General features: G+C 44.0%; 1 protein-coding gene across 2 annotated transcripts; it reads right to left on the bottom strand.

Annotated features, from left to right (window-relative positions):
* Positions 1 to 13948: 13948 nt before the first annotated feature.
* CABLES1 (Cdk5 and Abl enzyme substrate 1) lies at positions 13949 to 81767 on the bottom strand. 2 transcript variants are annotated; one of them, XM_059482185.1, is made up of 10 exons: positions 81234 to 81767; positions 49201 to 49272; positions 46887 to 46979; positions 40031 to 40108; positions 30061 to 30160; positions 28365 to 28521; positions 27480 to 27583; positions 17586 to 17692; positions 16473 to 16680; positions 13949 to 14926 (listed from the first exon to the last, which is right to left on the bottom strand). In XM_059482185.1, the coding sequence occupies exons 1-10, from the start codon at positions 81749 to 81751 to the stop codon at positions 14786 to 14788; spliced, it is 1578 nt and encodes a 525-aa protein (XP_059338168.1). In that variant the 5' UTR covers positions 81752 to 81767; the 3' UTR covers positions 13949 to 14785. The 2 variants fall into 2 exon arrangements, with proteins under 2 accessions (XP_059338168.1, XP_059338176.1); XM_059482193.1 differs by lacking the exon at positions 40031 to 40108.
* Positions 81768 to 107806: the final 26039 nt, after the last annotated feature.

Raw genomic sequence — 107806 nt, 5'->3', positions numbered from 1 at the left:
AGCACAGGTTTATACTGATTGCTATATAAGCAAATCAAAGAACCACAGTTAGCAGGGGAGTTGGGCTCCTCTGTCAAACACGACCCCTGCAGAGCAGCATGAAGCTCATCAGTCTTGCTGAAAACTCAGATTAGGGTGGAAATAGAGCTTGGTGGCCTTCAAAATCCATCTTTGCATATTTGGACTTGTCTTAAGGTGTTGAAGGCATGGCTTGGTGTCCTTCTTGCTCAGGCAGGGGGGCCAGCAGGGCCAGGTTCCAGTGTGGCATCTGCCTTTGGGAGAGTCCTGTGAGCCAAGGGCTGATTCAGGGCTGCTTAGAGGGAGCTGTCAAAGGGTCAGCCTGTGGTGGGGCAAGCAGTGGTGGGGAGAGAGCCCTTGGGGGACTTCTGGCTGTTGGAACAAGTGGTGCCTTTCTCAACACATGTGTGCTGGATTGGGGATGACAGCCAGGAATTGGTGACCTGCAGCAGTTGCAAAGCCCCAAGATGGCATCTCAGCTGCCAGAGCAGAGCAGGTCATACAAACCTAAAGGTTGGCTCTGGGAGGGCACCAAGAAGACCCTGGCTCTCCACCATTGCCCTTGGGAAGGTCTATGTTCCCACCAGTGGCACCCAAGGCAGCAGAGACACAGAGCTGGTTGGGCTCCCTGGTCCTCACAGCCCTGGGTGAGCAGGCAGTGGCAGCAGAGGAGAAGTGTGGGCAGGGCAGGCACTACTGGCTGCTTGCAGAGGCTGGGCACTGGAGGGGATGGGGTAGAGCAAACCTGGTGATTTCCTGAGAAAGCAGTACCCTGGTCTTTCATTCAGCTCCCCACAGAAGGAGGGATGCTGTATAATAAAGAACGCACTTCAGGGTTGTTAAAGTGATCTTCAAAGCAGGAAACCTCAGAAGCTCAAGCTTAAAATGGCTCTTGCAGGACTCATGAAAGTTATGTTAAGTAATTTGAAGCAGGAACATGCAAGGTTCGACCATTTCTATCTAATTGACCTTTTTTGAGTCAGTCAAAAATGTAAAGTGCCAAACACACAGCTTTGAGGAAGGAGGAGCTCTTTTAGGTTGCAGAGAAGCAATGACACCAATTAATGCCTGAATGCAAAGTGCTGGGTCTGTAGCTCAGCTGATACAAAACACTCCACATTGATCAGTGTCCAGCATTTAAGGAATTCACTGTTCTTGGGTTGTCAACACGTGAGACTACAGAGAAAAAATGGAGTGTGCTGGTCTTTCTAAAAGGCAGCTAGAGGCTGTCCCATCATGCCCTTTTCACATCTACTGGTTTTGATCAAATCACTGACAGAGATGGTCCTGAATCCTGTCATACCTTTTTGGTCCTACCTTGCTTACACCTATTTTCCAAATGTCTTTTTTAAATGTCTTTTTTTTTCTTACAAAGTAATTGGGACAAGGCTTTCATTATCCACTGCAGTGGCATGACTCATGCATGTGGCTGGCCTTCATCACAGAGAGCATCTGCTTAAAGCCAAGTGCCATCAAAAGAAGACTTGAAGAGTAAAGCTGCTGGATATGGACTACAAGTGGATTACAAAAATGCAGGCCACAGGGATTCTGTTTTGAAACAATCTTCTGGATCTGGTGGTTGTAGCATAGCTTCCAGCAGAAAATGTTATTAAATTAATTAAATGAACCTGGTACTTAACACTGAAGTGAATCTTTTATTGCTTATTGCTATATTGTGTTGGCAGAGAATTTATGCCAGCCTTTCAATAGAAGCTGAAAACTTGAAGAGCAATAATCTTAGCAAAAAGCAATAGGAAAACTTTTAAAATTCTTTTTAAAGAAGCTCTGTACCTGTTAATATATTTGGTAAGGGATAGAATTCTGATTTACCATTACTCTTTGTAACACCTGTATCTGAGTTGGTGGATGAGTATATATATATATATATATATATATACACACATATGTTCCTTTCCCACCCTCAAACAAGATCTAAAGAATTCAAGAAATGTGATGTCAACATAGCATATGCTTTGAAAACGATGCTTTATTAAGTATTGTAGAAAAGTTAGTTGCTGGGAGCTCTACTGAGTGCTGAGGAAAGGTTTTCTCAATCTCCTGTAAGCTAAAGGAGATGATGGGTTGAAGAAAACTCCATGGCCAATTTGCCTTGCCCAGAGCTGAATGAACAGCTTTCAAACTGCTCATCTGCTGCTGTGAACCCGGCAACAGGCTCAGTGTGAAACTTTAATCCTGTTCCAGAGGATAGACACATTTGGTTTGAAAAGAAGGCGTGGGTGAGGGGAAGGAGATTGGGGACAGGACTAAAACAAATTGAGGCTGGTATACTTTTGTACAAGGAGATAAAATGGGATGAGATTTGCTTCTGAAAATGTGTTTCTTATTCATAGGTTTGGGGGGTGGGGCTGGGGCTTTTCTTTGTGGGCTTGTTGTTTTGCTTTTTTAAAATTAGGGTGTATTATAAATACATGTCTGTTTAGTCCCAAAAAGGAATTAGAGGAGCCTATGAAGGTTGTGTAACTATTTCCATATTATTTGCCTGGTTTGGGAAGCTTAACCCTTTTTTTAACTAAAGTGTCCTTGTGTAAGCCTTGATTTCTTCTGGGAAATAGACTGGTTCTTGTAATAATGCTGGGAAAAAAGTTGTGCTCTCTTCTTGATCACCAAGATGGGGAATCTTCAGTATCTGTGATGGGAAGGAGTCACACTACTCTCCTACCTTTTAATTATTGCCTTGGCTTCCACAGTATGTGGGAGTAGCCAGCCAGCATGTTAAGTTCTTGATTTGGTGGTATGCAAAACCCCTTTGAAAGCCACACTGGGAGCATGATTAGTAAATTTTGTCATTTGCTTTGTCATTAAGATTTACAAACATATAGCCCAGGACTTGTTCAGCTGTGAACTTGCTGCCCCTATAGAGAAGGCTGTAATAGAAGAATATCGTGACATGGGTGTGTCTCTCCCTGTGCCCCTGCCAGGCAATGGGTGAGATCCCAGAACTGCACTCACAGATGTGGCTGTGGGAAACCCTGTGACTGCTTGAACTTTTCTGCTTCCTGTTTGCCATCAGCAGTCCTGTACCTTTGATGACTCCTGACAAACATGGCTTTCAGAGGGAGGAAAACTTGCACATTCATAGGTGAGGCTGGTGAAGAAGTGGTTGCTCTACCCTAAGATTCATGTTGGTTCAAGTACTTGAGGGCCAGTACAGCTTGGGAATCAAAGGCCCATTTTCCTGTAGGAGTGTGATCCCTGTTTTCACTCAAACTTCAGATTTCTGTACCACTGCCCATGGGGAAGGCTGGTGCACCTACAAGTTTGTTTATGCTGCAGTTGCAGGCAACCAGTGCCTCGTGATACTGTGTAAGAACAGCACCTGCCTGGAGCAAGCTGGCTGAATAAAACAACCAGCACAGCCCTTTTGAAACTGATAAGGAGAAGGGTTGATGTTGTTTGCAGGAAATGGTTATTCAGATTGAAACTGGGTCATTAGGCAATGAAGATGGAAAGTGGAGAGCTGGGAACGTTGTTTGCCATGCATAACACGAAGTAGTATCACTGACACCAGCACAGAAGAAGTATCACTGACACCAGTTAGACTAACAAGGGGGTTGGAGTTTCTGCTAAAAGGACTGGGTTTCAGGCATGAAGCTGTTGTTAAGCAGAAAGGTTTTGGAGATTTGCACGTGTCCACTGTAAGGACTGTGTGGCTGTAATTAGCAATCACATGGCAAAAGCAGAAAGCATTGACTGGGGTGGGAAACACCTTGAGGCAAATCTTTCTCAGACCTTCCTTTGAAAGCTGTGGAGACCAAGCTAGTCTGGCTAATCATCCCCTCTAGCCCTGGCTAGAGACAGAAACCAAAAGGGATTTTTGCTGTCTCTCTGTCACAAACCTTCTGGGACGCCAAGGGATGAGCTTGGCCTCAAACATGGAAAACATCTCTTAAGGAGTCACTTCTCCCTTACTAATCACCTAGAAACTGGTCTGTTCTTTGCCCTCTCAGGGAAGAGGTCTGTGTGCCAATTGCCATCTCAAGTTAGCAAATTAAGTTCTTTCAGGTTTGGGCAGGCAGGAGAAATTTTAATTGAGACCCTTCATGCCCATAAGTCTGCAACCCTGTGGGCAATCCAATGCCTGGAAAAAGATTATCAGCATGTTGCAAAGGATGCTCAGCATGCTCAGCCCTTACAGTGAGTTTCTCATTTAAGCTGAATGACAAAAATGACAGCCCCATTTCAGTGGCAGTGGAGATCAAGCTGGAGGTACTGCTATTATGTGACTCTGCAGGCATTGCCCTGGATCTCACCTGCCAGCATTTGAATGACGCGGTGTGCTTGTGCAGGAAGCTTCAGTTAGTAGTTAGTAGAGAACATCCCCATAGCTGCAGTGTAAGAGACACAATAAATTTTAGCAGGCAGAAGCAAACAGCCTCCAAGTTCTTCTCTTCTCCATTCTGCTGTTGGCTGACTCCCTGCCAAAGCCTGAGATCTGCAAATCACTCCCATAATGGCCACTCAGAAAACATAGTTGAACTTTCTTTCAAACATTATGTTCCTTTTGGGTGAAGTTAATTGTTTTCCCTCATTTGGTGTCTCCAATTATGGTCAAAGAATTATGATGTAGGATAGACACAGAAGCTAAAAATTTCAGCAAGGCAGCTTTTATTTCTTTATTATAGTTGTCTGTTCATATTGTCTTCAGCATGGGTGCTCCTTGGTCTTATTATTGATGATGAATAAGAACAGACTGTGCAGAGATTAACACAGATGGCTGTAGCCTCAAGACTTGATGAGCTGTTACCAAAGAAAATAAATCTCTACTTTGAAGGAGAGCCTTACACAACAGAATTTCATGTGGTTCAGCTGTATTCAAAGGGGAATATTAAAATTGCTGAGCAAAGAATTGAATGGCTCCTGTTGTGAATAGACGTCTGTATGGGTAAGTTGCTTACCGCAGTCTCTCAGATGGAAAAAACTCATCTATAGTGTTTTCTTTTGGGTTAAAACAAACAAACAAACCCATAAAACAAACCCTCTGTGATTCAGAAATGTTTGGAGAGAAGCAGTGTAGCTCACCAGAGCAAATGCTGAATTGCAAAGGCAGTGCCACTGAAAATTTTGCCAGAGGAACCCTTAACCTCCTGCTACAAAATAAGTGTAAAAGCTATAGAATAACTTCCCCTTCCCCTTCAAAGTCCCTCTTATGTTTTTTACTCTTCTTGTTTCTGAAAACGTGGCACAAAGGCACTATTCTGGTTCAAACGCCTCTTTGAAACCATAGAAAGTCAGTTTTGAAGGAGTAGATGCAGTGGAAAACAGCTGAGGTGGCTGTGTAACCTCTTGCTGCCAGCATCTGGGGCTCCAACAGATTGTGGGAAATCAGGGAGGGGTTTTTAGGCTGAAGGTAACTTGGGTCTAGTGCTGTGTTCTGCACCATAAGATAATAAGCCAAATCTTTTAAACTCATGCAAATCAAATCTTCTGTGTCAATCATGTTCCTCTCTCCCCTTTGTATGGGCTTCAGGCTAGATACAGCTCCTGTAAACAGATGGCTGTGCTGATGGGAATGTCTTAGGCTGTGGCTTCAGCTAGCAGGAGGAAAAGAATGGAATATTATGTTGCACCACCTCCCAGTCCTTGCAATCATTTCATCCAAAACTAAAGACTGGAAAGATTTTCTAAGTGTTTGTGTTTCTTAGGGAAAGGAAAGAATGGAACATGCTCTTAACCATGTTGGTCTCTCTGAGAGATTTCATGAACTCACTTCATGACAAATTCTTTCATGGGCTGGAGATTTGGCTAGCTTGCCTTAATAGGAAGGTACCAAGTAGCCCAAAATATTTTTGACCACTCCACAAGTATGTTCCTGCTATAGAATTCTATCATCATTTTCCATGTGACATTTTAAAAACAAACAATAAAGCAAGACCATGGCATGAGATTTCTGCTAGAGCATTCTTTAAGGTTTTGTTTTCTTGGGGGGGTTGGGGGTGTGGGGAATGGTTGTAAAATGCATAAAGTTTCCATTTCATCATAGTGGTTTCATCTTCTCCTGTATTCTATGGTAGATTTATATAAGTAGCCATAATTACAGCGATACTTTTACTTTATTGCTACACTGTTAACTGCAAAAAAATAAAAAACCCCATCATATGAAGACAGTATTATTATTCTATCAATCAGTGGGTTTTAAAGCTGCAATTCTTCTTGGTTTTACAGCTTTTAATGTATTTACTTTCCCCTTAGGAATCCCATTGCTAGGCTCTAAGCTTGGTTGGATTTGAAAAGTCTCTTCACTGTCTTCTGCTCCATGGACAGCAGCCACCCAGGTGTAGATTGTTTTCCATGTGCCTTGAGAGGCTTCCCCAATATCTGATCAGGTTTTCAGTAAAGGTGACTTCTCTAAGCTCTTTATTCTAATGAAACTGCAGAATGACTTCTTAAAGATCCCTACCAATTTCTCAAATCAGATGGGTGTAATCAGATATGTCTCACATCTTTAAGAGGTGAATAACTTGGATGGTTAGCATATGTAACATCACAGTGATATTGGTTCTATCCTATGTGTTCAGTTTGCAAAATGTTTGAACTTCCTGCTGGTGAGGAATATTTTAATTCCATAGCCTTGTGGCCTTGCAGACGTTCATGCTCCCCTCCTTGTGACCCAAGGATCTGCTTTGGGTCACAGACTGCCATTTCTTTAATATCTGCCTGCGATTATTGTGCTGCCACCATCAATTAAATTCTCCAGATATTTTTCTTCCTGGTCTCCTGCAGCTTTAATCTGAAACTTTCCATTTTCCTGTCCATGGACACCATCACAGCCTGAACAGGGTCCAATTTTCCATTAATGGACACAGCAGGCTTTTAAAATAAATCAGACGAAGGGTGGAGTCTGCAGCTCCAGATGCACCATGTGAAAGAGTCAGCCAGACCCAACTCCCAGCACTGCATCAGCTTCTTTCTGGTTATCTTTGTGCTTACTGAAATAATAAAAGATGAACAAAAAAAAAAAAAAAGGAGGGGGGGGGGAAGGAAAATAAGATGCCTAGACAGCAGCAGTAAAGAGAAAAGCACATAACATGAAATAAAAGAGGAAATGGGGTCTAGTTCTTTATGCATCTGCACAATACATAATTTAAACTGTGATCTGAAGTGTTCCTTAGAAACACTTCATTCACTACATCTGAATGCAATGCCTCCTGTAATCCACTGGCTGGTGGAGGTCTGACTTGGCATGGTATTTCTCAGATTTGAGGAAATGAAAGATTATGCAGTAGACCAAAAAAAAGGAAAAGTCATTTTTTCTTTTTTTTTTTTCTATTCAGCTTGTTGTCTTAATTTACCTTCATTCTGTACAGATACACAGGCTGCCCTGGCAGGCAGATGGCAGCTTGCAGAGTCTTGTATTCAGAAAATATGAATGAACCTTTTGGGCTGTCAGGGAGATGAGCATTTTGCAGTTCTGATGCTGGTTTTGTTTGTTGTCTTCCTGGCCCATGGAAATAGGCCAGATGTTGGTACCACAGTCTCTGCTGCTCATGGGAGGATGTTGCTCTGGAGGAAGGCATTAAATATTGAGCTTTCAAAAACATGCTGTGCTTTTGGAGGATCTGCGTGTAAATGATGTAAATGCCTTGGGGTTGCTTATTAAGCTGGAGTTGGTCTAGCTTTGACTAGAAAAAATGTTCAAAACTAGAAGAGACTGACAGAGTTGCAACTTACTGATGTTTGGAGATGTGTGGGACTTAGTCCACCTCAAAAGTCTAAGCCTGAGCTTTGCTGTTTTGCTGAAATGCTTGTGTTCCATGGGGAGTCCCAGTGCAGTCATGCCTGGCTGCATTGTGGGAGGCCAGAGCTCAGACTGAGCCCTCTTCAAAAGCCCCCTTCAGACCTTGGGGGCAGAAGGAAGGTTGCTAATGGTTGCACCTCAATAATGCTGTTGATTCAGCAACCTCTTAGCCCTCTCACAGCTGCTGGGAGAAGAGAGGCTCACTCCTTGAGATGAAGGTGAAGATGAAGATGATGCTGACTATACTGACAATGATGATGACTGGATAGTCCCTGCTTCAGTTCTCCCTTCTTCTCCCTTTTCCTCTAGGGATGTTACCATGGACATTTGTGGCGATGATCTCTTTCTTCCCTTCTTGTCAATGCTGTGGGTTCCTTTGCAAGGAAAGCTGAATGGGCGTGGGTGGGTGCACAGCCAGATCTCCCAGCATGTAACTAAGCAGCAACCAATGTACCCAGGTGGGATCCAGGCCCACCACGCACTCCTGCCCTGCACTGAGGACAGAACTACATCTTTCCCAATTGAAAAGGACTGCGTGAGGCAGTTTAATTGACAGGTGTTAATTGCTTCACAGGCTGTGAAGCTCTGAGCTGTGAGCACTCACAGGGGCAAGGCAACATGAAGAAGGTGTCTGGGGCTCAGGTTTCTGGTTGCAGATGTGCTGGCAAGTGGCAAGGGACTGGGGGAACAGTGTGGTCTAGACCATTAATCCAACTCAAATGGTTGCAAGTCAATCTTTTTTGACTGAGTGGGATGACAGCAGTTCAGAAATAAAAGCATCTTATGTGTCTTTTTAAAACTTCACAGCTACTGTTTCTTCAGTAGTTTTTTCTCATTTTTAGCAAAACTCCCACCCCAATATTCAGGCTTCTTTGGTTGTCAACAAAAAATATCACTAGAAGCCACAGTCTCCTGTTGTTTTCTGCATATTTGTAATTTTGCAAACCATTCCTCCTTCCCTCACGCAGCCTGTCAGACTCTTCAGCTCTGCAATTCTCCTGAATCTATTCCTGGCGTGTTCTCTTCCCTCCCCATCCAGAGTGGCTGTTCAGTTAACAGCATGCTCAGTTGTGAAGGGCTGAGGGAGGCTGTCACGAGTGTGCTGTTCCCCAGCCAGTGACTGCCACGAGCATTCCTTGCAAGAAGGGAGCAAACCAGCATGAAAGTCTTGTGCTTACTGTTTGGTGAGCTTGCTCTTTTCTTAGCACTCTATAAATATGTTGAGATTTGCCATCTTACCTCCATTTTATTTTAATTTGGATGCATGTGATGATTGGAGAAGTGTGAGATGAGGAGAAAGAGCTGAGACCTGTGCACTCCTGGAGATTTCCTGATACACAAACAGATGGGAAAAAATCTGGGGATCAGAACAGGGTTGGTTCTTTTAGTCTTCTGGTGTGGGAGTTAACAAGCTGGTGTCGTGCCTGTAATTTTTGTGCTGTGAAACACTGCCATTGTCCTCTGTAAAAACCCAGCATAGTTCACTATAAATGGTACACTAACAGGGGAAGAACAGGTGGTTTAAGTTAGTCTAGATGTCTCCAAACCCCTCCTTGCTGGAAGGCTTCGGCCTAAAGAAAAGTTTAATTAAAGTACCATGTAAGATCTAAGAGAAAATCCCAATATTCCTCTCCTAAATCAACGAACAGAATCCATTCCTGGCAAACCAGTCTTTGTTTTTGAACATGGGTGATCTAACACTGGTTTGTAAATAAACCCTTCTGCCTCTTCATCCTTTTGCTCTCCCAGTGAACTCTCAAGGGTAAAAATCCTTCAACTGTTGGTAAAAGGAAGCAATGGAGGAAGAGAAACTTGCCCTTTGGGTGAAAGAAGGGATAGAAGGGTACAAAGGCTTGCTCATGGATGCTGCTGCGTTGAAAATGAGGGAAGTTTAGGTCTTGTGTCAGTGTTTCTGAAAACCTGACTTTCACAGCTTCTTCCCCGGTAGTTGTGCCCATTGATGTTAACCAAGACAACACTTCATTACACTTGGAGGCCCCTGGGAGAGGATTGGTTTTCTTGCCTCTACTTTCTCCTTTTAGTGTCTTGCTTAACTACATTCCAGAATTTTGTTAAGCATTGCTGTTAAGGAGCACCACACACCAGAGTTCACTTAGGGGAGAGATTTCAGTTTCAAGTTAGATGAACAACTAACATGAATTCAAAAAGGTACAAATTGGTCACCAGTGAAATCTGACTGCAAACTGGAAGACTTCTTCAGGTTTGAGGAATTAAGCCCTGGAGCATCTGTCTAAACAGTGTAACAGCAGCAAGGGTCCTAGCTGGCTCAAGATGATGTTTAGCAAGGTTATGGAAAGGAGTGTACAACAGGATAAATGAATGTGTAGGAAGGGCAATTTCTGATAGCAGCCAATATTTAGGTCTTGTTAAGGACAGGATGTGTTTGCTGCTCAAGTCAGCAGCAACTTCTTGGTTCACCCCTGCCTTGCTTTGAAGGTGTGCAGGCCATTTTCCAGGATCACGGTTCCAGCTCTTTCCCAGGACTGTACTTTAAGCACTGCCTCTTCTCTCTCTCTGGAGGTCCTGGGATTTGCTGCTGGGTCTCGGCAGGGTGTATGTTTGTTGGTTTTTTTCAGGGACCGAAGAGCTCTCCTCTGAGCTCATCTGGACCATCAGGTTCCAGGCTGAGGTGTGGATCTCTGCCCGTTACTGCTTCTCATTAAGTTGATGCGAAGTTTAGGATTGATGTATCAGTTTAGGATTTTGCAAAGGCCTTTTTGCTTTGCACACAACATTCTGTGAAAGGATGCACCTGATGCTTTTTTTCCCCCTCTTTTTTTTCTCCCTCTTCAGTAGAGTTTACAATGGTAGATGAACAAATTAAGTTCAAATCTGCTTCCCACACTCTCCTCCCTTCCCAAAGGTGCAACCTGGGACAGATTTCAGTCTCAGCTAGTGATGTTGGCATTGTTACTCTGATTGCTCAGTCTCTCGCCTCGCTCAACTACTTTTACCTTGTTTGTGTATTTTTACATGTTTATTGTGGGGCCTGGTGCCAAAATCCTTTAGCATCGTGGGAAGGTGCAATCATCTCTTAGCAAATCTCTCCTCACTGCTTCCACACAAGTCTCATGCTCTGGATTTTAGGAGGCTGGAGCAATTAGCTGAAGTTGTGTCATTTAGATATGTTACAAACTATTCCAAATAAGCCACTGCAAGTTAATAAGTAGTTTAGGAAAATGACTGCCAAGTATTTTTCTGTCTGTTTGCATGTTCTGGAGTCTGTGTAAACCATGGTAATGTTAATATTGTCACAAATATGATTGAAAGCTGTGGGTCTCTGGAGCGATGGGTAAAGATAGGGAGGCAAACCTTTCCCATAATTTCATTAACATGGAATGAAACTACAAGTAAATGGGTGTGTTTGATGAGACCACCTAGACAGGCATTGGATTTAGGGGGTGTCATAGGTGCAAAAAACATTGCTTGAATGCAAACACGTGGTGGGCAATTGGGTGTGTAACACATGAATGTCCAAACCACAACTTTCAGCCTCCAAAGAGGAAGCAGCTGCTTGTGAACCCCAACTGGCACGTGGGCTGGTTGTAAGTTTTACCACCACCTGGACGAACCCAAAGTAGCATCTTCCAAACTGTCCTGTGAACAAGGGGTTGTGAGATATGAACCGAGCTTGCCTGGAGAGCCTGCCTGTGCCTCATGCTCTGGCATACTGACAGCTGGGACTCAGAGACCCTGCTTCTGGCAGATCCAGGTGTGCCAAAAAAGAAGTGCTGATAATCCCAACAACCCCAAAACAGTGGTATGGGAAAAAAGTTATGATCTTGAACGGAGGGAAAATGTTTGAAGTGAGGCCTCTGCAGGGAGCTGAACACCAGGAGATGGCCAGGGTCCTTTGGCAAGCCCACGACTGGCTTATTAATAAGCAGCTGTGTGTCCCGAGGGAGACAAAACCAAACCCTTTTCACATACAGATGAGAGTCAGAATAATTTTACATATTGTCATTGGTGAAAAACAGACTGTTTTTCAATTTTTTTAAAACTTTTATTTTTTTTTTTTAGAAAAGGAATAACTCTGCATGGTAGAGTGTATGGTATATAATTTCAAAACAGAAGAAGTTATATGGAATGGATTATTTTCCCAAACTATTTAAAGTTGAACCTAAAATCATTTGTAAATCAACACTCATTGCCATGTAAGACAAAGGAAAACAATCAACATGTTTTCTGTTTGGTACAGATTTTCTCTACCTCTTCAGCCTGAATTTTCCCAGGGCTGGGCAGAAAAGGGGGGCAAATCCTGCCCATTGTCCTAATCATAATTGTACTGACCAAGCTTTGTGCTCTGAGATCTAGCAACATATGGCTTATTATACGTTCCTAAGTGAACAGTGCAACATCATCTCCACCTTAAGTGTTTATTCCACATTCAGACTGTAACTGAACATCACTCAGAAACCCTTTTCCGCCCCAAAACAACAGTGATAACAATGAGAAGCAGAAAGTCTCCAGCAATCAGATTTCATCCAGAAATCTGTGTAAACTGTAGATCAGGGCTGGGTAGCAGCACAGAAGGCAAAAGATGTGACAGCTTGATTCAATAGCATCTCTAAAGACTACTGTAAGACTGTCATTCTTCAGTCTGCAGGTTGCAATCACAATTTGCTTTTCCCCTGCAATGCTATAAAGCAATATAAGAAAAAATCAGACTCAAAAGCAAAAGGTAGAAGCCTTCATGGAAAGGTAAAGCTTCTGCTTAGCTTTGAGTGGTTGCTATTAGAAACAGATGTCCACAATCAGAAACAAATCTTGAATGTATATACACAATTTGGGTGGAAAGGGACATGGCCAAGGGTGAAAGCCCTCCTAGCTGACCCACAGACTGTTTTAGATTGTAGGTCCATACTACACCCACTGCCTTTTTGGTCTGAATAAACCAGCAAGGCAGCCACAGGCTCCAGGTGCCCTCCAGGCTCTTTGCTCCACTGCTCCTGGGCTGTGTGGGGGCCAGGGGAAGGAGGAGAAGGAGGAAGAGGAGGAGGAGGAGGGAGTAACATTGTCCTGCCTCCCTCACTTTGCAGCTGGCTGAGTGACGTGTGGGTTGCAGCGACATGGGACGTTATACTGGGAAGGTTTAAGTGCACACTTTTCTCTTTACCCCCTCCTCCCCAGTCCAGTTGGAATGTATCTATATCAGTAATCAGGTAAGTATTACTAATAACTGTAAGCTAGCATGGTCACCCTCCCCTTTAGAATAGGGGGAGAGCAATAGCATCAAACAAATTCCCATTTGTGCTGATGTGTAACCTTTCTAGATCCTGTAGAGCAATTATATGCAGGCTTTTTTCATACTAGAATTTAAAGGAGTCAAAGCTGGTAAAGAAACTGGATGTTTCCTGGCTTAACTGAAGGAAATAATAAAACTGATTAAAGTAAGAGTGAAAGAAAGTAAGCATTAGTGTGTTCGCATCCTCTGATATGTCCCACTTCTCTATGTTCTGCTCACAAGCCCTTCTCATACTCTGAGCAAGCATTCCCAAACTTTGAGAGGTAAGGCTTCAGCTGAAATCTCACAGCTGAGACTATTATTTGTTTTATAATTACCACAAATGTAATAACTTGACTTTAGCAGATCCATGTGGGGCATGTTGAGGACAAGGCTTGTTAAGTGAACCAGCACAGGAGAAGATTGGACAGGGGTGGAATCCCACATGATAACAGCAACTCAACAATATCCATCAGCATGGCATTAGCTTAGTGTGGATATAACATCAGGAGCTTGGATAAAGCCTTCAAGCTTTCTGGGTGTCCAGTCAGAACCAGGGAGGCTGCAAGAAGTTTTACCATAAAACTCCAGCACTGCAGTGTCTAAAGGAACTGAATCTCAATGGGCACAGATTTTAGGTTTTGCACAGTCAGTCCTAATTAAAAATCCAAAAGTATAGTGGCTGATGCCCCTGCTGTTGGAGCCTTAAGACACCCGTTAACTGCTGAGCCCTACACTTTTTTTTTAATAAAACACTGTTTTAAGATAAAGCACAATAAATGTGCTTATTACGCACTCTAACATAGAGCACAGAAATACAACACTACAGAGTGCAAGTCTAACCATCTCCACAGTGGGAAAAGTGCGAAGGTTAAAAATATGCATGTGGCTTAACACAAGATATTTTTAAAAAACATGACACGGAAATCTTATACTAATGCTTTCATCTTTACCACAAACATGACTGAAAACTTAAGGTCAATTGCTGATCCTTCTCCAGCAGTAGTAGTAGTGTAATCCTTTCAAAGGTACAATGTTGGAAAGATCAGAGAATAAAAAATCCCAAGTGTCCAAAAATGATCCCATTTACCACTTTTCCAGTAGTTACATTTTTCAAGGAGTAAACGTGTAAGGTCACCTTGATCTTCACCATCAGTAACTGATACACTTGGAAACAGCTAAGCCAACCACCTGGACTGAGATCAGTTCGGTGTCGCACACACACACACACACACGGATACACACACAAATACCCCACAGGAAAAAGTGCACTTTCAATTGCTGATACAAAAATAGATTGGCACATTCTTTTTGACACAGTGAAGATATCTTCTTTAAAAGCTTTTTCACTTCAAGAAGTTCTCTTGGAATTTGCAGCAGGTCTGTAGAAAAAGCGCTACGAGAATGCACTCAGTGGGCTTCCAGGGTTTGTGTGATGGAGAGGGGTGGTCATGGAGGCTGCCCTTCTAATTTTTGCCTACTTTTATAGCTGTAGTCCCTACAGGTAGGGTCAGTCGCCACCCAGTTTCAGCACGTGAACCATTCACCAACAGCTCAGTCTTCACCTGCTTGGAGAAAGTAACGATACATAAATTCGTCAAAGCCAAGAGTCAACGCAGTATTTCCTGCAGCCAGAAAAACTGTTTGGGGGTGGGGGGAGAGAGTGTGAAGTGTTATGAGTCTGATTTTGCATTTCCAGTAGTAACTGCGGCTTGGGAGAGCCAAGCGGGAACAGTCGGGAGCCCCTTCCCCGGCGGCAGCCGGCGCTAGGAGTTCTGCACCAGGCGTCTGTAGTGCGGCATCACCTCGTGCTCGGGCAGGTGCAGAGCAAACTCCAGGGCCACCAGCACCGGGAACTCGAAGGCAATCAGCTCTCGCCTGTTCAGCCGGAACTTCTCTTCCAGTTTCTGCAACCACAGCCAGGGGGAAAAAATATAAGTGAGCAAAAATGGAACGAGGGTTTGCCCTTCTAGAGCTTTCCCAAAAATGGCATTATTCAAAACACGCACGCTGCTGTCATTAAACTTCTGTCCTGATGGACTTGTACGGCTCTGGGGTCAGAAAACCAGAGCTGTGTGAATTGGATGTTCCGAATCCTTACTGTGAAGGTGAACTCACAGAGCTCAGCCAGCCATGCTATTTCTGACACCTTCGTCACTTCACCCATTCCACTGTGAGCAGATCCATCTTCTAATGATCACAGTGATTACCACAGCAGCAACAGAAAATTCCTAGCTTCATGCAAACAGCAAAATCACTTGTGTAATGGAAGACATGCATCTTGGAATTGTCCACAAACTTCCTGCACTGCTTGAAATCACTAGTTTTCCTTTCAGCATTAGACTGTGCTACAACGCCCTGTTGGGGAAATTATTTTGCCACAATTTGATCTTAATACCTCAGAGGCAGAAGGTGTCGTAAGAACAGTGAGTAATAGAAGCTGCTATCCTCAAGGGGGATGAGATGGGTTTTATAGTTGTTTTTGTGCTGTAGTGTACTAAACCTCCCATATGCTCTGCTGTTTTCACTGGATTTGGATGCTACAAGTAGGCAACCAGCTGCTCAGGGATATTTCCCCCTCATCCTCTTCTTAGGATCTCCCTGGCTTGCTACTTCTCTGCCCACTGGGCCTACTGCAAAGTTCAATGTCTTATGGACCAACATTTCAAGATAGCAAAAGAGGCCAGATCTTACAATTCCCACTTGGCTGATTTTTTCTGTGATTATTCAGAGGGCTTTCTAATAAACTGACTGTCAACCCAGCTCTGTGGGAGGAGGGCATGAGTCCAGTCCTGCCATGATCCCATGTCTCTTCCATTGAGTGAGCTGGTTGTATGTAGCCACATACAAAGACACCAGCCTAACTTTGTGTAGCATTAAATCAGATTGGTACCTCAGTGCTTGCAGAGGATTATGGCATAACACCCTCATGTTACCTCTGTCACGTGGAGTGGGTAGAAGACAAAACACCTTACTCTAAAAAAAAACATCTCAAATGAGGTGTTCTGATGGGAACATCTCCTTAGGTTTTCTTTCCCGAAAGCTGAACTTGATAAATAAAAACGTCTATTTGACTCTATCTGAAATTAGTATCTGCATTTCATTCCCAAAGGATAATCCTTACTGACACTCTTGAAAACATAACTAAAAGCAAAATTAATTTCCTGAGGGTTCACCTGTTGCCTTGTATTGACAAAATGATGCGCAGACACATCTCAAACCTCACAGTATCTGACACCAGGGCCTTCTATCCCACCAAACAAGCTTCCCACGCCTCTGCAGGGGCGTTGATCACTACTACTTCCACAAAAATGTGTAACAAAAAAAAAAGATATTTAGCTGGCTGTACATCTGGGAGCCTAAAAGAGAGCATGTCCACTGACAAACAGGCTTGCACAGACCACACACTGGCACTTCATGCAGATGGAACACTGGAAATGTATGGATACGTACATCTATAAGATGCTTGACTTCATGTTTTCTGAGGTCACTGCCAATTTTGGCTGCTAAAAGAACACAAGCTCCAGCACAAAGCTTTCTATTCTGCTTGTTCAGCTTCCCCTTGAGAGCGAGCTTCTCAAAGTAGACAAAGGCCATGGCCACTGTGGGCTCTTCAAAACCACATTCTTCTTGAGCGAGCTTGCGCATTTCTCTCTTCAAGCTGAGTAAAGAGACCAGACAAGTATGCTGTGAGATGAGTTCTAAAGCATTTCTCATTTCACCCTAAGAGCCATGCTTTCAGAGATTCCTGCTTAGTCAAATGGAAGGGAAAACATAATTTACTGGGCAGATATTTTTATGCTGTTTTGAGGGTACATTTCATGGCACATTTTTACATCACCAGTGACCCTCACTGCCCCCAACAGACAGTTGTGTCAAACTATAAAAGCAACCAAAAAAGCTGTGACAGTTTTAGCAACAACATTTTATCAGAGGTCCTTCACTGCATACCATTTGTTTTGTAACAATGTTTTGATTACTGGTGCTCTGTATGCAGCTTTTGCTGCTCGTTATGGCTGGCCAAATCCAAGCTGACAGTTCTATCCATGTACTGCAGCACTGTCTGGTTACAGAGCAGTGTGGCTCAGTGTCCTTCTGGCCACTAGGGTCAAATGAAATTATCATTACTTCAGTGGAGCAATATGCTACACCAGAAACAGAGATGGAATATTACAACTTTGCTGTGAAGCCAAATACTCTTTTTGCTTCCGGCCAAGGCACAAAAGCAGCACTTCTCTTTCCTCAGTCTCTTTTTAAGCCAATTCCCATGAGCTTAGAGACTCTGTTGGGTTATTTTTCTGGCTATTTTAATGTAGTGCATGCCCAGCTCTCATCCTCATCCCATTAGATGCTGTGTTTGACACCTGACCAGCACATGTTTGCACATTCCTCTATCCTGTTTACTCATCCCAGTAATCCAAGCAGTCATCTGACTAACTCTGCACCTCTGCTGGTCACTGCTCCTGGGAGATCAATCAGTGCTGTGCTTCCCATGTACAGCAGGAATTGCACTGACATGTGAGACAGCTGCATCACGCTGCAGCCTTACTGAGCTTTGCAACCTACCTTCTTATCTTACTGAGGGTTAGCTTGATGTGAGGGAACTTCTCCTTAAAGGTCTCATTCATGTCCTTCTTGAGATCTGATGGCTTCACGTAGTCTATGACCGTGGTCTGTAACACAGGGCAAGAGAGAATTACTCTTTCAGTTTGTAACAAAGAAGGTCACTCAATTCCCAGAAGCAAGGAATACCACAAGTTCCAGCCAGTCCCAACACTTTCAGCAGACAGGAAAATTAAGTCTGAACTAAGGCAACTATTTATTTGTGACTGACAAAACAAGTGACCTGTTCAGCACAAGCCTTGAACAATACACACCTCATTAGCATGCTCTAAGTATTGCTAAGAGTGATTTGAAGATAAATGTGGCTGGATGAAACCTACCTGAGAAGTCTTGTAAAATAAAAAAATATTCATCACAATAACTGATATGATGACCAGATTTTGGTGCATATCTCTGTGTGGTTCTGAGACCCACTGTGAGTTTCTCTCAGATTGATTCTTTAAAGAAACCACAGGTACAAACTCTTGCCGGCTGTAGCATACATTGATAATAAAGTAAGTAACCAGCTTGTATGGCATGTCACTCAGGAGAGTGGAAGGCAGGAATGCTATGCTAAGTTAGGCAGTAAATGGACAAAAGAGTCAGGACAACATTCAAAATGTACAGTCTATTTCTTTTGAGCTTCCTATTCCTTTTTGTTACAACCTAATGAATCTCCCCAAGTTGCAGAGGGTTCTCCTGGCCAACACAGCCCTTGCATCTATTTGTCCAGCACTTCTCTTGTTCCCTTAGTCTTTGCTCAGGTAGCACTTTGCCCAAACCCTCTGTCACCATTCACCTGGCCAAAATCTAACACCTCACCAACAAACCGACCTTTATTTTGGGAATGTGTCAATTCTCTTCCAAGCTTTAGCAGTTCTGCCCACTGGACAGAAGTGGAGAGGAGCCCCAGCTTGGGCACCAGGGGGACAGTCTGGTCCCCAGGCATACAGCCCCCTACCAGCTTCAAGCATGTAAGAAAGCAGCAGTGGATAGTGCAGTGCATTCTCCTGCTCATAAAATAATATTTCAAATCTGATATCTGGTTTGATTAATTTGTATTATGGCAAAGGGCTGTTAACACCACACAAGAAGTGGAAAGAGGTATATGAAACCCTTGCTGCATGTTATGCCTTTATAGAAGGTGGAGCTCTGCTGAAATGTATCCTCATGGGAATTGAAATCAGCCAAAAAGACTGACTGAATATGCTTTCAGGCTTTTTTTCTGTCATAAAAATAACATATGGAAGGGCTTGGGGAATACAAAGTGCAATGGCTCTAGAGAGAAAGCAGACAATTCTCTTTATCCAATCATATTGTTCTCTGCTTCCAAAATAAGCATGAAGGAGAGTAAAACACACCTAACTTTTCCTGCACTTTACTTATGAGATATGGTACTGAATTATTAGCAAATTAAAAAAGAGCAGAGCATGTGTTTCTCCTGAATAATGCCCAGCAGTATTTGATGCAAACAAAATAGAGAGGAAAACCCAGGTTTTTGCCACGGGGTGTTGTTATGGTCATGCAGAGGTTTTAAAACATGGGCCATTCTGCCACATCAACACTCCTCAGCCACACCTGCTTCCCTGCACGTGTAGGGATGAGCCTGACTGCAGGTGCAGGCAGACAGTGCAGCGCCCCTGAGGCTAAAAATTCATCAGCTGCCTTGATGCTGAAGCAGGCAATGTGCTGCCACACCTAAATAAAAGGAAGAGAAGAAAAGACAGAAGGGAGAAGCCTTGCCCTGCCCGGGTGGGAAAGCCTCAATGGAATGAGTGGACCTGCCTGGTTTTAACCCTGCAGAGGCTGGAGGGATGTACACATGCACTGTGCAGCCGGGGCTCTGCACTGCAGACAGCTTCTCACATGCTCCATCTCCCCTGGCAGGGATCAGACCTCTAAAGCAGAAGAATTAAGATCTTAACAACTAACCCTTTTCTTTTCTTTCCCTGGAGTGTTTCAGCTGGCCTGCCTGCTCCTTGGTATTGTTGCCAAAGGATCATCAGCAAGCTGGGTGCTGCTGATGCACAGATATGCTGGGAGTTTTATGTGATAAGAGGCTTCCTCTCAGTACTGCTACAAGAGGACACTGAAACAAGCCACATCTAATTTAGACCCCTGCTGTCTGCTGCTCAGGGTATAGAAACATGGGTCCATGCTGCTCCTTCTTACAGAGCCAAGAGACACGAACCAGATACATCCTATGCAATGTAAAGATGACTTTAGTTACTACCAGTATTTTTTGGTTGTCTTGGGCAATCCTATAAATAGTGAGCTCAGTGTTACCTTACAAAGCTACCTGACACCTTATTTCGTGCTTCACTACAAACCTAACTGCCCATTGTTTGTTCTTCATTTGCACAGAGCTCATAGTTTTATCCTAATTAACTTGCCTTTATCTCTCTCCAGGTTATCTTCTGCTTTTGCTTACATGCACAACAGAAAACCCTTCCCAACAGAAAGGGCACAGCAGCGGAGGGAGGGCCTGTCCATCTTCCAGGCTCTTGCTGTGCCACACAGCAGGTTTCAGCTGCTTGCACCCCTAACAAGTCAGGGTGGCTCTGGGGGTCACTGTGCAGAGGGGCAGTGAGCCCTGGGCTCTGCCACTCAGCAGCAGCAGCAGCCCCCTGGGATGCACCCTTCCCCATGGCTGCTCTGCAGGCACCAACTTGTTTTACCTGGGACTCCTCCAGCCTGTGGGAGGTTAGCCAGAATTCAGCTAAATTCTCTTCAGAAGGAGAAAAGCTCTTTTTAAAAATTTCATTTAAAGCAAAGCGCTCAGGCGCTTGAGACTAAGCAGACAGCTTAAAGCTAAGAACAGTACAGAGGTACAGTTATTTTTAAACCCAGAGATTTGTCAATTTTGTCCTGTTGATAAGGATCTCCCCCTCTCCAACCCTGAATACTGCTGCTTCCTGCGAGACAACAGTCTCTACGACACAAATCACAATAATGAAATCCAGATGAAAGCTGGTGTGTGCTGGTTTTGATTCATGTAACAGGATAACAGCAGCATGTTTGAACACACTGGCTCGAAGGCAGCTGTCTCATCTTGTCAGTGCCATGCTGGAGAGCTCAGCTAACTGCCCTTATTCTCAAGAAAAGCATTTGTGCAAGTTTTTTTTTTGTGCCTTGTTTTTTTTTCCTTCATAGCTGCTGCAGAAGCTGGACTTCGAGCAACAGGATGCTGCTTGTCCAGCTGGTACCTACAGAAATGCATCCTGTGCATGCAGGACCCTGCCCAGCAGAGAGGCAGGCAGAAAATAACCCTAAAAATATCTGTTGAGAGGTAGTTTAAAAGCAATGTTGGATTAACATCTGTTGAGTGATCAAATCAGTTACCCTTTCAAATGGTTTCTGACCAGGCACTTGAGCACCCCCGTTGCTGGGGCACAGCACTCACGAGGTTACACAGAACTCTTGGTCCCCAGCCCTGATCCTGCCCAGGGCACCTTACGCACCCTGCAAACAGCTTGCACTGAGCAGCAGCCCCCACTGCTGCCCCTGCCCACGAGTAAGGGAGTGGAGCTGAGCTCTGGGGTGGTCCAGCAACCCACAAGAAGCAGCTGGGATCTGACAGGGGAGGGCTTGGACACAACGCCATGCTCCTCTGCCGGCTCCCTGCTCAGCATTTACGCTTCTCCTCTGTTTCAGGCCACGCCACTGCTCTTGAGCTTCCTGTGTGTCCCACACAAAGCTGCCATGTGAAGAAAAACACATGACTGTCTGTCCAGGACAATTCTGGTATTGCCTGTGTCAGGGCTCTGATCAATATTGATGCTCCAAAACTTTACAAAAGGTTTGCAAATATTTCCCTAAAAGGAGCACAGCTTTTCTCCATCCAAACACGCTTTCTTATACATAATATTATTCCCTACCAGGCAGGCACTCTGTACTCCCAGAGCTGTCAGACGCATGAACAAGGCACTGGGAACTACCAAACTGCCTCTCTCATAGTCTAATCTCCAATGTTTTTAACTTCTGTCATCCAGAACTGTCTGTCTTGTTTCTCACAGCTTATTTGCAGGGAACACATTTCAGTTCAGCATTCAGCAATACTCCTTTGTGGGCTCTGTTACATTCTCTGTGTACAAATCTGCGTATGTATATTTTACTTTGGTGATGGAAGCTGCATAAAACAAATGAAAACCTTGATATATGGTAGCTGACAGATGCCTGGACAGAGTGATAAATGCTTCAGCCCAAGGCTCTACTCTGCACACTTTTTGCTTGGCTGGCAGTTTTGAACTTGGAGCTCAGCTCGTGTGTTATTCACAAGTGTTTTCAGGCAGCTGCTTTCTCATAGGAAAGCTGTATATATAGTTTCATAAATATGGGAGGAGAGAGAATGCCTGAAATGGTTGGTAAGACTGGCAGGATGAAATATTGTAGAAAATAAATCCTACTTTGGCATGCAACCAGTAAAAGATGATCTAGCCTTGGATGCCTCTATCTCTTAGCTTAAGAAGGATAAAATCAGAATAAAATAGGTGAATAAAATGAAAGATGAATGATAGGTTCTCTTAGCTGCTGTTACTGTGTATCCCTGATAAATCTGCTTCACAGAGGGCAGACAGAAGACTGACACCTGAAACAGACTTTTGGTAGGTCGCTGATAAGGTCTCAGCCACACAAGAAGTGAAAAGAAGTCAATAACTCTGCATTCTCTGACTACTTTAATGCATCCCATAGGAGACCAGCTATGTACCTATCAACTGCCAGTAACCTAATTCATACACTTATGGCTTATGATGCATATATATGAGAAATCCTGACAGACAAGAGACTTTAAGCTGTGATGGAAAATGGTGGTTCCGAATTATAAATAAAATTCTAAAAAGAGAAGTTAGACTAAAATAAGATGTTTCTGTTGTTACAAAGTTACTAACATTCAAGGACCTTAAACGGAAAGATTTTAAATTTCACCAGGCAAACAGTCTCAAAAACTGCCTCTTTGAAATTAAGTACATGGAAGGACATCGGTTTATTTCATACTGTTAACACTCAGGAATTATTCTCAAAATAGTTATTTATTGGAATCTCAGCCAAATATAGCATCAAATGCACAGATCACAGGATTTATACATGATTATCTACCACTACTATCCTCTGCTCCCTGAGACTTTGGGGTGCAAGGTCAGTAGCTGATAAAAAGCAGCCTGGAGATACTTAATACACAGCTACAGAAGAGGCTCAAAGAATAGGGTGACAGCACTGAAGGACACTCACTGGCTGAAAGTGGAGTCTGCCTGACCTTGGTGCTCCTTGTGAAAGGCAGAACGAGAGAACGACAGACCAAATGCATTATATCATCATGCAGGGCTTTTGTTGGACCAAAGGGCCAGGGCAGCAAGCAGTTCTAATTTTAAAATCCCACTGGAGGACTGCTATTGAATAACGCAGCCCGGCTGTGCTCACCACTAGCGCGGTACCTGGCAAGCGAGGCTGGCAGGCAGGCACTGCAACAGCTCTGCAGAGTTTTGTGACCTGCTTCTTGTATTAGTGGTGTGGAGATGTCAATTTATTTTTATATAATTAAACCAACACACTGACACTGCAGCTCAGTACCCAAACCTAATTCCACGTGTATCCTCTGAGCACAGATGGATGGATATTTCAGGGATGAGAATACAGAATGGGTCACTCAAAGTCAACGTGCTGCTGATCTGGGCTTTTCTTCTTCTGCTGCAAGTTTTGGCAGCATATAGTGACCAGCTAACATGCTCCTGTGCTTCTGTGTTACCAACAAAAGCAGTACTGCAGGATCAGCCTCCAGCCTGTTGAGAATGAGTTTTCTAGTCCAGCACAGAAGGAGTTTCTGCTGGAAAGAATGCAGAGAGACCAGGGGGGCACTGACGAATCTGTACATAGGCTAGTCAGCATGAGATTCGAGGAAAGAAATTAATGCTTAGTCTGGTAGATAAAGTTCCTGTTCTAGAGAGATTTAAGAATCTGCACAAATTCCTGTTTTAGCAGTATCAGCCAGGAAGACATCTGTTAACCATGACATGATGTTTCCCTTTCCCCCACCCCCCAGCATGAATTTTTTCTACCTCTTACTGTTTATCCTGCAGCAGACAGTGCAGACTCTCCGACAAAGACAACACAAAATGAAATAATTTCTCCAGAGCAGACTGGACTTTAAATACAGCCAATACAATTAATAGAAGCCATAGTTGGTATTGGGCAAGTATCGAAGAATACTTTTCAGAATTGTCCCCTGACAGGCAATTTGTGGGTATTACTTCTAGAAATGCAACAGGGAAGTGCATGCTCTCTTAAGCCTGAGACTTCATTACGGAAAAACTAAACCAAACCAAACCAAAAAAGAACAAACAAACAAAAAAAGCAGCAAGAATCCCCCCCAAACAACAACAACAACAAAAAACCCACTGAAAACCAAAAAATCAAAAAAACCTCAAACCAGACTAAACCAAAAGCACTTCTGCTTCCCCAGAGCTATCTTCAAGGAGGAAGCTCAGCTTCTCCTTGAGAACAGCTGAGGACTTGCAGCTAACACTTCTCTCCAAGAGTCAGGGCTAATTCAGCTCAGTAAAATTAAAAGACTATAAAGTCAATGTCAGTGATGATAAACCTAGGCTCCATAAAAACTGAGCACACCAAGTGCTAGCTGCACATATTTCTGAGTAAAGTCTAAACCGGACCACACATTTTGTCTGTCCTATGCCTCGGGATAAAGCCTGCAGTGTTTACTGATGCAGCATTCACACAGACCTCAGCAGAGCTTTCCCAGCAAGCACAGAAATCCTGGCCTAAGAAGCACAAGCCAGGCTCATGGGAGTAACAGCAGCGCATGCAGCCGGCAGTGACGCAGCCCAGCATCCCCTCCTCTTCCACACCTTCCCCCCATTAATTGCTCTGACATCCATAAGGAGGGGTGAGGGGAATATCGACAAGCTTGCAGCTGTCAAGCATTAATGCTAAATCCCGGCCAAGTAACGAAACTTTAATTACAAGCTGCAGCTCTCCACGCACAACAGAATGCTGGGCGCTGACAGCAGAGCCGCTCTCAGCTGCTCCGGCGCTTGTGAAAGGCAGCAATTCCAGCCCCATTCTGCCCAGCACTGAGGCAGCAATTCCAGCCCCATTACACCCAGCACTGAGGCAGCAACTCCAGCCCCATTCTGCCCAGCACTGAGGCAGCAATTCCAGCCCCATTCTGCCCAGCACTGAGGCAGCAATTCCAGCCCCATTCCACCCAGCACAGAGGCAGCAATTCCAGCCCCATTCTACACAGCACCGAGGCAGCAATTCCAGCCCCATTCCACACAGCACCGAGGCAGCAATTCCAGCCCCATTCCACCCAGCACTGAGGCAGCAATTCCAGCCACATTCAGTCCAGCACTGAGAGGCAGCAATTCCAGCCCCATTCCACCCAGCACCGCAGCAATTCCAGCCCCATTCTGCCCAGCCCCGGTGGCTGCTCCGGCCTTTGTGCTCCTCTGGCAGAGGTCTGGCACTGCTGCAGTGGCTGTGATGGTCAGGAAAAGAGCACAGGTCTCTCGCTGGCCCCAGACTGCAATTTGCTTTAATTGCAGTGTGCACAGATTTTTATATTTGGGGGGGAAGAAAATGACTTGAAATTATAAGGGTATTATGTTCCTGCTCAGACTGATGTGAACTGCAGGGAGGGGGGGGGGGGGGAATGTCAGGAGAGTCAGGAAAGTCTAAAACAGATGTGAGTGAAGTCTCCTACATATCCAAATTGGCTTTATATTCAGCTCTATTGCCCAAACTGAAAATTCCTACTTAACCTGCAAGCTCCCCGAACACTGCAGCACTACAATTTCTCCCTTCTCTTGGCTGAAGGAAGCACCAGCACCTTGTAAAATCTTTCAGCTGAGCACTGAAGAACAACCATCCCCCCCTTAGTTTCTTGCAGAGCCATGCAGCTCCTGCATGGGACCACAGCTATGCTGCTTGGCTGTGGGCAGGCAGGGCAGGCAAAACCCCAGCCAAGAGAGCCCTCGGCACCTGCCTGTGACCTACCTCAACAAAAGAAACAGAGCACTTAATGTCCTTTAACCCTTTCTTAGATTAGTGCCTGCCTTCAGAAAGGGAGGTGGAATTCCACAGACCCTCAGACAGTGCTGAAGAAGTGATGTCTGGAAAGGTACATTCAGGAAAAAAGCCCTCAAATGTCAAATAAGACATTATTTCAGATACAGCAGTAATTAACCCTAGATAAAATTTAAAAGCAGGGAAACCCCTGTCAATGCAAATATATTCTAGATAAACAATGACATTGATTTTAACAACTGTCCTTGAAGTAATTTTTCACCTTTAGGGCATCTAGTCATACCCCTTGTCAAATCCCCAGGCAGCTTCTTTTTACAACAGAAGTACAAACACAAGACTTTGAAATGCTGTGGTCAACCAGCATACAGAGAAGAACGGCACTGAATACCCACTCCTGGATGGAGAACGCCCTTGCAGGATGCCAGCCTGGCTGCTTCCTTTTTACTCATTTAACCATGTCCACGAGAACATCAAGTTAAAAGGGGCTCAAAGATCTCAGGTGATTCCAGGGGACCTGTACTGCCTGGCAGACACTCACAGCCTGAGGAAGGTCAGAAACACAGCCACGACTGCTAGAGATGTGTTCCCTTTGGATGTTGGCTAACAATGGCTTTCTCTTGAGGGAAGACAGTTCCCTGTCCATGACAGTAACCATATCAAAACCTGACAAATATTTTCCCACACAGATGTAGCTGCTATAAAAGGTTGTGACTTTGTGGGTTGGCAGCCAAAAAATAACTCACCAGCCCTTAAAGGAAAACTGGTAGCAAGTAAGCAGAGGACACTCTGGATATACCATTTGAAAATCTAGAATAAACACAGCCTTAGAACTCAGTTAAGCCTCTGTGTGCAACCAGATAAACATCCACATGAAGCACTTAGAGCTTATTTTGAAGAAGGAGCACCCACAAGCCAAATTACCCGTGGGCCAGGGGGCAGATGAGAACATACAAAGGCTGTATCTTTACATACATTAGCAGTTTCTTAAATAACGTCTTCTGTTCTAAATTAAACAAGAACATGGACAGCACTTTAGACCTCAGTGTTTCAAATTCTATCATATCTGTATATAGATAAGAGAAGTAGGTCACCACTTTGGGGAAAAAAAAATATATTTTCCCTACTGCCTACTGCTACCCTGGATGTACAGTCCAGAACAGATCCATGCTCACATGTGTATGACTGTACTGCATCTTGCAACAGTCCTGCTAAAATAATCTACAGACTTGGAGCAATCAAAACAAAGACTACACAAGTATCTCACCACAGAAAACATTTAGTCAGAGCACAGAGCACTGAACAATTATGTCTCTGTATTGTTAAGAGTTTGGATATAGTGGGAAATATACAGACTCTGCTCGTAATTGCTGCAATTAAAGGAAGGACTATCCCATGGTGAAATAAATACCTGGGAAACCAAGCTGTTCAGAGCAGTGAATGATTAGCATCAAAACACAGCATAGCTTCATGACTTCAGAAAAACCCCAATGGGCATCCTCCTATTTTGTAATAGGTGCCAGTCTGAGGAAGTATAAATTTTCCTCTGAATGCCAGAGAATGAGTGCATTGTTTGAACAAGTCTTTCATCTAAAGCATTTATGAAATACAGCGGTAATAAAAGTGTTTGCTTTTGTAATACCTCCAAGAGTTTGTTTTAACATGCCTTGAGAAGTAACTGTCATTTAGAACAAAGCATTCTGAACAGCTCTTATTAGTAGATTAAAAATAATAACAGTCTTCTTAAAATACGGCCAAATGAAACCTCAACCTTCAGAATTTTGTTATGGGAATTCCTCTGTCCTACAGAGAATCACTTACCATATATGAAGGAAATATTAAAACCCGCTTATGTTTGCCACATGGCCACTGGGGATCATCTAAAAGATTTGGGTCGTATTCAACAAAGTCTCCCAGGTCACTACCTATAAAACAACAGTTTAGATATAGAATTTTGAAAGGAATTCATCACATCACATCTCTGGACTTAACAGAAGTGGCAAAGGAGTTAACAGATAATGCACAATATTATCTCCATGCAAGGTTTTTTAAAGAGATGAAAAATTATTCTAAGTCTTGACAGCTCCAAATATTTCTATATTAAGGTGATTTGCCAAGACATAGAAGACCTATAGCTTATAAATTACCTGGTAAATGTGATTTAGGGCTTAGAGAACTGCAGAATTATTTAAAGCTCCACAGTGACTTTTATTCCCGGCAACAAGTTTTCATCTGCTCAAACAGATGTTTTGATTTGTTTCATTTATCATGCCAAAATATTTTAAGCATATAGTGCTTTGGCTTATGTTTTGTGTCCGGTTTTGTAAACACAGCCCTTTCCAGCCTAACAAAGGTCACCAGTGGAATTTACACCTTCAGCTTGTGACTACTGTGTTGCCACTGTAAATTTTCCATAGCAAAGGAAGGTAAGGACAAGCCTGATGCAGGAGGAGCAAACAATGCTGATGACAGGAGGAGGCATGCTGGGTGCCATCGGGGCTGTCAATACCACCAACGTGCTTGTTTATTTAGCCTCCACCCTCCACAAGCAAGCCTTCTAAGCAAATATGGAATAAACTGTGCTTCACCCACAACAGGAGACTGTATTTACTTCATTTAAGCTAATGGGGGGACTAAAACACACGTCAGTCCTTTGCAATAACTGCCTACCATCAGGGTATTAAAAAGAGCTACTTGAGACGTTACCTGCATCAATGCTCCCCTGGGTGCTGTTAGCTCTTCCCAAAGAAAGGCTACGATGGCTTGCATTGCGAAACTGGGAGAAAGATGAGGTGGAGTCTATTGTGTTCCTCCGAGTTCCCAGGGCATTGGTGGGAAATAGGAACTGTGTATAAGAAACCGTCTAAAAAAAAAAAAAAAAGTCAGAATGGACAGACAGTTAATTTCAGCCCAGGCTGGATGCAGTGGGATGCTTTTGGTGCATTCCAACTGGAAGAAAGAGAAGCCAAATTAATGGAGGATTTTCTGGATTTAGTAGTTTGGCACAGATGAATATAAACCAGTCACCTACATTTGCTTCAGTGCAGTCAGTTTATTCATGCAAAAAATGCTTTTGCAAAGGCATTAGCTCTTCAGCAAAACACACACATACACACACACACACACACACACACACACACACACACACACACACTCTAATACACTGGATTTACAAAATCCTACTCAAGGGTCAGATTTAAAAATATATCAGTTTGGTCAGGTTTTTTCCAGTGAGCCTCGTCTGTAGCACATTTCAGCAGCTTCTTTACTGAACTAGCATCATCTATATGGGTCCCTCAGCACACAGCTGCCAGAGGCAAATCACTTAAACACTGCTAAACTAAAGCACTTTGTCCGCTATTTTTCTTTCCCAGGACTTTGTCTGGCAGAGTCTTATTGATGTAATAAGTGAGCTCCAGTTCACAGCAATCATTGTGGGAGATCATTTACTACCCCCTCAACATGGACTAAGTGTGAATGAGTAACTTGTGACAAAATTATTTTTAGAGTGCACTGATTCTCTGCTTGTACCCTGGCCAAGAAAAAGCTATGCCTTGCTTCTTGTTTGCTCATTTTCCAACAATAACATTGCATTGAAGAAAAAAAAAAGAGTTTGAGACTCTAGACTGGTTTATGAGGAGGTCAGAACAGGTATCAAATAAAACATGTTGCATGTGAGCTTTCATTATTTATAAGCAGACAGATTGTCCTCAGGAATTTACGGCCTGTGGTCTGGCCTGACACCTGGTTAGGTGAGCACAACATGTGTAGCAGCATTGACCCAGGGCCTTTAAATCCATAGATGACAGCAGACTGAGTAAAACTGAACTGTAGAAAGTAAATCAGGATTTCAGGAAGAAATGTTTTCTTCTACAATTAAAACTGCCTCTCCTCTATATATTTATTTAAAATCAATCAGTTCCCTAAAGATTCATATTTGCTTATTCTATTCAAGTGAACAAGCTTCTGGATTTTGAAAGACTCATCAGCTTTGTGCCACTGTCTTCCTGCTCTCTGGAAAAATATTGAGCAAGATGTTATTAAATAAAATTGAAAGCAAATAGAATTACAGCTACAACTCTCACCAGAAATTATTCTCAAGCTCCTGACAATATACACTGCAGTGATACCTCCTGCTAGAGCAAGGGGAAGGCTGTGTAATTCAGTAATGCTTTACACACTCAGATATTGCCAGAGGCAAATTTCTTCAAGGATACAGAGTTGTCTGTGTTGACAGCTTGGGCAGTCCTCATAGATTTCTGCTAAGCTTATTTACAGTTGCACACACTGTGCTTTAACTACTGTGTTATGCTGCATGTTGTATTTGTGCTTGTTATTAGTTAAGCCATTTTTCCCCCTTATAACATCAAATCTAAGGGAGTAGGAACTGAAGCATCCCCACCTTCCCATCTGCTCCGAGCTCCACACCTTCAAGACCAATTATTTCTTTCAGACACACTCCAGTAGAATGGCACTGGCGTCCACCATCCAGCTTCATGTCCCTGGGAAGCAGAAAGAAGAGCAGAAATAAGCTCTTAGTACACACACCTTGTTCACCTCCCACTGCCAAATGCTGAAACAAGGTGCAGCATTAATCCAGACATGCCAATGCAAAGCACAGACCAGACAACTTTTCCTATGGGAAGCACTTTTGTTGTCTGGTCAGAAAACCCCCACTTTGCTCATGGCTGCAGCTCAAAGCCCAGCCTGTGGCACAGAGCAAGATTCCCCATTGCTGGGTACTTCTGACAGGACCTGGCACTGGGAAGGAACTGGAAGTCATACACACTTCAGGTGAGATACAACAATCCAGCCTGAACACTTGACTGCCATGTACCCAGCAGGCAGATGTTCCCACAGCACATCCCCATGTTCCCCTACATGAAACAGCGGTAATTTCCTCTGGAAGATTCCAGGAAGGATTCCTGCTCCTTTGAGAACACAAAAGAGTGGCCAAAGCCCAGTGACCCTTCTGCTGGAGGCTGACAGGAGAAAGCCAGTTTTCCATCACCCTGGCATGGAAACTTGGGGATCTACTTTAGAAGGACTGACCCACCTGGCATCTTCCATTTGGATATATGAGATGAGCAGGCTGTATCCCATGCTTTAGCATCATGACCAAAATGTGAGCAGAGGTAGAAAAGACTAGAAGCAAATCTGTGCTTCACAAATGAGAGCTATATGAAACTCCACAATATATATTTTGCAATATTTTCCTGGCTGGTTGCTGCTGGAGTCCAAGTGTGTGCTCAAAACTCCGTGTGGGAGAGATGCTGACATGGAGGCCAGGAGAAGCCCTGCAGGCTGTTCACTCAGTCGCAGGCTGGGCTATCTCCTGCTGTGACATGCAATACACCCTGTTTCCAACCTATCAAACATTTTATTTCTCTGAAACACGGCCATCCTGAGCCCCCAGTAAGTCATGTACCTCAATGCTGGAAAAATCCAACACATCTGTCTTCTGGAAAACATAGTTCACTGATAAAGGAAAAGGCTGTATCAAGTTTCTAATCCCAACAAAGTCCTCTTAGTTTCTTGATTGGAGTTCACTTAGCACAGTGTCATATTATCATTCTTGTTTCCTGATATCATGTTACTGAGGGGTTGGACTAATAATGATGTAAAAATAGCTTTCTGTCACAAGCATGGTATCAGCCTCTCTGCTCCTGCGCAGAAAGAGCTTAAGGGAACTATTTCTCACAGAGATAAATGCCAAATTGTAACTATTTCAACAGTTATCTATGAAACAAACACACAACCTGAGGAAGCCTCTGAACCCCAAAATGAAAACAAATATCTGAACTATCTGAAATCAGAATAGTGTAGTTTCTTTCCATTCAAGACCCTACAGATACAGAGCAAGAAATAATGCTGTTACAACTCTGAAAACATGTCATGGAGAAATTTTTCCATGTAATTAACAGACATAGATAGATAACTCTGTCATTCATCAAATGTAAACCTATCACCCTTTGAAGAGTTAGCACAGCAGCTTTAAAAAAAAAAAACAGCTCTGAGGACTGGAAAGAAATCAGTGCCTTTGAAGCAGGGAGCAGGGTCAGCTGGCAAGTGCGAGCATACGCAGGAATGATTCCTGGACATTAGCTGAAGTTTGATGGACACTGTTGCCTCCATTCCCCATCTTTCTGATGTTTCTAAAGAGTATTCTCCTTTCAGGACCCTGTGAACAGCACTGCAGTAATTCTCCCTGTTTTGCAAAAGCTACTTGGGGTGTTCCCCTTCTCCACATATGCTCTATATTTCTAGAAAGTATATGACTGTTTGTGTTGTAAAATGGAGTAATAAAGTGTTACTGTTTGGAGAGAAATCTATCCATAAAACAGAGAATTAAACTCCCTCTCTTGAGGAAAATCAGTACTAAACAATGTGCAGTTTCTTATGAGCATATAAATGGAAAGGCTCATCCTGGCTTATACACATCCTCCTCTCTCTTGTAAAAGAGCTTGGTTAACACCTCATAAGGAATTCCTAAGCAACTTTACTGTATCCTTTTTGAGTTCCCTATCAGTATGATCAACAGCAAGCAAATAAAATTTTTTGCATGACAAGCCTTTATTTTTTTTCCTCACTCCTATTAAAGACAAAGAGCTCCAGAAGGTCTTGGCAAAGCTATTGCTGAGAGAGCAAGCCCAAAGGCTGCCTGTCCACTGCTGGGGGACCCCAGCACAGCTGCTTCCTCCACACAGCCCCAGCATCCCAAGAACAACTAGGAAAGATCTGGGGGATGCTTTCCCTTAGAGCTCTCCAAATGGGTGAGTCGTGCCTGGGAAGGGTCAGGACACTTGTTTGGGTACAGCCACTGCACTGGTGTGGCCATCCACTGCCACCAGGTTTTGTAGGACATGTCCTTACATGGCATCAGGGTCAAGGGGTCCCATGAAGCAGGAGCATATGGAGGACAGGTACTTCATAGTAAAAAAACAATCAAGCTTTCACTGTTGTTTAAGTTATTTAAATTACCGATGGGACTGAGGAACTGCACAAACCACTGTCCAGTAGTAAATGATGCTTAGAAAATGCAGAAAAGGAACAGCAGTCCTTGCCAAAGAGGCATTTCAGTAAGGAAAACTTCCTTCCTCCTCTTCCTCAGTTTTGATTTTCCTGCTTTATTTCCAAAAGTGCTTTTTAGGAAACTTCAAGGAATTCAAGCAGACGCCCAAATCCAAAAATAAACCATGGGAACTAATTTTACTACCTTTACTTTATTTGAGCAGGGAAAGCTTGAGAAAACGAGAAGATCAGGGATAAGATTTCCTTAGGAGGCAAAAAAACTATATCTCAGTTTCTGACAAAGTCTGGGGAGTTACCCTGATTTACATCAATGTCAAGCTCTAGATATTCTATTCATGGATACCATTTGTGGAAGACTAAGCAGTGTTAGAAACTACCCTCAAAACCAAACATATTGTCTCAGTTATCCATAAGTGCAGAATGTTGAGGAATACATGAGATACAAGTAGCTGGCTCACAAGCTGCAGACTGAGATGCAGATTGAAGCACAGAGCTCCAAGCAGGAGCCTGAGAAGAGAGGCCGTGGACTGCCAGCCTTTGGGATAACACAGGGCAGGATGGTGGGTGACACCAGCCAGGTGAATGGACACTGGGAAACACAGGAGAGCTGGGAATTGCAGCCTTTTGGGTAATAAAGGAGAGGAAAACCAGTGAGCCAGCAAGGTGGATGGGCACAGAGAGGGGGGCAGGAGCCAAAGACTTGAGAGGAAGAGGAGACTTCTGGAGACTGTGAGGGTATAAATGCCCAGGGGTTCCTTGGTTGGGAACCCACCTCAGAGGCCCCAGCTCTGGCTGTTCCCGTGCTACTGCACCATAAATAAATGGCTTTATGGAACAAGACAGCTGGGACTTTGCCATGGGAAACCTGGGGTCAGACTTGTGAGGAAACCTGGTCTGAATGGGGTATGTGAGGAGTCAAACAGGGACCCACTGGGTCACTGGAGCCACCCACCAAGAAGCAGCTTCAATCCCAGCAGTGAAAGTCTCTGGCATTGGAATGTGACCAGCAGTCTCTTGAGCAGTCAGACTGGGTAGTTTCCTTAGCAAGAAAAAAAAAAATCAAAGTTTTTCCATCTAACAGAGTTCACAGATTTTCTAGGAACCATACCAGGTGACATGGGATCCCAGATTTGTTGTCAGATGGTGAAAAGTTTTACTGAGCAAATAGATAAGGATCAAAAAAACCAATCCCATGTCTTCTACTAGCCAGGCCAGGATTAAGAGAGTATAAATTGGAAGCTGTTACCTTCGGAAGTATAGCACTTCTCTAATGAACCAAATGTTATGCTTTGACATGATCTACAAAGTCCCATGCAACACTCCTGCTGGGCACTTGCTCTTTAAATGACAGTAACAGTTGAGCACTCTAACCTGTGAATAATTTAGGAGTCCATGAAATATTAAACAGACTTACAGATACATGAAAAAGCCTTCTGCTTATTGCAAAAAGGAATCATAATTGTTGTTTAGAGATGTCAGCCCTCTGTGCCTGCATTTTATGCTTAGCTATCCCCCCCACACTGCTAAGATTTATTCTAAAAGCAAAAGAGGTTCATGAGACATCAAGAAAAGATGCCATTCTCATCTGTCAGTGTAAATAATTTTTACTTATCATCTCTGTTTATAGAGACAAGGACACTGAGAGCTCTGGAAAAGATGCAGCAGATCTGCTGCCAGTCAGACTAGCAGCAGATCTCCCACTGCCTGAGACTGCCTGCTATAATTGATCAAGAGCTTTCAGATCCTAATGCCATTAGTGTTGCCAGAACAACTCCAGCTGCAATTTACAGGGAGAAGGAGCAAAAAACTCCTGGAAAGATGGCTCTAATAGGTCAGCCTCCTTTTTCTCTCTCCAAAGGCATTTAGCTGTCAGCATGCCAGCTCTTTCCCTGATGTTTTGCGCAATACAGAGTAGAAGTTCAAAATTTAAACTTACTAGCTTTTGGAGATTCATTTGTCAATTTCAATCTAAGGGAACAGGACAACTCACTCAAGAATGAGCAATAGTGGCTCTATAAAATTCATACATGAGATCATGAGTTTTGAAATCTCCTATTGTGAGGAAAAAACCTTCAGATTTACGTGTCTTTCTGTAAAGCTAATATTCGCTTGGTTCCATTTTTTGTTCAATTTGTGAGAAGCAGGGAAAATGGGCAATGGTAAAGAAATGCAAGGATATTTCAGCTTCCCTGTCACAGGCTAAAAACAGATAGTTGTTCTTCCCCAGGCCTACAGAATGATACATGCTCAGGAAAAGCACTCAAGATTGATGACTTAATCAAAACTGCCTTGCATACAAAATCTGTTGGGGAAGAGCAGCAAGGAACTCTGAAGGATGTAACAGAGTATCCTGCTTTGCTGTCTGCTTATTGCAACTATCCATATGGCAATTTAGATGCTCTCATTTCTCCTGTAAATATTGCCCTGTTTTCCACACTCACTAACCTGCCAAATTACTGATGGCAGCAAGACAACCACACGAGTCCTTCTTTTCGCCTCATTTTGCATATGGCTTTCTTACCCAGTTTAAACACTAAATATGAACAAATATTGCAGAGTTTAGATAAAGAAGGCTGTTGGGAATGCCAGGTCTGTGGACTAATTGATCATTTTGGTTAGATACTAATTGGGGGGATGGTATTGAAAACCTCTTGCTCCTGGCATCATTGGACATATTGTCCTGGCCAGCATTTAGTTAAATCTGAAGTTAAATTCAGCAGTGACTTATCTTTAGAAACTGGATGAAGCTGGTTAGTAGCATTTCTGAGAAGGACACAAATTCTTTTTATCTAGTGACTTGCTGCTTTACTTCAGAAGAATGGTCTGTTTCCTGGGCATCAATCCATTTGATTACTCATGCTGCATTATTTCCTTTAGCTGGAGGCAAGTTTTGTCAGAGGAGTACCTGCATTTTTGTCAAGACAGCAATATTCAGCAGCTACGCCTGCTGCAGGTAAATTTCTATCCACTTAATGAATTCAATGCCAGGAAGAAGAAAAGATTAGGTGAACTGGCCATCTTTATAAGGATGTGCACTATCTGATGCTTTGAGTTTTCTGTCCCACAGCTCATCACCTCCAGCCCTGCTGTCAGTCAGTCACTGCAAGCCCAGGTCTGAGTGCTCATGTAAGAATAAGCAGACTGCAGTGCTGCACTTGTGTCCTACTGCCAGCTCTCCTCCTCCCCCAGGTCCTCCAGATTCATCTTCTGGACAGGACTTCACAGGAACTTGGAAGCTCTTAAAAGATTCTTACAACATCACAAAAGATATCATCAGAATAGGTACAATTTCAATCTGTGGATGCTTTTGCCATTGATAAAAACAAGCCTTAAAAGTGCCTTTTCCAAAACACATTTTTAAATCATGAAGCATAATGGTGTGTGTGCCAAAGATAAAAAACAAACCACACTGTGTCAGAACTGTAAACCCAACTAACTGCAATACCTTTTATTTTTGGGGTGAAAATCAACATGGTACCTTCTTCCTCCTTTTTAACACCTCTAACAGTGACAGACATTGTCACTGTTCTTTATGGAAATTGCTTAGGCTATACTAATGTGGACTGGATTGTTCTCACTTGGCTGCAAACATAAGCAGACTATTTTTGCAGGGCAACACATCCTGCTGGCCAGAGGAGCAATGTTGACAACATCTGTGAGCACTGCCAGAGTTGTACCATGTCCTTGGAAGCTGATGGAGAAGTGGTGCCTAGAGAAGCTTCAGGAACAGGCAAGCAATGGAGAATTGTCTCCCTTCTCCCCTGCCCAGGATATCTGCTTTTTCCAGGACAGGCAGAATTGAACCTGGCTCTTCTCCATCCTGGCTGGGGCCACAAGGTGGGTCCACAAAGTGCCCTTGCACACACCAAGCTGGGGAGTGGGGTGGGCAGAAACCATCAGGAATGTTCCCAGAGTCTGGCTGTAAGAGCTCCTCTTTAGGGACTCAAGTGTCCGGAGCATGACCTCCCTAATGGCTAAAAGGATAATATCTGCTGTGTCTGATCCCCGTCTCCTGTCTCAAAGGGCTGAAATCCAATTCACCTCAAACCATCTGGAACCCATCTCCAAACAAATAATTCCCTTAAGTCTTATTTAATCCATCTGCAAATGGCTTCACTCTTTGGTTTGCCGTGACACAAATCCCCTTTGAGGGCCCAGAGCAGGTGAGCATGAGGGTGCACACGCTGTGCTGAGGGGGTGTGTGGTAGGACAGATCCCTGCTGCTGACCTGAGGCATCTTCCCCTGTCCTGGAAGTGGAACAGTATGGAGGCTCAAGTCTGTTTGCTGTGAGCTTCCACCGTGACAACCAACCTCTGACAGAGGAGGTGTGTGCCACAGCAGCTCAGGGGATGCAGAAGGTGCACCTCTGATAAAAATGGGAGGTCAACACCTCCAATTTTCTGCCCATCTAAAGAACTAGATGGGGATTAATGCTTATCTGTGGCAAGGAAGATATGAAATGGATACTGAGGCAGTTTCAACATGGTTCACAAAGTAGATCTTGCATCTTTTGGAATATTATATTTAAAGAAGAAAGAGGACTGCTTTATCCATTAAGGCTTCCAATGCATTGAAAAATGAGAGGCAACTGCACAACCCAAACCTGCAGTACTAGCACTTGCCTCTAACCTCTGCATCACAAAATGACTCTGTATGCCATAAAACCAAACATTCAGGAAACCTTTCTCTGTGTCTGTCCAATTAAGAACAGAGGCAATAACACTGTCACAAGTGTTTTCACATCACTACATACTCCCCTTAGCTACCACTAAGCCCCACCTATGGTCTGGTGACTTTGGGCTGTAACATCAAGAGGTACTGAAGGGCAAGAAATGCCAGCAGCCAAGATGCTAGCACCTCCTTCAGCTCCTGACTTGCAGTGAAGCTTTCCTTACATTGCCTTCACCTGGCAATATCTGCTCTCACACTTGCTCTGCTGGTCTAGACAGATGAAGAAGAGTAAGCATTTAGGAAACTTATTCCCGGGGCACCTCAAACTTCATCCCTTCATGTACAACTATGTCTCTCTCCCCAGACCTCCATTTGTATTGGTACAGCCACTTAAAATCGTGGTTTAGAGGCTTTTGGGGAGGGTTCTTGCTGTTGTCATTTGACCTCTGCATGGAGGGCAGGCAATTAAGGACCACAGTCTGGAATACACTTCTCATACCTCACTGGTGAGGGGTGGTGCTGCCCCATCCACACAGGACAGGTACATAGAGTTGGGACTTCAGAAAGTGCCTTTTACCATGTTTTTATAATGCATCTGCTCCTACAGACTGTATCTACCAGCATTGGTGGAGTACAGCTCTTCTGCACTGCCTCGAGTACAACATGGGCTGGCAGCCTCCACAAATAGCCGTGCCTGGAGATTTCCTCACTGGCCACAGTGCCTGTGAGTTGGAGCAGAGGTGGAGAAGCAGCAGCAGCTCCACTATGTGCCCCTCTCACACAGAACAGCTCCTCCTGCCTGCTCATCCATCCTGCTCTCCCACTCCTGCTGGGGCTCTCTTCAGTTCAAATTTCAGATGTGTCCACAGCTCCCTGCAAGGACCTGTTTCTTTTCATTAACTGCTCAGTGGTAGTTGCAGAGCACAAACCAGCTGGGACATCTTACCTGGGGACAGACATCAGCAATCCAGGGATTCAGAGAAAGCAAAGCTAAAGGATGCTGTCATTACAGTACTTCACAAGAGTGTCCAGTGTCTCCCCCCTCCTACTTCACATCCAAACATCCAAAATGTGCAAGCAAGCAAGCAAGCACTGTGCAGCCTGAACAGAGTGGCTACAGTTTATGTTATACTGCCTCATCTGTTCTTTGCACCAGCTGTTCCTGGAAGGAGGTGCCACTGAATTGTTTCTCTCTTCCTCTGATGCTCTGGAAGAAAGACAGAGGGCATTTTTTTAAATCTTGGCTTTTTCAGCCAAGGGAACAGGGTTGGATTGTTGTGTACTGGCACTTTCTACCTTCTCATCCCATGCCCTTCTTGCTGTGCAAGCACAGTACAAGACATGACATGCTGAAATAATATTTAGTTTTTCAGCTGGGCTCGTTACTGCTGTAATTTAGAAGGTATAACCAGTCATCAAAGTTTCAAAATGTGTTCAATTTTCAATAAAGAGGCAATTTCCACAGGATGATGACCATAAAAGAATGACAGTGTACTCAAGAACAAAGAACAAATCTGCCAGTCTGTCAAGAATTTGCCTGATGTGTCATCACAGTTTAATTAAGGGAAAAAATTTACTGTAAGAGTGAGCAGACAGAGTCAACCTCCTGACAAAGGTGCTTCCTTTGTGCATTAAAAATAATCTCCCTTTGTTTTAGATTACTGGTGCACAAGGAGATTGTGACAAATCGCTCTCCAGAACTAAATAGATGGCTGGAAAGTATGAGCCAAATTTGTCTTTTATGCAGTGGAAAGATTTGACTGCAGATGATTTGTGGATCTTCCAAACCCCCCTCAGTGTATCATCTGACTCTTTCCCACATATTTTGTGCTCTGAGTCAACCACAAGGACTTCTCAGGTCTCTGGCAAGTGAGCATGGTGGCCGTGCTCTTCCCCTGTGCCAGGGTCACAGAGCTGCTGCCCACCAGCACTGCCCATCCCAGCCTTGCTCTGCACCCAGCTGGCCATCACAGCCTGCCAGGCCACATCTCCCAGCCAAATCCAGTTCCTGCCACTTCTGTGGTTTCAGTGGAAGAGCTAAAAGCCTTCTCAGTCTCTGGAGAACTTGTTCATTCCAAAGGAACTTTCCTATCAGAGTTACAGAGTCTCAGCATGTCAGGGGATGCGAGGCAGCTGCACAGACAGCTATGAACCTGTACAAAATTATCACAAAAATAATGCTTTCACTGACTAAATGATCTGACCAGTGACTAAAAGTATTAAATACAAAAGTATTCTGTTTAAATCCAAGTATATATTCATAGTTCTACAAATCTAGATTTAGTAGCACTATGTTTGCCTAGGAGAAAGAGACAGCTAAGATATCTTATACAATTAAAGTCATGCTGACTAGAGTATTTGTTTTGTCAAAGATGAGTGAAACCAGAAGAAACAATAAAAAAGTGCATTTTTTTCAAGAACATTGATATCATGGGAATAGTTTTCTCCAGCTTAATAATCAAAGATACCACAACACATATAAATAAAGTGGGGACTGAGAGCTGTAGTTTTAACCTGGTAATAGTCCACAAAGCAAATACACCTAAGAGCATTTATCTCTTCTCAGAGCAGACATGTAAAAGCATTAGGCTCCATCATGCTGTGTTCTGTTATCAGGTCTACATGCAGGCCCAGAAAGACTATGCAGTACACGTATGGATATACATACCCGACTTGGGTACAGTCTCGATATGGCAGCACTGAAAATATGCTACAGAAGGATCTTCTGCTGCTGATAAGGACTATTCTAAAATATAAAAGAAAATAAAAGAAATCAAAGACTAAAATTTAAAAATCCCACCACAATAAGCAAAGCAATAGATGTTACCATTGAGGAATTTGCAATCACATAACTTCCATAATGGACGATTTCTCTGTCTTCTTTTACATCTCGCAGATATTGTGCTACGGAGTCTTTACAGAAGTGCTGAAGCCTGTGCCACAGCAAATGAGCAGTGAATGAGTAGTAGAGCCCCATTCCCTCTACAGGCTTTCTAGGAGGACTATCTTGAATATGTGACTTGGAATGCAGGACAGATGCTTTCCTAGTGAAAGGAGTCTACCCACAGAGGCAAGGGACCATTCTGTCAACTCACTACAATGCCTGAAACCCAACAGACAAACCCAGCAGCAACCAGGTGATACACACCAACAAATACCACTGATAGACACTCTGGCTGCTGGTTGTGACCTTTCTCTGCTAAACCAAAGGACTCCCTTGATTGTCAGCTTCTTGTTCCTGAAATAGGCCTTATCCATCAATCAGGATAGGTTTGCTATAATGTTTCCAGATCCTTTCATTGTTTCCAAGCTTCCTCTTTTGAGTCTTCTCCAGTTTTGCCCCATCACCTTTCTTGGTCTCCAGGCGTTATCCCTGACCTCAGAAGTTGCACATCTTCCAGCCTTACCTTTAAGATCAGCATCTAGCCATGACACTCTGCCAGCCTCTGTGCTCAATAATCACATTAGCCCTCTTGGTTATGATGTTGCATTGATACTCAGGCATAACTGACCCCACAGCTCCCATCTGTCAATGTCAGGGCTGAATCCCTCCTCCTCTAAGCATGGCTTGCCTTTGCTCCTCATAGGCAGTTAGCCAAGATTTGGCTACATGAAATCATACATCATCTGCCTGCAGAGAGCTTATCTCAGAATCCAGGACAGTTAAAGAAAGTGCCTTGTATTTCTAACCAGTCTCTAAATCTCTGCAACATCTGCAAAGTCACTGTGTGATACTGTCCTGGTTTCAGCTCAGATAGAGTTCATCTCCTTTAAATCAAATAGCTTGGAGCAACCTGTCTGTGACACAGCCACACTGCTGCTTTCAGCCATCAGGCTCTGACATATTAAACAACATCAAAACCACCTTGAAGTCAAGACCCACTTCCCATAAAACAGAGTGGGATGCCAGCAGCTACATTATTAAAGTTCTGGGAGATGCAGACTTGCAAGAAGCCAAGAGAAGCTTGGTCAAGAAGTAAGATATAAAATGCCAGTAAGTAACGGCTTACAAATAGACCCTTTTTCCTTATTACCATCAGGACACCGAGAATTGTACCATTGTACAACTGACCATTCCTCCCTCTAAAGCTGGCTAACAGGCTGCACCATGTCAAATTCCTCTAAGACAGTGACAGCAATTTCTGATGTTTTCTGACCCGATTAGTGTTAGAGTTTTCTGATATTTTACCTTTCTAAAAATCTCCACTTGTGGTGAAAATGCTAGGACCTACCACTACATTGGCTGTCAGGGCTATTGCACTTCCTTGCTTCGCTCTCCAACATTGATTTTTCTGACATTGTGTCCCACAGATCTGTATGTGAGGATTTAACCTGAATTTCTGTGATTTCTGTGATTCTGTGAATTTTTCATCCTTTGTCCTGCACTGGTCAAAGCTGGACAACAAACCCTTTTGCTCCTTCTTGTCTGAAAACCAGCACATGCACCTATGAATCTCATACCAGTCACCCTGTTATTAGAACACTGTTTCCTTAAGGGACCAGCTTAGTCATCATTCTTGGAAAAGGTTTAGCTCCCCAAGAGAGCTGTAATAATCCTGCTGCTGTAATCCTTGGAAAAATGCAGAATGATCGATTTTCCTTCTCCTGGATTACTCCGTTATGGCAATCCTATTTTCTTCCTTAAAATCCCGTTTGAAAGCAAAGAGGGATTTACCCTTTAATGAAGAAGGGTTTCCAATAATAAACACACATACAGCTTTAGGAAGCTCTCCTGCAGCAGATGAAGTACAATTTCATTGTTGTCTGAATGCTGTAACACTCTTTACCTAAGGGAAATCTCAGATCCTTCAAGATGGTCTCATGGTGCGGCACTGAGTTACAGAGCAGGGAGGAATGATTTTTCCCATTTGAGAACAGCAATCCACAAGCAAAAAAACCCTGGCATATGATTAATTTTGTTCTTGCCACTGCTTACTGCTGAATGGTTGCTACTCACAACAGCTTGCTTGTTCACTGGAAGCCTTGTTTGCTGATGTATGAAACTTGGCACAGGTTTCGAGGCTGACATCAGAAAGCATCTTTGAATTCGGAAAACCACAGTACCCACTAAGCACATTATCCCCCTCCCTCTGGCTGCTTCTGGAAATACAGATCCTCCACCAACGCCCTACACCTCCCTAAAAATACCACTCAACTCTCAATACTTAAAAGAAAAACAAACTGGTGCTTCCATGTCCACAAGCAAAGACAACAGTAGGAAGTTACCACAGAACTGTGTGTATCAGAAAGAATCAGACAAGAAAGGAAATAAAAAGCACCAGCCCAGCCTGTATTTTTTTTCAGATTTCTTTCCCTTGGGACCCAAGTATTGCCTCTCTTTCCATAAATCAGCAGATCCTCCTTACACAAAGATCTCCCAGGCAGAGCACGAGAGGAGCCCACAGCCTCCACTGCTAGGATGCCACAAAACCTCATCTGCAAAGCTGCCAAGGGACAGTGATGCAAAACAGCTTTAGAAGCTGGACTGGAAAGGAAGTGGCCAGATACTCATCATGGAAGGATAAAACAGCATTTTATGTATAGGTCTGATGACATGCATGGAAGCAAAAAAATTTCTGAAGGCCTGCAATGGTTTGCTGGGGCAGAAAGTCCAGAAACTTGCCACAAAGTATGCTTTGGAGAAGTCATGGTGGAAGTCCATTGCTGCTCAAGAAAATAAAATTATTGCTTATGGGAGAAAAGTATTTTCCTGGATTTCAACTCTTCAACAAAGGGCAACTATAATCCTGCACACCTCTGAAGGAGTTATCTCAGAAGCTGTGTGAGAGTGTTTACATGCCTTGATTCCAATTGTGCCACCTAGACATGTTTAAAACCACTTCACAAAAAGATTTTCATTCTTTAATTCTCACATTTCACTGAAAAGTTGTACTAATTATTATAGTTCAGAGCAACCATTATTTTGCAAGAGAATTCTGACAATGTGCAAAAGGCTATAAAAACTAATCTTCCAATTTCTCTATGAAGTGTATACTGCAAAAAACCTTAATGAGCACAAAGCTCTCAACAGAATCAGTAATTTAATAGACTTGAAGAATAATGTCTGCTTCTCCCAGCATCTGTCTAGGTTTGATTGTGTTCCACCAAAAGGCTGCCATCAGGCAATACAATATACATCATATATACCATCCACATGTGGAATATTGCAGACTCTTTTCTTGTTACTGATTGATGATTTTTGACTGCCAGGGCTCTGTTGCCCTGCACACAAAGGTGAACACAAAAACACGGATGCTGCCAGGGTGGCAGCCTTCATTTTGCAGTGTCAGAAGTTCAAGGGCAATTAGAAGGTGGCTGAGAGTTATTATGAACCATGAGGGTGCTGCCAATCATCAACCTCTTAGCCTGCATGTATGTGCAATTAAGAGAGCAGCAAAAGAGATATTTCATGATGGTGTTTGGCCTTCACTCAGATGTGTTTGCTAACAAAAAAATCTGAGAAAGCAATGGCATGGGGGTGGGAGAGGAACATTGTTTTACTGCTTTTTATACCTGCCATATATGATAACTCTGGAGTCCTTGTCCCATTCTCACCAGTAACTGTTTGTTCAGCTGGCTCAGGTTGCCATTTCAGTGGCTCATTTTTGCTAATCCTCTGCTTCATTGTTTATGGAGGACATCACCAATAAACCTGCTGAGTAAAGTGGATAAAACCATATGCTGGTGCCTACCTCTGCTAGTTTGTATGTCAGGGTTGACTTGTCTTTGTCTTTAAATGGGAAAATTTATTTTGTGCTGTTTTACAAGACTGCTTTGCTAGTATAGTCTAGGAACCCTCATTTTCCAACTCCTTTATTAAGCCACGACCTAGAAATCCAAAGAAACCGGTTTAACCAGTGATCAGAACTATCAACAGGAAGCTTTACAAGGACTCACTGATTAAGCTCCAGTCTGTGTATTTTTCTGTATGAGCTTTCTCTCTGTGTTAAATAGCTGAACTCTTATTTTAACCACAGCAGGTCCTGCCTTGCTGCAGGACTGCCAAAGGCTGGACCCAGAGCATTGCTGCTCAACACATGTCACCCCTGAGGCTGAGAGGGGAAGAGCTCTCAGTGCCACAGGACAAGGACACATCACCTTACAGGCTGAGAGATGCAAACAAAGGCAGCTACGGGCGAGAGGAGCTCTGAGCTATCACTCACACTGCAGTTTTCTTTGCTCTGACACAGTCCAAGCCAGTGAAACAAGTTCTGAAAGCGCTGGCTATTTTAAAGCCCAGTCATCAAATTCACCACCCAAAACTATTCAGTGTAGATTTTTTCAAAGCTGGGTTCCTCATCTTAAGTGAAAGACTGACATGCTGTGACTGAAGGATCAAGGGTTTTGGAGGGGGCTCAGAGCCTGACTCCAGCCCAGCTCAGCACCTGCATCCTGCACAACCATGCATGAGCCACCTGGGACAAGGTCTCAAGCAAGCAAAGGAGTCCCAGGAGGGTTTTCTATCCATTACAACACCTGTGCTCCTCTGTGTCAGAGGCAGCTGGGGAGGAGACCAGCTTCAAAGGTTTTAACATACTCAAAAACACTGCTGAGTTTAGGATGAATACACAAAGGAGATCCACCTGTATTTCCAGAGGTTTTCCAGAGGTCCTTTTAATCCAGAATGCCTATTAACTCCAGTGACTACATCCAGACCCCTGGGAAAAACAGCCTGCACTCAAATTACTTACTGCTAGACATAGGGGTGACACAAAGTGTTAACTCTGCATTTCATTTTTAGCTAGCATCACTGCAGCTCTACGACCGTAGGATGAAAACTATTGCCAAAAGTGTGTCTCTCATTCTTATTGTATTTGTATTCTAGATAAAGAGATCTTTGTTATGATTGTGGAAATATTCTGGAAAGCTGTGTCTGCTGATAAAGATAAGAAGCCAGTTGAATAACAGAAGCTTTCTCACAGCTTTCTTAGCAAGAAAAATATTCAGTTACATTGTCAGACATAATGACTGATCTTTGAATTAAGGTAAAATGTTGCATATATGCTACAAATACTTCTTTGCAAAACATTGAGAAAGAAGTTTACAAATCAAATGTTTATTCATTCTTTTGCAGGTATTATTTCTATCAAGTTCATGCCTAGATTTTATGTACACATCTCAGAAATTTTTCTCTGTGGAATTTGCATAATACCTCGTAAGTATATTTTGCTGTAAGAAATTCCCAGAGCATATATCTACTTATGCTCAAAATGGACTAAAATTAAAGGGTTGCTTTGCAGTGTTTGATTCCACATGTGTTTCTTATAAAGACAATAATCAGCAGCTAGTCAGACAATAGTCAACAGTTCAATAGTTCTGCATGTGTCTGTTTGATACTAAAGCTGGGTCTAAAAGCCGTTTCTAAAATCCCTCAGGGCCACCTTGCACGACATTCATATTGATTACTACCTTTCACTGCATTCAATCATATGTGTGAGAATAACAGTGAAGAAAATTTTTCTTGAGCCAATTAACACCTATCAGAACTCAATTCATAAAACCTGTGACTCAATGCAATGTTAGAATTTCTACTGACATTGTTCCATATTTGATGGAAATCAAAGGCTACAGGCACAAATCAGTCCAACAGAGCATACATGGTTCTCAGCCATGGTTCTCAGTTTTATGAGAACAGGCACGTGCAAGGGTCAACTCTCACTGGGGTAGTTTAGTCTACATGCAACCTATTCAGGTGGTCTAGTTCAAAACTACTCAGATTTGGAAGAACAAGAGTAAAAAAAAATCATGAAGCACAGGGAGAAATTGTCATTGGAAAAATCAGAGAAGACAGCTATGTTCTTTATAAGCAGGGAGGAGCCAGTTTCACTTCTGAGCTGGATGACACCACAGCAGAGAACCCTTTTTGCTGATGGATACACCTTCAGCTAAGGGAATAGGCCTTTGCAGTAAGCCAGGTCTCAGCCAATGGCTGCTGCACAGGTCCCACCAGTGCCTGTGGCTGTAAGCTGGGCACATCCCAGCTCAGGGTGTGCTGCATATACAGGCACACCTCTCACACATCCCCTGGAAGCCTCTCTGCCTACATCTGCCATGGAAACTAGGATCCCATGCCTCATCTTGCCACAACCATCCTGGGCTGTGCATTTACCAGCAAGCTGTGTCCACTAAGAGATGTTGGCAGTATCCTTGAACCATTGCTAAACTTGGTCCAGGCAGGTTCAGCTGTGTGCCCCTCTCATACTTAGAACCTGACAGCATCCTTGAAGAAACACAACCAGATTATGCCTCATTTGCTCCGACATCATCACAGATTTTCCTTTTTTGCAGGTTATTTGCATTTTGGAGACACAGGTCTTAAAATCTGCGGGCTAGCACTTCCATTGGCACGTACTTCCCTGGGGGATGGAGCATGCACTGCAGCCTGCACCCTCAGGGATTTCCTGGCAAGGACCATTGGGTGGTGAGTGGCGATGGCTGTGCTGCTGCAGGGGGATGCTGATCCTGCCCCTTCCCTCACACCCCAGGGGTTGCCTCTGCAGAAGCAGCCCCTGCATGCACAGTACCTGCCGTTTCTGGTATCGTGCTGCCGCATGTTCTTGATAAAATGAACCTTCTTAAAGTTCTTTGGTCTGGGTGATCCTGAGAGTGTCCGACATCTGAAAAATAAATCAGTTGCAAGGGAGGGGAGGGAGAAGAAGAAAAAAAAGTTTTCAGTTCCCTGCTGTACCGCCAAGAAGCCTACACAAAAGCAGGAAGGAAAGACGAGACAAATGATTCAAGTCACCCTGTGTTAGGAATCAGCAAGAACAATAAAGACAATAAGTCTGGAAACACGACAGCTCAAACAAAAAAAAAATTTAAAGTAATAATGAGAAAAGGCACCATCCCCCTCCCTTCATGCCAAAAAAAATTCATAAAATAATCTCAGCAAAGTAAAACTTCCTGTAATCTGCCATGACAGCTAAGCCCAAGCTTTCAGAAGAAAAAAAAAAATTAAACCAAACCAAAACCTAGTAAATATGCAATTTTCCCCGCTCACACCAACACCCACGCTTTTTGCATGCTCGTCAGCTATTGATAAAGGAGCCATTTGGGAAGTTCTTTCTTATTTTAATTTTAGAAAGATTAAAAATCTCCTATTTGCAAAGATAATTCCTATTTGATTTTAACTCTAAATATTACTTTTCACATTCCTGATAGTACACAAAACAAGTGAAAACAAAATAAACTACCCCAGGAAAAAAAATAATCGTTCTTCAAAACATTAAGCCTTAAATCTATTTTACATCTGAATGGGCTTTATAAATTGCAGTTACAGATAGAAATTGCCAGAGGGAGGAGAGATGAGACAAACAGCAATATCCTCCCCCTGCCTTCCACCCTTGCTCCTTCTAATCAGCTGAAAGCACAGCGCATGTGAAAGCGTTCTCTGTCTCATCTCAGGCCTGTTTTGGTGCAGGGCGAGGCAGAGCTCCCTCGCAGGCACTGGAGATGAGTCCTGTGCTCCCAGCACAGCCAGGGCTGCACCGTGGCTGCTGCATCCTCTGTGGCACCCACGGGACCAGCATCCTCTGCTGGCGCATGGTGAGCTTCCCTAACCTCTCTTTTCCATCCTCTCCCTGCACAGGCAGAGTTCAGCAGCTCCATGAGGTCATTATCTTGGACTGAAACCACAGACCACTGTGCCAGTCCCTACCACTTGTACCATCGCGCTGCACGGGCACACCCCAAGAGGGGCACCCCATCAATTTCCGCCTTCCTCCTGCTAGTAAAGGCTTTGAGATTCCCTCACCCTCTGATTGCAATTAGCCTTGTTAGATTCTTCACAAGAAAATGGCACCAAGAGAGACATTCTACCACCAATTCTGCAAATTAGCAAGCAAAAATACTGCCTGGCAAACCATACTTTGTTTATATCTTTTACCAATTATACATGTTTGAATCACTTATGGGAACACTTCATAACATGCAACAGTGAGCTTTGTAAAAATAATCAAGCTTTGGTAATAAGCCAATTGGTACAGCCTCTGCTATTCTTTGCTTTGAGGTAAGGAGAGACAGCCAATCTGCATGCGGATAAACAAGGCTGCAGGCTAAACACCAATATAAACCAGCTGAATTACAGGTCCTAAGATAAAGAGGCAGTCAAACTTGGGCTGCTGTCTTGCGGAACAGCTGACCTGGAAGCATTCCATGCACTGGTCAGATTACTAACCAGCCACTTTCTGACCTGTTAAGCAGTTGTTCCATTTTCCATCACCCCAGAGGATTGCCTAGAGACTAATTGCTGTGGTCCCCAGAGGAGGAAGCTGTGGTCTCCCAGAAGCACAGATCAAACCACACTGAAGCGGCCAATATAACAAGGATGGGAGCAGTTTTATTAGTGGGGTAGCAGTCACAAACCTACCAGCCAACACACAGCAATGCTGGTAACCAAAAGATAAGCTTGCATGTGCTGAGAGACTAGACTAAAACTTCATTAAAAATACTAGCCTTCAAAAACTTACTTGTATTTAAACTGGTATTTAACCATCTGAACATACTTTTAAAATGTACAACAGATGTTAGGGTACTACTGACTAGGGGCTAGTCATTCATATTGGTAAAAACGAAACTTTTCTATTAGTCAAATCTGGCATTTTAATTCCTGACATTTCATCTAAATACTGCCTTTTTGTTTAATGACCTAAAGCCAGGGAATGTGCAATTCATATCAGCCACCACCTCGCAGGGCATGTGAAGTTTCAACACTTTTACTCACTATGAAGGATATCTTAATGTGAAGACCCAGCTAGTTTTCAACATGAGGAGGGAGAGCAAGCCTGCCATGCATGTGCTTTAGAGACAAGAAGCCAGAGAGAGAGTAAATAAAATGACCTCCGCAGTGGGGCGTTTTCCTCGATGTCCTCCAGAGTCTCCAGAGAAGATCGCTGGGAGATCAGCCGACGTCTGCAGAGAAAGCAGAACACAAAACATCACTGCTGATTAGAAGGCACAAAGAAGTCCTCAGAGCTGTTACTGAGTAAAGATCACAAACTGCCCTTCACTAGCCAAGCCACGCCTTTGGATATTAATAAATTTTGTTCCGTTCTGCTTATCTTAATCTGTTTGATTCCACCCAGAAGCAAACTTACTCCATACAAGCTGCTACAGCACAGCAGAAGCTTCAGCTTTGCAACAGCTCCTCCTCAGTTTATGCTCCCTTTTCTTTAAGGGTTTAACACCCATCTAACACAGTCCCACATATGCTGCAGTACAGCTGGCAATGTTATAAGTATAGAGCTCTGACAAAATAATGCAGACGTAGATCCACAGAGACTGCCTGTCCTTCACACTGCCACAGGGGCACTTCTCTTTGCCCCTTGCACTTTCTACCAAGCAAGTGCCACTTGTTTCTCCATGATGTCCATCTCATCACTCCTGTGAGGAGTGTCTGAAGTGAGATGAAAGATGATAGTGCCAGTGACACTGGTTATAAAGCAGCAGTTTAAACAAAAGCTCTGACCATCCCCATGAGCAGCACAGGTGAGCTAAGCTCTGTTTTAAACCATTTTCCTAGGTCTGAGTCACATCCTTCCTCCACCTTCAAAGAAATAATTATGGAAATCTTAGCATTACGGGTTTTCTGGCTGTTCTAGCAAGCAGGGAAGATGCCCCAGAGTACAGTCTTTGTTTCAGCAGCCATTGCTGCTGCACAACCTCCAAACACCCCGACAGCAGCACAAAACAAGAACTGCACCCAACCCTCCACGAAACTACAGTAAATACCATAAATGAATGTGTAAGACACAGCCCACCCTCAGGCACACAAAGAGAAATTAAGCTGGCAATCATGGAAGCTACTCCGTCGTCGATGGGCGTCAAAGCAGCTGCAGCAGCCAGCAGAGCCGTGGCACTGTGCCCCTGCACCCAGCTGTCAGGAGCTGTGCCAGCACCCTTCCATCCCCAGGGCCATGGCTGAGGCACACAGCACCTTCCAGTGACTTCATGGGTATGAATGACAAAAGTCTGCAAAGACTATTACTGCTTCTTGCCCAATTCCCACTGAGCTGCCTTACTCCCTTTCATCGGCAAGCAAAGAGTTTAAAGAATGTCATGAGCACTCCTATATGCCATTATGCACTCCTATGTGCTCATTAATTTATTTCTGGGCTGCATTTTCACAATAAATTGTTTTTTCTGTTGCCAGTGTAAGCAGTTGCTAATCCTTCCTGCAATTCCCTTACCCCTCCAGTTGTGCTGCTACAACTGCTCCTGCAGCCATGCTGCAAATCTGATTACCAAAATGTTTTTCAGTTCAAAATAACCCTGAGGTTCAGTGATTCCATTTGTTATTAATTCAAACACCAAATTTCCATCCCTAACCCAGAGACAACACATTTCAGGACAATTTGAATGAGCATGCAGCTTCTGTCCTTAGAAAATCACAGAAAACCCCTCAAACAATTTATAGATCAACTAAGTGTGAAGCATAATCCTCTTAGGAAAAATATGCAAACCTAAATCCCCTCAGGCTTTGTCTAAACTAGGATTTTAGAAGACCTGGTGCAAGATAGGATACACCTTCAAAATGCTAAAAAAAAGAGTCTGCATTTCAGGATGTGTTGGCATAGACAAAGGAGAAGAGACCAAACACCTGTCTCCTGCACCCATGGGTGCTCCCACAGCTCCATCCATAATCACAGAGGATACAGGAATGCTTTTATTGGGAGAAATTCAGATCAGGAGGAGCTCCTCCTACTTTTTCAGTTTCACTGATCCATAAGCAAAAGCTGGAAGTTTCAAGTAGTAGATGACGTGGCAGATGATAGCTGTTGGCTTTTTAATACCTCTTTACACATCATTAGCTTAATAATACAAATAATGGCATGCTCCCATCTTGTGGTGTTACAACACCAAAAGCATTCTTGGCATGTTGTTAGTCAAAGGGAGATAAACAATGGTACAACCTTACCACCTTCTTCATACTACATTTATCAAATTAGTCATGCTGTATCTCCTTTAGATGCCAGGTGCTAATACAGCATCAGGTGCGTATTCCAGCTGCCACTGAAGCCTTTTTCCAAGAGTCTCCTTGCCCAAAGGTATACACCATCCTCAGCTTCATTGCTGATAGTTTGTCAGACATGGGTTTGAAGATCCTACATCTGCATCTGTCATTAAGGCACATGCAGTGGGTGGCAGTGAATGGCAGGAGCACACACAAATGCATTTCACCAGCTGGTCACCCAGCTGCCTGCTGGGCTCCTCTGCCTTCCCTCACTGCTCTCAGCTTCTTAAACCCAGCACCAGGGATGCTGCCTCCTGGTTTTTGCTTGCTAACCTCAAACGCAGCATAGACTGGGTGGGAATCACTGCCACCCCTCTCAGCGTGAAGGACCTCACACCAATTTTCACCAGTACTGATTTTGCAGCGTTTTGGGTACCTTACATGGCAAGTGAATTGGCACAAAGGAGTGGGGGAAACTCTTTGTTCACCCCAACTTGGGAAAGGAGCGCTTATACCTGTGGTCCCTCTCAATTAGGGCATGAGACAAGCATAACTGGATAAAGCCATCCAGGAAGAAAGGAAGAAAACACACATAAAAGGTGTGCACTACACAGGTAGCAGTGAGAGCAAGGATATCCAGCCCAGCCCCTAACCCAGCTGAAAACTGCCACATCTTTCAGCTCTCCCCAGAATTATTAGTTTTAATCACTTCAACTCCCAGCACTGTCAAAGGAGCACCAGAGAGGTGGATTTGGAGCAACTCTGTTGAAATCAGTTCATACTGTACAGGAATCATATCCTCTTTTCACTGAAGAAGCTGAGCTGCAATGAAGGACGTACAATTATTCCACTTTATCTTAAATCTTTATTTCAAGGCTAATTAAGATGACCTAAATACCAGTATTTTATAAGCTTTCTACAGCTGGATATTATACTAGAAATGCCAACTAATGAACCTACCTGCTGTGAACAAAGTCACATCCTGTGCCACACACATGGGACAAAAAACATCTCTGGAAAAGGAAAGCTTTTGAAAGGATCTTCCAGGGAATACAAGAAAAATCAGTTTTCCACTGACTTCATTAAGAATTAATCACCTCAACTGGTGTTTAGTATTTAAATTAATCATCTTTCTCTCTTCAGGCAAGCAGCCAGGATTTGTCTATAGAACTCCTAAAAGAGTTATTTTTCAAAAATTGATTAGCATGGTATAGCAGCTGGTATATGTAGACACTTGCACTGAAATAACCCAAACTGTTTCATACCACACATCACCATCATTCTGATGTAAAGCTGTGTTGATACCTATATTGTGTTTAGAAATGCCCTATTTCAATAATAATTATGGGAAAAATCGTTGTACTGTGGAGGAAGAATATATGCAGAACAAAACAAAACAACACTGTGTGACTCACACAGGATTCAGGCTTTGGGGTAAGTCTCTAAGCAGATGCAACTTCAATACAAAATGCTTTAAAACTTTTGTAGACTAAATGTCAAACTAACACAAAAAATACAATTGACTTTAATAACCAAATTAAAGATGCTTCAACAAAAATGTTAATTTCTCCTAGTCCACAGAAAGCCTTAAAAACTTCCTCCTAGTTTATTGCTACATTCAAGGTATAGCAAACTCATCTTGCTCCCTACAGAAAAAGGCAGTTCAGTGCTGGAAAGATGATGATCCCCTCATTCTAATCATCAGCCCTTGCAGGACAATGGTCACAGTTTCATGCAACTTACAGACTTGTTTTGTTTAAAAACAAAATAATATCACTTTCCCTTCAACACCTACCTAAAACATTTTTCGTCTGTTTCCTTGCTTATGGTTCCCTGTGCATGTGCCCAAAAATAACCAGTACCCTGCAATCAAATTCCAAGCGCAGACTGAAGAAAAAAACATTTGAGAGAAACATTTGATGCCATAGTATTTTAAATGGCTATTTTCTAAGATACTCATGACTCTGCTTGCATACTGGATTTATTTTTGACCAGCTGTCTGAATCTCTGTGGAAGTTTCTTTAAAGCTAAAATGTTGTCTTCATTTCCCCTCTCCAAAGTCAGATTCATGTGTGACTCAGTTGCAAAAATTAAATAAAATACAAGGGGAAAAAAAAAAACAAACTAAATATAAGGAAAAATGAAATAAGGTAGGTCTGTAGCCAAAACAGCAAATAGCCAAAGCAAGTAGACTGCAAGTATATTCACCATAACCTCATCAATCCGTGGAATATTATCTTTGCTCTCAGCTGCCGCAAAATACTCAGTTCAGTTATGTTAAACACACAAAATCTTAAGCCACATAGACAGGAGGTGATAAAAAAAAGAAGGAGCTGCAATGAGAACACTGGATAAATTCATCCAGGAAGGAAGGAAGGAAGCAAATGATAATCCAAGAGATAAGGAAAAATAAATCCATGTGTAATGACTTTCTAGCACAGCTACAAAACCAGGAAAAAAAAGCTATATTTCAAATACAACTAATTTCTGTGAAAGTTGGGAGTCTAATTTCCCTCCTGCTTCTGTTAAAATCACAAACCTGTAACAGCTGAAGCCAGCAGTGTGGGTGCTGCTGGCTCCCAGAACAAAAAACACCCTTCAGGATAAGCTTCTTCACTTTGTCTGGAACACTGCATCCCTCCAGAGACGCAGTGACATGGGACACACAAGTGCCAGCCATCTGAATGCCTGCTGGCTGCATTAACACTGACGGGAGAGCTTGGGAGGACAGAGACATTTCCAGAGCTGAGGACTGTTGGCAGTCCCCACATCCACTGGGCTACCTCCTCCCTTCAGGTGGCCAGGCAAAATCATGGGGCAGAAACCTCTGGGCTATTCCCTTCTGATCACAGCTGTGTTTATACGAATGTGGCTTGGAAGCATCAGACAAGCACAGGACTGCTCGACACTTTGAAAATGTTGGATTCTTTATTTCCACAGTGCCTTCATCACAAAAGATGTGTCCTACACACAGAAACACTACCCTGGATAGGTGCAGAAGGGGAGTGGAAAGAAAGTAGCCATAAACTCACAGTGATTGGGAATGAGATCAGGATACCCGTAAGGATACCCAGGGCTTGCCTAGAGGTGCAAGTGAAGGGTCTCCCTCTGCATCCATCTAACTTCTGAAAGGTGCCAGCTCCAGACTCAGAGAGGTCTTGCTCAAAAGCCAACCTGTCCTCAGCAAGCACTCCCCCAGGAGCTACCAAAACATACTCTGGACCTGCAGTTCCCATAGATCAGTCCAGGCAGAACATCACCTTGATGCTCTGTGGGAACAGCAACACTAGTGCTGTTTTTTTCATTTGCGCTTCTTATTGTTTCTTCCAGTACCAAAATGGTTCGAACAGTAAAAGGAAGACAAGGAGAACATTCAGTGAGATCTAAGATCAGGCTTCCATGTAGTAGAATGGGAAAAAACCCAACTAAACAAAAACAAACAAAAAAACCCAACCAAACACTAAAAGTAAATAATATATGCAAATATATGTATGCTATATATTACAGCACTATGGCTACAAACATATCTTGCAGGCTTCTCTGAGTTGTAAGTCATCATTTGCCATTCTCTTCTCTAACTCCTTTGGAGTTGGGTATGAACAGAAGTGCAGCTGCTGGCTCTCTTGCCCCTCTGTGGCCAGGGGATAAGGTATAAGCAGAGCTGCCAGACACAGGCCATGCCCTGTCCCCTGCAGCTCCAGCCCCTTTGTCACTCCAGGGAAACTCAAATGCCACTTCTCTCCAAGTCCTCCCCAGCCAGCCAGCCGAACGCCTCTGCCCAAACTCCCCGGCTAAGCTGCAACAATTAATTCCCTCTTCTGAAATATTATACAAGACATCAGCTGTGAACGAATCCCCATTCACTTCCTGACCCCTGACTCCATGCCCCAGCATGAACCCAGATGAAAGACCCGCTAATGAGTCACCTCTCACCCTCCCTCTGAAGTTTTTACTGGGATTCTTATGTCCCAGCTCATTTTCTTCCTATCTTTTGCCAATATTACAGGAAGACAAACACAGGAAAAACAAACCCTGAGACTATTGAAAATTATTAAGGGAAATAGAATTTCCAGAAGCTACCCAAAGCGATATAAAGCCGTTTTTAATTGTGTGCTATCATAATTACACAGCAGAGCCATTATCTGCAAAGAACATCAAACTCCATTTAGGACTTCCACACTGTGCAGTGTATTGTCAAGGCTGCACACAATGGGAGTTAAAAGCAGCTGGCACATGCTGAAAATGGGTTATTTCGTTAATTCAGCAGCCCAACCCAAACACACAGAGAACATACCGAGAGCCCTCCATGTAGCTGTCACCTGTGTGCAGGCAGGATGCCAACACATGCTAAGACCACAGCTTTCTGCAGTGGGCTGTCCTGGAAGCAGAGATCCTGAGCTAGCAGGACTCTCAACAACCTGCTTTCCTGGGATATGCACTGCAAGGAGACAGACCTTCAAAACTAGTGATAATTAGGAGAATAATGCCATGCCAAATGTCTCCATCACCCTTTTGGGCATAAGGAGGAAGATGGATAGAAACAAAGAGATGACAGGAGAGTATGGCATGAACATGGCTCCATGCTACACCCTCCTCCTAAACCAAGGGTACCCCCTGCACTCACCTATATTTTAGTATTTCACCTATATTGTCATCCAACTCCTTCTCCAGGCCTCATTCTCCCACAATATCCAAGGCAGAAACTCTGAAATACAGCAGTACTTGAACTGCTGCCTCCTGACCTGTCTGCACATATCTCAACATGAAAAACACTTACACTGCCATCCCAGAGGTAGAATGTAAGTAAGAATTTATTAAGTAAGAATGAGGAAAGAGGTTAAGAAACAATGAAGAAAATAAACATGACAATTCCAAAATATCTCACCGACCTTTCACAATGCAACACAATGCTCTGTTCACATATTATTATGCAGTTTTACACACATGATCCTTCAAATAGCACACAAAATTCTAACACAGCCCTGTCCCAATGCCCCAGAGGGATCATCTGGGTCTAGTTAAATCAAATACAAAATCAAGATTACCAGCACTCCAAAAAGATAAGGAACTTTCACTACAAGTGCTGAGTAGCAAACACTTCACTGACAAAGCATTTGTAAAATGTGAATGGGTATGTTCAACTGTGCAGAAAAAACAGAAGGTATGGGAGAACAGGATTTTTGGACTTTTTTGGCTTTTTTAGCATCATGCACAGTTCAACTTGACACACTGTCAGTCTTTCTAGAAGACATGATTTCAACAAATCTCTAGTGCAACTCCCAGCGTTTATTCTAGGGAGAACAGAAGAGCAATCACCACATGTTGCTAACTCTGGGGAACACTTAATATTCACCTCCCCCAGTAGGATTCCCAGTCCTTCAAAGATGTATCTTGCTTGAAACCTACCATCATGGTTTAGTAGTGGATTTGGCAGTGCTTGCTAATGGTTGGACACAATGAACTTAAAGGTCAGTCTAAATGATTCCATGATTCAGTGATGCCATCTTCCCTCTGCAGGCAGCTGCCTCTGCAGCCAATCCTCATACTGTTGACTCTGCCCAAGCCATAATGAGGAGCTACAGCCACAATTCAGTGAGATTCATTTACACACAGCTCCCACAGATGCTGAAGCAACAAAAATCTACATCCTGTTACCTTTATCCAGTGATTTACAGATTCACTGTCTTCACTTTACTGACTCTGCAGCAGTGTGATACCTTCCAGAAGGCTTCTGTGCAGTGATTTATTCCGAGTGTGCCCCAACACTGCCATAGCTGTATTTTTCAGAACAACCATTACCTCATAACCTAACACATATTATCACAGTAAGACATCAATGGGCATCAGCTTAATTACAGACACTCAAAACTAGGGAAGAAGCAAACAACAAGATTAATCACCCAACCTTATGAAAACAAGAATGCTTGCCAAAGCAGATACAATAGCAGTGTAAAGAACATACAAACTGTCCATCTTTATGTCCTTTTGTGGCAGCAAAACCCACACCCTAAGAGCCTTCGTTGGATTAACATGAATCTAACACATTCTTCATGTATCATTTGTCCCTGACAAAACTCTGTGCACTGCAAAACAATAAATACTTTGTTCTGTTCAAAAGCAGTGTTTCCCCTTAAACACCACATCCCAGACAAATGAAGCATCAACTTTCAAACCAAGTATTTGAGAAAACCACAAACTGCCAGAGTGATCATTTCTTCTCTCTCTTTTGAGGTCCTTTGCTCAGCATGGCTTACACAATTGGCTCATTCCCAGTCTGAAGTTACACTCTCCTGGTACAGAACTCTAATAAAAATGTAAATGTTTCCAAGAACCAGTTTACTCCTCTGTGAACATTTAGTTCTGCAAGGTGAAAGACCACACACAGACTGAACACCGTGGTTCAGGCTATCACAGGTGCACAAAGACTAATCATGGTTTAAAAGGTGACATTTAAGAGATTGGATCTCCACAGGGAACCCTCACTTCCCCCTACTTTCAGTAAGGAAGTATGCAGGAATTCTCATAACACTGGCAACATTTGGTTGTGAGCTGTATCATTGCTCTCTTTGAAGGTACGGTAGGTTCAGTCCTCTGCAATAGAGAAGCTGGCCAAGAAGCCTCCCCACCTGTTTTCACAACAGAGAGTACCCAGCAGGCCCCCAATGAACAATTCATTGACTTGGCAAATGGAGCCTACATCTGCAGGCTGGGGACTGCCTTTCCCGGGATCAATACGCCCCCAAGAGCACACATGGCAATGGGCTGAGGCCAGAGGCCAGAAAGCACCCCCCAGCTCTCTGCTGAAAACAATCTTTGCAGGGCACCATCCCCACTCACTCAGGGAACACATGCTGCTCTGCCACCCCACAAACAGCTGCATGTGCAGACTTGAATGGTTTCCAAATTTATGGCCTTTTATTTTCCTATATTCCCCACATACTGCCACAGTGCTGGGTTATAAAATGTAATCGGAGCAATCTCCTACTTAGTAAATTATGTAATTACTGGAGAACTGAATTTTTGTGGGTGCCAGCAAGTTGGCTGGCGAGGAAATACTCAGCAATGAGATATCAGCTTTCAATCAGTTTTTGGGGGGAGAAAACACAAAAAAAACTTCAAGAAATTTGGACAATGCCCTTACAACATGCTTTAACTTTTGGTCAGGCAGTTGGACTAGATGATCCTTGCTGCCCCCTTCCAACTGCAATATTTTACTCTATTTTATTCTAAATGCAGATTCATTAACACATCAGAAGTGAAGAAAACTGCCAGAGCACTCTGTTAGACTGAGTCTACTGATACTTTATATTATCAGAATGGCAAAAGAGCATCTCATGGTGACAAACCTGGCCAACAACAGTTTAGGGGACTGATATTAGAATGCAGCACAAGATACAAATTTCACTTTTTCTGTTTCCCTGTCTTGGTTTCCTCATGCTGTGCCAGAAGGATCAGAGGCAGCAGCTCTGGCAGATGCAAGAGCAGGCAGCCACCTTAAAGCACCACTGATACCAAACAACCTCAGTGATGATTCCTGACTTATTCAGTGTCTTGCCAGCCCACTCAAAAGATCTGTTGCATCCATACTCTGCAAAGAGGAAGGGTAGAGGTTGGCTGACCAACCCCAATGTTCGCAGTGATCCACTTCAAATGTTCCTGAGCCCCCAGTTTGATCTAGTCTACAGAGCATATAAGCAAATAAATAGATAAAGCAACCATTAAAGCAAAATAGACAACAATTAACTGCAGTTACAAACCCATCTCCTGGTAGAGATGATTAATTGGAATGGAGTCACACCCTGACCTTACAGGAAGTCTGGAGGACCTGAGTTACCAACCTCTCCCTGTCACAAACAAACAACACAACATTTAAGCTATGATGAGTTTATATAACCTGTGCATTACTTCAGACATCTATACACTCAGGAAGTGGGGGCAAAAAGTCTAAAAATTACTGTAAGGTCCCAGGACAGGCAGTTTGATAGTGCATATCCCTCCTCCTCTTCTGAGGCTCAGGAGAGGCAGGGATGACTTCCATAATCCCACATTTGATGAAGGACATCCCCATGTCAATAGCTTTATAAAAAAGCATTCAGAAGGGCCTAAAGCACCATTCCACACATCAAATCTTCCCAGCAGTCAAAGCTGGCTGCCCAAGGTCTCTGTCTCCAAGTATCTGGGAAGCACAGGAGCAAATCACAGCACTACACCTGAAAAACACCTGCCAAGGGGCCCTGAGCTGATGTGGTGGTTGGTTCCTCCAAAGCTGAGGTGTGATCCACTGAGTTAGTCTGAACTAACCTAGTTTGAGTGATTTCCAGGGTCTGGAAGAGTAGTGCTGCGGCTGTAACTGTAGCCATGCTAAGCACAACCTTAGGCAGACCTTTGGATAGCAAATGCCATGACTGTAGAGGCAAAAACATATTTAATTCTTCCTTAGCGGAGACCCTTTTCTGTGTGTGTTTTTTCTTGTTGGTGTTTAATTTCTTTATATACATGCACTTTTAAAATGGCTTTAGGAAGAAAAACCACTAAGCCAATGCAGAAATGGATATATTTGATTTTTAAAGTCTCTGCCTAGCTATGTGGAACAAATCAATCACATTACCATTTCCCTGGGGTGAACAGGCAAACGGATAGAACCTATGCGGATGTCAGACTTTCACTTTTTCTGGTCTCCCCCTCCTCTTCTCTTCTCAAAATCTCTGCACTTCCATCAGCAGCCTTTAGAGACAAAGGGTCTGTGACTTTTTTTCCGAGTTGCATTATAGCCTAGTCCTCCCTCAGTCAGAGGACTTTTCTCGATAACATAAAACAAGGCACTTTGTCATCTGACTCAGTGGCAATTTCAAAGCTCTGCAATGAATTGCAATGAATTTGCAGCTCATTAGCAATGAATTAAGTTGATGAAAGGTCACAAGGAACCAAGGACAATTTTTACAAAGCATCTCCAGGCAGTTTTTCCAGACCATCAGCTCTCTTTTGCTAACCCAGGAACACATCTCACACTCTTTAAAAAGCCAACCGCCTGTTTCCCCATAAAAAATTCCCAAAGTATTGCCTAATGAAACACACAAAGAGTCCTTCTCATGCTATGGGAACACATTTCAGGATTCTGCTCACATGTTTTTTACTCAGGCATGCTTTGATGTAATAGCAGGGGAGAGAAATTTTGAAGGATTTACAGATTAATCAGCCAGAGCATGGATGTAGGTTAGGACTACAAGAACTGTGCTCCTCTGGGATATTATCTGCAGCTCGACTTACCCAAGATGAAATGAAACGTGCTTTGGGAATGCAAATGAAATCGGATGTCACAAAAAGTAATTCAATTTGCAGCAGTGGGGTTTTGAATTTGGTTAGTTACATACAAGACCTTTATTTAACTGTAAACCTGGTACTATACTTACTATGATTTCCAATTTGAAATTCATTTTACTGCTATTTTAAAAATCAGGCCTGATAACTACTAACAGATTTTTCAGGTCATGTCTCTACTATATGTATATATATGTCTATGCCACTGCACACTTATGGATGCTCTGTAACAGATCTGCACAACAGATCTGTGGGATCTCTCTCACATAAAAAAAAGGGTAAGACTTTCATTCATTTCACCACTGTGGAAGAGGTAAGTGGAGCAAGACAGCTAATTAGTCATTCTCCATTTCAATCCTCGATAACCACAAAGAGAGCTTGTTTTTTTACTGCAGGCATTGTCTTACATCAAACAATTTGTAGATAAGAAAAAGTAGTTCTCTTCCTGAAGGCACATACACAAGTATTTTGATAGAAAAGATGAAACAGCATTAGAAATTAACTGTAACACTTCTTCCCATCCCTAGCCACCAGAGTATGTCCACTAGGACACATTGCTAATATACAACTATATTATCCAGAGTGACAAATTTCGCACAGTCTGCTGTTTTGGTATTACAGAGCACAAGCCATTAATAGCTGACTGTCTCATTCAAATGAAACAAGACAATTATCAGCTGTAACTTACACAATCAATAACACTGCTGCCAGCATTTTCAGCAGAGATTTGATTCTTTTATAGCTCATTTGAAGTCTTTAGGGAACATGTCATTAGTACATCTGTCCTGCTGTAAACATAATTATCATGCTAAATTCCATTTATCATGCTGATCAGGAAGCTCTTTCTATCAGCCTTTCAGACTGGGAGCACTGATAAACAGGGAAGGGATGTGACTGCCCCAGCTATGAGGGAGTGTGCTCACTGCCAGGACCACTGCCCTTTCCAGCCCAGCCTGTGGGAATTTTCTGAATAAGCATGAGACTTGTACTGACCTCTGACTTTGGGGCATATCGTGTTTGAACTTGGGGAACATCCTACTGGACACTGCTTGCTTGTAGCATCAGTTGATTTTATGTTGTTCTGTAATTCCTTGCTCCTCTCCAAGACCACACTAGTAGGTGGTTCAGGCTTCTGGAGCTGCTGCACAGGGAGCAGGCAGCAATTGGAGTCACCATGACCATGGCACTTCATGAGCAGCATAAATCAAGTCATGTCACAGACAATAGGCAACATCTGCTTCAACAGAGCATCACTTCTAAAACAAAACTGGGCTGGGGCCAGGTGTAAACAAACATCAGCTAAACACATGTCAACAAACACAGTGCTGAATTTCAGCTAAAATGGGTATGAGGCTTTAGGAAGTGAATACCATCAAGACTTATCAAACTCTTATCAAACCTTACATGCAGAACAGTCCACAACTGCAGGCTTGATGTGCAGAGAAACTGTCTTCATGGACAACTTAACCCCTGGAGACCTGCAGAATATCCTGACATCAGAGTAAGATTAAGCAAAGTAAAGGTCAGCCCCTGCAAAGACCTCCTGCAAACTACAGCTTCAGATTGGTTTAAAACAGCCTCATTTATACTAATAAGCTGATGTTGTGACTAAAAGGCACCGTGCTGCTTCAGCCATCTACCACCCCCTACATCACACCAGCAGAAGGTCTCCTGCAGCCAGCCAGGTAAGGGAAGCACACAAACAATTAGTGATCAGCTTCTCTTGGGTTTTGTGAGGGAGGAAAAGATCTGCTGTGCTCAATGGGGTCAGCACAAAACAGTCCCCACATCACAGGAAGTGCTTAACTGTTCCTGAATCCCAGGAGGTTCTCCTGTAGCTGCTGGCTGTGCTCACACCTTCCTCCACTGCACCTCCTTCAACCCAGCCATGAGCAGCATCTACAGCAGCCACAGGGAATAGGCTGGGCTGCTTCAAGATCAACAGACAGAGATGCCAAACAGGCCTGTGGCTAATATTGGTCACATCCAGTCTTTGAACCAATTTTTTCCCATAGGTTGAAATAATAATTTTTCTCCCAGTGTTTAAAAACTGCCTGACAGGATGTAAGGGACCTGAGGGTGCCCCGAGGCTGATAGAATCATACTGCTGCAGCACAGGGCAAAGGAGGAGGAGACCAACTCCTGAGGATATCAGAAAGCAAATGTTTCAAAGAGAAATTATTTGACTGCTGATAAATATGTGATAAAGTTATGGGATTTTTTTAAATGTGGGAGAAATTCATAAATCTAACTCAAGAAAACTGCCATTGCAAGCTGACATTGGTACATGCAGAAGAGCTCATGACCACAAACTCCTAAGTTAATCTATTGAGCCATTATGGATTGTATTTTAGGCAACTCATTCTGATGTTTCATTTAATTGTATTAAGACAGAGTGACTGTGAGAAATGAGTAGCACAGTGGTTACATCAATTACTCTCTTTAAATTCAAGAATCATGCATATCCAGATTGCTTAATTTCTCCCATACATCTGCATTTGCATATCTTTCTTCTCTGAAGAGCTTTCAAAAGCTCAAGTTTTAATCAGAGGACTATTTTTGATCCTAATTTTCCAAGCTGCAGTAAAGCTGCTTCATGACCTAATCTGATGGCAAATGTACCATCATTATACAGTGGTTTCTAGCAAGTTGTACAATAACTAGTCATAATGTTTCTTATTTTTAATCACTGTTACACCAGGTGCCTTGTGTCTAATTAGAGCTATCGATCTGCAGACACTGCTTTAACTCAGACTGGCAGATGACTTGTTGGAGCAAGTGCAGCCTGGGGTGAATAAAATACCCTGCAGGGCAGTGTCTGCACAGCAGCCCCCTGAGACACATCCCAGCACACCAAAGCTGTGAGCCAAGGCAGCCCTGCCTCCTTGTGCACCCAGCTCCCACTTTCTGCTTTTATTTTTGACACTATTCACAGCAAAAAATCATCAAAATTCACATCAAAAAATCTCCTATTTCATGGGGAACAGAGCATTTTGATTTGCCCAAAGCCAATGTTTTATTAGATTTTATTTTCTTTTTATATACACTTTCATCTATGATATCTATGATACAAAAGATACATACTCAGGAAAACAAAAGAATGTTTCCCACTATTTGAGCATGCCTCCTTTCTGAAGAATTTTGCTTCCTGAAAAAAAGTTCACAGAGTTTCCTCTGGTTTGGCTTAACAGCTTTAAAAGCTGTGCTTCCAAACAGACAGAAAATCTGGCTTACCCACAGCTTCCTCCCCCTGCTCCACATTTAACAGGTCGCTGTTGTGGCCACAAGAAAGACAGCGGCCGCTGCTAAAACTTTAATCTCCCTCAAAAGTCGTAATCTTTATATAGCAAATATAATGAGCTTTCTCAGTGACATATTTCAACAATTTTTAACAGGATTGCATAAGCAAAGTTATGTTTAAATCCACTGAAAATGCAACCCAATTCTCCTCAGTCTGCTCTGGTGATAATTAATGACAGATTTCATTAATATTCACTTATCCAATTTTTTTCTTGTAGGATTGTGTCCTGCTAACACAAGGACAGCAGAGAAGAATTGTCTTCTATTAAAGCAGCTCTGTTAGGCATCACAGATAACATATGAAGCATGGCCATGCTGTTCTCTATCCTCTATTACCCCTCAATTTTATTCCCTAGAAATCGTTTCAGCTGCTAGTTCCAAGCTGTAACTAGAGAAGGAGCAGGAGGTATTCTGCTACTGCTGTCCTCCAGTGGAGGACAGAAAAGGAACAAAAAAGTTTCAAATTATTTTGCAAAGTAATCAAACACTTGGAGGTGGCAAGGTTTCACCAGGGAACACCAAATTATCTATCCTATTCTTAAAGAGGAACAGTCAAGAGACACTTTGTGTCAATGAAATTTCAGTTTCCCACGGCAGCACAAGGATGACACCACAACTGCCACCGCTCTGGGGCAGGCTTCAGGAACGGTGTCCCCAGCTCTGCACTTAATGCAAATGTAGGAAAAATCACATGAAGCCATATCCCCCAACCACTCTCACAATCCACATCTCACCACAGAAGTCTTGAGCCCAAATCTCTGCAGCATTCTGAGATCCTCCCAGCTATGAGGGAGGACAGGGAAGTGAAGAGGAAAGTGGAAGGAAGAAGGAAACAGCTGCTTCCCCTTCCCAACCTGGTATTTCTTCTGAAAGCTTTGATCTCCACTTTATACATAGAATGTAACAGGAGATACTTTCTTTTCCTCTGTCCTGTAAAATGATGGACAAAAAAGCCTTATCCTCCTTTACCCTTTTAAATCATCTACCCTGTCCCTGCCAGTTTTGCTGGGGAGCTGAACCAGCATCTTTTGCTGGGCTGCAGAATCCTGTGCAAAAACAACTGTCACTCCCAGCATTTAGTTTTAATTCCCATTTGAAGTCCAGTGAACTACTCCAGAGCATAACAAAAAGTCCATTAAACTTTCCACAGAAACAAGTCTTAAATTTTAAAAATACTTATCTTCATCTCAAAGATGCTCACTCTAACTTCTGACTCCATGGACAAATGATTTGACAGACCATACATACATAAAAAATCAGAAACTGAAAGGAAATTCAGTAATACCAAGCTCCCAAGCTATGGACTGGGAAGCTGGCCATGGAATTGCCTAAGTTCATGAATATTCAGGAGGCTATACGACTTTATTCCGATTCACAGATTACAGCAACAACTAGAGAGAAATTCTTATAAATAAGGCTCACAAGTTCAAGGGGCAGCTGTTTGTCCCAGCCTGACAAAACATGCTGGGACAACCCTGCAGTGCCACTGCTCAGTTTTCAAGGTACTTTCACTATTGTCAGTGAATGTATTATTGTCAAAGACTGTTCAACCACACCCAGGCATTTTAATCAGACACCATATGCAGCAGGGTTCATACCCCAAAGCCAGGACTGTCAGCCCCACAGCCCCCACAAAGCAGCAGCTGCTGCTGGGACAAGTTTCAGCAAGAGCAGGCGGTGAGCTACTCACAGGCACTGCTGCAGGTATGACCACAGAACAGGTAACTCTGAAAAAGCTCCAAGCTGGATCTGAACATCTCCATCCAGCAGGAGATGACACCCCATCTCACTACAGGCTGACAACCTGTTGGGGATTTGGTCTGCCCCAGAACAGCTGGCTGGTTCTGTTGTGACAGGCAATGGTGGCCCTGGGTCACATCCAGAAGAACGTGGTTTTGAAAGAGGAGGTAATTGCCTTGCTGAAAAAGAAAAGTAATAATAAAAAAGAAATAAAATCAGAAGTCCCTCCTGATGGACTTCAGTATCACAAGTTTCTGAGAGAAGAGAACAAAAGCTGTCCACACACCCAGGCCATAACCTCAAATACCACTGTGTGGGTGGGTGGAAGATGCAAGAACAGAGTCAAGCAGCCAGAAGGATGCACTGTTCCCCCTGCATTTCCCTACCTCCTCCTACAAACTCAGGAACCACACTGCTGACCATTAGGGTGTGGTGGCTTGTTTTCCAGTTCCACATCTACCCTGGCTCCAGATGCCAGTGCAGAGGCAGCTCCCCACACAGCCCTCCCTAGTCCTGGGGCACCCTTTGGCACCTGAGCTGCCCCAGCAGATGGATCTTCCCATGACAGCAGGACCAAGGCAGACACTAAAAGCAGCACTGCAATGGGCACAGTTGTGACCACTTCCATGGAGATATCCAGCATTTTCCAGAGAGCCTCATCTCTATGAAACATATACAAAAAGACTCTGCATGTGCTTATGCTGCATTCAGTATTCATCGCTGATTCTCTGAAAGTGGAAGGCATGAGAGATCTGTGACTCTGTTTAAACAACAAAAACAAAGCTAAAACATATTAAACATTCATGAATTTCTGTGAATCCTTAATGAATCTCATTTTCTGCCTTCTGTTATGTGGCTCTTGAGGAGCACATTATATTTTTTTTTTTAATCTTGAAAGCTAGAAACTTTGTCAAAATGGCAGAATGCAAGGGGATTAGATTGAGCATCTCCACCTCTTCTCAACAATCCACTGACTTTGAAAAGTCTCCACCATAGATTGGAAGATTCTGGAGCTGGAAATACTGAAATAACTTCCTCTGCCACAAAGATGGAAAGGAGACATGAGACCCTTTATTAGGTCATGTGACTAAGAAATGTTACTAATGCCTCCAACCATCATGAAAAAGCATATTAAAATCTTATGCAGAAAGAAATAAAATTTGAATCCCTGAAAATGGTTAATATTGATCTGGCTCCCCTACTCCATTCAATCAATTAAGCTGTGTAGTTCTGAAAGCTGAAAAAATTAAATGTGGGGTAGGTAATGTGAGACCAGAGGCAGACCTCTCTGCTGGCTAACCCAGCAGCTATTTGAGCTTAAGGTGATACTTTGGGTTGTGAAATAAAATCTTGGAATTTTGAACATATTTGCTTCAGTGAGCCTCTGCTTTGGGGCCACTAATCCTTTTAATTGCCCCAAATCACCTAGAGGCGCCTCCAGGCAGAAAATCTTTGCTCTATAAGCAGCATTACCCAGACAACAAAACTCTTACAGGTAAAACCAGCTGGGGAAAGCCTCATAGCAGCTCATCATGTCTTCTTAGATTAAGTATATTAAAAAGAACTTAAAGCATGAAGTGCCTTGCAAAAAATCTAATTTTGACCCCACTTTGGATAAAAATGATTTTTTGTCACAGACTTCAGATTTAGTGTCCAGTATTCTCGCAGGCCACATTCAGCTTTCAGTATTACAAGAACTAATTGCACACATTCATTTACAAGAACATCTCAAATCTTTCACTTTAAGATTTTAAAATATACCAGCCTAGTAGTGCAAAGAAGCCACTTATAGCAATAAATTGTTCAAATCCTGTAAAAACTCAACACACTTCAGTATTCTTAACAAAGGTGCTAACTGCATGACTAATGATGCATTTCTGCAGAAACCTCAGCCGATGGGGCTCATGCCTAAACTACAAAACTACTAAATTTTACTATTTTAGGTAATGTCTTTATGAGTCAAAGGCAACAAGTTACCTGGAAAAGTAAGACTGAACATATTTGTAAGTGTTTGCAGGATCAGGCTCTATTTTTATACAGTCTTTTATCAACGACAAAAGCTAATTTAAAAAATTGCCTCAGTCAAGAGATGGCACTAAATATAATACAAGGAAGATTTACTTTATAACAGCCTTGAGGGTGTGCTAAAACACACAAAAAACTATCTTTTAAAAAGGATTAAGACATATTTAGATGGCACAGACATGAAACGCAGACCGAACAACTCCAGTACAGATACTAATCATGTGAAATGGATAACCTCATAATATCACACATCTCAGATCATCTGACTTGTGTGTCTGTCTGCATATTCAACATCACAGCCCCAAGCTGAAAAAACACAGACAGAGAAGAAAGAGATTCTTGTTTCCTGGTAAAGCTTCTTGCATTAAAGAACTGAATGCAGGGCAAAAGGCCCATTCAAAAATGTGTCACAAAACACTTCACCACAGACCTAGGAGCTTTGTTGTGAGAGGAGAAAGGGGAAAAAAAAAAGGATTTTGAACAATATTGACTAATGGGATTATGTACATACAACAGTTTCCCATTCACAACACCCTCCCAGGGAGCTGAACACAAGCTCAATTTTACCTGTGCCAGTAACAGTTACATCATTTTCTGACAGATATTAAGCCAACAGGGTACAGACCACAAAGCTGCTACCAAAAATACTTAATCTTCCAAGGAGGATATCAGACAGGCAATTAAAGTAACAGTAATCCTACCCCAAACATTAAGTTTTATCATCTGTAAATGTACATCCGCAAATCTCTCTGTCTTTGCTTTAAGTATGAGCCCATGAAACCCCTGTAGAATATTTTTGGTAATTTAAAGCTTTCAAATTATATGTAATGTAATACCTGGGTAAGTAAAACACAGAAAGTAGTATCCTGATGACAATGTAACAACACACGAATACAAGTTGTTCAGCATCCTTTTGAACCTGCTTGCATGCAAAATCTTTTCAGTACTCGTATTAGAGAGGAGTATAGAGAAACTGCCCTAGGAGTGAGTATTCCTTCCCTTCTTTTTAATATATGAACTAATTTTTCACCTAACCATAGCAAGCGTACATAGTTTGAAGGTTTTTAAGAAAAAGAAAGGGGAAAAAATGGAGAAGAAATTTGGGGGTAGAACTGCTGCAGTTCTAGACAGGAAAAACTGTGTTTTAGAAACCAGAAAAACTTATTTGTGCACCTCACAAAGCATAAATACAGCTCTGAATACAGAATAAACATCCTTGATCGCACTAATAAGAACAAATATAACGTAGACACACAGCTATTGTTTGAAGAAAAGCACATCCAAAGCTTTCACAGTGACAGCTCCAGCCCCCTGCCATGCTCTGTCAGCATTGCAGACTGCCAGGACAGTGTCAGCAAGGAAAGGGATGGTCAGGTAACCTGATGGTCACCACCATGAGCCTGTGGTGGAGCTTTCCAGGACAAGGAGGCGTCAGGAGGCTGCAGCAGTGGGGAGGAGAGCAGACATGGGGTGTGCAGCCCATGCTGAGGGTCCCCCACGGGCGTGGTTGTGGGGCAGTGGGTAGCACTGCCAGCAGTGGTAGTTGGGATACTCGATCTGGCAGCAGGAAACCATCTCCACAAATTAAACAAGTAAAATGGGGGATGCAAGTGCTAACAGAGCAGCACTCAGATACCTGTGGCAGAGCAACAATGAGACCTGTGAAGATTTCCTTTCCTGGCAGGATCTGCTAACTGCTATTTGAAAAACAGGCAATTCATATGCCTTTATTTTTCGGTTTCAAGCAGCAGGACCTTAATAATCTGTCCAGATACGGAACCAAAACCACACTTCTGTTGCTGTCTCTTCAACTGCCCGAGAACCCACAGCATTTTCTGTCGTTCCCAGTAGTCTCTGCAAAGGAAGAAGGTTGAACAAAGTGCCACTATACAAGGGCCACGGCCCCCAGAGCTGCAGGAAAAAAAACAGATTATGCAAAACTTGCACTGTTTTGCTTCTGTCACCCTTTGCCTCCTCAGACCTGAACAATAATGAGCTTGTCTAGCACGGAGGAAAGGGTGGAATGGCTTTGTGCTTGGATGGGTCAGAACAGATAAACGCAGAGATGTGCTCGCCAAAGCCCACTTGCATCTGGCTGGGATAAGGAAGAAACACAAAGGTGCCTCTCACAAGGCTGAGAAGCTGCAGACAGCAGCACCAAGAGAAGACCACAACCCTCCCCCTCTGTGCCTTGGTGTGGTTCCCCCTGGCAAATTTCTGGAGAGATACAACATGAAGGCTCATTTGGTAGCTACTTACATAGAAGTCACAGGTAAAATGTTGCCTTATTGCTTCCACTGAAAGTGAAATCAGCTATACTTTGTATAAAATTGGGCTGTTTATTTTCTTTTGATTAAAAAAATGAGCCCCCCCTTGCCAGACCACACAAACAGAAACCACTACTTCCTCAGTCACTGCATGCTCACATCTAAAAAAAGCCCTGGACAAGGGTAAAACCATGCTGGGTATGACATCAGACCACTACACTGCTCACAAACTGCCATCAATGTGCAAAGGCAGTTTTGAAATGTTGAAATTTTGGGGTTTTCCTGTTTCACCTTTTCCACTAAACAGACAGGAAATATGTCTGTTAATGTGAACAACTTAATAAAAAAATATAATATCAATTTTTTCAGAATCTACCACATTACAAAATTAAAATTTAGAGAGTCCACAACTGACCAGTAAAAAGAAAACAGTTCCCTCCCCACATCACCAGGGATGTGAATCAAGTTTTCACTACCATAACCCCTCATCTTGGAAAGTGGATATGAGGGTCAAGAGCCTCTCAAAAGACAGCTTCTTCTAACATATGAAAATGACAAAAAAACCCAAAAAAAAGCAAATAAAAAACCAGGCAAGACTGTGTTGAAATATTCCTGGGGAATCATACAAAACAAAGAACTGCAAGAACTGCAAGGTTAGTGCCAGTTACACAAAAGACCGTGCCACCCTTGAGTGTTGCTATCACATTCATTTATCCAGTAAGATATTCAAGATATGCAATCGCTCCAAGGGTTGGAAATACTACCTCTGCACTCAAAATAGAAAAGACAGGTCTAATCCTGTTCTCATTTGTACCTGAGCAACCCTGCAATTACTGCAGAGGTTGGTCGTTTTCAGATGCCTTGATCCTTGCAAACAGGCAGTGGCTTACAAGCACTTTTTCACGCCAGCCTCTTTGCTCTCAGCCCATCCTCCTCAAGGGAGTGAATTCCAGTTACAACCCACACCCTTCTGCAGTGCCCTACTGCACTAAACAGGTCTTGGGCTTGGGGCTTAGCACCAAGGAACAGGGAGGAGTAATGGCATTTTGTACAGCACTGAGCACAGCACCGGTACTGCACTGGGAAAACATCCTCGCTCCTGCTGCAACGCTACATCTTCCAGGAGAAGGACGCCTGCGAGCTCACAAACACCCTGCAAGAAAATACACATTTCCATTCACATCATCTATTCAACCTTCCCACAGAGCACGAAGGCAGCAACAGAAAACACTGCCTTGCAAGTGCCTGCTCAAGGGTGCTGGCAAATTCATACAGTTTGCAGTTTTTATTTTCAAACACATCTGCTCAAAGTTGCTCCCTGTTGCACCCTACCACTGTCTTTGATTTGAATAGCCTAACATCAATAATGAAACTAACGAACAAACAAGAAACTAGTATTTCTAATAATCTCTTTAAAATCAACAGAAGCAAAAAGCCTGGGACAATGAAGTCTATTCCTTAAAACAAATGTGTGCAGTCACTTGCTACTTGTGAGGCTGCTCTCAAGTTCTGCAGTACCTGGAGTGCCTTCTAAAATAGGAGAATATTTTGTCTTGAGGCAGTACATGCACATGGAAAAATACGGATTTTCCAAATAAATCTCAAAGGTCACAATGGAGGTACTTGAGAGTGGCACTTTGTGTTCTGCTGTAAATAATTCTGCCTTTTAAAGCAACCACCTCTGAGCTGCCACTTCGTCTGGATTAGCTTATGCTAAAAGATGGGATTCTACAAAGCAGTGAACGCCATCAATTAAAAATTGAACCCAGTTTTGCTTTAGGAAAACAGCCTCAAAAAATTAAGGAAGTTCCACAATGCTGAAGACAGAGGCTTACTTCAACTTGTACTTTTAAAAATACAAACACAACCCTTTGTGTTTTAAAGGCCACACTTCCAAGTCTATTAATAGTAGATGGAGAGTTTTCCACACCTTTTTACATAACCTGATGCAGCACCTACATGACACACCTACCTAAGCCATTAAACTGCACTTTGCACTGTAGCACCTGAAAGCTGTTTTGCCTCTCTTCCTATTACCCAAAAAGACACCTCCATGTTTTCTAGTCAGAGATGGTATCATTCACTTAACTAAATTCAGGGAACTGCAGAGCGTGCTTGCAACTACCAAACCTCCTCAACTGTGCCCACGTCCCAGGTATCAAGATGGGTGTCTTCATTTTCAAGTAGCTGTCACCTCTGAGGACTTCACTCCCTGCTGTGCCCATCCACCACACCCCACGGACACGTGGGCAGTACTTCTGTCACCCAGCATTTGCCTGGGTGGAGCTGATTGCAACCTTGACTGGAAAAGGAGGAAATTCATCTCCTTTGTGTGTAGGTACTAACAGAGGTGCAGAAGCAACAGGAAAATAAAGTTTGACAAAACACAAGGAATAAAGTTGGTGAGTTAAAACCCCAAAAAGATATCTTCAAGACACAGTTCAGACCACAGCTGACATCTAGCTTCTGCTTTATGCTCCACCTTCACACAGGCTGACTACAGTGGGGTGGGGAGGGCAGGTGCCTAGAACATATCCTTGTGAACAGGGGGCAATGAGAGCTTAATGAACTGTAGGTATGGGCTGCACCTGTGCATATGCAAATGTGTGTAAATTATCCAAGCAGGCCTGAAGGCAAAGGGCCTTATGTGACATTTCAGCCCCTAGCTCCCCTTTCTCCATCCCTAGATGTGCTGGAGGTACAGCATGAAACCAGACAACCCTCCAGTTGCCACAGTGGTCCTTCCTGAGTGCCAAAGGCATCCCATCTCCTTGGGGCAGTGAGGCTCTGCTCTCCCCTCCTCCAGCACCATGCACCCAGGAAACTCAAATTCAGCAGCCCTCTTTCTGAAGCAGGCTGGTGAAGCTGTGCTGCTTGCACCCTTCTAAGGGCACACCACAAGGCTGGAAGTAGAATCCACTTCTCTGCTAGCAGCTGCAGTGGGCAACAGACTGCTCCAGTGCTGTGAGTTATCTCTGTAAAAAGCAATGGTAATAATATCTGACCCTTCAATCATGATGAAACTAAATCCATGCCACTCTGCCAGCATGTACACCTCCTGTCAAAAAGGGAGAGAACCCAGTTTGGGGTCTCTTGACTTCTTTCCCCTTTCTGGGGGATGAACCTCTGTGTCATGCAGCCGTGTTGGAGGGCTGGGACATCTCCCTGCACTTCCACCCATGGCAGATCGACCAGAAACAATGATGCTGGAAATGCTAGAGCCTTCCATTTGATGGACATTTGTCCATTCAATCTCCTTAGTAACTCCTGGGAGTTACTAACCCTGATAGCCACCTGCAGTGACTCCTTCTTCATCCTGGAATGGAAAAGGAAATGATGCCCCACAGAAGGGAGAAGATAGAGAGAAAGCTCTCACCAGCCTTGCCACACTACAGAAGACACAAGCAACAAGAAGGACAGCAACAGTGCCTGTGGCTGGTACCTACTGAGGCTGCACCACCACCACATCCCAGTATCACTTCTCTGTCCCTTGCATACACAAAAAATCTGCAGGTATGACCTGCAGAGTCACAGGTGAAGCCACACACAGCAGACAGCACATGGATGGCAGAAAAATACAGCTTAGTGCAAGCAGGCTGCTAACCCAGAGGCACTGATGAATTCTTGGGGCCCAGCATCCCACCCAAAACCCAGAGAAAGGGAAAAGCAAGCTCAAGAGCTTCATCCCTGTTTGTTTCATACAGCTCAGTTCCAGCTACATGGTGCAGAAAGAAGTCATAATGCCACCTTACAGATTTTTCCTGTTACACAATGAGGGGATTTTTTTCCCTTTGCAGGAAAATGTATGCTTCTTTTGAATGCCTTTACCTACAAATCAATGTGCCTATGTCTGATTTGCCTTGACAGCATGTAGATTCGAAAATTTAATCATATTTACCTTGGTAATATGATTATCTCTAGGAGCACCAAAATACAACCCATTGTTGACTGAAAAATTATGATAAACTTCTCTAGCTTTCCATTTTTAATCCCACCAATACTATAGAGTCAAATCCCTGATATTGCAGAGATTTACTTACTAGGAAAACATCATACACTGGTGCTTGATTTAACTGAGCAGTTTTATATATAAGCAAACAGACAGCCCAGGCTTTTCAGATTCTCTTGTCAGAGAGGACATACCTTCTTCTGTCATCCAAGACAATGAGTGGAAAACATTTCAATTGTGGTAAGTGAATCTTTCCCCAAACCTCAATTTCACAAAATTGCTAGCCTGATCTGTAACAGCACAGGGGAAAACATCACTGCTTGCTAAGAACATGCAATTGTGCTTTATATTCACAGAGGAGGTGAAAGGTTATTTTTTTAAAAAATACTTTTTCTAGAAAAGAAGTAGTCTTTGCTTCACTACTTATTCACTTCTCAATTTTCCACAACAAAAAACCCTCCTTAGGTAAACACCCTGAAACACTGCTCCTAAAAGCAGTGCTGGCTTTGAAATGAGAACAGAAAATACATTTAGCATTGATGACAGGAAAGCAGTTGCTACGAACATAACACAGTAGCTCTTGTGAAGGAACCTCTCAGCTTCTTAAATACGTATCCCCCTACATCTGCATATTGCACACTGAAAAGCAAATCACAAGAGTCCTGGAAGTCTCCCACTAGCACATCACATTTTCTCCAACTACCATTAAATTTTCTTCTGCTAAATGCCTGACCAGGCTCTCTACCCTACCTTTGGAGTGAAAATATCCCTCCCAAAACACTAAACAATCAAATCCCCCCCCACCCCACACACAGACAAAAAACCCCCAAAAATAAAAAAAAACAAAAGAAAACAAAAACAGAAAAAAAATAAACACAAAACCCTGAAAACTTCTGAAAGCCCTTCCTATGAAAACAAATACCATTCCTTAAATTTCTCAGCATGCTATTTGCAAACGACAGGCCAGCAAGCAGATACTCTCCATATGCCAAATTATGTCATTTCCATTTTCTAGAAAGAATACTTCTCACAGCAAACTGGCAAGGGTTTTTTCAGTTGGGTTGTGAAAAGAGCCAGCTCTGTGTCTTGCTGCACCTGCTGCGTTGCTAAGTCTGGTATCTGGTGGCAGCCCCACAGCCATCCATAGCAATTCTGGGTCCAGAAAAGAGTTTGTCATAAAGGCTGAGCACACCCTCAGAGGTACTGGCAAATGTTCAGGGGTGAATTCTGTGGATATTTGCATATAGATTTCTGTAGACACCAGCTTGTCCCATTTGCAAATAGAATCTGTTTTCCCACGCTTCGTAAGGGACAAGCTGGTGCCTACAGAAGCTTCAGGGTATCCAAGTCCCAACATATAAACCAACTTCTGCATTTTTTGGTTAAATTATAAAGAGTAGTCTTTTCATTTGTGTAGTGGGGAACTTACACTACAAGAGTAGTACAGCTGAAATCAGAGGGGAGAAAATAAAAAGAAAATAAATAAATCAAGATTTGGTTCTTCTCATCTTTACCTTCCATCATACTGCACTACTGAGTCCGCAGACAGCCCAGCTGATATCTACTTTTTCGAAACAAGGAAATCACAGAATTACTAGAGGATTGTTTTTTTCTCTTTTCAGAGACCACACTTGGCAACCTCATATTTGTGTTTTAGGTGTTTTCAACTGCTCCAAGCTAAGCAGTATCTTCCACCAGAAGAATTCTCAAAGTCATAATAATTGCAGACTAAAGCACACTTCATATTCAAAAGCTATCATCAAACTATGATCTGTCATTATCCTATTTATCTACCATGGAACTGTTTTTGTCATGGTCTGGAGGGCTAGTGACTCACACAGCTGCTACCAATCTTCACCATTTCAAGGTGCTTTCAACACTACTAATGTGCAGACAACAGCTGTGTAGCAGGCTTCTAAGGCAGACCCAGTTTGGCTGCCTGCACAGGAGATTTGCTGGTGAAGAAAAGGGTGAAAAGAAAGATCAGGTAGTGGAAATGCACCCACCACATAAGCAAACCTGCTGAAATTTGCTCCTTCTGCTCCCCTGACAGCTAATGAGGGGTCACTGCACACCAGTGTGGTATAACCACACCACCTCCCAAGGTATGGCTGGACCTAGGAAGCTTTGAATTGGCAGCCAGTGAGGGCACACAGGACTTTTCATGTGTTACCAGCTCAGGTCTCCTCACAGGGGTTATTGTGCACCCACACAGGAATATCCCTCTCACCTGTCCAGCTCCAAGGCTGACTCACTCTGAAACCTGCACAGTCCTGAGGCTCTGGCAGACACAGCTGCCTCTCAGCCTCTGTCCTTCTGTGAAGCTCTCTAATTAATTCCCTAGTACTCATGAACACCATGTTCTGTCCCACTGTTCTACTCTTCAGAATTGACAGCAAAGGGGTTCTTTTCCTTGTCTGATGAATATTAACCTTTTTTATCTGACAGAGATGCTCACTAAATAGTATAATAAGAACCTAAAATACGCCAGAGCCAATTCCTGTGGGATTTGGTTTTAAAAGCTTGTGTACTAAGGGAACAAGGGTGCTGCATCTATGGTGTGCATCCATGTGTGTGCCATCCTACTCCAGTGACTTCTCAACCACTGGTCAGCTTCAGCTAACACCTGGAAGATGACCCCATTTCCACCAGTTTCAAAGGAAGTAGCAGAGGGAGGCACAAACACCTGTGCCCTGAGCAAGGGAAATGACTGGCAGAGACCAGCAGTGGTGAAAGCCAGTCCCTGCAATGTGGGGCTGGCCATGCTCAGCACATGCCCAGCTCAGAGAGCCCTGCAGCATCAGTGAGTGCCCCTGCACAGCCCAGAGAGCCCTGCAGCATCAGTGAGTGCCCCTGCACAGCCCAGAGAGCCCTGCAGCATCAGTGAGTGCCCCTGCACAGCTCATGGTGAGCGTGAGGACCCAGCCTCTCAGCCTGCTTGTGCTGAAGGACGTGCTCCTTTCAGGACTCATGGAGCTTGCAGACTGTGTGCTACTACTGAAACAGCCCTTACTACCTGAGCCTTAACCCTGCTGTTGAACATTCCCCCTTCAGGGAGGCACAGGAATTCAGCCTCCTGAAGTCACAGCTGAGGTCAACAAGCATCCCTTTCTTTAGAGCCAGCAGCTATCCGTGGTATACAAGGTCACACACCTAAGAAAAGACTTTGTTTAGCATGTGCACTTCCCACTGACTTCTCAGACCATTAAATCACTGTTTTCATGCTATGCTTGTATACATCATTCTGAAATTCAGGCTGCCCAAAGGGCTTTAGGTTCAGTGAATAGCAGAGTGTCCATCACACACCAAAGGGCTGATGTGTTTCCAGCAGCTCACAAGCCACCTCCTGATGCTGGGATGACCCCATAGGGTGGAGGGTGCCCCCAGCTCTTTGTTCTGCTCCCCTTTCAGGACTCTGCCTGTGAGACTCTTGTTTCTGAGAGACTCTTCTTTTGTCTCTTGCGCGTCCAGTTTGGAGGCACCTTCTGCTGTGGGCTGACACTGCACTGCCTGCCTGCCCAGGGCCATGCAGAACTGGATTCTGACCTCTCAGCCCTCCATCACAAATACTTAATGGCAGCATTCAGTATCCTGGGGGCTTCCTCCAGCACTAACAACCCACTGAACTTTGCAAACCAAATGCATCTATGTCCTTTTAATAGGTAGAAATAAATTGAATTTTCACAAGCTTTACTAATTGTAAATTAATTTTAGAATTAATCAGGAAATGAGGTATATTGTAGGTCAGTAAATTCTGAAGAAAAATCTATTTGGACCATGATAACCTCAGTGTCCTTCTGAGTGGACCCCTCCTCAGTGATTACTCAGCAGATAATCCCTCCTTGCTTCCCAGCACCTGCTGCTCACAGAAGAAATTCTTCTGCCCATCTGCCTTCAAACCTGACATGGTGGTGGCACAGACAAATTAAACTGTAAGCAACATTTGAACTCCAAATCCAATCACCAATTCGCTTCCTTAGCAAAACAGAAAAAAATCCAAAACCAAACAACAAAAAAAAGAGCATGTGCTTGTTTCTTACCACCTGTCCCACTGGAGAAGGAAACTTCACATATGGAAACAGCAATATTTTTCCCAAAGAAAACTACGGCAAGAAGAATTCTAGGCATAAACAAAACCAGGTACCTGGACCATCCTCTAATGCACAGGATGTGCAACTATTTTAAACCTCTGTTGCTGACACCCGGCTTCACAGAAGTCCTCACTAATTTCAGATAATGCTATTAAAATGAATTATAATTTCACATGAAAGAAATCCTGGCCCTAGCTTCTAATAAACTCATGTCCTTGTCCACCTATTCACCACAAATTGAAATAAACACCTGCAGGAAGACAGGAGCCTTCGGCACCAACCAGCCAACCTCTGAACAAGCCTATTTTTTGCCATTTACATATAATTACATACTAGCCTCCAAGCAGCTAGAAGCTCCATGTTCCTTTTTTTGTATTGTTTGTTTCTTGTGAACACACATAGAACACAAACCCAAACCACGTTAATGATAACCTTGTTAAATATAAACTAGTATGCAATTATAGAAACTGCTAACACAAACAAAAAAAACAGGGAACTCTGATTATACATTCACAATGGTTTCTGAAAACCAAATAAAAATAACAACATAAGGCAACCTGTCTTGCCTGATACTGTAACAGAAGAAGGTTTCATGTTATAACTTCTGGGTCTCAGCACACAGGACTCGTCTGTCAAACAACTCCTCAAATTCAATTTCAAGCTCACTCACTGCAAGGAGAGCAGAAGGGTGGGAGGAAAGGCAGCCAGTGCACACGTGAACTACCAAAAAAATCTAATTTTCCTCCCTGCATCATCCTTCAGATGAGCTAATGCCTGTCCCTAGGCAAGTGCTGTGACTTTCACCCTGTCGCCCTGAGAAGGGCTGGCTGTGTGCGGGGGATTTGGCTCCTTCCTCTCCATTAAGAGAGCAGCAGAAGGGCTGCAGCAACCCTCTGTTCTTGGGCTTGTGCCAGCCCGGTGCATGCCTGTGATTTAACTTCTGTGCAGCAGGGGTGAACCCAGCAACCAGAGCTCCTGCCACACCTTTTCATTAAGAACATGAGCTGCTCACGCTCTGTGCAAGCTCTGTGGTCTGCAGCTGCCCGTTCCCGGTGTTTAAAAATATACACTTTTCCCAGAACAGAAAGAGATCTATTGAAGGGAAATTCTGTCCTGGACTGCACATGTGCAGCATCAGGACAGCCAGCAAAGGCAGGGGACACTATCCAGAGCTCTCCTGCACCAGTGCTACAACGGAGAGCCTCATACTTGTCAGTGCAGTATTGCAAAGTCTTCACCACAACTGAATCCAGCTCTCAGGAAAACAAAACAATATGAGAAGACCAGCACTTCCCTTGCAGCCTGCATCACAAGAAATTATACAGCACAAATGACAGCCACCCTAGGAGTGGAGGAGCATCCTGGAAAGGTTTCCTTAGGTGACTTCCCTTGCCATGGACTTGGACTATCCATTCAGTTTGTTTGCATGCTAGCAGCACAACTGAACTTGCAAGACTCTGGATTTCTAGGTTGTAAACAAGGACAGTAATTACCTTTCCCTCTTAAACTCCACTCTGTTCTCATGTAATAAAAAAACCAAACCAACCAAAAACCCCACATAGGTAGCTGTACAAAACCTTCAGAAAGTGGGGAGAAGGAGCAAGGGGACTAAATAACTGGAAGAGAGAGGAAGGGCTAAGTGAAGTGATATCAGTGAGATCTAAGCATCCTTCCCAGAACCAAGCAGAAGATCAAAGCATGCAAGAAACAAAAACCAAGGATGATCCCTGGGAATCAAGAAAATTAATACTGGAGTCCTGCATCAATAATAAACTCACTAAGTAGAAGGTCGAGAAGAACCCAGTCTCTGGAATGCTTAGTTCAAGAGTAGAAAAGCACTTCCCAAATCATGGTCTGTGGGTCACTTCTCCCCCACAAGGCTGTGGGCAGAATCACATCACAGAGTGAAATGCACGAGAGTGTGTGTGTGTGTGTGTGTGTGTGTGACACAGCTGTGCAGTTGATCCACGGAGCAATGAGAGGGTTGTCACTGCAGAAAATGTTTTGAGAGACACATGACTGGGAGAAGAAGGGTGGTAACTCACCAGCAGGCACGCTGCTTGGGAAGGTGGGGCTCCCTCTAGCACAGCACCTGAAAAGGGGCCCAAAAAAGCCACCAATACAACCCAGATGGAAGGGGGGGGAGGGGGAAAAACAAACAACCAACAGTGGGGCATGCAGCTAAGATAACTTTCCCCTGGAATACTTCCAATTTCTCCAAGCTGGCTGGTTTTGAAAGGGACTTTTCTACAGCGATCTATGCTCAATTACCCTTATAAACCCTTGCAACAACATGTGACTCAAAGTCTACCTATTTGTCCAAGGGAGAAACAAGGAGGGAGTGTGGCAAATGGGGAATGTGGGAGTGGCTGCCGATGTGGGCTTGGGGAGCACAGTCATTTCCTCCAGCTTCTTCCCCCCCTCCGTCTTTGATATCTGAGTATGTTGTTGAGGAAGTGAAGGAAGGTGATTCTGTATCCACAGGCATTCACACATTTTTACATGATTGTACCGTCTTAGCCAGAAGTCTCAGCTTGAGAGCTGAAGCAGGTGAGGTTGTTCCTTTGGGAATTAAAAGGCAAAAGAGTACCCGGCGGCGAGAAACGACCCAGAAGAACAAAGTGCTTGGAGATAAAGAGCTTATTTAGGGTGGTAGCGAGACGCTGCTATGAACCATGCGCTCGCACCGTAATCCGCGACTTCCATGCAAAGATTTCCTTCCCCCTTGCGGGCTACCAGACCTGGCTACAGCTCACTTAACTCAGAGCCGGTTCCCAGCCTGATGTCCATAGGACAGGCAGCACGGCGGGCTGAACCCGCCGCCAGCCGGGAGCGCGGGGTGACAGCGGCTGTGCGGCGGGGCTGGGCTGGGCTGCGGCGGGCACGGCGCTGTGCAGCCGCACGCCCGCACTGCTGAGCGGCAGGGAAACTTTCAGCCGCTCGCGCCCAGGCGGGACAGACCGACGGACGGACGGGCTGCTGCCGCCCGGGAGGCTTGGGCACCTCGGCGGACCTGCCCCTGCACGCCCGCACATCCCTGCTCCTGCTGCTGCCCCGGGCGGACGGCAGCGGGGCCGGCCCCGCGGAGGGAGCTCCCGCCCCGCGGCTCTCGGGCCTCCCTCTCCCCACGGCTTCCCCCGGCCGTGCCCGCCCGTACCGAGCCCATCGCCATCCTGCGCATCCCTCATCCCCGCATGCCGAGCATCTCTCATCCCCGCGGCGCTGCTTACCGGGAGCGCTGCAGCTCGAAGGCGGCGGCGGGGCCGGGCTGCCCCAGCTCCCCGCTGCCGCCGATGCTGCCCTGGGGGCTGGTGCGGCCGAAGGGCGCCGGCAGCACCCCCGCCGTGAAGGAGTTGAGGCGGCCGCGGCTCCCCGCCGCCGCGGCGCCCAGGAACACGGCGGGCGGCACCTGCACCGCGGCGAAGGCGTCCTCCTCCTCCTCCTCGTCTTCCTCCTCCTCCGGGGGCTCGGCGGGCGCCGCCGGGGGGCTGCCCAGCCGCGGCGGCGGCTGCGCCTGGCGGAGCCGGGCGGCGGGGCCGTCGCTGCCCGGCGGCGGGGGCCGCCCGTCGAGGGAGATGCTGGTGAGGAAGGAGAGCGCGGCCTGCCTGCGGCGGGGGTCGCTGCGTGCCGGCGGCGGCGGCTGCAGCGGCGGCGGCTGCGGCGCTTTCCTGGGGCAGGGCTCCGCCGGCGGCGGCAGGGGCCCGGCGGCGGGACTGCCAGGGCTGGCGGCGGTGGCGGCCGCCGCCATTGTCGGCCGGCTCCCCCTCCCCTCGGCGCTGGCTCTCGCTGCCGGCCCGTCAGGCGGGCGGGCGGCGGGGCAGGGGCGCCGCGGGGTGCATGGGGGTGCCCAGGGGTGCGCTCCGCCCGGCCGCGCCGCGCTGCCCCGGGCCCCCGCCGCCCGCCCGCTCCGTATTTATAGGTGCAGCAGCCGCGCCGCCGAGCGCCCTGTGCAATAACACGGCAATCACGTGTGGGAAACGGGGCGCTGGAGGAAAACAAAAGCCCGGCCAGCAGCCCGGAGGAGGAGGGAGAAGGGTGGGTCTCGGCGAGCTCCCTCCTTTCAACCTCTCTCTTTTTTTTTTTTTTTTTTTTCTTCCCTTTCACCCCCTTCCCTCCTCCTCCTCCTCCTCTTTTTCCCTTCCTGGATGCGTGGGGGCGGGCGGGAGCCGAGGAAGGTGGAGTCAGTGCCCGTAGTACTCGGCACATGGCCTTCGGAGCCCGGCACAGAGCGGCCCCGACCCGGGGCTGCGGCTCGGCCCGGCCCGGCCCGTCTGCGGCCCCGGGAGCAGCACTGGGAGCAGCACCGGGATGCAGCCGTGCCGTGCCAAGTGGCCCTGGCGCTGCCCGCCGGTTTTCGCGGGCGGGGGCTGGTGCCCGGGGCAGGCGCTGTAGTGCCCGGTGGGCACGGAGGACAATCGGGGACGGGGAGCGGCCCCCGGGGATGCGCTTGGGTGCCGACGGTGCGTTCTGCGGGGCGGCAAACCTGGGCTGTCCCGGTCCCCCGCTGCCCCTGCTGCCGTCTGAGGCGTGCGAGTGCCTCTGTGTGTGAAAGTAACATCTCACGGGTTCTCTAAAACGTTAAAGCAATCTCCTCCCCAGCCTTTCCTTCAACTCCGTCCCCAGCCCTTCCCTCTCTCCTGCACCAGAAAAAGCTCATTGCTTCACTCTTTCCCAAAAGGGCATGTAGCCCAAGCCTCAAATATCTGTATTCGTGTCGTCCCCAAAGAGAAGGCTGTTGAGCAGAGCTGACTGCAGGTCTGCACCGTCTGCCGCTGTGGCCTGCCAAGGCGGGTGGCCAGTCCACCTCAGCATCGAGCTCCTCCATTCTTTCATTACTTTATTGTGATCAACTCAACCGTGCTATAAGCATGCTTGTCCTGTGATGATAATTTCATCAAGGGCTTATGTAAGGGTTGGATAACAGATACATACAAACAGAGGAACATATGGTTGTCGCAAGATAGCAGCACGCGCTTTCTTAATAAAGCATTACAATGGCTTGTATTGCATTCCAGTTATAGCTGGTGGATGATTCACAAGCCATCCCAAACTGTCACAAAATATTGTGATGTCTCCTACAATTTTATCAAAACCTTGCTAATTTGATGATTAAAAAAAAAAAGATTGATCAGAAAGGAGAACCTGATCCCATTGTTAGAGGACGGTTTGGACCCAGATATGTGTTTCTCTCAAAAGTGATATTTTGAACATTCAAAGATCTTAGAATCACACTCTGACTCGGATTTACTTCTGAACCTTTGGCCTTTACTAACACTGAGTACCATAACTCCCAAGTTTATACTGGGTGTGTGATACTTTTTTGGTAAGGGACGCTGCATGGGCAGCATCCTGAGCAGGAGCAGTGAGAAATGGAAGGGAAATGATGGAGGAAAGAGATGTTTTCCATGACACACCTTCTTAGAGAGGTAGGTGAGTGCTACTTTGAGATGGGCATTCTCATTTCAGCCTGCTCTCTTGAGGTTTACACTGCTTTTTTCTTTCTTACCAGAGGGTATTTCTGTGCCTGTCCCTGTGGCATGTCAAGGATGGATCATTTGGATGGAAAGTGGGTAAGCCAGAGTGGTAAACTCTCCTCCCCAGAGAAAAGCCTAACTGACATGTCCCATCTATTGGAAGGATGCTCTGTACCCCTGTGGTTGCAAAGTGGTTCCTTCAAACTTCTGTTTTGGAGAGGTAGGCTGAGGAGTTTCAGGCCTGCCACGTTCATTTGATGGCAATGCCTTTTTCTGACCTAAGGCAGTGTCCGTGCTGTGGCAACCTGTGACATGTCAGGGCACTGATGCACTTGGCTCCTGTGGAGGAGTTCCAGGCTTCTTTTATCACTTCTGAAAGAGTTCAGGACTTTCTGGAGGAGGACTCCTGGGTCACAGAAAAATGTCCCAGCTCTGTAACCTGGCACTTGGTATGTTACTGAATGCTGACCCCTGGTCCAGGGACTACTACCAAATGGTAAATAGGTGATGGAACTCAGGCCTCCCACCTTGGAACCAAGTAAGATACACACTGGAATATTTTTTTCCTCTTGCATTTGTGTGGGGCAGCAGCAACAGTGTGTACTTTCCTCTGGAGCTCAAAAACTCTGTATGGCAGCTGAGTGCTGGTGTGTATTTCCCAAATTCAGCTTCTCACAGTACACAGGTCTGGGAAAGAGAACCACCACCAAAATGCCAGATGGGGTTCCAGAAGTTGATTTAACTTAGGACATCTTTTATGAGTGCAGAAGTGTGCACTCCTTTCACAAGATTACTCTTGTGATGCAGTAAATTTCTGTCTGTTGGAAGCATTATTTTAAATGAAGCCACAACCTATATTTTAGAGCTCCTCTACAGCTGACCCAGAGAGAAATGTTAGCCCTTCCCTTGTCCATGTGTGCATCCAAATGATTTTGGCACCTGAATTCTACAAAATAGTTTTTTACAGTCTCTGCTATCAGGAACACTTATGTGAATGGTTGAGCCTATCAACTTCCTTACATCAAAATTAGAGTGGTCAGGATGGATTGTAGGTGTTTCCAGGCCTGGCTCATCCAGCTGAGCTCACTTTGTCACTTTGCAAAGTGCTTGTCTGTGCCCACTAAATCCTCCCATGGATCCAAAGAGATGTTCTGGTCTAATATGTACAAGCTGCCTCGGGGGGATACTGTCTTTTCCAAAAATCACACTGAAAGTTGGTTAAAACATCTCATCCATTGCAAGTGAAAATAAATCCATTTGAGAAAGCCACGTGCAAGAGGAAAATTACTTTTCCAGTCTGAAGCTATTTTTGATAACAAGTGGAGTACCACAGTACAAAGATAATTGGCATGTTAGAAATTCCCGGTTTTCTAGACCTATTTATACATTTAGTAGCAAATTTAAATTTATGTGCACAAAATAGTATGTTTTTTTTTCCAGTTACTTATGTCCTCTTGATCTGTGCTTAGCAAAACTTTATGTGAAAGCATGAGCTATAGAGGTCCTGTGTGCTGGAGGATATGTGAAAATGTTAAACAAATTGATTTTGCTGGTTGAAACTTTTTTGTTTGATGGAGAAGCAGTGACTGGAGGAAATAGCAAAGTTGAAAGGAAAACCAAAAAGGCACATTCTGGAAGCTTGCTTCTGTGACTGTTTTTTCAATCATTTCCTTCTCCAAGTTCTCTTCCAACCAACCAGCTCTACCCAAGTGCGAGTAAATGTTTTTATTTCAGAGGTCACAGGCTTATGTAAGCGCTTAGATGACAAGTGGTAATGGAAGTCATGGAGCATGATGGCTTTTTCACCCAGTGCACCAAGACCTGCAGGAGAGACTCATTGGTTGTGGGTGTTCAGTGGCAGCATGGAATTTGGGGGTCCTGTTAACACAGGTGATGGAGAGGCTTTCTTTGTAGAGATTGAAGACGGTGGAGGGAGTTTGGACAAAAACAAAAGCTCAGCAGTTTACCTTTCTGAAGAATGGGATCAGAGAAACAGTGCTTCTACATACCTGCCCTCAGAGGAAAGTTAACACGTGTAGAATCCTCATGTTGTCTTTAGTTTAGTTTAAATGGTGTGGGTGCAGTCCTTGCTGCAAGGCAAGTGTGGCCAGCAGGATGTGAAAAGCCAGCCAGAGAGGCCACAGACCTTGAGATAAAGTTGGGGTCCTGAGTAGTTTGTCAGGCCAAGCTTAAAAATATCTTTGCAGATGAGTTGAAAACTTCACCCAGGATTTGAGTTAGAGGCAAGATTTGTGTTATACTGAGAGTTAACCCTGCGAGAATAACCAGTCCTGAGTCACCAGTGTGAGTCACCAGGCTGGTTCTTGAATGGCCTCTGCTTGCCTGCTTTGGGGACAAAAACAAGTTTCTTATTGTCACTGGTACTTGTTAGAGCTGCAGGACCTGGGCAGCTGGGGGAAGAAAGAGTAAATGCAATTGTTACTTGTAATTTTGACAATCTTGTTTCCTGACTGTCAGGCTCAGTCAGGTAATGCTGTTATGTGAAGTTCAGCAAAGATGTCTGGTGATAGTGCTCCTGTAGGTGAGAACAGAGATCATTATTACCAGTGGTCTTGGCTATCACTGTCAGATCCCCATAGCCAGGCAGAGTGCCTGTAGCATGTGAGTACTCTAATCTTGCTGTGCAAGACTTTGGAGAAACAATCCAAATCCAATCTTTGTAATCACTTTCTTTTCCCTTTACTTTGCAGAAGAGAATTGCACTTCAAAAGGGGACAGCAGTTGTAGCATTGGAGAAGGTTTGGAATGTGAATTTAATAATCCTTCTGTTTAGAAGGAGTGTCTGGCAGAAAAAAAAGTTGGGGGAGTTGGAAGAAATTTCACTGAGAGTCATAGTTAAGAATGGAAATTGGATAAAGACCGTACAAATTCTTTACAAAGGACTAATACTGCATCTGGATAGCAAGACCAGTTTTAGTGCCAGGCCCAAACCTTCAGTCTGTTGTAAATTTAGCTGATTCTCGGAAATGCTAAGTGCTTGTGCTTTTCACTGGTGATTTTTGAGGAGCCTGAATGTTTTGCTTGTTAAGGGTCACCTTTGCTAATTAAAATGTAGAATTTTGAGACTAAGAAGATTGTCACCTTCTTGGAAAAGCAGTGTTCCTTGGGTAGGACTGGTCCATGCTTGCCTCTCTGTGCAGAACCTAATTTTGCTTGCATCATTCCAAGTGGTGCTGACATCACCAATTGACATGAAACCAGATTCAAATGCAGTAGTGGGAAAGGGACAGAAATCTGTGAGCACCAACCATCATGTTTGGAGCAGTGTATGTGACTGTGGGGCAGGACCCAAAGACAGGGGCAGGTGCCCTCAGCAAAGATGAAACAGTGTTTCCTCAAATCAGCTGAGGTGTGGATGGTCAGGGCACCCAACCTGCCAATTATTTTGCTTGTCAGAGGTGTGGCATGCACGGTGTTTGTGTTTGTGTTTGTGTTGAGTTCCTGAGATCATCAGTGAGCTGGTAGTGTACACACATGCACTACCAGTCTGTTGGTGGTAGAACCAATTTGATAGTTGTTTGTCTCTTAAGGAATTTAGGACATTCTAGTTAAGTCAAAACTGGCCTCTGTATCATTATTCCAATTTACTGCACCTTCACTAAGGATAATTAATATTTTTCATTGCTAGATCCATGCTAGATCTGATTCAGGCCAAGCATTTCTTGGGAAACTGGTCAAAATGGTTATGTGAGCTCCAAGGCCCAGACCATGAAAAACATGCATGCACGCAGTGGGGGGACTGAGGGCTTGCACATCCAGCATGGATTCCTCCTCACTTCTTTCTTGCATCCCTGAATTTTTAAAGTTCCTCATTCAACTTAAGCTGGCTTTGAGGGGGTTTTTTGTTGTTGCTATTGTTGTTTTTTCACTTTATATACTATTGGATCCCTTAGACACACCACACCAGAAGCTCCATTTTACTGGGTGCTGCTGAAATACTCTCCCATGTCTCAGTGAGCTTGCAGGATAACTAGACAAAACAAGGAGGGTGGCCATGTAGGAACTGCAACTGGAATGTGGCTGTTGCTGGCTCCTACTGGCTTCTACTAGAGTGATTAAATGGGAACAGGGCCACATAGCTCCTCCCTCCCTTGAAAAACAAAAAACTGTGGGCATTTGTACAGAAAACAACCCCTGTTTCTGTTTGTCCTTGTCTTCCTGCAGTTTTCCTCTTTGAAATCAGAGTTTGGGTTTTGGGTTTTTTTCAGTGTCATAAGTTAACATAGGCATGAGGTTCAAAATGGAGTCATCTTTATTGAAACAAGCAAGGGGCAAATGTCCTGTTTGCTTGGAAATCACCTTAGGCAGTGGTGTAAGTAAAAACCAACTTCCAACTGCAGTAGAACAGAATGACTCGTTGCTAAGAAGAGCTGTGTTAAGGTTTTCATTAAGTGACAGCAATGATTTATCCTGTTCTTTACCATTCTGAGGCAATTTGGAATCAAGTACAGAATCACTGGACATTAAGATTTCAGAGGGAAGCCTGGAAGAACATCCGTCTTTGTCACAGTGTCTGTTAATTTTTAATCACCTCGGGATAATTTTAAAACAGGCTGCAGGTCTCTGAAACATTCATGTTGGCAAGTCTTTCAGTTTGCTGGTTGCTGAGGCTAAGAAAACCCTCCAGTTCACAGGACAGTCAGCCCAAGGAGCTGGATGAGAAGGAAAACACTGTTGACACCTTCTCAGACACAGCCTTCAGTGAGTAAAAACACTAAATAAATAGAATCTAAAGTTCCCAGAGGGACATGCTGGTGGAGTGTTTCAGAGACTCTCCTACAAGTTCAGCTTGACTGGAAATGTTTAATATCCAAGAAAAAGAAAAAAAAAATGTTCAAAGGATTTTTTTTTGCCCCCTCCTCCTGAAAATATTCAAGGAGTGACTCCAAGGGGAATGAAGGAAGCAAATGGAAAACTTCTGGTGGCAGAGGCTGGGTTTTTGTGCTCAGCTTCGTGGAGGTTTCCGGTCTGCAGGCAACACGATATCCCACGAGCATCACACTTGATTCATTGCAAAATTTCGGGGAAGGTTTCAGAGCCTTTTTAACTTTGCAAGATCCTCAGTGGGCAGTGCTCATTGCAGGCTGGTGGGGAAAGCTTGCAGTCAGAGGGGAGAAATAAAACCTGCGCCTGCATCTTTGTGGTCTGTCACCTTGGGCCACCTGCATGGGAGTCCCAGAGGTCTGCAGCCACTTCACCTTGCCCCCAGGATAGGGCACAGATCCTGCCTGGATCCCCTGAGCAATATTCCCAGCTAAATATTTGCCACTGGCAAATTTCCAACGTGATAAAACCCAGCCAGGTCAGCTCTGCCTCTGTTCCAGAGTGGTCAGAAAAGCAGGCACAAGTGACTGGGCTCCTGAGAAGGAAGGTGAAATGGCAGCGACTTTGGTGGCAGGGGAATTTGGGTGCAGCTTCAGCTGCAGGCTGGGCGGGAGGAGGATGATGGGCAGCTTCTCTGTCCCCAGACCTGTGAGCTGCCAAAGGCTGCAGTTCTCATCACAGCCAGGTCAAGGCACAGGCTTCCCATCACAGCCTTCCAGGGGTCTTTCACTGCTCCCTGCTGCCCTGGACCACGGCTGTGGTGCTCTTGTGGGGCTGCTGCCTCCACTTCCCAAATCCTCCCGCTTGCCTTCATGTTGCTGCTAGAGGAGCAGCAAATTTTCTTCCAGAGGAATGGCCATGGGTGCACAGAGGGGCCTGCCAGGACCAGGGGGCTGCCTGTGGGATGGGCATGTCTTACTGCCATTGCAGGGAAAAACAGCAGCTCAGTCCTACCCCCAATAACCACAACTTGCCACATACATGTTTTACATAGTCTGATAGCAATTAAAGCTGCTAAAAATTGGTCTAAACATGATACATTTGTGCTCTGAGTGTTTTGGCAGGGAAGTTTTGTAAGCAACAAATGGAAAATACATAAATGGAAAGGCAATCCCCTGGCAAGACAGATCCAGTCTTATGCTTTCTCTGCTCAAATTGAATAGCACCTCAGTGTAATAATTTTCATGTTGAGATCAGTGAGGTTGTTAAATAAATGAAGCATTCAAGTGTAGAAGAAAGTAAGGGAAGAGAGAGATGGCCTTCAACTTGAAAGACTAAAATTCATGCTTCCTTGAGCCCCAAGGAAAGGATAAATCCATTAGGTTGTGAAGAAATAAGACCTGGGAAGAGTAAGACCTGGAAAGAATCTGTCTGATCCATCCTAAAACTTATGACAAAATAAAACTTACTTAGGGGCCAGAAAGGAAACAGAAAGAAATGGCAATGTAGCAGGAGGGTACAGCTCTCCTGGCGTGGCATTTGGTACATACTTGGTGCATCTGCAGGTGTCTCTGTTGGGATGTTTGACACACTGGTGATTCCTTCGGCCAAAGTAAAGGTGAATTATTTAGTTCTAATTTACTGCAATGTCTTTGAAGATGGCTGTTTTTTGGGCCAGTCCCCCAGGAAAAAGAGAAGAAAAAGGAAACAGTTCAGGTGCACAGCAGAAAGAATTAAGAAGATTTTGGTTCTCTGTGTGTGTGTGTGTCTGTGTGTGTCTGTGTGTTTGTGTGTGTGTGTGTGTTTGTACATAACTATACATTTTTTTTTTCACTTTGCCCTGTGGGCATGTAATTCCAACTAGATATAATAGGACATAATACATACACTCAAACCAGAGCAGTAGAAGGAATACATAGCAGAATTATTCTGCTGGATTATGATTTTGGAAATGTTTGAGCTGTCTCCATGTGGCCAGAGTGACTTCGTTCCTATGGGAACAAGCTCCTTCAAAGCAACAGAGTTTTATAGCAAGAGTACAAAAATCCTGGCTAAAAACTTGGTGTTTAGCACAAAATTAAATATTCTGTAAATATGGAGCATTCTGCAATACTCTAATTAAATTCACTCATTTTCAAAACTAATTGAAATAGTTCTTTTTCACTCTGCCAACGAGGCAAGATGCAATCAGTCACATTCAAACCATCATTAGGACTAACGAGGACATCCTGGGTAGTAAAAGCTTGTTTGCACCCTCTATGCAACCACACTGTTGCTTCTCAGAGCTGAATCCTAGTGAAAAGCACCTTACTGCAGGTGTAATCCCATAGGCTTTAATGGGACTACTGCTTGATTTAAGTACTGTGGGAGGGAGCACGCTAGAGTCTGGCTTTAGGTTAAAGTTTGCCCTAAATGCAGATGTATTCTGCAAAACAAGGTCTTGTGTTGTATATATTAAGTGTTTTATGTTGTCTTAATGTTGACTTGTAGTGCGAACAATGTTTTCTAGAAGAAAACTCTGGAACTTCAAAGCTCTCTTGAATATTATAAACATCATGGGATGGGTGAGCAACTGCTCACAGCTTGAGTGCAAAGTGAGTGGGGTGACATCAGACTGGGCAATTCCCAAGTGTATGGAGTTTAACAAGTGATGGATTTTGCACCTGGAACAGGGCAACCCTGGATTTGTGTACAGGCAGGAATGAAACTCTGCAGCGTGGCACTGTGGAAAAGGGCCTTGGTTGATGGCAAGTTGGATATGAGGCAGCTGGGAGGGCCAGCCATGTCCTGGGGTGCCTCAGGCACAGCATTGCCAGCTGGGCAGGGATTGTCCTGCTCTGCTCTGCACTGGGACAGCCTCACCTCGAGCCCTGTGTGGGCAACACAATATATGGAAGTTACAAAGCCATGAGAGAGCATCCAAAGGAGGCTCCATGGGGAAGAACCTAGAGGGGAAGCCATATGAGGAGTGGCTGAGGTCACTTGGCTTGTTCAGCCTGGAGAAGAAGAGGCTGAGGGGAGACCTCCTAGCAGTGCACAGCTTCCTCTCAGGGGAAAATGGAGGGGCAGGTACTGATCTCTTCTCTGTGGTACCAGGACCTAAGGCGGTGGCATGAAGCTGTGTCAGGGGAGGTTTCGGTTAGACATTAGAAAAAAGTTCTTCACCCAGAGGTTGGAACAGGCTCCCCAGGGAAGTGGGCACAGCACCCGGCCTGACAGAGCTGAGGAAGCATTTGGACAATGCTCTCAGGCACATGGCACTCCATTCTTGGTTTGTCCTGTGCAGGGCCAGGAGCTGTACTCCAGTGATCCTTGTGAGTCCCTTCCAACTCGGGATATTCTGCAGCTCTATGATATGCCTTGAAAAGAAGGGATTCTGGGAAGAAAAACACTCATCTGCTCAGTTGGTCAGAGACCAGAGCAATTGCTACAGTTAGCTGAATACTTATTTGAATCTGTATTCTGAGTGTTCATTCCCTGATGTGAAGCTGATCAAAGATATCTGTGCTTTACTTTTAACTCTGAGCTGCTACAATTGCCAGCAAAGTAGTTTTTATGTCTGTAAGTGATATGAGGGAAACAGAACTTCACCTGCAGTTCTTTGTCAGCAGGCAATGAATGAACAGACTGGAAGTTAGAGGGACACTAGAACTCAGATTTCAAGGCAAGATTGTAAGTTGGGGGAATTACACAGTTAAAAGGAGTCAGAAGTCCTGAGCATCAAGGGTAGATCTGTACGTGAAACCCCAAGTGTGGTCTCATTATGCTCCATCTAGTACTAGGAGTGCAGAAATACAAGTTTTCCAATGCAAAGAAATAAAACAAGGATGCCAGAGCTGTGTCTTCTAGTCAGGGTCTTACCACTCCAAGAACCCTCTTAACCACTGCTCAAATGCCTTCTCTGGCTCTGTTCTTAGTCCTGGTTCATCTGTATCTTGTTCTACACCTGATGACATAGCCCTGGTTGGCCTCACTGCTGCTCTTAAACCAATACAGCTTCTCTTGCACCCTGCTTGAGGTTCTGAGGGCCAGGATGAGACATTAACATGCTACAGGTGTGGGGACCATTTGTAGTGCCATTTCCCCTGTCACCCTTAGGGAAGAGTGTGGTGAGGAGGCCCTAAGAAGAAAATCCTAAAAGTGTCTAAGAAACCCTTATGTTTAAGGCACCAGTGAAAACATCCAAGGGGGTTTTTGGTCATGTTGTGGTGGGATTGACACTTGGTGCTGAGAAAGTTGAAGCACGTTTCAGGAGTTGTCTTCACTGATTTTTGTGGTATTGGTGTTTTTGACCACCTCAGCAGCTCACAAGAGGCCTTGAGGTGCCACCTGCCTGTACAGTTTCACCTGAATGATTGTGTATTTTGGGAGGTGTAAGCATGTATGTGAGGAAAAAAATGCCAAGAGGAACAGGCTGTAGAGAAATGTTTGAAAATGGCAGAACTTCAATTAGTGTTGAACTTCCTCTTTCTAACGTCAAGAAATTTCCTAGTTTAAATTTCATGCTGCTCTAAACTGTAATGACATGTTGTCACTTCTCCCTGTTTTTGTTCTTAAGAATTCATAGGAATTTTAAACTGCCTGACACCTAATCAGCATTTCCATGGACCAAATGCAGTTTTTGATACTGTATCATGAAGCATACTCTGCCCTTGGAAAAAACAAATTGTAGTTTCTGTCTTCAGAACGGCCCTTACAGCTCACAGGAGAGCCACACAGTGAAAACATGGGTGTGTCCATCCCTCCTAGGCTCGATAAGACCTGAATTTGTTTGAACAGCCATCTGCTGGTCTTGAGCCTTTAGTATTTGCTTGCCAATAGAATGAGATAGGTGAGGGATATGTTGTTTTTATTGCTCTGTACAATATTCCTGGATTGCAGAGGGAAGGAAGAGGATGATGGCTGATAAAGGCAAGAGGAAGACAAATGCATGTAGGGTAATTGGCCCCAAAACTTCAAATGCTCAAATTCAGCTTGCAATTGTTTCTGAAGTGGACATTTCTAAAGGGCATCAAGCCAAGTAATATTAGGCCAAATCTGTGGCTATTTAAGGAAATACATTACAGAGCATTGAGTGACTCCCATGAAACATCATATTAATTGTGCCTGAATCTGTGCAGTTTTGCCCCAGTGCTGAGCTGGAGAAGCAGTGAGGCAGGGCACTGTAGTGCTCAATGCCCAACAGAGTGAGAGCCAAATCTCCGAGGGTAACAAATCACATCCATGGACAATCTTTGTTTTCCCTCTCCGCCTTGAATATTCCCTTACAAGTGTTACAAAATATAAATTCAATAGCCTCGTGTGGGTGAAACCTAGAAAGAGCAAATCCCCGTGTGAAACCTGCCAGCCCATTTGCAGGATAAGCCCTGATTTGTGCCAGGGTGTCCCGCTTGGAACAGGGAGTTTCCTCTCCGCAGACAGCGCCGGCGTGGGTCATCAGCCCTTCCCTGAGGGTGTTTGTAGAGGGGAGGAGGTGTGCAGGTGAAGGAAAATGGTTTGCAGGAGAAACGGGACGTGGTGCCGGACCTGGGATTGCTCCCTGCCCTCCTGCAGCATCTCCTCTGGCAGCAGAGCGGCACTGCGTGCACAGCAGTGATTTCAGCAGGCTCTTTGAAGTCCATCAAAGCGATCCTTAACGCAGTGTGACCAACTTACGGCTTTTTTTCTTTTGCGTTAGCTGCATGAGGAAGAAAGCACTGCCACTGGATGCAGGACGTGGCAACGCTTTGTCCTGAGCTGGAGCACGGGAGCTTCATCAGGACCGACTGCCAGAGGAACATAAACTTTGCCCTCTCTTTCTTCCTGACCAGGACTAGTGGAGCTGTTTTCCCAATGATTTTCCAACTAGGATATTAAAATAAACTTCTCCCTGAAAGCTTCTGCCTTGAAGCAGCCACCCCGTATTTGCCTTTGTGCTGTAACTCTCTGTGATGTTCACTGTGGCTCTCCTCTCCAAGGCTGTCCCCTGAGCAGCTGAAATGAACCCCTCTGCAACCTTAGAGAGCACTAATATGTCACTTCAGTCACAGTGTGACACTGTTTGAAGGACTTGGAGGCATCCTGCCTTTGTGACAGTCTTCTGAATGCCACCCATCAGGTATATCATAACCCAAACTGGATGTTCTGCTGTGCCTCACAAATATTTTGTAATTAAGTCACTAGGCAAGAGGGTTGGGTTTTGTCTTTGTTTTGCTTTGTTTGTGCTTTAATCATCATTATTTGTACCCAAATTCTAAAGTCCATGGTTAGGGTACCTATGGTCAAATTTCCTTTAACTCTTGCTGAGGGGAGAAAAGTGAGCCATGGTCTTATGATCTGAATATAAGCAAACAGTCTGTTGTGACAAACTCACAGGGGGATAAAAAAATATGATGATTCAAGGCAACAATATCCTCAACCTGAGATCATCATTTTCACAAAGGCAGGGGGTAACAGCTGCTTGTTCATCAGAAGATTTTATCTGCCTGCTGTTACTGCTGTGACCCTAAATAAAACCTCTAATGCCAGCCCAGCAGCATGGCTGGAGAACACAGTAGTGGCAGGAATAAGTCCCTCCCTTCTGCTTTGGGGAAGTTTCTGTGGACAGTGTTGTCTTTCTGGAACATTAACTGAATTATTTTTCCTCTTAGTTCCAGAACTTGGAGATTCAAATAATCTCCCTCCTGTCACAGATCCCTTTCTAAAATAGCGAGGTGTTCCTGTCCTGCTGAAAATGTAATTGAAAGGCATATACTAATGTAGTGTTTAATTCCAAGACTTGCCTGTATTTTGATTAAAAACCTCCTGGATTCTAAAGCTTAGGTTGTACTAGATATGAAAACACAAGTTCATCCAAGAGCACAACATGAATGAATGCGAGCATTAAATTCTGCTGACCATTCACTTGAAATTTTTTCTGCCGCATGCGATTCCAGGACAAATATTGATTGAATAACCTCTGTGTGTATGTGTGTGTGAAGTGTGGTCTAGCACCCAGAGTGACCTTTCTCTTCCATGTCTAATCACCAGCGATAGCTGTAAGCTTCCTTTTGTATCAAAAATCTTGTTTCATAACCCAGCTCCCCTGCTCTTTGGAACCTGAGTCTCTCCGTTTGTTTGTTCAGCCATTTGAGGTCTGCTGGGATATTTCTCTGTTTGATTTGCTTGTTAGCTTTGTTGCTGGCTGAAATGGCCCAGGCATGGTTTGTTCAAGGCTTTTGTTTTCTTTTCTGGAAGGGTTGGTGGAGGGTTTTGTTCTCCACAAGTCAGGCAGCATTGCTGCACGTGAGGTTTGCCTCGCTGCACGCCCACCCGCGCAGGTGGCACCGTGTCTGTGCACAGGCGTGGGCTCCGAGCATCCCCCTGGCCTCTCAGGGGCTCATCCAATGGCTCTGCCTTTTCTGTTATAAAAGCACTGGCTGATGTTTTGACATGCTGATTTTTTGGGCCACAGCCTCTCTCTTTCCCTGTCTTTCCTCACAGAGGGGCTGAGCCCCTGGGGCAGATGGAGGGAGAAGCGAGGTCAGGGCTGGTGTTTGTTGGGACTGGCTTAATCAAAGCTGGGGAAATACAGGGTGCAGCAGAACAAAGGAGTTTGAGTGAGATAGCTCTCTTTCTGTTCCCTCTCTCTCTGTGTATCTCTCTTAGAGATGTTCCCTATTACAGGGAAAGGAGACAAGTATGGTAATTGTCCCTACAGTCACTTTCCACATTCACAGAGTGCCGTGTGTAAGGTCTTTATAGAACACATATCTCCTCTGAAGGTTTTGCAGGGGAAACTTGGGGAAGAACTGCAGCTCCCCCCTCATGCTTCTCCATACGCAGCCTTCAGGACATGAGTTATGGTGGCAACTGGAGCCTGGATTTAGTTGTCTTCCATTTGTGCCATCATCAAAACTACAGTAGTTCAGGCTCCAGTTCCCACCAGGGATGCATGCATTTATGTGCACACATTGCTCCCTTCCAGCCTAAGAAACAATATTATTTATTCTCATGTCAACTAAAAATACTCATGTTGGTTTCCCCCAACATTGTGATTCTTACTTCTCTACATAAATATACATAAATAAACATGCACTAAATATATATTGATAAATATATACATCTGTATATACACACACACATACACACACACATATATATATATATTCCTTCCCTCCCATTTCTGTCTTTTCTCACAGTCTGAGAAGTCCCAGTGAGAGGACAGTAACTTTCCATCACAAATGCTTTTCCTGTGACTGTTTTTGTTTTCTAAGCCTGTCACATGAAAATAGACATAATATTTTCATTTTGGTTGTCTGTAAATAAAGAGAAATTTGACTTCCAGAATGTGTTCCTAGAGCAAATCAAGTTGTTCTAAGATTAATCCCTTTCTAAATAATACTTACAATTTATGTGCAGATAACTCCCTAATTTAAAAGTACTGTGATGATGAACTGAAATCTCTGTTACACTGTGGTTAATTACAACAGTTTCAGTTTTGGTTGGTATTTGCTCCATTAGTTATTCATACTGCAAACAAATATGCTAACAGCTTTTTGTCATATTCTCTTAAAGATGTGATTAAAACCAAATTTTAGCCTTCACAGATCCAAGCCTGTGTCTGGAGCCATGCACGTGCCAAAACAAGGAGGTGAAGGGCTGTAGGAAACTCTCTTCTTCCCCTGCCTGTCCTAATCCAGCTGGTAAAGTCTGGTGGACAGATTTCAGCTTCCAGCAGGGCTTCTCTGAGGACTGCATCCTCTTCCTCCTCAGCATAACGGCAGGAGATTGCTTTCCCTGAGGGTTTTTAGGAAACAGTCTATACTTGTAACATCAGCTCAGCTGGTGTAAAGCGGCAGTGCCCCAAGCTGGCATTCTGGCTGTCAGGGAGAAAAGTCCCTCTCTGAAACTGAACATTGCACCTCCTGAGCTCCTCCTGGGACCTCCAGGTGGGTCACAAGTCACTGCGATACTGCCAACCTCTGCTGGCTGGCCTGCTCCCTCTCCTTGGCTTCAAGCTGTTGCTGGACTACAGCTCATTCCTCTGCTTGAGGGACCTAAGGTGAGACCGGGAAGGGATTCCACATCACCTGACACTTGGGTTTTTCCTGCTGTGAGCAAGCATTACCAAGTCAGGCCCACAGCACAGAGGCCATCTCAACACAATCTGAAAGGAGAATATGGAAATATCTCCTTTAATGTCCAGCACAGGAATCCTGCTATTGACTCGCAGCTTTAGCTCACTGCAAGGTGCACCAGCATTGGGCAGGATGGCAGGGTGCTGATGAGCCTTGATGGCAGGATGCTGATGAGCCTTGGTGTTGGGGCAAATGAGGTGGCAGCGTCCCTTGGAGACATTTTATTCACTTCCACCGAGATATCTGCTTATTTCACATGGGAACAAGCCTCCCTCCTCCATGGAGGGTGAGAGCAAGCTGTGTATTCACATGATGGTCCAGTGAATAACTTCTGGTATGAGAAATCTCTGAACTTCAGGAAGCTGGGATGCTGCGCTGCAGGAAGAACAGCTACACTTTGCCTACACTTTTGCTACACTTTGTGCTTTTTCTAGACTCTCTCTTCAAGGTACAGCAGTGGTTTAGTGGAGGTGTTCTTCCTACTGCTGCCTTCCATTCTCAAAATTTCCACCCAGGTGGAAGAGGAGGTTTGTTGGGGTCTGTCTCTGAGTGAGGAAGACTGTTCCAGCAGCATGAATGTGTGCTCAGTGTGCTGGTGTGGAACAGATTGTGCCAGACCATTTTGCATTTGGGTCACTCTATTGACTGCTTACTTTGACCTCTGTGATTCACTGTGCATCTCCCTGGCACGTATTCTAGAAATCCCTGCTCTAGAAGTATTTACCTGCTGAGGGAGCAGACTGAATATTGGATGGATGCCAGACAGATCCTTGTTCCTTTGCTTACAGCATGCACAGTCACAGGCTGTGGTGTTTTGACCCTGGTTGGATGCTAGGGGTTCATCAAAGATGCCCCAATGCCCTCAACTGGGTGGGGGAGATAAAAAGTAACAAAATATATAGAAAAGCTCATGGGTCAAAATAAGGATCATGCACCGACTGCTATCACTGACAAAATAGACTTGACTCCAGGAAATTAATTTATTACTAATCAAATCAGGGTAGGGTAATCAGAAATAAAATCCAAATCTTAGAAAACCTTCCTCCCATCTCTCCCTTCTTCCTGGGCTTAACTTCACTCCCAATTTATCTCCCTCTTTCCCCAAGTGGCACAGGAGGATGGAGAAGGGGGTCTTCCCTGTCTCTTGAGACTCCCTGACCCCATGTTCATGGCAGCTCTGCTATCCCAAGTTACTAAACTAAGAGGAAACTGTTTATCTAAGCACAGGAAGAGATGAGGGACCGTAGGAATTTCTCCTTCCCAGTCTCAGAGAAGAGAGTTCAGGTAAGCTAGAAATGCTCTGGCATTAGAGAGGAGATTGGCATACAGGAACAAGCCAGGGAGATGGGTCTGTTGTAAAAAAGGGGGAACAGTCTGAGGTGTACAATGTGCTGCAGAATGGGACAAAAGACCTGCAAGGAAAATTGCATGGTGGTATTGGGCCCTGGCAATGTTGTTCTGGGCTCCATGTTACTCCATGCAGCTGGTGCATTGTCCACAGTTTCTGTGTTATGACTTTTAAATTACTATGCTCCTCCAAGTTTTAATTTTTTTCTTATCATGAGGCTGTTGGGTAGAATTAAATCCTAACTCACACCCATCTAGGAGCTGAAAATGTCAGTGAGGGCTGAAAAGTGGTGTATACTGAGATACTATCATGTAGAGATGTACTCCACACTCCTGCTGGCACAGCGGCTGGAGGCAGAGGATGTTCCTGCTTTGTTGTAGCGTGGTTATTCCTACATGTGGGGTTGGATGTCAGTGCAGTGTGATGCAGATGGGGACAGATGCCTGTCCCCATCCTGCAGGCAGGACTCTGAGTGAGCTTTCTGCCTATCAAAGCAGCTGCAGAAGCACAAGTTCCAACAGAAGCAAACAGGAGATGACAATATAGAGAAAAAGAGGAGGCCAAATGATGCTGTATGCCCAACTTGCAAACACCATCAGGTAAACCCAACCTTGCCTCCTGGACACCTCCAAAACAGCCCTATGGAACTGACATGTTTATTGCTTCCTTTTTGTTGTTGGTTTGGTTTGGATTCTTTTCCTGTGGGTTTTGGGTGAGGGTTTTTTTTTTTTTTTGATTGGTTGGTTAGATTTGGGGTTTTTTTTCTGTGTTTGCTATTGCCTCTTTTATGCAAAAGATTGGAAATCAGGAATTAATGCTTCTATTTTTTTTTTTTAACCTAGGGCTGCAGTGGAAGACTCTAGCACAGGACAATGTCACAGCCCCAGCTGTGTGTGCGTCTCCTTTGATGATGCATCTCCTAGGACAGTCTGTATTAATGCATGGCTTTAAAAGGTTATGTTTTTGAGGGAAAGTGAGAGTGTGGACCAACTACTCACACTGAGCAATGCTTGCAGGAGAGAAACTGTCCCACTTGTCCCAAAAGGCAGACAAGGAGATAAGGCTTACCTGCTTCCACTGTGCTGTTTGCTGTCCTGGTGGGAGGACATGAGGCATCACCTGTACAATCTCCTGTCCTCTCAGTTGGGTGGTGGCTCAGGTGTTCCAAACAGCGTCACAGCCAACCCAGCCTGTCGTCCTAGCAGGTGCTGAGGTGATATTTCTACTTGATACCCCAACACACGAGTCTGAAAGGGAATGTTGAAGGGTTTGAAAACTTTCCATCACTCTTAGAAGAAGGATTTTACTGTGCTTATTCATGGCTTTGATGCTTGGAGCAAACAGATGCTTGTTTAGAATTAAGTCAGAATCCCCAGACTCATAGGAAATATTCTCTGCTTTATTTTGCACTGTTTAGTACCCAAAGCTAACCATGCAAACTGTCCCTGTGAAAAGTCTGAGCTGTTCCCCACCCAGGGCACTTCTTGTTCATGCTGAGAGCTCTCTGACATGAGCAGTCAGAGACCAGCTGTGCATGGGCTGGAGAAACTTGTGTAAATATTGCTGCTTTGAGGCTGGGATTCAGGAGGTGCTGGGCTAAATGATTTATTAGTGTGCTCAGTGCTGATGCTGAGAGGGTTCTTCTCAGGTTGGCTTTTATCACTGATACCTCTTTATGGGGTCTCACTTACTGGAAAATTCCTGGTAACTGGATAGTGGGAGGGACCTGCAGCCGCAGGTCATGTATCTCATGATCCTGAGCTGGAAGCTGTGCAATCCCTCTAAGCACGAGAGAATGAGACTCACAGGCACGGCCATCCTGGAGGCATGGCCTTGCATTAGTTAAATTTGGTGGGAGAAGCTGCAGCCTCTACACTAATGGCAACTAAAAGTTTCTTCCTCCATAGTTTGTTTCTCTAATTTTTGCATGGTGGCTGTGCAGCAGTCAGAAATTGCTTTCCCCCGTGCAGGTCCTTGAGCAGCCACCAGCAGAGAATGGGTGGACCCTATGTGTCTGTAAGCCTTCCCTGTGTAAGAAAAAACCTTCATTTATAAACCCGAGTAGTCTAAAACTCAGTTAGTATCAGACTTTAGGCCACTTATTTATTCCCACTGCATTCAGCAGAGACTTGGGCATGTGGGGTTGGAGGTCACTGGATGCAGAAGCCCACCAGTTAAAAATAGTCTGTGGGCAGGTTGAGTATGAATTCCAAACTGGCACACGCACAAACCCTGTATACATGTGGCCACTCAGCACAACCCAGTGTAGTGATTTTAGCCCAGCTGGAGCTCAGTGCTCACTCACTCCAACCTGGTGGATGTTTAGTCACCTCCAGGAAAGCCAGGCTCCATCATGCCTGATGGTGGCTTGGGGAGACAAACTCCATCACTCTGAGCATCCCTCCCTTCCTCCTTCTTCCCCCAGCTCCACATGCCGACCATGATGCCATATGGTTTGGAATGCACCAGCTACACTGGAATGCTCAGCTGACCCCTCCCAGCTCCTTGTGCATCCCGGGCTCCTGCCTGCCAGGGGGCACTGAGGAGCACAGAAGGCCTTGACCTGTGTAAGTGCTGCTCAGGCACAACAAAAACATCCCTGTGTTTTCAACACTCTTTTCAACACAGATCCAAAACACAGCCCTGCACCAGCTGCACTGAAAATACCAGCTCTGTCCCAGTCAAAACCAGCACACCTAGAAAACACAGCACTTGCACAAGCAGCACAAAAGTTTTAATTCTGTCCCCCTCCATGTCTGATCCACACGAAGGTTTTTGTGTTAGGAATACATGCAGACACACCATGTGGGCAGGAACTGTGCTCATACATCCAATCTATCCAATCCATCCAGCACCTACCAGTGGGGCTCCAGCCCCACTCATGTGCAGAGACACACACACACCCACATGAGGCTATGCACCCCTCCTGTGACCAGGCATGGACAGCCAGCCCACCTGGCAGCTGGCCCTGGGTGCCCTTATCAATCTTTGGACACACACACACACACATGCAGACAGGTCTCACAGTGAACCCCAGACCTCACACTCTCCCCTGTGCTTGGCCTGGATCAGTAGCCAGCTCCTCCAGTTGTTTTGCAGGTAGGGATGGAGAAATAGCTGGCCCAGGATATTTCTGCTTTGCTATCTGTCTCCCAAGCCACCTATTCCATTTGCCTGCCAGCAACAGTGGAGCCTCCACCCAGGGATGTGTATGGACACAGTTTGATGAGCAGACAGGATAGATGGCAGCAATGAGGTGCAGGGCATGGCCAGACAGGGGCATGGCCAGACAAGGGCACTGACTGGTCTCTTATATCCCTTAACTCTCACCTACTCATTATTCCCCAAGCCACCATGATCCCTCCCTTTTGCCACACTGATTCCTTCCCATAACATCCTCTAAATTTGTTGCATCCCAAGACTTTGTTCCCCTGCACCCCACAATGTGCCAAACCCCTCAGGTGAGCCTCTCCTGTTGTCTCACCCTGATGGATGTCACCCTTGGCCCATGGGGCTGAGGGTTCCCTGGGACAGTCCAGCAAAGGGCAGGGAGGGATCACGTCCCCAGTGAAGCCACCAGGGTCCCCTACCTTTTGTCCCATAACAGCACTGGGTCTGGCATATGAAAGCCTTTTTGCCCTCTCGTTCAGTTTGAAAGCTTTGCTTAAGGAAAAGCAGAAATTTATACAATCTTTGGATTTTAGAGGCTGCAGCTTTGTTTATACAAAAAAATGTGGGCTTGGTGGTGAGATCAGGATCCTCAAAGTGCAGCAATGAAAATAGGAAAGGGAAATGGTCTGAAAACACAACCAAAATACCTGATTGCACACACATAAGTAGTAAAAGAGGAAGATCTCAGAAGAGCTGGCAGTAGGCCAGGAAAACACTGGAATTTCACATGTTGAAAATTCATCAAACCTCCTTGGTATAAAGTTACATGCAGGCCACTTCTGAGCAATAAATGAGTCTGTATTATCCCAAAGCCTTAAAAATTGAATTGACTAGTGAGTGGGAGCTTGGAAATCCTCCCTGAAAAATTCTTCCCTTCAGCTTCAGCCATGGCCAAGGAATGGCAAGTCTTTTATGTTTTTTTATTTTTTTAGCTTTAAAAAAATGAGAGATGTGCAGAGCAGCAGATATTCTGCTTGAGTACTGTAAAGACAGCAGCCACACACATAATCACATTATCTTACTTTTCTACACTCTGTCCTTGATATTTTTCCACTTGCATGATTTATTCTTGGCTACTATATAGCATAAATCTATACAAAAGATGTAGAGCCCTTTGTCTGAGTGCTAAAACCACAAAAAATAGGCAACAGGATTTAAAATACCATAAACCAGTTTGAAGCATTTGATTCAACAGCCATCAGTTGCATGTTGGCACAAGGAAAGCTACTAGAGTAGGTTTTTTACAGATGAGTGAGTTTTAAAAGTGGCAGTAGAGTAGGCCAGGAGCTGACCAAAATGGTCTTGGAGCATCCTAAAGTTAAGATGTTTCTTTGAGAAAATGAAATATTTTCACACAAAACTCCCTCCCCATGAGATGCTCTCTGCCAGTGCCCCACCTATATCTGAGTTTTCTGCAATGGAGTGTGAATTACAGCATCTCACTTTCTGATTGCTGCACTCCATCATATTCTAGAGCATCTTGAGTCTCTTTGAAATAAGGGCCCCTTTTCAAAACACTTCCAGTTAGTCTGAGCTGAAAGCCTGAATCCAGAATTGTGGGAGAGATGGGGAATTGTGAGGGAAAAGATTTCACCACCAGGAGTGCAGGCCCTTGATGGACCTTGGCAGGCAAGCGTCAGTTTTGTTCCTGGAAATGGAGGTACATCTAGAACTTGGAAGAGCAGAACAAAGCAGGCTGCTGCCTCTAGGTAGCAAATTAGAGTGGCAGAAAGAGGAAATGTTTGGCTTTGGGAGTCTCCTGTGAGTCTCATAACTGCATATTGAAGGCAGCTCCCTCTGGAATGACTCAGTGTGTGCCACAGCTCATGGGTGTCTTTGCTGGGTGTAAAAGAGCTGCCATGGGTTTTGGGGACATGGGTGAGAGCCTCTAGAATAGGTCATGTCAAGTCTACAGACCCATTTGGAATAACAATTTGTAGCCTCTCTGAGTAATAAATGCCTTAAATCTTACTGTTCCTATTCTCATGTCCCTCCCAGGTCAGTCCTGGGATAAGCAGATTCTGCAGAAGTTTTCTTCTGAGAAAGCCCATGACAGCTATTTTTATATATACTGAGCTGGAAATTGTTGACATCTCAAAGGGAAATATATTTTAATAGCAATTGTTTCAGTGCCAGCTCACATTTGCTTTAACATAAATGTCTTTTTATAAATGAACACAGTTCTGTGAGAAAATCATGCATGCAGTAACTTCAAAGAGCTGGCACTGCCTGGAAACCACCAGCCTCCACAGCACATACCTGTCTTTTAAAAGAAATATTGATCAGATTTAATGACTTGTGAAATAAGTCATATATTTCCACATGTGTTTCCACAATATTGTATCAGAACAACATGGCCACTTAATGTCTTGACAACATTTTCACAGAAGCCTCTTTTGCTTGTCCTTAGGGTGAGGTGCCACCAACCCCAGAGCTCCCTGGCTCAATGCTCTCTGTTTACCATGGCAGAAGATGGAGCAGATGAGACATAAATGCAATTCCTTTCTTGGGAATGCATAATACTTTTCCAGGATTGCTAAGGAAATATTCTCTGTCAATACTCAGAGGCTGAGGAATAAAAAAGGCTTTCTGACACCCCCCTGAACAGTTAACTCTTCCAACACAAGTTTGAGAAGAGAATCATATTTCAAATAGCTTCATGTGCTTCTCTATTACTGACCAAAAAAGAAGTAGAGGGAAGTATGGCTAAAAAAACATTCTTTACAACATTTTACATTTCTTCTTTTCCTTGCTGAAGTCAAATTATTAGGATTAAACTTCAAAAGTCCCACTGGTTTCTCTGAATGGTTTGCCAAGCATTTAGTGATCTATTAGCAATTATTAGAGTGTGCTTGGCAGGCTAGCAAGCTGGAAAGTATTCATTTCACATCCAGCAAGCAAAACACTTTAGAGACTCATATAAAGAGTGCAGTGATTTCAGAGAGGGTTGTCATGATGAGTTTGAGTTTCTTGCCTACTTCTATTAATTTGACAGTAATGATATAAGTTCAATTGCTAGGGCAGAATGAAATACTTCAATAATTCTAATATTTCAAACTCAATTATTTTAGATTTCATTTAATGGAAAATTTTGCTATTTTGTTCCAAAGTGTAAGAATACTACAATTTGAGATGCAGGATATTTCCATGGAATAGCAATAGAAAATTAGATTTTCTGACTTGCAGCTATAGCATCTTGGTTCTAATTATATTCATCCTTACACTTGTGTGAGAGGGTACCTGCATTTTTGCAAACTGGCTTAAGTAAAATAAAATTTGAATTAAAATAATTGTCTCTTCTAGGACATCTGTTCAACATTAAAAGAGTATCAACTCATTATCTGATACACATTACCCAAGATAATGTTAGCTTTTTTTCATTTTATGCTTCTTTTCAATTGCAGCCTAAATTCCCAAGCTCTCTGAAATGGTGAGTCATTAGGAATATAATTTCAAAGACTGTTTAATCTCTTTATCTTTTCCCACAACTGATTTACCCACGGGCACAAGTAAAGCACACAAAACATATTCCTAAAGGCCCCTAAATTGTTATTTCTTCCTTATCTAGCTTTATTTTATTCTCACTTTATTTAAAACTGTTCTAAAAAGACTCATAGAGTTGGTAATTTTGACTGTGAGGGAATTGAGCAGCTTTTATCACCATATGGATTGGAGCTGATGACTAGAACTGAATTTTGTCTCCTCTGCTTCTTGTTTCATGTGTGTTTGATCCGCAGCACTGTCTCCTGTCTGTTCCTACTGGCTCTGGAATACAGGCATAGAAAGGTTTTTTCCTTTGTATCACTACTTTTTTTTTTCTTAAAGCATTCTCCACATGAAATTGTTGCCTTAAGTAGGAACCATGCCAAGTAAGGTACTAAGTAACTGAAAATAAATTAATTCAAAACAGTTATTAAAGTTAGTGACTATCAAAAGTGAAAAAAACCCAAACCCAAACCAAAAATCTAACTCATCTCTTCTTTGAAGTTTGAAGGCCTGGGTAGACCACTCAGAAATAAGAAAGGGGGGAAAAGGGAGATCTTCTGTATTCCAAATTGTTGTTAATATTTTATTTATTCTGGTACAGTACCTGAAATATATTAATGTGCATTATTGCCACATGTGTGTAATATCTTTGTAGAAGACATGGCGTAGAATAGAGGTAGACATGGAACCCTTCCTGCAATTATTTTTGGGAATATTTTTCTCACTTTTTTGTCTGAGTATGTCATGGATGTCACCAGTTTGTACTGATAACTTTGTTGGTGCATTGGTTAGTTGCAAGTGTAGTCACTAACAGGCGTAGCAAGCATGTACCAAATGTTACTGTCCTGATTTGGTAACATGTTCTATCTAGTTTGAGGATGCCTTCCCAATAAATACACACTTTTAGCTTAAATCAGCTTTCCCATCTGTAATGAAAAAACCTTTCTCCCATGTTGACCTAAACTCCAACTAATTTTCCTAACAAGATGCTAAACAGGAGCCTTGGCTGTAAGTGAGACTGATAAGCCTGGACATGGCTGCAGCTGGAATGCAGACAAAAGCCACCCAAGGGCAAGTGGTCTTCAAATGTCCTTCTCAAAGTTTCTGCAGGGCAGGGTTATCTCCCACCACTACCAAGTGTGGGGGACAGACCTCACTGCCCTTGACTGGAGGCTCTCTTCACAAAAAACATGATAGAGTAACTTCTCCCAGGCCCCAGCAAGTCCACGTGGCTCTGCTGTGATAGTGCTTGCACCTGAGGCACTGTGCCCAGGATGCCAAATATCCAGCCACAGATGTATCCTAAAAAATATTTGAAAGAAGAGAAGTAGCTTTTAAAGGAGTGCAGTGAGACAGAAGACAATTGCAATTCAGAAAAAAATCTCATATTTATCATTGAGGGAGATTGATGTATATTTAGAGGAATCATAATTTTGAACTTGATGATCAAAATGAATTGTGTATTTTTATAGCACATTCTTGTTCTAAGAAACAACCCAACCTGTGCTGACACTTTGTAACCTGTAAAATAATTTACAGAGGACAATGCTGTTTTTGTCATTTACCGCACAAGATTTTTTGATATGGTGACATACAAATTGCAATGCACAGACTAAAGAAGCAAGCTGAAATCTGAGGAAAACACTACATTTCAGGTTTTACTGAAAAAAAACCTAATCTTAAAGTCAGGTCCATCTTCCAATGACTTAACCTTAGGTTTATTTCTGCAGTGTCTTGCTACCTTTCCTTCATAGTTAGGTGCTCATACTTGTAGACAGAGAACACTCCTGGAAACTTTATGCTCTGTGCAGGAACACAACAAAGACAGATTATGTTGAGAACGAGCAGTCTTTCTACACTAAGAGACACACTGGACAAAAGAAGTGTCAGCTTCTTCTTCCAAATGCTCCACAATTGATTTAAACATAGCAAACCCCTTCCCTTGAGGATCAGGGCTGATGTTTATTATTTCTAAAAATAAACACTGATAGAGTCCACTGATACCCCATGATGTGCCACCAACAAGAACCTCATCATTCTCTTCTACTCTCTCCTGTTTTCCCTGGCCTATGATTTTTCTGCTCTTGTATTATTTTTCTTTGTTTCTTTTGACAGGAGTTTCTAATTACCAGCACACAGACATAGTTTTCCTTCTGCTTCATTAGAGACAAGGCATTTATCCTTTCTGCATGAGAAAGGCAAAGTTCAAAAGCACATCTAATTAAAAGCAACTAGCAACCAAGTTGGCCTCATGGGCAGTGCAGGAAACAGCTTGCCTGTGGACATTTTACCAGCAATTTGACTTCTGTGCTCCAAGCAGTCTAAAAAAACATTTTTTTGATCAAAGGCTCCCTTCTCAGACTGAGATTGTTTGCAAAGTGGGCAGATTACACTTTGGAAGTGCTAAAGCCATGACTTTGCCATCTTTATGTTTTTGAGAA

Source organism: Ammospiza nelsoni, chromosome 1 (genome assembly GCF_027579445.1).
Source record: "Ammospiza nelsoni isolate bAmmNel1 chromosome 1, bAmmNel1.pri, whole genome shotgun sequence".
In the NCBI taxonomy this organism is placed as follows: Eukaryota; Metazoa; Chordata; class Aves; order Passeriformes; family Passerellidae; genus Ammospiza; species Ammospiza nelsoni.
This window is presented reverse-complemented; position numbering and strand designations above follow the sequence as displayed.

Coding starts and splice junctions, on each gene's coding strand:
- CABLES1 (XM_059482185.1), bottom strand. CDS start 81,751: ATGGCGGCGGCCGCCACCGCCGCCAGCCCTGGCAGTCCCGCCGCCGGG. Junction 27,584..28,364: donor CCAGGGGAGCATTGATGCAG/GTAACGTCTCAA, acceptor GTTGTTTTATAG/GTAGTGACCTGGGAGACTTT. Junction 17,693..27,479: donor TAATATTTCCTTCATATATG/GTAAGTGATTCT, acceptor CCTGTGTTACAG/ACCACGGTCATAGACTACGT.